General features: G+C 41.6%; 5 protein-coding genes and 1 long non-coding RNA gene across 8 annotated transcripts in view; 1 reads left to right on the top strand and 5 right to left on the bottom strand.

Moving 5' to 3' along the window:
* Positions 1 to 31229, bottom strand: part of rasgef1ba (RasGEF domain family, member 1Ba) — a 142225-nt gene extending 110996 nt beyond the window's left edge. Inside the window, exons 1-2 of the mRNA XM_083979929.1 lie at positions 30920 to 31229; positions 2989 to 3036 (exon numbers count right to left, since the gene is read on the bottom strand). Coding sequence (XP_083836055.1) covers positions 2989 to 3036; positions 30920 to 30988 — 117 coding nt within the window. The 5' untranslated portion in view covers positions 30989 to 31229. The remainder of the gene's footprint in view (positions 1 to 2988; positions 3037 to 30919) is intronic.
* A 21301-nt stretch (positions 31230 to 52530) lies between these two features.
* LOC310991971 (uncharacterized protein) lies at positions 52531 to 107446 on the bottom strand. Of its 3 annotated transcripts, XM_083979905.1 has the most exons (19): positions 107258 to 107446; positions 105634 to 106038; positions 103802 to 105446; positions 103418 to 103672; positions 102141 to 102590; positions 68587 to 69036; positions 67767 to 68222; positions 66422 to 66877; positions 63483 to 63938; positions 62064 to 62519; positions 60502 to 60951; positions 58825 to 59088; positions 58472 to 58726; positions 56889 to 57137; positions 56051 to 56308; positions 54321 to 54623; positions 53956 to 54225; positions 52850 to 52933; positions 52531 to 52750 (listed from the first exon to the last, which is right to left on the bottom strand). In XM_083979905.1, exons 2-19 carry the CDS (start codon positions 106019 to 106021, stop codon positions 52684 to 52686), a joined length of 7212 nt encoding a protein of 2403 aa, XP_083836031.1. In that variant the 5' UTR covers positions 106022 to 106038; positions 107258 to 107446; the 3' UTR covers positions 52531 to 52683. The 3 variants fall into 3 exon arrangements, with proteins under 3 accessions (XP_083836031.1, XP_083836032.1, XP_083836033.1); XM_083979906.1 differs by lacking the exon at positions 56051 to 56308; XM_083979907.1 differs by lacking the exon at positions 66422 to 66877.
* LOC310991838 (nucleotide-binding oligomerization domain-containing protein 1-like) lies at positions 69531 to 74374 on the bottom strand (the record flags this gene model as incomplete). The annotated part of the gene is made up of 5 exons (XM_083979769.1): positions 74177 to 74374; positions 72470 to 72877; positions 70665 to 72309; positions 70281 to 70535; positions 69531 to 69936 (listed from the first exon to the last, which is right to left on the bottom strand). Exons 2-5 carry the CDS (start codon positions 72858 to 72860, stop codon positions 69531 to 69533), a joined length of 2697 nt encoding a protein of 898 aa, XP_083835895.1. The 5' UTR covers positions 72861 to 72877; positions 74177 to 74374.
* LOC310991977 (uncharacterized protein) lies at positions 77863 to 87324 on the bottom strand (the record flags this gene model as incomplete). Its single annotated transcript, XM_083979924.1, has 11 exons — positions 77863 to 78160; positions 78260 to 78343; positions 79361 to 79630; positions 80389 to 80691; positions 81545 to 81802; positions 82377 to 82625; positions 84104 to 84358; positions 84457 to 84720; positions 84976 to 85431; positions 86136 to 86579; positions 87032 to 87324. The coding sequence occupies 11 exons, from the start codon at positions 87322 to 87324 to the stop codon at positions 78094 to 78096; spliced, it is 2943 nt and encodes a 980-aa protein (XP_083836050.1). The 3' UTR covers positions 77863 to 78093.
* On the bottom strand, positions 87351 to 101776 carry LOC310991993. Its single transcript, XR_014595656.1, has 4 exons — positions 101336 to 101776; positions 99678 to 100145; positions 89575 to 90018; positions 87351 to 87472 (listed from the first exon to the last, which is right to left on the bottom strand). It is a non-coding gene; the product is annotated as an uncharacterized lncRNA (long non-coding RNA).
* A 24049-nt stretch (positions 107447 to 131495) lies between the features above and the next one.
* On the top strand, positions 131496 to 141477 carry tmem175 (transmembrane protein 175). Its single transcript, XM_083979928.1, has 10 exons — positions 131496 to 131814; positions 133625 to 133663; positions 133776 to 133873; positions 133982 to 134033; positions 134678 to 134713; positions 135077 to 135160; positions 136724 to 136888; positions 136978 to 137056; positions 137147 to 137282; positions 138820 to 141477. Exons 1-10 carry the CDS (start codon positions 131569 to 131571, stop codon positions 139490 to 139492), a joined length of 1608 nt encoding a protein of 535 aa, XP_083836054.1. The 5' UTR covers positions 131496 to 131568; the 3' UTR covers positions 139493 to 141477.
* Positions 141478 to 144179: the final 2702 nt, after the last annotated feature.

The raw sequence follows: 144179 nt of genomic DNA, 5'->3' as shown, positions 1-144179 counted from the left end.
TGTTTAAATTGGAAACTAATCTCATGGGCTTCAATGCAGACAGGACGTGTCCACTGTCGGTCCAGGAGGAAATTAAAGTGGAATTAGGCCTCAGCAGCAGTAAAGACTGGTAGGAAGGAAGCAGACGTGTCAGTGGACTTTATCTATTCATGTCCCCTGTTGTTCATAAAGAGTCGGGGAGACCGGGGATGGGTGGCACACTTTTCACTCTTTGCCATAGCACTCTGGCATCATTTATGTGAGAATATACAAACCAGCATTAAATGAAAGGTTAAGGTCACACATTTCAATGTCCACAGTTATATTCTAAAATCAGTTTATTTATTAATAAAATCATACTGCGCACTTGTGCCAACCAGCCCCGACACAGGGTTGGTTGGCACAATGTAAAAATGAATGGATGAAGCAACCAATATAAAATAAATTGGAAATTTAATTGTAACAATAAAGAGAAATACTCAAATTTAAGAAGATTGCATGTATATGGAGGCATATATTTGCATGTATAACATTAAAACAGGGCGGGTTTTTTTTACTTTTGGTACTAAAAAACTGATATTTTGCCCTCAGCAAGAAAAAGTGAGTGAGTTTCAGATGTTTTAACAAAAAATATTAGTGCAGATCAAAAAGATGATCATTTTGATGTCACATTTGTGAGTCTGTGACCAGCAGGGGTGTGCCAACCAACCCCGGTCTCCCCTACAGCTAGTGATGAAGATGCAAAGGGACGAGGAGGAAGAGGAGGAGGAGGAGGAGGAGGGATGGATCGATACAGGATGAGGCATTTTATTTTGAAATCCAGGATGATCCCATATATTACACACAGACACAGGTCAGTTTGGAAGTGATAGAGTGAGATTAGTCAGGTGATCAGAGTGTGTTTTAATTTAAGTGTCATAAAAGTGAAAACAGGTGAATTGTCAGTCAGTCAAACTCAAGGCTCTGACTGGAAATAATGAACTGAAAAACTCCACACATTACATAACAACTGAAATGTCACACACACACAGACAGAGGTGTTTTTTCTCCCGACATCTTTTTTTTTAGATCATAAACTGTAAATATGACTCAGATCCTGCTGTGACCCACTGACACACAAACTGCTGCCAGACCAAACCATGGTTTTGTTGTTTTGTTTTGTCTCCCGGCGTTTTGGGTTTTTTCCTCTTTTTTTTTATCCGAGCACCTGCTCAACATGTGGAAAACTATTTTAATATGAAAATGAGGAAACAAAAGAGTTCATTTTTCCAAAAAAAGACGACTTGTGCCTGTTCTTTGACCCGTTTACGCCGTGTACACGAGGCCTGATGTTCAGTCTACTGATGCAAATCTGGGTTTCACCAAAACAAGCCCAGCGTCGCTCCTCCGCTTTGATCTGGATGAGCTCAGCGCGACGACGACGACCCACAATGCTCAGCGACCCCGGGGCGCTCGCTGCCTGAAACCCAAACCGGCGGGATTCAGACTCATTCAGGTTTGTCTAACACTCACTACGCTGCTGACAGAGGACGAGTGAGAGGAGAGGAGAGGGTGAGATGAGTTCAGCTGAGAGGAGGAAGAAGAGTCACTTAGTGAGATCATGTGATGGATGAAGAGGCGGTGACATCACAGGGTGGGGGGGGAGTCAAACAGAGTGAGAGAAGATCAAAGCCGTGGCCTCTTGTGTTCAGTGTGTGTGTGTGTGTTTGACCATCTTCAAAGACGTTCAGCCGTTGCCGTGTGTCCCCATTGACCCCATGATGTCTCGTCTTGTTATTCGGTGTTTTAAAGGTGGAATTCCAAGGATTCATTCATTTAAAGTGGGTTATAGCCAGGTTCATTACACCTGGCAGCAACAACATTGCTACCGTACACAAAGATAATATCTGTGACATCTGCACATCTTTTTTCTCTTTTTTGTTTGTTTTGTTTTTTGCGTTACCATACAAAAAGTGCACGTAGCTAAAGCCTATGCTGCGTTCAAAACAAACTCGGAAGTCGGAAAAAAACGAGCTCCAAGTTGTAAAAAATGAACTGAACGGTGTCGAACTCGGAAATTACAGGTCAGAAACTCGGGTATCATTTCAGAGCTCCAACTTTCCGACTTGACAAGTTATTTGTTGAGGTTTTAATGCATATATTTTGTGTATTATTGCAGTATATGAAATACATTTACTGTATATTAAGCTGTGATTGTTGTAGCTATTGTGTGAAATTGTGGTCCTCGTACAGTATGTAACAGAAATAACATTTAACTGTTATCAAGGCTATAACATTAGCCTATATGTGCACTCATCTGCAGCATCTCCTCTTCATTTGCCTCAAAAATAAACATAATTTAAAGCTGCATATATTTTTCGTATTCAGCGATGAGCCACAATACGCCCAACTTCCTTCAGGTATCCATGTTTTTTCTCTTCCGAGTTTCTGCAGCGTGAACGCAATGATGTCGGAAGTCGGAAATTTCCAAAGTCCAAGAATTCCGACCTCCGAGTTGTTTTGAACGCAGCATTAAAACTTAAAATCAGCTGCATTGAACTCACGGTCAAGTTCATCCTGTAACCACGGCAACACAAATCACACATGGATTTCCATCTGAAAGTGTCAGACGAGGTAAAAGCAAACATGTGCTGTGTGTTTATGTGTGTGTGTGTGTATCAGCAGTCACACTCGTGTCACATCATGTTACATAACAAACAGGCGTCTTGTTGTTGTGTTTCCATAGTTACAGTTACAGTTACAGTACGTGACCGATCAGAGAAGGTAAACAAACAGGTTAGATTCAGTCAAGTGCAGCATCAACAGCTGTCGATCACCTGACCCTCTGCTACTACACACACACACACACACACAGCAGGATGATCATCGTCATCATGTGATGTTTTGAGCCGAGTTATCAGCACGTCGTGTTTTGTGTTCGAACTCTACAGTACGTTTTGTACTGGCTCTGTGTGTGTGTGTGTGTGTGTGTGTGTGTGTGTGTGTGTGTGTGTGTGTGTGTTGACCTACCCGCTGTCTGGAGGAAGGCCTCAGGCCGAGGTGGGTTTGGCTCCGACACTGCAGGGACAGAAACACACAACACAGGGTGAATATCAAGGAGGACACACACACACACACACACACACACACACACACACACACTGAACTCCTGTGTGTTAGAAGATTAGAGAAGCAGCTCTGACTTTCCTTTGTACAGAACAAGTTGTTTTATTCAGGTTGTTGTTGATGTTTTAGTTTTATAACGAGTTCAACCTGCACAGTCACCTGTCTGAAGCGACCAATAGGAGCGAAGCATCGCAGGTTAAACTAACGTTCATGTGCAGAGCGGTGAAAAGTGAAAGAGACAGATCAACACATAAACAGCAGTGTGGTTTCAATCTGCAGCAGAGCAGCTTGTTGACTTTGTACTCAGACCCCAGTGCCTTAGGACTGAAGCTTTTCAAAATAAAAGCAGCCTGGTACTTCAAAGATCCAGATGATCCTGAAAACAGTGTTTTTACTTTATTTTTCATGTTTCGTTTTCATTTGATTTCTTCAGATTCAGATTTCAGATTTTATTTTGTTTTTTAAAATGGGAACAGTAGGCTACATATTGATGAACACTATCGCATAAATATGTGTGATTGTAGCCAAGTGGTTAATTTCCAGTCCCATTGGCAGGTTGATGTTAGACACAAAAACAATGAAGATAAAAGCACAAGAGGCAGGACTACGACTATAGAACAATGCATCATGATGATAACACCTTGACATCTTACACAAACATACTACAGTATTTGACATGAACAACATACGTATATTAATTGGCCTTCATTCCAGTCCTGGGATTAGAAAGGAGCAGGATGAAGAGAATTTATATCACCTGCTCCTTTCTTAAAACAAAAAAAAATGCTGAATGCCATAATAATGAACTGGTTTACAGCCAACAATATACATCAAAAATGTGTAACTATTCTTTTTTTTATTACAAGTTTTTATATAATTTCCCTATTTTTTGCTTACACAACCTCTTAAACTCAAAAATATTTGTACAGCTTTTTTCTTCGACTGTTGAATTTCATATTTGGTAATACTTTATAATAAATACACACTATTACGCATTAGTTAAGCATTAAAAAATACTGAATTCTTCATTTATAACGCATTAATACTCACTAATATGTAGTGATTATCAATGATGAGTAAAACATTTTTAACTGTGTTTATAAACTACATACTAATGAGTATTCATGTGTTATAAATGATGAATTCAGCTTTAATGCTTAACTAATGCTTAATAGTGTGTACTTATTATAAAGTGTTACCTCATATTTTGCATCTCTTTGCAATTTGGTGCTTGAAAATATTGTTTTTTCTAGTGATTGTCGTCCTGTGAAACTGATACAAATAACTTAAAGTCACTTTTATCATTTCTACAGAATAAATAAGTGGATTTAAATGGACATGGATAAACATGGACAAGTCAAAACCAAAAATGAAAGTATGAAAGGTCAACAAAGACAAAAAAGAATAAAGAAAATATAAAACATGTGCACCACAGGTCACCAGAGACAGAGACAGAGACACAGCTGAGCGTCCGTCCTGATTGGCCCTTTCTCCGCCTCGTTTAGTCGCGTTAGATTCACCTGCACACACATACACACACACACGACGTGGATGTGTGAGTTTAAACTGCAGCCGCTGAGACAAAGTGAGACAAATGGAGTCATTAGTGAAACCGGGAGACAAAGACGAAGACGCCGGCGACGTCTTCGCTGAGGGACGACGAATCCTAATGAGTCTTTAAAAGGCTCAACGCCAAGATCCCACAGGAGTTATTTACAGAGAGGAGAGCTCGCTGAATGCTAATCAACACACACACACACACACACACACACTGAACACACACACACACACACACACACACACACACACACACACACACACACACACACACACACACACACACACACACACACACTGAACACACACAGACAAAGACATCATTTGATCTAGAGATTTTAAGATTGTTACTTGCAGCACACACACACACACAGCAGGTCATCTAGTGTAACAGATATTGTTTGATGTACGGCTTCACACTTTCTCTTAAACACACACACACACAAAACAAACGCTCATTGTCTAACATCAGATAATTGAACACACACACACACACACACACACACACAGACACAGAGGAGGTTATGCTGTTTGATCCAGAAACAGAAACAGGAAGCAGCCGTAAACCTTCAGGAGGAAACTGGTTGGATTTTTATTTTACGAGCTGCTGCATCTGGAGATTTTCTACAGTATTTTTCTTTTCCTGAGCAGGTGCTGCCCACATTCCTGCTGCCCTGTGTGGATGGAGTTTGTTTAGGACACGGTGTCATTTCACAGACGTTCAACAACTACAGTTCCCATGATTCTCCTTGTTTTTTCATTCTTTACACGTAATATAATGATCCGACATGTGATTTAATGAATGAAACTGACACTCGTTAGTTTCATAACGAAAACTACAAGATAATAACTACAGGTGTAGAGTGTTTTATTTTGAAAAACAGGAAGATTTGGTGCTGTGACCCTAAATGTAACAGCAGCCTACAGAGGAGTCTTCAGGAATCAATCAATCAATCAATTTGTGAGAAAACAAAAGAAAAATTCCAAGGCACTCTCTTACCTATAAAATGCCTTTATTAAATTATGGCATGGTCAACATGACAATTAAAAACTCCGACGCGTTTCGGCGTCTAGCCTTCATCAGGGAGTCAAATGGAGTGGGACAGGAACAATGGTTCTTTTATACAAATGTTTGTCCAATGACAAGTGTCCACCTGGTTGCCAACAACCCAGAGTGGGTGTGGTCATCAGCCCATTAAAGGGACATATCCATGGCCCAGGCCTCAACTAAGCTGAATGAAAGAATAAAAGAAAACAATCAGTGATATGTACAAAATAAACATGCCAACAGATACCAAAGAGAAAACACTAGATATCAAATAAGATACAACAAAACAATCAAACAGCATAAGATAAAACAAATACAATAATACGCAGACAGAAACCAGAGAAAAACTAGAGACCATAACAAACTCACAAGAAAACAGTGAAGTCTAAGTCCTCATTCAGGCCCGGATGTTTTGTAGCCTGCAACTTGTAGATCCAAAACACTTCCCTTTGATTCAGTTTTCTTTGTCTATTGCCTTTGCGTATAGAAGATGGAATGTGGTCTATGCCAAATGCTTGCAAGGTAGAAGGATTACTGTTATGGAAGTCAAGGTAGTGTTTGGCCATGGGATAATTAACATTTCCAGTGCGAATTGCATACTTGTGTTCTGCCAATCTGTCTTGGAGGCGTCTTTTGGTTCTGCCTATGTAAAACACTTTGCAGGTGGGACATTCCAAAGGAATGTAGGTTGGAATGTCCCACCTGCAAAGTGTTTTACATAGGCAGAACCAAAAGACGCCTCCAAGACAGATTGGCAGAACACAAGTATGCAATTCGCACTGGAAATGTTAATTATCCCATGGCCAAACACTACCTTGACTTCCATAACAGTAATCCTTCTACCTTGCAAGCATTTGGCATAGACCACATTCCATCTTCTATACGCAAAGGCAATAGACAAAGAAAACTGAATCAAAGGGAAGTGTTTTGGATCTACAAGTTGCAGGCTACAAAACATCCGGGCCTGAATGAGGACTTAGACTTCACTGTTTTCTTGTGAGTTTGTTATGGTCTCTAGTTTTTCTCTGGTTTCTGTCTGCGTATTATTGTATTTGTTTTATCTTATGCTGTTTGATTGTTTTGTTGTATCTTATTTGATATCTAGTGTTTTCTCTTTGGTATCTGTTGGCATGTTTATTTTGTACATATCACTGATTGTTTTCTTTTATTCTTTCATTCAGCTTAGTTGAGGCCTGGGCCATGGATATGTCCCTTTAATGGGCTGATGACCACACCCACTCTGGGTTGTTGGCAACCAGGTGGACACTTGTCATTGGACAAACATTTGTATAAAAGAACCATTGTTCCTGTCCCACTCCATTTGACTCCCTGATGAAGGCTAGACGCCGAAACGCGTCGGAGTTTTTAATTGTCATGTTGACCATGCCATAATTTAATAAAGGCATTTTATAGGTAAGAGAGTGCCTTGGAATTTTTCTTTTGTTTTCTCACATCATTGATCCCTTCCAAAGAGCACCTCTTTTTAAACAACGAGTCCACGAAGCGCTCCTTTGTTTGAAGATTTTTTCAATCAATCAATTTATCAAGAGTTATCAGTGATAAATCAGTTTCCATAGAGTTTCAATGCACTAAATATTGATCTGTATCATTTTAACTTTATATTAAAGTTTATGTTGGGTCAAGTTTGTGTGTAAACAAAGTCAGAGAGTCACTTTGACTAAACTGCAGCTGTTAATTTCTATATTAAAGGGATACTTCACCCAAAATTCAGATGTCATTGTGAACGTTGTGTGCTAATTGTGTTATCTTAGTGGGTCCGTCACTCTTTTGTGTCCCCCCAGAAACACGTCTGTTGTGTTGTTCTGATGTTTTCTTGCAGGTCATGTGTGTGTCGTCAAACTGATGCAAGTTGTTTTCTGTATCTGTAGCACCTTTGTCTGGTTTCTTGTGTTTTCTTCAGCAGCAGTGATCTGACCACTCAGGGCCACCGTAGAAAATATAAATCAGAGGGGAAAAAATCAATTTAGGCTCAAATTAGCATAGAGATAAAGATTAGCATCATCAGTGTTTCTGCTTGGAGATGAAAATAACACATAATCAATACTGAACAGACGATACATTTAAATATACTGTACAACTACGTCTTTATTTTTACTTCTACTAAAGTTGATCTTCTTTTTCTAAGCTCTGTTCACTTCCTCTCTTTCAGACGAATCATCCAAACATCTTCAGTTTACCGACGTCGGCTTCAGCAGCTGAAGCTACGAGACAGGAAGTTGATGTTTCCCCGTCAGACAGAAACGGATCAGATCAGAGGAAACTGGGAAAGTGTTTCATCCTAATTCTGTTGTCTTGGTTTTTCTTCTCCTTCTCCTTCTTTTTGTTTCACTCCTGCAGACAATTGCCGTGACCTTTAGAGGAATATTACACGGTGCAGAGGAGGAACGTGTCAGCGGCAGCAGCAGCAGCAGCGGCAGCAGCAGCGGCGGGTTGTGATTGAGCATCTCTTTGATAGGAGGAGAGGGACGAGGTGAGGAGACGCTGGGGCGAGGAAAATGAGAAGTGTGTGTGTGTGGGAGGGGGAAGACGGAGAGAGAACGGCGTTGTGTCGCTCCTCATCCGATCACAAGCTCAGCAGGACGTTCTGGTTCTGACATTTTGGTTTTTTCAGACGTCTCATCCATCTTTGGAGAGGAGGTTTGTTTCCTGTCGACGGCGATAGGGGGTTAGTTTTTTTTTGTTTTTTTAGGTTTGGAGCTTCATGAGGAACGAGGACGGAAATTATATCACAGGGAAAGACATTAAAAAAGAAAGAAAGAAACAGACGATCCAGGAGGAAGTGAGATAAAAAAGAGTTCAAATTACTGTAGATCAAACCAGAACATGTATTTTTTCCTCCAATGGCTCAATGCTATCTGACAAATATTTAACGGCCTTGTTGCGGCGCTGTGATGTAATCGGCCTTCAAATTTGTCCTCCGATAATATAATAATACAATATAAATATAAAAATACAAATGTTGACGCTCCTGGACGCTGTGATGTCACTGTTCATGAGGCTGTGACGCTTTCTGTGCCGAGAATAAACGTTACCATCAACGGCAAACTGAAGTGCTCACAGCTGCAGTTCCTCTCCTGACCACTAGAGTGAATCGGTCCCCATTGACTCCCATGTTAAACTGTCTTTGAAATCTTAAATTTCTTTCTCACACGTCTTTTAAAAAACAAGTTTCTTTGGTTTATTGTTCCCTTCTTATTGTTTTTATGTATTGTATTACTTTAGTGAATTTCTATTATTATTCATAATTATTCAGCTCAGTTCTAAACTTGTTATGATGCTCAGTTTGGATTCTTTATATCTGGTCGTACTTTTCTCTTTTTAATAACTTTTTAACTAATAAGAAAACTGGGTAACCCTTTCATTTACAGGCCGCCAAGAAATAACAAGTAATTGCATCATAATGTCTAGAAATAGCCTAGAAACAACGGTCAATTTCATAGTAATGTGGAGAAATATAGACAAGAAATAACGATTGATTGCGCAGAAATAGCTGAGAAATAACAGTAATTTGCAAGAAGATTTTGTGGAGAAAAATTCTGGCCTTTCCCAAAAAATTCAAAGCATGAACAGCATGTGTAATCTTTAGCCTTGCATTACTATTAAATTGACCGTTATTTCTTGGCTATTTCTTGACATTATCATGTAACCGAAAACTGCTACATAAATAAATTGCATTACCATCATTATTGCTATTATAAAGTACAATTTATGACTCAGGTGCTACAATGAAACTACATCCAGAGTGAGACAGCGACCGTTTAACAACAAACCAAATGTCCAGAGTCTCAGAGGAAAGAAAAATCCCTCAGGCCTCTTAATACAGGCAGAGTCTGGGTCGACGGTGACGGTGACGGTGCTGAATCGAGTGGAGTCAGTGGAGGCGGTGAGGACGTCGCCGCTCTGCGACCTTCAGGTCAGGAAACACACTCGTTATAAAAACTGGAAAGTGGAGGAGAGGTCGCCGAGTCGCCGCAATCGATCTGTTTCTGTCTCATGGGAGCGTGAACGTGTCACAGACAAACAACCGTCCAACACAAAACATTGAGGATTTCTTTTTTCCTTGATATTATTTCTATATTTGAGCTTTTATAAGACAAGATGATTAGAAAGTTTGCAGTTTTTGCATTACAAATATGAACATTTCAATGTCTAAAGATTTTTTTAAAAAGGATAAAATGTTCAGTTTTGCTGTTGCACATTGTGTTTTAGGTGTTTATCCTGTATTTTGTAGAAGAGCAGCAGCTGTGTGGACACAGTGTTTGGCAGCAGGTAAATATACAATTATCATATCACACTGTGTCAAAAACAAAAAGATAACTCATGCACTTTGTAGAGGCAGAATACACACCAGTGCACCGAGGTGTGTTAGATTTACACATATATAAAACACAACAACCTGACTCTGCTCTGTTTGAATAAAAGCTGTGTTATATGATATCTTCTCTTCTCTCTGGTTTCATTACATTTAATCTATGTCAGCTGTTTCTACGGTAACCGGCCATAAATAAGACGGAGTAAATGTCTGTCATCTTCAATAAACCGATACAATCAGCCATGAACCAGGTCAGTGGGTCCCACACTCATGTGTTTGTGTCCGCTGTGGAAGGTCAACGGCAGAAATGTGTGTGTGTGTGTGTGTGTGTGTGTGTGTGTGTGTATAAAGGTCAGATGGGACCTGAGTGGTGCTGTGGTAATGAAGTACGAGGTGTCGGTGAGGTCACAGTGGTCAGGGTCAAGGTCAACTCTGTGACCTTTGAACCCTGTGGTGGATAAATGGATGAGCTGCTTCTTATTGTTGTCTATCATTATCTTTTATTCCTCATCTTTATCTCCTCTTACTCTCATTTGTTTTCTTCTTTTTGTATCATTTCATTCCTTTTAGTGACTTTATCACTGTCGTGCATATCTAATAGTGTTTTATTTGCCTCCATTGTTTTATTTCCTTTTATTCTAATCACTTTTTTGTCTGTTTTGTCTGTTCTTACAACTTTACTTTTGACGCAATTACTTGTTCCAACTGCTTTTTTTTTTAATCTAATACACCCCACACACCTTTTATCATCTTTCCATCTCATTTAAAGGGACAACGAGGAGTTTCTATTTGGTTATAAAAAAGTCTCACGTTAATGTGGATGTATCTCCGCTACCCACACTTGTTAATGGGCCCATTTTCGATAAATATATCAATCTGTCTCTATCGTTATTTTGTTATTATTAGTGGTGGCGGAGATGCTGGTCGAGCCGACCAGCGTTTTTTACTTTCGGTTTCGCAACGAGTCATGAGAATAACGCAGCTGAATCGCCGTTTATGGTCAGAACTACGACGGTATGTGAACCTCTTTGAACCTCTGACTTTAATTCTTGATGAATGAAAACATGAGTCCGTCTTGCGCCGGTCAAAATAATTTTACGGTGCGCGCGGAGGCTCATAAATGCAGTGTGAAAACGCTTCGCTTTTCCAAAACTCCTCGTTGTCCCTTTAACTGGCTATGAAACTATGGCATTCACAAAGCAAGGAACTGAGAAGTTGTACAAGTATATCTCAGTTTAAGAAAATGTTTAAAAAAGAAAAAATAAGCGCCTACAAAAAAGAAGAAGGAGAAAAAAGAAAAGATAGATGAGCTGTGTCCACTGCTATTTTGCTTGTTTGTTTTCTTGTTATTACTATATGTTTCATCATCTTTATTGTTGTTGATATTAAGCCAATGCAATTATAACTATAGAAAGGGGCAGGTACTATAATTATTTCTTCATCCTGCTCCCTTTCATTCATGGTGACTATGTACATTATGTAAATATGTGCAACCGTGTGAAGTATGTAAACCATGAATGGAATAAATCGAAATTAAATGAAACTGCATGTTTACATCTTATTTTGGTTGCATTATGTGGTTGGGTTCTTGTATTGTCTCTTTTGCATTTTGTAAACTCTTGTTTTTAAAAGGTGCTGTATAAATACAGTTATTATTATTATTATTCTCATATAAACTCCACATATGCTCCTCCTCCTTCATCTCCGAGTTTAATTCTGCAGCTTTTTCTTCTTGCAGCAGAGTTGATGAAGCTCCATGTTTCTGCTCCAGGAGCATCATCACACCTGCAGACGACAACAGAGACGTGACCGGTGCAGGGTCGAACCGCTACAGCCGATCAACGTCAAGTGTTTTCAGTTTGGTAACAGACTTGTTTTTCAACATTCAGCTCTTCTGCACTGGAGCTGCTGTGAACATGCACATATTGATGTCTCCAAACGTATGTGAGCATAGCATACAGTACAGTGTATATGCAGCATTTGTTTCTACAACTGATTGTGTTTGTGTGCATGTGTGTGAAAGATGGCCAAAGAGCCTGTGTGTGTGAGATAGTGTTTTATATGTGTGTGTGTGTGAGACTGGCAGGGGGTCTCCTCTTCCTGAATGCAGAGCGCATCCAGAATATCTCATTGCTATTCATGTGAATGAGTCTCCTGGAATCAAACAGCAGCCAAAAGCATATTTGCACAGAGTTGAAATGCAGGCGGCGGCGGCGGCGGCGACAGAAATCTGCAGAGTTTCCTCCAAAATGAAATCTCCCTCCCTGCATCACGTCGCCTCCTGTTTACAGTTCAACTGTTGGAGAGACGTTCCCTCCATCGTTTAATGGCTCTTCTCTGCAGCTTGCAACTCTCCATCCATCCATCCATCCATCCGCCTCCTTCATTCCCAACAATTTTTACTTCTCTCCTAAACTTGAGCTGCAGCTGCAGAATTGATGTTTTTTTTGTTTTTTTTAATCAAAGGCTCAAACCTCAGTGTAAAATTCTCCAAAGTGCTGCGATGTATTTAAACTCATGTTGATTTATTGATGACGAACGTCTGGATCTTCAAACAAACATTATGAAAACAGTTCATGGAGGATTTGGATCGAATCAGAAGTTTAAAGAAGCTTCAGCTGATGTTGATGTGACCTGAGCTCACACCTCAGTCAGTCAGTGAACTCACCTTCAGTGTGCAGTTATTACTAATCTTTCTACAGGAGATTGGAGCTGAGTCCATTATAACACAGTGTGATGCTCTTAAAACGTGAGATAAAAATGAATATTTGATGGAAAAACTCACTTGTAATTAAAAATACGCAGTGGGAAGAAAAATGGGGGAAATGGAAATTGTTCACAAATTAGCTGAGATCATGTTCTGTTACAGTTTCTTAGTCAAGTTAAAATTTAAAAACAAAATGTTTTACAGAGAGATGAGAGTATGTGATTGATAACTGTAGTACTGCATGGACATAATAAGCGGATATAAGTAAATTAATGTTAATTTAGCCGTCGTCCCAGCTACACATGCCCTTTGACTAAATCTCATTACTTTAGATGATTCTTTGGCCTGTGCTGTTATTACATCGGTCACAGTGATGATGCAAACAGGAAACACGGAAGACAGGAGGGAGAGGGGACATGGACGGGATCAAACTGGGGACACGGTGATAATATGGTTCATGTAATAAACACCAGGACGTCAAAGTTAAATCAAATCTAATGGTACGTTCCATTACAACTCGGAAGTCGGATTTTCCAAGGTTCCCAGAGGGTACGTCATCAGATGCCCCCTAGAGTCTGAATCCCAAACTCAGAAACTTGGGAGGAGCTTTGGTAACCACAAGCTAGCAACCCAAGATGGCCGCCACTCTGTGCAGATTGTGGCTAGATGGCGTACATGAGCTGCAGGAAGTGACGTAGAATCTTACCAAATCTCGTCGAGAACTTTAAGTTTAGTAAAACTGACATGTCCAGGTGTAAAATTGGGGGGGGGGGGGGGGGGGGGGGCAAAAAGTAAGTGAAGCCATATTTGGTTGGGTTTAGGCACAGATAAGTAAAGATTGCATGTTTTCCAGGACGTCACTTCCTGCAGCTCATGTACGCCATGTAGCAACAACCCTCTGTGCATGAAAAGTGAATCAAACCTGCACTCAGTTTTGTTTTTGTGTCATTGAATTACTCGTACCGACAGTACTGTGCAACGTTGTCTATGTGTCAACAAGTTGTTTTGTTGCTTTCACATGTAAACTGTGACATGGTGTGTCGCTATCCACTGGTGTTAGCTAACAATGCTAACTACAACAGTAGCTAACAAAATGGCCGCTTTTTCTGACTCGTTACAAATTCGTAACTGGAACATGGTCGACTTCTGACTTCTGAATTGTTTTCCAGGATATTTTCAGCGATGAGCTAAATGTCACAAACCAATTAGCATATTCATGACGCCATCGCCTTGTTTTTGCACTTTCTGTGTTCACATGTATTTTAATAGGCCTACAGCTGTTTCTCAGTCACATATTCTTCAGTTTCTGTTGTTAGACAATGGAACAAGTGAAATCCTGAGTGAACTTTCACCACTGTCACTTCCAAGTTATTTGCTGCTGCTTTAAAACCACAACATCATCTAAAAAAACCACCGAACACAAACACAAACACACACCTCCACCCAATGTTGTCCATTGAGGGTGGCATGAAAACAGACGACTCCTATGCAACCTTTACAAACTGTCAAGACAAAGGTGGGATAAATGATTTTCCAGGACAACTCAAGGTTTTCCGACATGTTTTACGTTCTTCTCACATTCTCCAACGCTGGGCAATCATGTAGCCTATAAGAATAGAAATATTCCAGGATGTAGCTAATGGAAACATGTTAATGTAACGCACCATTTAACCAGGACAACTCCACCCTCTGAGGAAGAGTCTGGATCACATCCCTCGCAGGAAGGTTAAGTGAATGCATCACTCTCCTCTCCTGGGAACTTTTACGGGGCCATTGAGCAAGGCAGTGAACCTTCAGCAGCACTGACGGCCAGGCTGCTCACACAATGACGGGCAGATGGCGATGCCCCCGAACTGCCGTGTGAAACTCCTTATCACTGTGTTCCCTGCAGAGCCCCCACTACACCCGACTCCCAGCGCCTCCCTTCCCTCCTCTCCACCCTTCCTTTCCCTTCCTTTCCTTTCCTTTCCTTTCCTTCCCTCCTCTCCTGTCATGTTCACACCGACATGAGTCAGGAGTAGATTTCTGGCAGAATCACTTGCTCTATTATTTACAGCGAGAGGTTTGAGGCAGCGGTTCAAACTGAACATCACAGCTCTGAAATAAAAGAGAAAAACCACATCAAACACACCAGTCCAATGTCTGAAACACACACACACACACACACAAAACACCTTTTGTGTTGTTTTCTTCAGTCCCTTCGCTGCCTTTAGTCTGCCATGCTGTTATTAAATCATCCTTTTATACATAATGCATGGAAATAATAATAATAATAATGAATCATGCAGCTACCGTCACTAGAGGCCGAGTGTTAAGTGATTTCTTTGTTTACAGGTGCAGTAATTAATATGTCTGAATGCGTATTTATGTGTTCAAACATGTCTGAGCTGCATGTGTACTATGTGTGTAATATAATATGTAAATATCCAGTTGCTGCTGTCAGGAGCCTCATTAATTCCCTCGCCTGACAAAGTCATACAGAGGTTTAATGTGTGCGAGTGTGTAACAAAGTGTGTAATCTCATCACCCGTCCTCAGAGGATGAATACATCCTTTGATATAAAACCTCAAATGTTTTTTTTTTAAAGTCCATCACCTCCTGAACTCTGTGGAGCACATGCAGTGAAGCAGTTCAGTGTGTTTTACATGTTGCACGCTGCCCCCTAGTGGTTAAAACGGCCCATACACAGAGTATAAACAGGGGGAGAGCTCCTATTATGCAGCTTTTAACTTTTAAAATTACACTTTATTAAGGTATTTACACTGGAAAATCTAAACTTGGGCGAAGATGAAGGGGAGGAGACCTTAGAGAGCTGTCAATCAAGGTCATCATCCCAAAATATCCCCCTCTTTCGCCTTTAAAATGATAGAAAAGACTTTAAAAGCTTTTTTGTAGAAACTCTCAGATGTGGTTTCTCTACAGTTTCCTTGGAGCTGGATTCTTGCAGCCATTAGAGGACTTGTGTCTTCAGGAACTTTTCACAATGCCCTCCATCATTCATTCATTCATTCATTCATTCAGTCTGTGGTGGTCAGCACTTGAACACAAATAGCCGTGGATAATGGGGAAAGCTGGTGGCTCTAGTGTTTGGCACGTCTTCGGAGGAAGCACAGCTGTTTGTCACGGAGAGGAAGCAGGCGATGGTGATAACGGTCTTCATCCACTCACTCGCCGCTCTGCCGGGCAAGAAACACAAAAGAAAATCCTCCCTGATTAGCACTTAGCTTTGACTCACACCTCGCTCTGAAGGAAACATCTACTGAATCACTCTGTTCTGCAGCTGCTGTGGCTCAGACCAACAGCTCTGCTCCTAATTTAACCAAAGTCACAAACAGGGAAACACACAAGTGTAATCAGTAGACGGCAACAATTGTGTCTTGAAAATGTGTTGTGAAAGCACAGGTGGAGGTTCACCAAAGACGCTATAAAGTTGGACAGATTTCCGGCTTGTTTTGCATTCAGCCTGAAGTGGACGGATCTCAATGAAGACACTGAGATCAATGGAAACTCGTTAATACATCAATATCTGACTTCAGTGTCAGGTGTAAATGGAGTCGGTTGTATCTAGGTTCCTGTGGGGGCAGAAAACCCTCAGGCCATGAACACATGTAGCCATGCAACTATTCATTCATTCATTTTCTATACCGCTTATCCTGCACTAGGGTCACGGGTGAGCTGGAGCCTATCTCAGCTGACTTTGGGCGAGAGGCGGGGTACATCCTGGACAGGTCGCCAGTCTATCGCAGGGCTAACATATATAGACAGACACTCTCATTCACACCTATGGGCAATTTAGAGTCACCAATTAACCTAACCTAGCCTAGCGAGATGATAACAGAACGTTACCAGACAGAGTTGTTTTAGAGGTAAATACAGAGTCTGCTTGCTGAAAAACTGTCCCTGAAGGCAACGCGCATCAGTGGTTTTGCATGAATTTCCCTCTAAAACAACTCCGTCTCGTAACGTTCCATTATTATCTCATAGCGTGGTGAATGTGCAGCTCACAACTTGTCCACGACAGCGTTTTGGAGTTGTTGGATTGTGTATTTGATGAGTTTGATGAGGGAAACCAAGAAATTCCCTTAGCCTCCGTAGCATAGCCCTGAGCAGCCTGCCACTCCGCTCCGCCGTTCTAAAAACAGCTTGCACCGACAACTAAAGGTAACAAACCTACTGCTATGACTATAGCGATTATGGCAATGGGTCAATTTGCCAAAAATCTTGAACTATCCCTTTAAGTGAGTTCAGCGCTCCTCCTCTTTCTCCGACTTTACTCCTCAACGTAACAGAGCAGTTGTGTTTCCAAGTGCAAACAAGCAAAAAGCGTCTTTACGAATGTTTAAGAGCTCTGCTTTGACAGCATCGTGATCTCATCGTGAACAAAGGTCGCACACCTGACGTTAATGCATTTTCTGCAACATATGGTGATATTCAAGAACCTACAACAATTTTTCATGTGGATTCAAGGTGAAAATGCATTAAAAGGTGTCAGTTTTTTCACATTCAGGGGTTAAATGTCGATATTTCAAAGGATTTCTCAGTTTTAAACCAGAAACCGAACCGAACTAAGTGGCCTGTTATTTAATGAATCTAAGTCATAGATACTCTGTTCACTACAGCTCCACCTCAACAAATCTCCAACCTAATGACTTGATAACAGCTGCTTCACTTTATAGTTTAAGTCGAATTACAGCACAGGGCAGAATTAATCAGGTCGTAACTGTTTCCTCCATGTGCTCCTTTTATATTGATCTATGCAACACAGGACAAATCAAATATAAGTGGTAATAAACAGTAAAATATGTTAACTGTTCATGTGCGTCGTACATCATTACACGCTGGATCTCACTCTTCTTTCTCGCTCAGATCTCCTGAACACAAACGTCTTTCCATTTGACACATACTATAACAGAAGGTGAGGCAGCTGCAGCTATAAAACACACACACACACACACACACACACACTTTCATATTACTTTTACTTATGTTTCCATTGAAAGGCGCCCGTGGCAGCAGCAGCAGCAGCAGCAGCAGCTTCTCCGACAGCAGCAGCTGATACAATAACTGCCAATAAGTGTAGCGCTCAGCTCTGTCAGAGACACCGTGGTTCCTGTTGCTGCTCGTGTGTTGAATATAAATGCGCTTTTCATTGACCACATACACACCACAGGTCTCCGCGCAGACCCATTTCCCCAAGAAACCCGAACATAATCGCTCTCATGTCCACAATTTTCTAGTCCTGTGTTTGGATTTGAAGCCGTTTCACACTCAAAAAAAAAAGAAAAAAGATTCACATGAATTGGAGTTTGACAAAAATAAAAAGTCGGGAAGCTTTTTCGTTTCCAGATCTGCGTGAAGGACACAACCCTGTTGGACAGCAATCGAATAAAAAATAAAATACAGCAAAGTCAAGGTGAAACGTTGTGATAAAAAAACTATTAAAGGGACAACGAGGAGTTTTGGAAAAGCGAAGCGTTTTCACACTACATTTATGAGCCTCCGCGCGCACCGTAAAATTCTTTTGAGAAGAATTAAAGTCAGAGGTTCAAAGAGGTTCACATACCGTCGTAGTTCCGACCATAAACGGCGATTCAGCTGCGTTATTCTCATGATTCGTTGCGAAACCGAAAGTAAAAAACGCTGGTCGGCTCGACCAGCATCTCCGCCACCACTAATAATAACAAAATAACGATAGAGACAGAACAATATATTTATCGAAAATGGGCCCATTAACAAGTGTGGGTAACGTAGATTCATCCACATTAACATGAGAATTTTTTTATAACCGAATAGAAACTCCTCGTTGTCCCTTTAATAAAAGTGACTGACGGACATTTGAGCAGCAACAGCAGAAGGTGCGCTTGTTTTCAGCCTCTTTGCATCAGGATGAAACGAAGGTCGACGAGACGAGGTCGTACTGTAGTTACGTTTTGTTGCCAGGCGACACCTAGTGGTCGGGATTATTACAACAGGGGAAAGTGCAGTGGAGGTTGTGGTGGATGGACAAGTCGAGCGAAAAGACGGGAAGTTCACACATGGAGACTCGTGTTTGGTTCATACGTCAACTAGCAGTTTGTTTTTATCGTTGTAACCATGACAACAAAGATCTTGTATCTTGTATGTGTTGTAACCTAAACCACGGTCTTGCCCCCAAACCCAACCATCCCATGACCACTGATTTCTGTAACTAATGGCGACAAAGGACTGCTACAGGTAGGTTTATTATATTTTATTGTATCATCTATCTATAGCTACAGGTTAATATCAATATTTTATTATCGATCTCTGTATTTATTTATTTCATTTTCAAATCCATATTATTTCAAATTCATGTAGTATTGAATGTCGTATAGTCCATTGATTCTTTCTTTAAATTGCACTTAAAACAGCATTTTGACCTTTTTAAAGTCTGATTGATTGATTGATTGATTGATTGATTGATTGATTGATTGATTGATTGATTGATTGATTGATTGATTGATTGATTGATTGATCGATCGATCGATCTGGTGCTGTAGGAACACTCGCCTTTTAGAGGGAGAGACAAATTGCATTAAACAAAACACTGCCATAAAAAAAACAACAGCAAAAGGTAAAAACTCAGATTTGCATCTGTGACTCCTTCAAAAAGTCGTCCACAAATCAAAAGATCGGTGGTTCGAATCCCAGCTGCTCCAGTCCAACAAGATACTGAACTCCACGTTGCCTCTGATGTATCATCATGTAGTAAGAAAGTGACATTATAAGTGTAGGAACAAACACTGTGTGGGCGTTAACACTAGAAAAGCTTCATTTAAATGCAGTTCATTCACAGTCTGCTTTGATTTCAGGAGTATTTTTTCATTTCCAGTTTCCTCTCTGTCAACAAAATCATCTCGACGACGTTCATTCAGCTACTTCTTCCCAGGGAGAAACTCCTCCTCTCTGCCTCTTTAGCTGTCATATATTCTCTGCTCATCCATCTTTATATAAATAATGAGTGTGATGGATCGACTTCCTGGGACTTTAACACGATCCCTCCCTCCCTCCCCCGGCCTCACGCTGAGCGTTTGTCTGAGCTGATGATTTACAGCAGAATTTAAAAACAACCGTCTGAGCCTCTGAGCCCTGAAGTGGCTATTTAAGATTTTAGTTTCACATTCACAGAAATGACTGTTGGAGAATTTAAATGTCTTACAATAATCCAAAACGTCCGTCAGCGTGAACTATAAATGTCCTCACATTGACATTTACAGGATGTGAGGGTTTTTTATTGGACCGAAGAAAAAAAAAAGCTGATGAAAGACGATCTGAGCTGAGCTGTAAAAGCTGACAGACACTCACAGGTTCACTTTCTTTTCCCAGTGTCTGCATTTCTCTCACACACACACACACACACACACACACACACACACACACACACACACACACACACACACACACACACACACACACACACTGACATTCAGCAGGAGGCAAAGTTCAAACTGAAGCCAAGCGAGCGCGACGTTCCCAATAATGTGATATCACGACACAGGAAGGAGTCTGAGTTTCTATTAAAACAGAAGTGGAGCGATGCGTTTAGGAAACTAAAGACATAAAAAAAATATATAAAGATCTAAGAGCAAGGCTGAGACGCTGACGCCCGAACTTGACGGGAGAAGAGTTGGAGCTAAACAGAGAAAATGTGAAATGTTTTTTGGGGGGAAATGTCAGAAATTAAATATGAACTGTTACACATACAGATCTTTATCTGTCTCTGTAGCTCCGTGGAGTCAGTCATCTTGTAAAATAAAATAAAAAAACAGAAGGAGGTGAGGAAGAGCAGAGCTAATGACAAACAGTCCTTCTAGAAAATGTTTTTTTGAGATTGTTGCGGCAAAAATGGCGTCATTATGTGGTGGGTTTTCCTAAAAAAATATGGAATATGCCATGGGTATTTATTTAAGTTCTCAGACAAAAAGAAAGTCCTCAGAAGAGTCATCTAATCATGTGACAAAGGTGTTCTTTGGTGGGAATATAGACGTCAAAAAAAGGAAAATCCAAAGCATGTGTAAAAAGCCTTTATTCAAAAATGGCTATTTCATATAGAAAGGATAAAAACATTTAAAAAAAAGTGGGTTACAGCCCGTGCGTTTCGGCACAAAAGCCTTTTATTTTAGGCAATGGAATATGCAGGAATTTGTGAGGTGATAAGATTTCACGTTGCGTAATTACGTCGCTTCATAACTTTCCCAAGTTGACAGAGAGAAAAAATGGCTGCTTCCTCCTGTGCGACGTAAACATGCAACATTTTTTTAAACTTTCTGGGAAGATATGCAGGGACTATGAAACTATGCAAGCCCCACATATTTTACATATTTTGCACGGGAATCTGCGACTTATGCAGCAAAAGTGCAGCATCCTATGAAAAAATAAGATACACAGACTTTGGCTGATGAAGCATCCCATAATCATGTTTTTCTTCATGGAGGGACTGGACAACGTGGAACCAACATCTGAATAAATTAAGAAATGGAATAACAGACACATTAAATTAAGATTAGGCTACAAGAAGCTCAACTGGTCATAAAAAGGAGAAAATGAACTTGTAAAACTCAACTGGACTGACAAGTTCATGTTTATCGTTTTGTCTTATTCATCTTGTGTAAATAAAGTTTTTTTTAGATATAAAACAAAGTGAGATGTTGGCGGTGGACGAGGAAACATCGACTCTGTGTTGCAGAACTAAAACCTGGAGAAAGTTGTGCAGCATCTCTGCCTCGTGCAGCCGTTTCAATGGTTGTCATAGTGACAGCTTTTTACACTTAAGATTACCTTGGCTCTCTATTCTCTCCGTCCGTCGCCTTTCTTTTCTGTTCGCCAAATACTTTTTTCTGTGTCACTTTGTTCCTCCTCCTCCTCCTCTTCTCTTTCTCTCTCAGATAGACCCACACAAAAAAAAGAGTTGCCGTGACACAAACACACAAACAAACACTTGAACACCATCTAACATTTGCACACAGGCTGTTTTGGCTTCTTTCCCCCACAAAACACACTTGACATAAAAGGCTGGTCCACATTCAGCTGAACACACACACACACACACACACACACACACAGTCATCATCATCATCAATAGAAAAGCCCGTTGAGTGCGGAGGCAGCAAGGACGAGACATGACGCACAGTCGACCGTACACGTTACACACAGAGGTTTAGGAATGCGGAATAAAAGCAGAATAAAGCTGCTGCATCATGGGAAGTATTCTTTTCACATTAACGTGCGTCACTTCAAACCTTGAGCTGTAAACTTTTTTTTTTTTTTTTTAAAGTATATTTTTCGGCTTTTTGCCTTTATTTGATAGTGATGACAGTAGAGATAGACAGGAAATGGGGAGGCAGAGAGAGGGGGAATGACACGCAGGAAAGGTCTGCCCGACGCGGGATTCGAACCGGGGACGCCTGCGGCGAGGACTGTAGCCTCTACATGGGGCGGCTGCTCTACCCACTGCGCCACGCACCGCCCCCCTTGAGCTGTAAACTTTTGCTGCAGTGAGATAAATCTACCTTTAAATACATAATCATCACTGCTGCATGGTTTCCATATATATAGTATTGTTCCTGTAAACTTCAAAATAAAAGCTCCATCTCTCCAAGGCGATGCGTTGCAAAGGTCGTCATAGGTCACAAGCAGACGAAGGACGACTAATAATATGACTCAGGGTGAAAAGAAAAAGGCTGCGTCTTAACTGTCGTCTTTCATTTTCTACCCATAACAACTTGATTCATATTCATCCACATGCGCCTGTTGCCTTCACTCGTCACCAGTAATTACAAAAACATATTTATTGGCAAAAACATTTTAAAAACAAATCCACACAAATTCATCTCAACAGATGAAGCATTAGAATTTAATTACAGGGAACACGATGCCCCGATGCACCGAGCGTCCTCGTCCTTTGAATACATTAACTAACAATGCACGCACACACACGCACACACATGCACACACACACACAGTTGTGTTTCTGCCGCTTTCAATAGAAATGAATCTAATTTCCTGGAGGCTTACAGTGTTACAACCATAACAAGTAAATACTTGTATATTTCTGGTTTTTAGGAAACAAAAACCATCTCAGTGTAGTTTTCCAGCTTCTCTCTGGAGCTCTAACAACAGGTCGGTGTCAGCCAATCAGAAGAGAGGAGGAGGCTTTCATCCTCTCTTCTGATTGGCTGACTGTTTTCTGCATGATCCAATATAAATATAGAGCAGATTTCAGAATAAAACACTCATAGAAACCAAATCCTGCAAGTTGGTGGGTCTAAGTGGTGGGCGGGGCTTTGGGTGACTGCTCAGTTGTGACATCACAAAGTGACAGGAAGTCCTGACGGCTGGTTTTAAGGCTCAGTTTCTGAATACAGGCTGTGTGCATTTCTCTGTGGACTGAGGCTTTGATACTTTCACAGTATTAGTATAGAACCTAGAGCTGCTTTATCATCACACTACACATGGACATCTACCTTTATACTGTATGGAGCTTTAACACAAACATCTACCTTTATACTGTATGGAGCTTTAATACAAACATCTACCTTTATACTGTATGGAGCTTTAACACAAACATCTACCTTTATACTGTATGGAGCTTTAACACAGTACAAACATCTACCTTTATACTGTATGGAGCTTTAACACAAACATCTACCTTTATACTGTATGGAGCTTTAATACAAACATCTACCTTTATACTGTATGGAGCTTTAATACAAACATCTACCTTTATACTGGAGCTTTAATACAAACATCTACCTTTATACTGTATGGAGCTTTAACACAAACATCTATCTACCTTTATACTGTATGGAGCTTTAACACAAACATCTACATTTATTTTGAAGGAGCTTTAAACTGAGACTCCAAACAAAAAATGAACAATTCCCATCATGATGATTTGAGGAAGTTCAGTCGCCACAGTGTGAGAAATATAAGCCAAGATACACAGAAAATAAGTCTTCCTGTGGCAACACCCTGATATTATAATACAGTACATACTGTCATGTACATGACTTATCCTCCGAGGTCACAGTCCAGAGTGTTTTTCTCTAAAACGTTCCCCTTCTTGAAACCACTTCCTCGGATTCCTCTGGATTTTCACAGACATCGTTTCAAACCCGCAGACAGGCCTTGACAGTACAGCGATGTTAATCTTTCTCTCTGCCCTGAGAAAAAAAAAAAAAAACGCACTGTGCTCCACAAAAACAAGCTCCCCGCCGCGAACAGAGCCTCACTTAAATTCTGCAGAAGAATAAAGAGGAGGAAGAGGAGGAAGAGGAAGAGGCCTGGCAGCAGCAAGAGACAGTATTTGAGTGAATGACAAGATAAGAAAGGTGGGCAAAGTGCAGAGAGCAAGGGAAATAAATGCAGAAGAGAAGGACAGGCAGATAGACAGAGAGAGAGAATGAGTTGAATGAAACAAAAGCTCAGATTTTAAACAAGCTGCTGCTTTTCAAAAGAAAAGCTCTCACTCGAGTGTCGTCGTCAGGAGAAAAAGAATGACTCGCCAACCTCGGTGTGAGTGTTGATAAAGTGGAAAGAAAGTGACGCAAATACACTTTTTTTCTGTTCTTCTCTCCCTAAAAGCTTCATGTTTCTCTTCAAATCAAAAGGACTCACTGATGCCGACACAAGCTACGAGGCAGAGATGTCACAGTAAATGCAGCTGGGCATCAAACCTAATACTTCAAACAAACCGATCACATTAATTTGATACGATTAAGCGCTGAAAAACTGTGCACCACTCCATACCAGATAATGAAGTAAAAGACTAAATCTCATCAGCGCCAGCGAACCAATCAGCATGAAACATGCATGGACGAAGATCTAATAATGCAGGGGATTGTAATGAAGTAACAAAAAGCTTTTAAAACAAGTAAAACTAAAACTTGTTGTAATTTTCTCTTCATTAAAAGGACAGTTCAACATTTTGGCAAATTGGCCCATTGCCATAATTCCTATAGTCATAGCAGTAGGTTTGTTACCTTTAATTGTCGGTGCAAGCTATTTTTAGAACGGCGGAGCAGAGCCGCGAGCTGCTCAGAGCTACGCTACGGAGGCTCATGGGATTTCTTGGTTTCCCTCATCAAACTCATCAAATACACAATCCAACAACTCCACAACGCTCTGGTGGACAAGTTGTGACCTGCACATTCACCACGCTATGAGATAATAACAGAACGTTACCAAACAGAGTTGTTTTAGAGGGAAATTCATGCAAAACCGCTGATGCGCGTTGCCTTCAGGGACAGTTTTTCAGCAAGCGGCCTCTGAATTTCCCTCTAAAACAACTCTGTCTGGTAACGTTGTGTTATTATCTCATAACAGTTGAACTATGTTGAACTATTCCTTTAAGACAGATTTGATACATTTGGTGCCTAAACTTAGGAACTGCATCTTAGTCAAGGGACTTTTATTTTGAAAATATCTGCAGCTTAAACCTTGTCGGACATCTTCCTTGAGGACACTTACTCTGACTTTTTATTTACTTGTTTAAAAAAAAAAAAAAAAACTCAATCCTACATTTCCCATAATGCCTCATTCAGATGATATGAGAAGGACGGTATAGACGGAAACCAAAGGGCATTTGTGTTAACAAGACGTGTAGTTCTGGATTTAATTTTATGAGGATTTAAGTGTGTGTGTGTGTGTGTGTGTGTGTGTGTGTGTGTGTGTGTGTGTGTGTGTGTGTGTGTGTGTGTGTGTGTGTGTGTGTGTGTGTGTGTGTGTGTGTGTGTGTGTGTGTGTGTGTGTGTGTGTGTGTGTGTGTGTTAGGGGGTTTTCATAATATCGATCATCCAGTGGAACGGCTGCTGTGTAACCTCAGATCTTCTCTCTCTGTTATGTTTGTATATTGAAGATGTGCAGCTTGAATCCTACAGGCTTTTCTATGTGTTGTCAGCTCCGCTTCTTTTCTCTGTGTCGACACTGAAGCCTCAAATAAAAAATGTTTTAAAGTTTTATTTACACAACCAAGTTTCTCTGAGGCCAAAATGCAACAGTGCACCATCGCCGACAAACAGCCGCAGTCATTTGAAATGAAAAGAGTAAAAAATAACACGAGTCAGTGCGGTTTCTGTTCGATTTCTAATTATCTAATGACCCTGAAGATTTATCTCACATCACAGCAGAACCACCAGAACTGAGCCTACTCTAAGAAATAAGAACAATAAAAGGGATAGAGCATATTAAAGTACACAAAGAAAAAGAAAAGACCTTATTCATATTTAATGAATGAATAGATTCTCTGGCCCTGATTCATCAGAACGTAGCCATCACATACAGAACAGTTGTTTTATTTCTCCTCTGTAATGAAATGACTTCACCTCTGTCTCTTCAATATATTCATGGGTTTTAAGGTGGAATTGGAAATCAGGTTTTTATATAACGGGCGGCCGGTGAATCTAATCTTTGTCCGTGGTAAAGCCGAACAGAGCAGGTCATGATTTCATTTTCCCAGAAGTCGCCACGATGATCCTCTCCGACACATTTCTGAGATGATTTTAATACTTGACTTGTGTGTGTGTGTGTGTGTGTGTGTGTGTGTGTGTGTGTGTGTGTGTGTGTGTGTGTGTGTGTGTGTGTGTGTGTGTGTGTCTATGTGTGTGTGTGTGTGTGTGTGTGTGTGTGTGTGTGTGTGTGTGTGTGTGTGTGTGTGTGTGTGTGTGTGTGTTAGGCAGATTGAGATGATGCCTGGTGGATTAACTATCCTGTGGTGCTGCGGCTGCTGGTGCTGGTGGTGGATTACAGCTGGTGTGTGTGTGTGTGTGTGTTGTCCAATGAGATCAAATCTAAAACTGTTTTTTTTTTTTTTTTTTCATTTGGAGCCGTTGTTATGCAACGACCGTGTCAGGACCTGTTCTCCACATCGGACACTGAAAAACCAATTGTGTTTCATTCTGAGGAACGAGTTCATCAGGCACATTATTACACGACATCATCATGCAACACGTCTGATCTCATTTATACAAACAGAAATATTATGTTTTATATCAGGGTTTCCCCCAGAAAACTTGTTAAGCCCGGTGGTAGGGTACCGGCGGCCCATCCGCGGCCCATCGCCGGGCCACCGGTGCCCAAGCGTGGTTTTTTGTGACAGGGGCCTGACCCTGACCATTGACTGATGGCAGGGCCCTGTAGGTAACAGATTCATTAATGGAGCAGTAGCATTTATAAGGTGTGATTCCATAAGGCCTTATGATCAATGTTAAAAGTTGACTGGAAATTTGAAAATATTATCATAAACATCTGTTATTATAAGACATTTATGTAACATATTAAACACCAGCTATAGCAGAGTCTTACAGAAAGGCACTTGAAATCTGTTCAATAACCACAAAAATAAATAAATAATTTTTATAATTATAAAATAATATTTAAATAAATAGCATCAACTGTTTGCATTATAAACTAAAAAGGACAACTGCCTGGTGTCTCCTTTAGCTTTATTTCTCAGATTTTATTTTTTTTATTCTCTGAGATTTTTTACATCTGGAGCATAGACTGTAAAAGATTTGGAGTCACGTAATGACGTACCACGCTCTTTTTCCAGTCAGTCGTCATGGAAACGTGACACTCGCGGATTTACTGTTTGGACCAGAGAAAACAAATGTGTGTGTGATCGCGAACTTTACGAGCTGAAAAATGAAACAATGGATCATTTTCACATCAGGTCAAAGCCCCGCGGCTCACAGGAGTCCGGAGCTCTGACGCTGCAGGGGATATCTATGGCAGGGGACGACGTGCTAACAGCTACCAGCTAACAGCTAACAGCTGCAGCAGCTGACTGCCTCTTGGAGCCGCGGCTCGGCTCACGTTAACGTGGACTCGGTGCGTTCCTCTCGGTCAGCTGGTGAAGCAGCGGGCTGATCATAGATGCGGCCTGAGGAGCATGATGTCCGTGACGTAGAGGTCTTCACGGGTCCAATTTGACGGACCCGAACCCAAATGGACCCGTGAAAATTGGACCCGGAGCCGACTGGCCCCGAGCTTTTATTGTAAATATGAGCTCCGAGCCGAAATGGACCCGTGAAAATTGAACCCGGACCCGACTGGCCCCGAGCTATTATTGTAAATATGAGTTCCGAACCCGAGCCGAACCCTTAAAAACCCGTGGACCCGAAATGCCCGAGTTGCTTTATGATTTAATACAAGTTGTCTAGCGTAAATAAGACTTGTTTTTACTTTCTGTTTCTTACCTAAACGTAGTCTTCTTCTACCTGCTCCGGCTGCGGCCGCTGCCAGCCCCCCTGGCCATAACGTGATGTAAACAGAAATAAATCCACGTCTCCTTTTTCTTGTTTAGATGGTCATGTAGCCTACTGTAATCCTTCTTCTTAGCCATTGCTAACGCCAATCCACCGGTCATTTCCTCTTGTTTAGGCTAATTAACGTTATCATTTTGGAGTTTCCATGTGCTTTGCGGAGCGTAACGTTACCGCGGTAACAACACGCTACGGCAACTCGATTGTTTAACCATTTTGAACCATTAACCATAACGTTACGTTAATAAACAAACTTTTTAACTGCCCCGAGTCCTGACTAACTTTTGCTTGAACTGTCACCTTTGACGTCATCATAAGAGTCGTGTAGTTGTTTTGATCACGTGACATAAGTCACACAGGCAGCTCGCAGCCTCGCATTGCACGGAAGGGGGAGGGCGGGGGTGATTGACAGCTGTGACAGCCAATCGCCGGGTCCTCTCGGGTACTGTAGGACCCGGCCTTTCACAATAAGAGCCCCGAGACCCGAGGCAAACTGTACCGGTTCCGACCCGGCCCCGGCGTCACTTCTTGTGAGTGGACCCAAACCCGAGCCGGGTCGGGTCGGAACCTCGGGTTTTCGGGTTGTCGGTTTTTTCCGAAGACCTCTACCGTGACGTGTCCCGTTATGCGCGACGAAGTTGTGACGTTGTCAGGTGATGAAAAAGACACCTGATCACGTGTTTATGGAATATAAAAACTGATTAAAAAAATTAATAAACGATGCTTAGCCTGGCGGGGGGGCAAGTAAGGCCTGGCGGCCCGCCAGGCTTATAATACACTGGGGGAAACCCTGTATATGAACGGATGGAGAGATTCTGCAGAGGAAATAATGATGTTTGGTTTGTTATTTGTTCTCACACAGTATATACGTCGGCCATCTTCCCAAATCTAAGCACCAGGCTCAGGATGATTCTCAGTCAGATCAAATATCTCAATATTTCACATTAAGAAACACAGGTTTCTTAAAGGGATAGTTCAACATTTTGACAAATTGGCCCATTGCCATTATCCCTATAGTCATAGCAGTAGGTTTGTTACCTTTAATTGTCGGTGCAAGCTATTTTTAGAATGGTGGAGCAGAGCCGTGAGCTGCTCAGAGCTACGCTACGGAGGCTCATGGGATTTCTTGGTTTCCCTCATCAAACTCATCAAATACACAATCCAACAACTCCACAACGCTCTGGTGGACAAGTTGTGACCTGCACATTCACCACGCTATGAGATAATAACACAACGTTACCAGACAGAGTCGTTTTAGAGGGAAATTCATGCAAAACCGCTGATGTGTGTTGCCTTCAGGGACAGTTTTTCATCAAGCAGTCTCTGTATTTACCTCCGTAGCGTAGCTCTGAGCAGCTCGCGGCTCTGCTCCGCCGTTCTAAGAATAGCTTGCACCGACAAGGTAACGAACCTACTGCTATGACTATAGGGATTATGGCAATGGGCCAATTTGCCAAAATGTTGAACTATCCCTTTAAAAGAAACTGTCATTTTGAGGGGAAACTTCCTGTTCTACCTTCTGATCAAACATCAGACAGGTTAAACACAGTCCACCTGATCATCTCTACATCAAAACAACTCATTTAAAGCTTTCACAATGTCACACGGAGCAGCTGACTACCACCTCCTCACAACAACAGACACACAAAGCTCAGAAAAGTCAGAAATAAACAGAGTAAAATGAACCTGTTTCCTTCTTCTGAGACCGATCCTCAGGCCGGAGACTAACGTCATATTGAATCACAGTCAGAGAGAGATTGAGTCAGTAGAGGGATCATCAATAACAGTCTGCATCTGGTTTCACAGCAGCAGGTTCTGGTTCCCAAACTCTATTTTGAACTGGCCGGCGTGTTCAGACCCAAAATAACTATCTTGTGCAATGATAAGAGAATGTTAAAGGAGCTAAGTCTACTACTTTAAGCTGCCTGAGGTATTTTCCATTTTCCATCAATAAACAAAAACTTCTGCTTCCTACAAACACCTGAGCCAGGTGACAGCACACACAGTGAACTACACTTTAAATCTAAGGATCATAACAACACATTTGGCTCCTATATCGACTCTATTCTAATGAATCATGTCAGCATTGGTTCTATGACATAAGGAACAGATGAAGGGACAAAAAAAGTTGTGCATTTCTTTATAAAAACCCAGTTATTGGACAAAAAAAGCATATTTATTTATCCATAAACAGTCCTCAGGCTCAGGGCTTTAAGGTAGATAACAGGTGCAGTGTGTCTAGATGTGTGTGCGTGTCTAGATGTGTATGTGTGGCACACTGACCCACATACCAGCAGCATTTTGAGTCTCAGCCATTTCTTACGAGAGACGCCGCTCTCTGGCAGCGACACGCGCACACGACTTAGCTCCTGAGAGAAGCAGCAGCAGGGTTCCCATAATCATCCTGAAATTATTTTTGGCAGGAAGCATCAGCGAGACCATCACACACACACACACACACACACACACACACACACACACACACACACACACACAGCAACACACACAGTGGCAGGGACAGGAGATAGACAGAGCCCACAAAGCGAGCCATGCAAGGTCATTACAAACTCATTATGAGCACCAGAGATAAAGCATAAGCTGACATTTTAGGAATATTACAGAGGTTTTTCCGTGAGCGTGTAAAGACGCAAATAATGCGCATTAATCCGCAGCCTCGCGGCAGTTTGCAGGATAAACGTGTTGCGGAGCTGCAGCCTGCAGCAGCAGCAACAGGGATCACTGTTGTTAATGAAGTGTTTTACACCTTAGCAACTGTCAATCACATTGATGAGCACAGCCTCAGCCTCCCGTTGCCATAGAGAAGTGATGGCGTGTGCCTGAACCTTCATCTAGCCTATATGAACTATATTTTGTGTGTGTTGGTGATGAATCCGCAGGTGTGTGTGTCTTACCTCGAACAGAGGAGGAGCGCCCTTGTCTGGAAGAGTGCATCCCAGTAATTCAGCCAGGAACTTTGCCATATAGAGGAGAGAAGTGTCGGGTATTCCTGAAACGTTGCTGCGCTGAGCTGAATCAACAGGAGATCCTCTTCTTTCTTTCTTTCTTTCTTTCTGTCTGTCAGCCTCGTCAACTTCTTCTGTGTGGCGTTCAGGGACCCTGCGCGTAACTAGCTACATCCCCTCTTGGCTGCAGCTGCCCCCCCACAAAAAAAACACAAAACCCCGAGAGGAGGCAAGTTAAGACACAGGAGGTGAAGAAAGAAAGAAAAAAAAGCCGGCGGCGGCAGCTGAGCACTGCTGCTGGATGTGGAGCTCGTAGCGTCCGGGGTTTTCCTCCTCCTCCTCCTCCTCCTCCTCCGTCGCTGAGCGGAGTCTCGCCGTGGGGCCGGGCACAGGGGGTGTGGGCGGGCCGACGTGCAGTCAGGTGGTTTTCAGCGACAGGTTTTCTCCACCAGAGTCGGAATTAAAGGTGAACATGCACTGTCCTAGCTTGAACATCAAATTCATAATGTGTGATTTCAATTGTAAACCATAGTCTTTTAAAGTTTAACCACAAATTAGCCAAATAAAAAAAAACTGGCTTTTGCATTTTATTTCACCAGTCAGCTATCGTTTGTTGTTATGGTGCGGTAGTCCGGTCGGCCATCTTGGACAGCTAGCTAGGCTAAGGGCGTGGGACCATCATGACTCACCTGACGCTGCTGCCCAATGACAAGGCGTCCCTTCACGGCCGCCATCTTGGCTCAGGCAACTGGCAACTCTCTAGCTACCTCAGAGCATTAAAGGGATACTTCACCCAAAATCGATAGGCTAATAATTCACAAATTTTCTACTCACCGTCATACCAAGGAAGGGTTTGGAGAACTTTCTGAGTCATCAAAACGCTTTAGGAGTTCCAGGGTGGGGTCCGGCTGGCAACGTTTTTTTTTTTTTTAAATGGCGGCAGATTGTGCTCACATTTGAATCGTCCAAAAACACACACTATGAAACATCCAGATACCTCCATACTGCTCGTCCATATGATGCCATGTAAAGCCCTGTAAAAATGGGCTATACAAATGAAATTGCCTTGCCTAGCCTTGCCTTACTGACCCAAGGGTCCTGAAGCCCCGACATGAAATAGCTAGTTGTTCGGAAAAAATGAATTTGATCTCTGTTTTTAGCCTAGTTAGTTGCTCCCAGTGGCTCTGTTGATGTTTGTGTGTATGCAGAAGATACCTTATGTTCGTTCATTGTTGTTTGAGTGTATTAAACCATGGATGTAAAAACAGATCTCGCAGCAATTCGCACAAACATCAACAAAGCCACTACTACTGCTACAACACGGCTACAAGGTATAGGCTATGATAATTAGCTATGATATCTAGTCTCTTCACTGCTTTAAAGGTCAATTTGGGTGACAAAGATGAGTTAACACGCTCTAATTTGTAAAATATCACAGTAAAATGCAGCATATGAATAGTCTTTGCTTTTTAATTTCCTGTTGAGGTTGTCTGAAGGTCTACATGTGCGATGTTATCAAAGAGCTGACACCAGCGAAACGTATTTCTATGTAAAATGACATCACAACCTGACTTCACTGCCGTCTCGCTCTCTCTCTCATTGGGTTTAACACGGATTCTATTCATGTTATCACTTATAATGCAGGAAGTCGTCTGTGCAGCTTGTACTGTGAGCAAATTAAACAGTCACCAGAGGTTTTGTGGGTGAGTTGAATATTCATGGGGCTCACGCAGGAAACCCTGCTGGACTCTAAGACATCAGGAGCATCAGGAGGTTTTTAATATGCTCTCAGCATCTTATTTAACTGTTACTCTCATAAGGCGACTGTCATCCTGTGAGACAGTGATGCATAGGTTTCTCTCATGGCGTCAAATTTGTCTTTTTTCTTTTGTAATATTTGATTTGTTATGTAGGCTAGAGCTTTTTGTTTCTGCCCTGGACGTATCAGGAGGTGAAAGATTAATTTGGTTTGTTTAATGCAGAAACCACCTTTAGTTGGACTTATCTGTCATTTTTCTGTTAACGGACTCAACTCTCATAAAACAAAAAGCATTAGCAACACCTTAGGAACTGGATCAACATTGCACAGAGCCAGTGTGTATGAAGTCCTTTAGATTCACACAATGAATATAGATTTTATTTTTAAATCTCCATGAACTCTCCTGATCTTTTAGCGAGTAGCACCTCTCTGAGATGTTCATGCTCATGCTCATGCTCCCCAGGTATGCTCTTATTCTGTCAAACATCTTTCCTTTAACCTCCTCTTCCTCCTCCTCTACCCCTATTTCTTTGTCTCTGTCATATCTGTCAAGTTGTTTTTCTCTTTCTCTCTCCACTGCGACGTGGGATTCATACATGTTTTGTGTCAGAGTGAGAGAGGTCAAAGGGTCGAGCTGCATGATCCTGTCAAACCGAGTAGATTGAAGTGAATAAGACGGTGATTGTCATTGTTCTGACAGCGACACAGATGATGAAGATGATGGATCATGAAGTCCGAACAAGATCTAACTTTGGTGAAATGAATGCGATATATTGTGTTGAAGTTGTGTCGAAGTTTTGTCTCCGCTGCACCGGTGTTACCCAAGATGACTCAAAGCACAACTAATGGAGCCACTTTCTCAGATTTAATTGACTGTGATGTTAGATTTATCTCTGGTCGTCTTCAGGCCTTTCTGCATTGTGGTGCTTGTTCCCGTCTCCATTACACTGCGATAACTGCTGGACCTGTAATGGCCTCTATTCATCACCTCTATCTAAAGGGAATCTCCTCCAGCCATTAAAGGATTGTGGACTCGGAGCCAAATGAGTCCAACAGACATTTCGACACAGATTAGCTCCTCGAACATGAAGGGATGGAGGTCCTTTCACCTGGTGTATCATGTTACTGATATTTATCATTTTACATCTTTTCTGTTTGTTTAAGTGAACTAGAGACACCGATGGACTCAGTGCCACTGCCACCTGACCTGATGATAGTGGTTTTCTTAGTGGTCTTCTAACGATACTCCAGAGATCGGAGAGTGTGGTTCGGCATTTTATGATTCAATCTATCTCTGTTAATCTGGTCAGCGTGCGTAGGAAGCTAATGCTGCTTTGTATCAAAGCCTTTTAATGGCCAAAAGAAAAAGAGTAAAACGATATAAAAGGATGGAAGGAGCTGAGACTGAAGATGAAGTAAGATGTGAATCAATAGTGTTCTGCATAACACACTGAATGAGCATCATTCACTGAACACCATTATTTATTGGTGAACTTAAAGGGATAGTTCAACATTTTTGACAAATTGGCCCTTGATGATGACCTGATGAAGGGCTGAGAGCCCGAAACGTTGTGTCAGTAAAATATTCTGGAGCAAAAACGAGGTTGTGCGGGCTATTTTTTCTATTTTCTACAAATTGGCCCATTGCCATAATCCCTATAGTCATAGCAGTAGGTTCGTTACCTTTAATTGTCGGTGCAAGCTATTTTTAGAACGGTGGAGCAGAGCAGTGAGCTGCTCAGAGATACGCTATAGAGGCTAAAGGAATTTCTTGGTTTCCCTCATCAAACTCATCAAATACACAATCCAACAACTCCAAAACACTGTCGTGGACAAGTTGTGACCTGCACATTCACCACGCTATGAGATAATAACAGAACGTTACCAGACAGAGTTGTTTTAGAGGGAAATACAGAGACTGCTTGCTGAAAAACTGTCCCTGAACGCAACGCACATCAGCGGTTTTGCATGAATTTACCTCTAAAACGACTCTGTCTGGTAACGTTGTGTTATTATCTCATAGCGTGGTGAATGTGCAGGTCACAACTTGTCCACCAGAGCGTTGTGGAGTTGTTGGATTGTGTATTTGATGAGTTTGATGAGGGAAACCAAGAAATCCCATGAGCCTCCGTAGCATAGCTCTGAGCAGCTCACCGCTCTGCTCCGCCGTTCTAAAAATAGCTTGCACTGACAATTAAAAAGTAATGAACCTACTGCTATGACTATAGGGATTATGGCAATGGAGCAATTTGCCAAAATGTTGAACTATCCCTTTAACATATCTCTTTGCATCTAATTCTCTCTGGCGCTGGTCATGCATGAAAAAGTTGTTTGCTAGCTGCCAAAAATCATTACAAGAAGACGAAGAAGATGATGACAGCGATGGCCGGTACTAGCAATACAACCAGAGGATTTTTGCTGAATCCATCCACATCTCTCACTTTTATTCACATTGTGTCCATTAGGTCTGAAAAAACCCAAACAAACAGACAAAAAAAAAAAACATGTCAGCCACATCAGCACCGACTCTGAACCAACATGTCGAGCTGAAGCATCATCGGCCTTTTGATTTATCTGCCATTTGATCAAATGATGATGATCAAAAGAACTCACTGGACCACGAGCCAGCTGCCAAAAAAGTCAAAACTGAACTCACAGCATCTGAATATAAAACATACAGTTAACTCACATTAAGTTTTCCTTTGCTTTAAAAAGTAGCTACAGTAAGGATGGATGGTTAAGGCTGCAAGCTTGGGTTGAACTCTACTAATATGAACTAGTTCTTTAGGCAGGGTCGTTGGCCCAATATACACTCCTAATAAAGTGTGAATGAAAGAACAAGAAAGTTAAAGCAGTGTTTGAAAAGTTTAATATTCACCATTGACTGGAAGTTTTATGCATTAACTCTGGTGCTTGATATTTTCAAGGTCTAAACTTTGCACATTTACACCATTGAAATCTTGCATTATCTCACTACGCATTAGTTCCAAAGGAAACGGCTGTTTAAGGTCGAGATGAAGCGGTGAAAATAATCAAAATAAACTGGACACTTAAACTGACATTCACTTCCTTCTGTGTGTAATTTTTTCTTTTTTCTTTTTTTAAAGCTGCTAAAACATTGTTTTTTGCAGATTGGCCCCGACCACAGTAGCGTCTGTGCTGCTGCTCCTGCTGCTTCTCCAGAGAGGGAGTCAAATCCATCTGAACCTCGACCAACCACCGTCAAATCTGAAAACCTTCACTTTAATCAAGAAACATGAGCACGAGGACATTAAGCTCAATTTTAATACTGTTGATGATGATGATGATGATGATGATCAGTTTACTGTTTTCAGGCTCTAACTGAACTAAGACACACAGAGACGTGAGATTAGACTTTGTCCATTAGTTTTGAATGTGACAAGGAGACGATGTGAGACTTTAGATGTGTAATGAAGGATCGGACTAGAGAAGAGATTAAATATGAAAGAAGCAGCATCTCTGGTTTGATTAAAGCACCTTCAATTGTCTGTTTTTTTTTTCTTCTTGCAGGAGAAATTTTGTCCTTGAATCAAATCTACAACATGGTTTTAGCAGCGACCAAATACTGTACATTTTCCCGTTCGGCATCAACGTCTCAGACCATTAAAGCTTTCTGTGGGTTTGGCGTGTTTGCATTAGTGTGACACAAACGACTTTGATGTGACTACCTGCTGTTCCACCTGCTGCCCACATTACTGTACACAAACACACACAAACACACAAACAAACACAAACCTCCCATACCCCAAAACATAATTAGTCAATTTTGGAATGAATGAACCATATTTATCATCTAACTTCCAACACAAAACGCCAAACTGACAGCGTGCGCCTCCCATGAAACAAATTGTTTGACAAAAAAAAAAAAAAAAAACAAGAAAAAACAACATAATTAATGAAGCAATCAGCGTGCAGCAGCAGCAGCCAGGCCTCTCATTGACGCCCCGCTGTTGTATGTGATTTTAATAATGCTGTTTAATGACAGGCTCGGCGCTGGCTGGCAAACACAGCTCCATATGCTGCTCCAGCTGTGGGGAGCAGGGTCTCTACATGATCCTACACAGCTTCAGAGCACGGCCCCCCGCTGCGGCGTAAAGCTTTATGTGTGAGTGTGAGTGTGTGAGTGTGAGTGTGTGTGTGTGTGAGTGTTGGCAGGCTGTACAACTCGATCGAGCCCTCCAGAGTTTTCTCTCTCCGACTGTTTTTCCCTCCGTTACTCTCTCCTGCGTCGAAGAAAAAGAAAATCTAGTAAGTGCTTCAGACGTGTGGAGTCGTCTTCCTCCTCCTCCTCTTCAAAGCCTCAGCTCCTCCACCACATGTCTTCATGTCAGGGTCGACCGCTTTAAATTTAAATTTCAAGTGGTAAATTGGGTTGGGGGGGTTTTCCCCTCTATCCCATCTTTGGTAGAAAAAAAAAAATTACATTTTTCTAACTATGTTCAGAGGGAAAAACCTAAATCTTCCATTAGTACACTGTCATGTAGTATAGTATGTAGGCTACACTACTTACTTCTGTAGTGAGCGACATTCGACAGTTAGTGTTGTCTCAAATTGAATACTGTCATTGTGCAATTACTGGGAACTAACGATCGCATGATTTTAGACTGCTACTGTCGCCTGTTAGCACATCTACCGGCTCGTTTTGTTCATAATTTCAATTAGCAATAAAGAACGCCTTACTTGTCCTTTTTTTTTTTTTTTTTTTTGCCTGTGTGGGCCACCTGTTTAATGCGAGGTGGAGATTACGTCGCCATCGCCAGCACCACCGTGTCAGACAGCTCCTCATACTGGCGGAAAACATTGGCCTATCGATACCTTTATTTCCATACAGTATATTATATTCTGCTATGTAGCAGCATTTGTATGCAGGTGTGATTCAACTTCAATGAAATATGTATTTATGAAAGCAATCTTAGCTTTTTGCTAATAAAGAGCCATATAAGTTACATACTGGGGCTTTAACTTTTTGACCGTTATGAATGCACCATCCAGGTACTGTACTTACAGTACACTGCATTTTAAACATACTTGTCAGTGTGAATGCACTTACACACTCAGAGTAGTTAGTGTACTGTAAGTATGGAAGTATTGGAACTGAGACACAGCATCGGTCTCAAACAGACCTCGGTCCCCTGTACTGGACCGGGCCGGGTCTGGCTACAGGTTTGAGCAAATGAAAACCGGTCTCAATCAGAAACCGGGTCTACTTTCTAAAAGTTCTTCAAAACCCACAGACGCCTGTTTGAGCAGTTTCTAAGCTGCTTCATTCATGCTAGAGTTCTTAACAAGCTTATATTTACAAGTAATTACAGTGAAATACTTGTGTACCTTTGGTCATTTGCATAACATAAATAGAGATACAAGAATATAAAAGAAGAAAAAGGGAAGAATTTAAAAACGAAAAAGGTGGTAGTAGATTTAAAATTATAATATATAGTGCAATTGCAACCATTATTAAAAAAAGAAAGTGCATATCTCTGTACGTATACGGGTATTTTTATATTATTATTATTATTATGACACGTGCGTTAGGCTATATTTATATAAGGTCTTATAAAAAAGTTGAAGCGATTTCACTGATTGTAGCAATACCTAAAACTGACTGACTGAACTGATTTTGTTCTGGAAGTTTGTCCAGCGGTTTTAATTCATGCTGCGTTATGTTGATTGCAGCCTCGCCTAATCTGGATTTATAGTCTCCTATAAATTCACTGTGATAAAACGTGGACTTGATAATAACTGCCGAAGCTGTTTCTGAATCAGATTTGCTGTTGTTAACACAAATGATGAGATCATTTTCTTGCAGGACGACACTTTAACGGCCCGACTGCGAAGCTGCAGTCTTCTCTGGTGAGTTTCCTGCTGAGCCAAACAACTGTACGCTGCATGTATGAGTCCTCTTCTAATATGCACATGTGATAATTATGGTCTGTGAAATGTGTTGATAGTGCAGCTCCCGTGGTTTTATAGCTCACACTGTGCAAATAAGAGGAAAGACAGCGGCTGCTGCACTTTGTTCTGATGTTACTGTCCAAGATGAAACAGACTGAATGTTCCTGATACATTTATGCTTTTATTAGTGTCAGTGCATGTTGTTTATTTTACTCATTTCTGCAGAATAAATGTCAGCAATGTAATAAATGTGAAAACAAATAGTCACGCAAAACTAGATATTGTGATACACGATCTTATTGGGATGTTTTTATATATTCGTGTAATAATTATATTCTTGTATATAAATATCCTGTTGTTTTTTCTTCAATAATATGATTCTATTATTCTAGTATTTTATATTATACAATCAGATTCTGTATTTTATATTTCAGATATTTGAGATGCAGCCACTAAACTAAAACAAATTACATTTACTTGTCACAAGTCAGGCAATAACGTACGGAAATCAAAGCATTTAAATAGCATCAGACTCCAAAAATTCATATTGATAAATATCAACAATATCCTAAATATCAATATCAATATTAAAATCACCATCTTTGTGAATGGTGGTTGTACTTTTATACTAGTATTTAATGTCTTTAAACTTATTTATCTTACATATAAAGTGCCAAACATGAGTAAAGCTGTAATATAAAAGGCTTTACAGATGACGGTTCTTTCATTTCCAGGTGGCTGTTGTGAATTTATCAATTCTACCTTTCATTCTTTTTAAAAGAAAGGAGGTTAAGATTAATTGAAGTGCAGCTCATTACACTTCTCCTCTCAAACTGTCTCTGATTGCTTTGTTTTAATAATTTCCTCCGTCTCCTTGTTATTTTTTTTATTATGCAGCTCATTTATAAAAATACGTTGATGCCGGCTGAGCAGAGTCGTAAAACAGTTTATGTTTCTTTAATAAAAATCCAATAAAGATCAATTAACACACACATCCACACGCGCCCTGACACAGTGACACCACACACACACACACAGTAGCTGCCCAGTGTTGCATTAAAGGGATAGTTCACCCAAAGTTGAAATTGCACTCATTATCTACTCACCCTCATGTCATCCAAATTTGGACGAACTGGGAAGAGGAGCTTCTGTTACAAACAAGCTTGAAATATAGACTTATTTAATTTTTTTCGGAACAATTTCGCATTTCAGGGCTTCAATACAAGACGGACATTACATACGAGCAGCATGGAGGTATTTGGATGTTTTTTGGTGTGTCTTTTTGTTATGAAGACAGTTGGTATCCATTTGCAACCGTTATATGGACATGCACTGCTACGCCGAGACCCCCTGTAACTCAGAGAAGGCACGGAGGACTCTGAAACTTCTCCCAGCCCTTAGTCCACATGAGGGTGAGTAGATAATGAGTGAAATTTCAATTTTGGGTGAACTATCCCTTTAAAGGCCGAGTCGTTCAGTGATGGAGGTTTCTTTTCATCTCCCTCTCTGTGTCTCTGATGGATCTTCACAGTGTTAATGCTTGTTAGTGCCACACGGCTGCTGCTGCTGCTCCATCATCAACCTCCGTCAGCTCCTCAGAGAGAGAGAGAGGGAGAGAGCAGGAAATAAAAGAGAGGAAATGAAGAAGAGAAAGAGACAGAGAAGACCGGCCACCGTGTTCCCTCTCTCTCAGCCCAGGGTTTGATTTATCCCTGGTTTGGCTGCTGTGGAGGGAACACGACGACCAGGTTCCACCATTAGCAGAATGAGCCCTAACTCACCCAGACAGCGGAGAACAGCACTTCCTTCCACTCTCTTTTAAAAAACTTTTAAGCTCTTGACTCGCAGCCCGAGGCCGAGCGCCAGCACTGCTCAGGAAGCTGCGAGTTCACCGCCGTGGTTTATGTTCCCTCGAGACTCCAGTCATCCTCCACCACAAAAAAAAACAACAAGTTTACTGTTACTGTACAGTACCTACGATGAGCTGGTTCCCTCAGCGTGAACTCAGGAAAACCTCAGCTGCTGACTGGAAGTGGTCACGGGTCGGTCACCTTCATGAGAAACCACAATCACTGCAGTCCAGAGGCGTTTTGAAGACCTCATGAAATGTTTTCCAGCTTTAATCATGTGTCCACATGTTAACTCTTCATTTATCTCTTCAAATTCATGTCAAAATATTAGGCTATTATTATTGCATCAAATTTGATGTATTTTCTTTCCTCTGTAAAACAAATTCAGGTGTTTGATGACTCATCCTGCACCATACATGGCGGTCCTAATTTTGCATCCAGTTAAAATCAATTCCTCAAAAATGTTTACAACCTGACTGCAGGACTAGTGCTAGCTATAGTTTAAGAGTTTGGGCCGACACTGTGTCTCTTCCCTCCCCTTTAGCATCACTGCTACCTTCAGCTACCGGCTCAAACAGAAACATCAACATCTTCCTCCTATAAGGTCTGCAGAGTGCAGCCCTACAGGTGGTACCATTCGACACCATTGGCATGTCAATCAATCAATATCCACGACAAGTCCCTCCCTGCCAGGAAACTCATGTTGAAGTGAATTGGATTCATTCAGAGAGACGTTTCAGGACGTCTTTAAACGCATCTTCCTCTTCATGGTCCAAACCGTGAGGAGCCGCCTCCTTCCTCATATGAAAGTTTACATCCAGGTGTGAAAGGAGCAAGAAACAGGTTGAACTACCCTCTGCTGTTTGATTGAGGATGTATTGCAAAGTGAATGTTAAAGGGATAGTTCAACATTTTGGCAAATTGGCCCATTGCCATAATCCCTATAGTCATAGCAGTAGGTTCGTTACCTTTAATTGTCGGTGCAAGATGTTTTTAGAACGGTGGAGCAGAGCCGCGAGCTGCTCAGAGCTACGCTACGGAGGCTGATGGGATTTCTTGGTTTCTCTCATCAAACTAATCAAATACACAATCCAACAACTCCAAAACGCTCTGGTGGACAAGTTGTGACCTGCACATTCACCACGCTATGAGATAATAACACAACGTTACCAGACAGAGTTGTTTTAGAGGTAAATACAGAGACTGCTTGATGAAAAACTGTCCCTGATGGAAACGCGTATCAGCGGTTTTGCATGAATTTCCCTCTAAAACAACTCTGTCTGGTAACATTCTGTTATTATCTCATAGCGTGGTGAATGTGCAGGTCACAACTTGTCCACCAGAGCGTTTTGGAGTTGTTGGATTGTGTATTTGATGAGTTTGATGAGGAAAACCAAGAAAAACCAAACCCAGCTGCTTCATTTCCATTTGAACCTACGGTATAACTGTCCATGTCTTTCCAAATCCACCAACCATAATTGACTGGCCCTCAGATTTCAAAACAAATCACAAAACTCCTTCATGCTGGGTAAATAAAACTAGGGGATGATCCATTTTGAGATGGGCTCTGTGACCCTGAGGTTTGTTTATTTCAGAAAAAAAAAAAAAAAAAAACCCTAAAAGGATCCGACAGGTTTGTTCAAGTCGACTGACGAAACCAGTCAAAAGGCTCAAACACCTGGCAGCTGTCACAGGAACATTAACAGCATCAACATCCATTAAACCCAAAACTCACACGCACCGATCGACATTTAACAGCTATAAAAGGTCTCTGATGTATTTTTTAAAGACGTGGGGTTTACAACAAGTACTAAGAGTTCAAAAACACACACGTTTGAATTATTCAACTTTAAATTCAACCAAGAAAACATAACCACTAAACTGCTGTTATGTGTTCTTTTCTCTCTCTTTTTTTTTGGCAATAAGCTTCTCTTTAGTGAATTATTTATGAGTACGGATTAGTGGCAGTGAGCTGGAAGCTGCTCACCATTAATAATGTACTGGAGACAGAAGGCAGGTAAGAGAAATACGGAGAGCTTCCCCAAAAAGCCAAAAAGCATCATCCGTCTTAGTTTGTTTTCTTAAGGTGGATTTGATCATTTTGTGTGTGTGTACTTTTGTCTGGGAGGAGGAAAATCATTAACAGTCTTCAGCAGCTCTAATGGTTTTCATGCTAGAGTTCATGCACTGTTCAGATAACTCACAGTTTAGTAAATCAATTCCCACTTTTAAACTGGTGTGAAACGACTTGGCGTCTGCCTGCAGCGTTTAAAAAACCAAATGTGAAATTCCAGTTTAAGCCAGAATTACAAATACCGGAGCAGAGAGGTGTAAAATCTACCTGGAGCTCAGACTTGTAATCCTGCATGGTTAGATTTAGCCAACAAAAACACTTTAGTAAAGGGAAAGTTCACACTTTTGATTAAATGCAAACAAATCAAACACATGGTTTCCTCCTTTAGGCTGTGAATGTAAATATTAAATCACTCTAAAGTCTAGAAAACAAACAAAATATGTTGCCATCACCAGATATGAAAATTTAATTCACTAAGTATCAAGCTTCTCTTAAAAAAAATACATATTTTCTGTTGCAAATTAGCTGAATGTTGATGTAATTTCTCAGGAACATGATGCAAAAAATCTCATCCATGAAGAAGAGTTGGCTTGGGACTAAAATCTGCCATTGTAATTTATTATTCTTCAATAAAAACATGAACTAGTTGTGTTCAACATCCTCAGGCTCAGTGGACTCACCAGATCCTCTCATGAATTATAACTCGGCTGAAACAAATCAGATTTTCTTACCAACTAAGAGAAATTAGCTTTAAGAAATATGGTGCGGAAAGCAAATACAGTCTGTAGCCTACTGCTCTGGTAGCTTAAATTATTTACGACGTGAAAATATTACATACTTTATTTACAATTACTTTTCATGTTTCAGTCCCATTCGCATTTAAAGTATAGACATAAAACACATACATTAGTTTGTGTTTTACTTTGTTATAACAGATTATTTCCTACTTCAATGCTCAAGCTGCTGATTCATGTTAATTTTCTCAATGAGTAATAAATTAAGTCGCATTTTATATAATCTTATCCAGCCCACGCTTCGGGCCCAGGACAGATTGTGACCTGCACATTCACCACGCTATGAGATAATAACAGAACGTTACCAGACAGAGTTGTTTTAGAGCTAAATTCATGCAAAACCGCTGATGCGCGTTGCCTTCAGGGACAGTTTTTCATCAAGCAGTCTGCATTTACCTCTAAAACAACTCTGTCTTGATTTGTTTTGAAATCTGAGGGCCAGTCAATTATGGTTGGTGGATTTGGAAAGACATGGACAGTTATACCGTAGGTTCAAATGGAAATGAAGCAGCTGGGTTTGGTTTTTCTTGGTTTTCCTCATCAAACTCATCAAATACACAATCCAACAACTCCAAAACGCTCTGGTGGACAAGTTGTGACCTGCACATTCACCACGCTATGAGATAATAACAGAACGTTACCAGACAGAGTTGTTTTAGAGGGAAATTCATGCAAAACTGCTGATGCGCGTTCCCGTCAGGGACAGTTTTTCATCAACAGTCTCTGCATTTACCTCTAAAACAACTCTGTCTGGTAACGTTGTGTTATTATCTCATAGCGTGGTGAATGTGCAGGTCACAACTTGTCCACCAGAGCGTTTTGGAGTTGTTGGATTGTGTATTTGATGAGTTTGATGAGGGAAACTAAGAAATCCCATGAGCCTCCGTAGCGTAGCTCTGAGCAGCTCGTGGCTCTGCTCCGCCGTTAAAAATATCTTGCACCAACAATTAAAGGCAATGAACCTACTGCTATGACTATAGGGATTATGGCAATGGGCCAATTTGCCAAAATGTTGAACTATAAACTTGAACAGAGTTCCCACCTACAGTACCAGGAAGTAATCGTTTCTCATTGGAGAAGACCTGAAACAAAGACTGTGGTGTACAGTAGGTATAAAGGTTGATTTTGTTAAGTGATAAATGTTTCCTCTGGTATAAACTGTGAAGGATTGTGTAGGTGGATGTATGAAAGTTCACGGTTTGTCAGGTACAACGTGACGTCTTCTGATATCTGTGCTTTACAAAGGAGCAGAAATAAAGAGGGAGGCTGATCACGACCACAGATGTTGTTGTGGGAGGTGAAATCATTCCCGACATCAAACAGACAGCTGAGCCGACAAAATTGCAACACACAAACACACACACCCAAACACACACACACACGAGATTCCCTTTCCATGAAATTTTCATGGCACGGAGCTCGAGTCTTGATTAAAAATTCCCGCCCTGGGACGGTTTCCTCCTCTCTCAGTCAGATAGAGGCAATTTTTCGGGTGATGATGTGAATTTTGTGTCATTCCATGGATCGACTGAGACCAGATGCATCCTCCTCTCCATCCTCTGCTCCCCGCCGGCCTCATGACTGACAGCCGCACACACACACACACACACACACACACACACACTCCAAAATATGTCAAACCAAATGTTATCAGAATTTGTTGGATGCAAGAGGACTATTATTAGAGAGACTCACTCTCTCTCTCACACACACACACACACATCCGACGTGAGCCTTGTGCTCTCAGCTATCTCATGTCAAAGAGGAAAATCTGCAGGGAAATGAAAATGTCAGATACAGACGGAGACGCTGAACTACTCTCTTTTGTTTTTCCTCTTGTTTCGTCTCTTGAGTCGACACAAATTCAACACAAGTCACTTACTCATTCTGAGTTATCTCTGATATACATTAAGAATATAAATAGGAAAAAAACATCAAAAAATAATCTGTATAATGTAATAAAAGTGAGTACATGGAACATGGAAAGAAATCGGTTCACACTTGTCGTCATACTTTCTCATAAGAGAATCAAATACAAACAATAAGAGATGCACAGAGAGTTTATAATATATATAACTTTGTAAAAAAAAAAAGAGAAATGAATGATGTGGATTTTTTTCAGTATCTTTTCCTCAAAAGAGGAAAAACACTAAATCCATAGTTAAAAAGGTGTGAATATAAAGTAAATATAAACATGTGTGACCGATTTTGTTCTGTTACCTGCCCTGAGCGAGTTTTGAACCGTTTTTTCCGTTTTTGCTAACCATCTCGCCAGGAGGTCAATGACCACTTGGCAAGTGGATTAGCATTAACACGTCTTTTATGGGCGAGTGAGTTTAACTTCAGTACCGCTAACCGCCGCACACTGTCACTTCTCCTTACTAGTACCTCATGACTGTGACTATACCCGCGGACTTAATATACACATGTAGCCTAAATTAAACCATGAATAAAAACGTGTAGATAAAACTGTGTCAATATAAACCTGTTAATAAAATTGTGTCAATATAAACGTGTAAAATAAAACATATGAATATAAACACGTAAATATGAATCTGTCTATATAAACATGTAAATAAAATAGTACAATATTCCCATGTAAATAAAATATAAACGTCAGAGATGCAAATCGTTCTTTGAAAACTAAAACCAATGCCGTCGTCTATCGTCAATTCGTCATGGTGATTTCATGAATGTGGGGAAACATGATGCCATTTTATTACAGTAATATCGTCGTAGAGAATCTAAACTGGAAATGTCTCTTTCATCCATAAATATGAGTCATAAATAAGAAGTTAGAGAGAATCAAACAGAGGACGTGGACGATAATTATTCCTCATTTGATCCAACGATCAACTCTGTAATCGGGGAAGTTCTCGCTCGTTTCCCTCCGCACCAATTTACTGCGTTTCATCTCGTTCTAAAGCCTCATTACCTTCATCTTCCCATCAGCAATCACTGGTCCACACACACACACACACACACACACACACACACACTGAACAAGAGGTGGACGAACACGAGAAAGAGAGAAAAATTTAATTCAAAGGTGTAAACAAAGATGTAGAGATTGGTCTTTGTGCATGATCACTTCCCATCATGACTTCCTCTCATCCCTCCTTCCTTCTCTCCCTTTTCTTTCTTTCTTTCTTTCTTTTGTTTAAACGACATGAAGAAGAAGGTCAATTGCCTTTGACCGCGCTGCAAAACGAGGCGTGACACACATATGTGATTTTTTTTTCACACAGGGCCGATGTGGAGTTTTCTGATATTCTTTTGTTTCCCTTTCATTTCATTTCATTTCATTTTCTCATTTAAATGGTTTTCAATTAAAAAGAAGAAAAACAACAATACGAGATTCATGAAGTGAAGGAGATATGACAATAAACCAAACAACAACATGCAGACATTAGTCAGTATTAGTCATACAGAAACATTAGCTGCACATGGTTATGTGTCTGTTTTAAAGGGAAGGAGAAGAGGAAGTAGTAGAAGGGAAGACGATAGATACATGAAAAGGAAAATGGAAAAATAAATTAAAAGAGGGGGAAATTAATACGGAAATGCTTGATGCTTCCACTCCTTTTTTGTAAGGTGACCTTGGGTGACTTGAAAGGCGTCTCCAAATAAAATGTATTATTATTATTATTAAATAAATAAAACTTTAGATCTTGTGGTTTCTGATGAGTCAATCTGAATGGATACTAAGGTTATTTCTAGTTACAAAGCAAACAGCCATGTAGCATGCTAGCCTCGTAAACCAGCCTCTCCCGGAAATGCATTTCTCTCCTGGAAATGCATTTAATGCAATGCATTTCCGGGAGAGGCTGGTTACGAGGCTAATAGCATGCAACACTGGTCCACTGTCAAAATAAAAGCATGTTCTATTAAACTACTTAAATGTTACTTATACTTAAAGAAGTTGATTCATATTTTCTTGTTGTATCAGATCAATTAATTTGTCTTCATGATGGGTAAATCCTTGTTTTCGTCACTACGTAACACTTGTGTTGTCATTTCTACATTTCTGTTCATTGATGAACTACAGCTCTTTCTGTCTCCATGCTTAACTAAGGTAAACTCAGATAATCACCTACTGGTCTGTAGCCTCCTCCTCAAATGTCAAACTTGTTCCTTTAATCTTAATCTTTATTTTTTTTTAACAGACACTTTTAATTATCAACATCCAAGAGCAGAGATTTATTCTGTCTTTAACTGATCAGCAAAACATCAAATATCAAAGAAACATTTATTCCCAGCTTCATTAACTGATCCAAACTTTAATCTGTGAAAGTGCCACAAATCATCTCTGCAGTGATGGAAATATTTTCATCCTTCGCTAATCTCTCTCTCTCTCTCTCTCAGTCCGACCCACCTAACTCACATTTATTCAGTTTCTTCCAGATCAAACATTTCCTTCATTTTCCCTAATCGCCCCCCTGAGTTTCCACCGAGTCGACCTCCTGCAGCTCCATCAACATCAAAAGGAGCATCCGTCTCCTCCGTCGCCTCCATGCGGCTCACTTCACTTCACTCCAGTCAAGCCAACGCCCTCTGATCCACGTGTAGAGGAATGTAATCAACCTCTGGCTGCATTCACAGTGAGCTGCTTCAGGGCTATAGGTGCTATAGAACCTATAGCTATAGGTTCTCCATCTCCAAGAGCGCCTTAAAAACCATTCATATGCTCTCTGGAATGACATTAAACCTGGGGAGGCACCAATTTTATGGACAAAAAAATCCATTAATCACCTCTTAATGGCTTCTTTATTGGGTTTTTACACTGTAATCTTTGGTTTTATGTCTTTTTGTGTTAGGACAGAGGCTACATAAATTAAGTTTTTTGTTGTTTATATCACCTCTTCCTGGTTCGTCCAATTTGGACGGACCAGGAAGAGGAGCTTCCGCTACAAACAAGCTTAAAATATAGACTTATTTAATTTTTTTCAGAACAATTTAGCATTTCGGGGCTTCAATACAAGACGGACATTACATACGAGCAGCATGGAGGTATTTGGATGTTTTTTGGTGTCTTTTTGTTACTAAGAAAAGTGGTATCCATTTGCAACCGTTATATGGACATGCAGTGCTACGCCGAGACCCCCTGTAACTCAGAGAAGGCACGGAAACTTCTCCCAGCCCTTAGTCGACATGAGGGTGAGTAGATGATAATGAGTTCAATTTGAATTTAGAGTGAACTATCCCTTTAAAGAAGGTGTAACAACTCCACAAACATCATATCATCATTTTTGTATTTTTCAAGAGAAAAAGAAGCAACAATAACGATACGCATCGAAGTCTCAATTGCATATCCGCTGTTATAATCGCAACATGACGATTCTTCCATATCGTGCTGCTGAAGGGTTTTAAAGGTGGAAGTAACTTCCTTTTCTTCTTCTGGACAGGCAACAGGGAGCTGATGTCATTTTCCTCCTGTCATATCAAACGTCGGTAACACACTGGTCAACAGGTTAGAGTGAAAAACCGCAAGACGAAGACGTGCAACTCAAGATAACCATGGAATATAATACAGCCATGGTGGACCTGCTACTGGTTTTGCAACACACAACATAGAATACAGCTAATTAATAAAAGTATAAAAACAAGACAAGTTTATCTGCATCATATCTGCCATCTTGTGGTTGCTAATGTTTAGGTGTGTAGAATTAAGACATTTCATGCAGCAACTTTAAAGCTTCCCCACTGATGTAATGCCAAAATGATGCTGCTGCTGAAGAAATTCTGGTGAATGCTGCAGTACTTTTGTTGTTGTTGGCACCGGCTGTTTATCTGCCATTATCTCCACACGGGCTGTTAGAGGCCTGTTAGGGCGTTAGGGCCACTGGATAAAAGTAAAAGTGAGAGAACAGAGAGCTTCAGGGTGGAGTGGGATGAACAAATATAAAAGCAGCTCTGACCTTTCCCAGTTCATCTGCTAATTTTTCTCTGGAAAAGTCAGCATGAATGGAGGATATTGTATTTAGGAACAAGTTGGAGTCAGGGATGCCATAAATCACAGCGAGGGTCAGTGGGATCCCCAACTCAGCCCATATAGAGGATTATTTCGCTCTTGTATTTCCAGGTGCAATTAGAGGACTTTTATTTTGAAAAAAAAAATCCCATTATTCATTATTCCAAAATAGCAATGAAAGCCAGTTGTTTCCAGCTTCAGATGTGCGTCTCAGAAACACCTCTGAGGTGGGAAGCAGCTTTATTGGGAAGACAGTGACGCCATGTTGGATTCCAACACAGGCCTAGTTATCAAAAAGACATTTTTGTACCATCGACAGTCAGAACTTCACCAGTGGATAGACAGCGGGCTCTGTGGGTCTTTATGGGATTTATTGACCATAAGAAAGACAAAATCAGGAATTATAAAATGATAATTACAGATGCAGGGCTCCTTCACCACAACATAATCAAGTTAAACATGAAAATAATAAGAGTAATATTCATTTGGCCAATTTCATAACACATAACAGAATAGCAGCAGTCCCTGTTAAAATCCTGAGTCATATCAAAAAACAAAACAAAAAATGTCAAGATAAAACCGGAGCTTCTGTTTACATCAATACATAAAATAAAACATAAAAAATGTCAAGTACCGTAAGTCAAAATGTTTGAGGAGATTAACAACGAACCACATAAAGACCCTGTACCTCTAATAAAAGTTACCTGTACACATTTCAATAAACATCTTCATTAAAAGTACAATGTCTATAATGATAAAATACATAAAAAGTAAACAATACGAGTACCGTACAGATTCAGATTGAATTCACATGGTAATGTTTAACAGTCGGACAGCAGAGGGGATAAAAGACTTGGACCAACATTTCCTTTGACAAGCTGGCTGGGCATAACGAGGCCCCGAAGGCAACAGTGAAAATTCATTTGCTAAAATATACTAAAAAATACTGTGACTTTCTCACGACCTGTTGCTCCCACAGAGAAGCTAAATCTCTGTTTAATCTTGGAGCAGGTTTTCCCAACACTGTTAAGACTGTTCCTGTCCTTGAGTGACAGGTTGTTAAACCAACAGATAAAAGAATAAGTTAGAAGGCTTTAAATGAAGGACTGCTAAAAACAACACACAATCACTGGACTGACAGAAAAAAGAAAAAAAAAACATCCGAAGGAGATGAATCCTCTGCTGTCCACGTTTGACCTACGCTTCAGTGTTTACATCCCATTTAAGTTGGTCGTCACACACGGTGCCTAGGTATTTGAAGGAGCTGACCAAATGTTGACTTGATGGCGCCCTCGTTTCAGTGACGCCAACAGCTGCTGTTGACGGCAGGTTATGAGAAACTAACACATCTAAGAAAACAATTAAAATACAACTAATGAAGAGCAAATCAATCTAAATCTAAAAAGCTGTTGCTGCACATGTGCCTTGTATGTTGACTGTAGGGTGATGAGGTAAAGACCAACAGGTAAACAGTACAGACACTAGCTGCACGTATGAGGTCAGTCCTGATGTGGGATGGTAACGGGTGGAGTCAGTACCATGACTGAGGGTCCAGTTCTGTCTGAGTCGGACCAGTCCAGTTTGTTGTTGAAACCTGTAGACGTCCAACATCTCCTCTCTGCACTGATCACTGAGGTTTACAGCAAACCAGCTATTTGAATGAGGACGTCTCTCCTGATCATCTCTTACAGTACTTGATTTAACATCTCAACTATAAATATTTACATATTCCTGACATACTGTAACTGCATGAGGGGTTCTCCTGATTTGAACTTAAAGCAGAAGTAAGTGATATATTTGTGTTAATATAAGTCTTAAATAGTTATATCTTCCGACAGCAATCACTTACATAGAGTGTTTGGACCGAAACACGGGTCTGTCAGTCCCTCTGCTCTGCTCTGAGCCGAGGAGAAAACATTTATCGTATCCTACTGTGTGTGCAGCCAAGGGACGCCGTGAATGTGGTGACGTAGGGTCGAGGACGGTTATGGTGCGTTCCCTGCAACTCGTAACTCGTGTTTTTCCGACCTGTGAAGTCGTACCAGTTCGATCTGGTACGAGTTCACGGGTCAGAAGTTACGAGTGGCCGTTATAGTGACTTTCACAGGTAAAACAGGTCGGAGAAACACGAGTGGGTTGCCTGAAACGCTACAAAGTCGTAAGTTGTGACTTGAAGCTGTAATTTACGGTTTCAAAAGCCTGCCTGGAACGCAGCATTAGCCAAAACGACCGGATCGCTTACTTCTGCTTTAAAGGATAATTACCGTTTTTTTTACAACCTGGACCTTATTTCTAGCATAAAATACGATCATTTACTCACCCAGATAACTTTGGTGTCATTTGGAGTCGTTCCGACGGAATTAGATCCAGCCGAGAGCCGCGTATATCCATATAATGCGAGTACACGGGGCACCGCAGCCTCTAAATAACACATTATCCGCCGCGAAACTCGTTCATTTCACCAGTATTTTGTTATGAAACGCTAGTGCTATTCCCCTCTGAGTCCGGGGTTAGCTGTTATCAACATCCGGGGTCTGTAGGTTGACCTACTGACCTCTGACCTGGATGATGTCATCTCCGACCGCTGCCCAGCTCATTCTGATAATAATCATTCTGCTTCGGCATTCGGGTCCATTTTTAGCTCAACTAGCCGGAGCTTTAGTGAGTCCAGGCTGCAGAGAGGAAGCCTGTGGAAGCTGAACTTCATCCAGCTGCTCATTTTGTTCTGACAAGTCGGAAACACGTAGAAACTAACTAGTATTAGTGGTAGCAACAAGCCGAGCCTCGTGGCAGTCGGAGATGACATTATCCAGGTCAGAGGTCAGTAGGTCAACCTACAGACCCCGGATGTTGATAACAGCTAACCCCGGACTCAGAGGGGAATAGCACTAGCCTATCATAACTAAATGTTGGTGAAATGAACGAGTTTCTCTGCATATAATGTGTTATTTAGAGGCTGCATTGCGCTGCCCCGTGTACTCGCATTATACGGATATACGCGGCTCTCGGCTGGAGCTAATTTCAGAAGGACTCCAAATGACACCAAAGTTATCTGGGTGAGTAAATGATCGTATTTTATGCTAGAAATAAGGTCCAGGTTGTTAAAAAAAAATGGTAATTATCCTTTAATTACTTAATTACAGTTCATAGGATAGAAAAAGACTGTTGTTCTCACCAAAGGTAAAAAAGGTAAAAAAGATAAAAAAGAATGAGGCCGGCCAACCAGTGTAAAAGTTATGACCTGGTGTGTCTGATCTGACCTGCTGTGGTTCTCACACTGCAGTGATGTTTCCCTCTGCTCATCATCAGACTCTGGTGAACACTGACACACAGATCAGTGACGACGACTGCTTCACCAAACTTCAAACTGCCCGTGTCTCTGGAAGGCTGCTGTGTTCACGATGCTGTTGTTGAAGAGTCTAGAAGGAAAACACAGAGCAGAGAGTGAACGTCACTCACTGACACACGACAACGTGTGAGTGAACTCATCAGAGCTGCTCACTCTGATGTGAACTCACCGCACGGACTCCATGGACGGGTTGATGGAGACCAGCTGCAGCAACTGGACTGTAGACGCATCAGTGATGTTGTTGTGACTCAAACTGGAACACACACACACACACACACACACACACACACACACACACACACACACACACACACACACACACACACACACAGGAAGACAGGACAATCAAATGAGACATTAAGTTCATACTTAAAGGGCATTGCCATAATCCCTATAGTCATAGCAGTAGGTTCGTTACCTTTAATTGTCGGTGCAAGCTATTTTTAGAACGGCGGAGCAGAGCCGTGAGCTGCTCAGAGCTACGCTACGGAGGCTAATGGGATTTCTTGGTTTCCCTCATCAAACTCATCAAATACACAATCCAACAACTCCACAACGCTCTGGTGGACAAGTTGTGACCTGCACATTCACCACGCTATGAGATAATAACAGAACGTTACCAGACAGAGTTGTTTTAGAGGGAAATTCATGCAAAACCGCTGATGTGCGTTGCCTTCAGGGACAGTTTTTCATCAAGCAGTCTCTGTATTTACCTCGAAAACGGCTCCATTTCGTAACGTTCTGTTATTATCTCATAGCGTGGTGAATGTGCAGGTCACAACTTGTCCACCAGAGCGTTGTGGAGTTGTTGGATTGTGTATTTGATGAGTTTGATGAGGGAAACCAAGAAATCCCATGAGCCTCCGTAGCGTAGCTCTGAGCACCTCGGGGCTGCGCTCCGCAGTTCTAAAAATAGCTTGCACCGACAATTAAAGGTAACGAACCTACTGCTATGACTATAGGGATTATGGCAATGGGCCAATTTGCCAAAATGTTGAACTATCCCTTTAAGGGAGAAAAATAGCCTAAAATCTCAAAATGGATCAGTTTTTGCCTGTTAGCGTCTCACCCTAAGTGTCCAGAAACATTTGTCCACATGACGCACTGACAGGAATCTTCAGATGCTATAAACTAGAATAATGTTTGGATGCAGGACTATATTTATATTTCTGGATCTTTCATTTCACGTGAACTCCTGTTAATGTTGTTTAATAAATATTTAAAGCTGACACTACATCACACACAGTGTTGTGCCATGAACAGTGTGACACTCACTCCAGGACTTGGACTTTGTGCAGATGTGTGGTGAGTGTGAGCAGCAGCTGGTCAGTGAGCCGACAGTGACTGAGGTCCAGCTCCTTCAGTCCTTCAGACGAGTCCAGCATCCGGCCCAGATCTCCACAGACCCTCTGATCCAGAGCCGTGTGACTGAGGTCCAGCTCTCCACCCAGGGCTCCGCTCAGGGACACCGCCCGTCTCACCGTGTCCCTCTCAGAGCTCACAGGAACCAGGGACAGCAGGCGGAGGACGACGGCTTTACTGGCTCTGCAACACAACAACAGAGACAGACTGTCATGGTGCATGAACATGAAAGAGAAGCAGCTTCCTCTCTGCTTGAGCTCAGCGTGGGGTCTCTGCACCTGAGGCGGACTTTGTGTAGGACAGGAAACAGTAGGTCCAGTCCGCTGTCGTCCACCTCACAGTCTCTCAGGTCCAGCTGAGCGTCCTGGCTGCTACGTGTCAGGACGGAGGAGAGGGCGCTGCAGTCCTCAGCAGTCAGACACAGAGTCTCAGGCTGGTCCTGCTCCGACAGATCCACTGAGCGGGAACAGGACAGATCCAACCTGCACCGAGTGGCTCTCAGCAGCCCTGATGCTGCCTCCTGCTGGACGCCACAGGCAGCGCAGCAGTGGATCAACCTCAGCAGCAGGTTCCTGTCAACACTGATACATACATCACTGTGTTAAAGGGGAATTCCGGTCATTTTTGACCCCTAAATCGTTTTCCTGATGGTCACCCAGTGTTGGGGGGAGCAAAAACGCGACTAAAGTTGATGCAGGCAAACCGGAGTTACACCATGGCTACCCGGCGCTAGGGATAGCGACAACGCTAACCCATGGAGGCAATTCTTTCAACCACAACAAACACTCAAAAAACAATCAAATATCTATGGTACATGACTGGAATCCTTAGAGACACCACTGAACTCATATAGTGTACAGTATAAACAGTATAAACTTTGTGATGATTTCTTTACAAAAATAAACGGTGGAGCCGTGCAGTGGTAATGTCCAAAATATTTCTGACCGTTTATTTTTGTAAAGAAATCATCACAACAAGGAAAAAGTGTTAGTTTCTGTGGCGGGGAGAGCAGGCGCTCTGCGATCGGATAGTAATGTCTTTCGAGGATGTTTCAGAGTTCGGCTGTCTGAAGTGAGTGAGTACATGCAAAAACACAAAGTTTATACTGTTTATACTGTTCACTATATGATATCAGTGGTGTGTTGTAAGGATTCCAGTCATGTACCATAGATATTTGATTGTTTTCTTAGTGTTTGTTGTGGTTGAAAGCACTGTTCCCTCTAAGGTGTTTTACTGTGCAATTGCACACTGCTCCCCACCTCTTTGCCCAGAAGACAAAAAAAAGTTGCACACTCAAATATCCATGACCATTTCTCCTTAATGTGCGCTTCGAATTGTGAAATTTATGACCTAAACCATGGTCTGTAGTGCAACTATGATTTAAGTTTTTGCTTGAGAATTATTATTACTGTTAATATCAAGAATGCTTCTGTGCCAAGAGCTGATGACACCAACTTGATGTTAGGTATTTTTTTCATATTGTATGGCAATAAATGCAAAATCTATTTTGCCAAAACAATATAGTATTTTGTTATCATTAACTGTAACTGACCTAGATATGGAGTAGCCTAGGTAATGCTGTCAAAATAATCTGTTATTAATCATAATAGTAATAGCCAATTGTATTGATATTTGGAGTTGGAGAGGTGAGGCCATAGCACCAGCATGTGGACGTACTGTGTACGCTTGAGTTTTCGCTCACAGTCGCTCAAGCAGGTCATCAGGGGAGTTGAATTTCTGCTCAGGAGTTTCGAAAATTAGAGGGAACATTGGTTGAAAGAATTGCCCCCATGGGTTAGCGTTGTCGCTATCCCTAGCGCCAGGTAGCCATGGTGTAACTCTGGTTTACCTGCATCAATTTTAGTCACGTTTTTTGCTCCAACCAACACTGGATGACCATCAGGACAACGATTTAGGGGTTAAAAATGACTGGAATTCCCCTTTAATGCACATCTACAGGGAAATACCACAGACTGATGATGGGAAGGAGCTCGTCTGTTTGTCTGACCTGAGCTGAGAAACTCTGTCCAGAGTGAAGAGGACGGACTCTGTCTCCTCTGCTGGTATGGAGCTCCACATCAGGTTCAGTTGAACTCTGTCACTGTGTCTGAGGGTGAGGAGCAGAGCAGCACAGTCCTCTGAGTCCAGCTCTGTGCAGGTCAGGTTGATCACATGACCAAGTGATCTCAGTAAACTGGGTAAACTCCGTCTGGACTGAGTTTCATAGATGTGTCTGATGGCAGTCAACACGAAGCTGGGAGTGGACCTGGAAAAACACCAGAACAGGGTTTAGATGTAGAGAAACAGCTGATGAAACAACAACAACAACAACACAAACAGACATGATTACAGAGGATCAACTGTTTGTCTGTGTCTGGTCAGAGGTCAAATGAAACATCGGTAACACTTTACTTAAATAGGTGTTCATAAGATTGACATAAAACTGTCATAACCATGACATAACAGCTGTCATAAACATCAATGAATACTTATGACAGCTGTCGTTAAGTGTCATTCGGTAAGTTATGTTTCTTTTATTGCAAAGTTGACATTATTTGAGATGTTTTTGTTCTGACAACTTGACATAAAGACAATTTAAACTGTCATAGCAGACCTAATTTCCAAACTTTAAAAAATATGTCAAGTTCTCATAACAAGGACATCTCAAATAATGTCAACTTTGCATCAAAAATGACATAACTTACCGAATGACACTTAACGACAGCTGTCATAAGTATTCACTGATGTTTATGACAGCTGTTATGTCATAGTTATGACAGTTTTATGTCAATCTTATGAAGACCTATTCAAGTAAAGTGTTACCGAAACATATATAAACTGATCACCGTTTAATGATGATCCTGTCCAGAAGGGGAAGCAGGTGAGAGAAGTTCTCCTGTAAGAAGTGGTGTTTCCTCAGGTCCACAGTGAAGCTCTGAGCTGGTGAATGCTGCAGCAGATAGTGAAGAAGATCCCAGTCCAGACAGCAGGAGCTCAGGTCTCCACCAGTCTTAGTCAAGGTGGACAACGTCAAGTCCTGGTCCTGGATTTCATGGAGGAAGGCCGGAAGCTGCTGGAGACTCTCTGCACTCAGTCTGTAGGTTCAACAAATAAAACTAGTGAATATACAACGTGTGTGTGTGACCACAGCAACTAGAGTGAAACTGTGAGACTCAGGAACAGTGTTGTTTTTGTTAACGATGACGATGACGAAATTATTTTGTTTGTTTTCGTTGACGAGACAAGAACGGAGGTAAATGTTAGTTGTCGGGCTGCGATTGCCTCTAAATTTTATATTGTGGATTGTCATTGCTCTAAAGCTTCACATGATTTAATAACGGCTCCGTCAAAAATAGAGCGATGTGCTGGGACGCTGCTGAGACGAGCCGCGGTGCGCCCGGTGCTTGTGATTAGAGTGGCAGGCAGCGATCAGCTCCGGTGACCGCGGTGCAGCCGTACCGCGGTGCTGACGGGTGGGTGATCAGACGTTCAAAATGCATGACATTTCTGCTTATTGTGCGTGTAATCTCTCAATTAAAAACCAAAAAGTATCTGCAATGCTGCTGCATCCCATCCTTGTGGTCACGCGCACCACCTGGCATGCAGCTTGAGCACATTCTGCTCAACACACCTGCCGTCACTCGACGAGAAGATTAAATATAATCCAACAGAAAAAAAGAATGCACTACTGTTACCACTTTGTCTGTGTGTAGGGTAGCTAATGCGTAATCCGTAGACCAGAAAATAGTATTTGCCATCTAAAACCTCCCTCCTCCCTTTATTATTGTAATTATTGAAAATAGCCGATCTACAAGCTCACAATGGGTTGAACCTATAGATCTGCTATGTTCACAAATTACGTGTCACACTCTTGTCAGATGAAAAAATCAGTTGAAATATGTTGGAAAAAAAGTTAAAAAGTTGAAATATGGAGATGCGGGCAGCAGTGGCTCGTGTGAATGTGTATGAATGATCATGGTGGTGGTCGGAGGGGCTGTTTGGCGCGAAATGACAGCCACGCCTCCGTCAGTCTGCCCCAGGGCAGCTGTGACTACACATGTAGTTTACCACCATGAATCGGTATGAATGAAATGTTACTGTACGCGTTTTGGGTATCGGGTATAAAAAAGCGCTATATAAATGTAATCCATTATTATTATTATTATTATTAGATAAAAGGTTTCTGCCCAATAGCAATGTCCAATAGCCTACTCATTGAATTAATTTGTTAAAAGACTTTTTTTTTTTTTTAACTAAAACTGACTAAAACCTTTTTGAGTTTTCGTCGACTAAAACTTGACTAAAACTATCACATATAGAAATGACAAAAATTGACTAAGACTAATAAGTATTTTAATCCAAAAGACTAAAACTAAGACTAAATCTAAAATGCCGGCCAAAAGCAACACTGCTCAGGAAAGACATTTACTTGACTGGTAGAGGACCGTGGTGAAGCAGCAGCGTAACCAGACACCAAGCAGGGACACAGAACTCAGTCAGGTCCAGATGTCTGACGTCCCAGTGTCTCAGCAGAGACGCCACGCCACCGACCACCTGCTGCACTTTCCCTTCTGCCGGCTGGACTTTCCCAGAGACAAGAGACAGCTCCTCAAGAGACACCGGACGGACCAAGCTCCTCCTCCTTACACATCGACACAGCAGCAAGGCCACGTGATTGGTCAGCCTGAGAGTCAAGAGACAGGACAGAGCAGCTGTCACATCAATAACACATCTTCAAAGAGGACAAGATGGCGTCATAGCAACAAGAGACAGTGATTATACCTCAGACTGTGCAGTCGTGTGGTGGATCTAAAGAGGAGGGAGACTCCTCTGACAGACACTTTACTGGGAGTCAGGGTGAGATCCACTTTAGAGGAACAACGTCTCAGAACCGTCCCCACGGTCCTGCAGGTCTTCCTGTCTAACTCTCCTGTGAAGAGCAGGGTGAAGTCCAGGAGCTGCAGCAGAGAGACCAGCTGCTCCACATCCTCTCTGGACCGGACAGAGATGGATGAACACACACTCTGGAAGAACTGAGGATCACAGCTGAAACACAACAGAACGGATCAACTGTGGAAACACATCTACAGCACAATAACAGACTCACTTTTTAAAGGGATAGTTCAACCAAAATTCAAATTTTACACCCTCATGTCGACTAAGGGCTGGGAGAATTTTCAGAGTCCTCCGTTCCTTCTCTGAGTTACGGGGGGGCTCCGTGCAGCAGTATTTGTCCATATAATGGTTGTGAATGGAGCTCACTTTTCTTCGTCCAAAAAGCCAAAAAACATCCAAATACCTCCATAGTGCTCATCTGTAATGTCCCTCTTGTATTGAAGCCCCGACATGAGAAATTGTTCGGAAAAAAATTAAATAAGTCTATATTTCAAGCTTGTTTGTAGCGGAAGCTCCCAGTGTCTCAGTTCACTGCTCTTCCTGTGTCACCGGCGGAACAATTTCTCATTTTGGGGCTTCAATACATGAGGGACATTACAGACAAGCACTATGGAGGTATTTGGATGTTTTTTGGTGTGTCTTTTTGCACGAAAAAAAGTAAGCCCCATTCACAACCATTATATGGACAAACACTGCTGCACGGACCCCCCCGTAACTCAGAGAAGGCACGGAGGACTCTGAAAGTTCTCCCAGCTCTTACGCCTAAATTCCACTGGATGCGGAACGGCTGCAGATCCGCTCCGGTACGGCGGCGGAGCCGTTACGTATTAATTATAATCACCGTGGCAACGTCCACCGACTCCGGGTCCGCTGCGTCGTGGGTCCGGAACGGCACCGGCATCCGGCAGCCCTCGCAAAAGATACGCAGAGCTTCTATTTTTGGCGGACGCCGGAGCACGGCGCATCAAGCAGCACAGAGCAGGTCGTGTATGACAGGAAATCGCGGGCAAAATACAAAATAAAACATCCGGTTAATTTTCAAAATAAAATACACCATGTTTACAGCGGAGCATATTTCCTGCTTTACACCTTGAAAACGTTGTAGGCTAATGGGCAGCGACCGGCCTGAAGTCAGCAGCTCGGAGGTTTTCAGACATCATTTCACCCCGTTTACACCATGGACAAGGAGATAGTGATTGTAAAATCAAGTCAGGTCAGCACCAAGTTGTTTCCTCTGGATTAAATTAATTGTTTTTGATTTTGTGGTTCACTTTATGGAAACTACAACCCGCTTTATCGCGAGATCACGTGTTCCCGCTGTGCGGCGGAGCCGCAACAATCAACATCACGGACGGAACCAGTGTGAGTTGACGGAGTCGGAGTACGCAGCCTTTCCGTAGCGGACCCGTTTCGGAATTGTTCCGCATCCAGTGGAATCCCGGCGTTAGTCGACATGAGGGTGAGGAGATAATGAGTGAAATTTGAATTTTGGGTGAACTATCCCTTTAAGGACACTAAGGATGAGCTGGGTAGAAGAATCTTCATAATGTTTGTCTGGTTTACCTGAGCTGTGAGATATAATGCAGACACTGCAGAAAACTCCTCACTTCACTCTCTTCACCTGACCAGCCTGTCAGCTCCACTGGTTTCTTCTCTGGTTGGAGTTTCAGCACTTCCAGGAGGATGGAGGTCTTTCTCTCTGAGAGGTTTATGATCCAGACTGAAGGAGCTGACTGGAGAACTGAGTGTAATGCTGGAAGGACTCTCAGACCTGTTTTAGTCTCATGGTCCTTCACATGGGAGAAAAGATCCAGCAGGAAATCACTCTGATATTCTGTATAATCATCGTCATCATCCATGTCTCTGTCACTCAGAGGGAATGATCTGTATCTGCACACTGATGTTAACGTCTTCAGTATCTTCTCTCCTGTCTGATGTTCTCTCTCTGCTGCTGCACAGATCAGATTCACAAACAACTGGACTCTATCAGAGACATTAAACCAGGGATAGAAACTGGAAGAGAAGAAAACATTGAATGAAGACGTCAGTATCAGAAACAGAGACACACAACACTGACATACAGGGAGTGGAGCTGCTAAAAGTCACTAAACAGCTGCTAATGAACAAAACACAGTCACATCAATCAGCCTGAAACTCAACTAACAACCACTTTTACTGACCAACTTCACTACATGTTGAAGGAACCAGGAATGTCAGACAACAGTGGTGGATCCTCCAATCACTGATCAATCAATTAGCTCCAAAGCCTGAAATACTGGACCTCCATTTACAACATCCATCACTCTGTTCAACTCTTTACAGATCAATAAAGTTGTAGTGAAGCCTCATCAGGATTCACACTGGTTTACTGTCACTTCATCATAATGATTCATTTTCATCTGTTCCTGTTTAAACATCCTGTGTGAACAACAAACATGGAGCTTGGTGAAGTGGAGTCCAATCAGTGCACTTTGTATAATTTAAATGAAGAATAATGTATATGGTATGTTGAAAAATTATTCACAAGTCAGATACTAAAAACACTCATAATCCATGATGTCATGATGTCATGGAAGCTGTAGGACCCACAGGTGCATTTAATGTAAAAAGTGAACATGCACGTTTTAGCCAGACTTTTCATCTTGCACATGTTTCTGCTTTCACATGCAAATGACTTGTTGCATTCATAAACATGTTCGGCATCAATTCTAGTCGGCTACAACATTATTACGCTTTGATAACGCTCTGTTTTCACCTGCCATCATTATCTGATGCTGTGTCTGAACAAGGTAAGGCAGCTGCGTAGGAGTTGATCCGTCACATACGCCGCCTCGGAGGGAGAGAAATTCTCCAGCAGGCAGGTAGCCTTCTACGTATTCCCTGCATGTTCCACACCACAACACGTAGCTGCCAGCTGACAAACCTGTCAGCTAATTTGCAGCACGATCGGCCGATGGCGATTAAATTAAAAATGCCAAAAAAACGCCAGACTGATCAATCAGACGGCGTTTAATGTGGACTGGTCAGTTCAACACTTCACCTTCAAACTAACAGTGAGCTGGTGTAGATGAAGAACACAGCTCCACTAATGGAAACTCAAGTCATGTTTAGTACAGTACATTTACCTGAGCTGTGAGATATAAGGCAGCCACTGCAGCAAACTCCTCACTTCACTCTCTTCACCTGACCAGCCTGTCAGCTCCACTGGTTTCTTCTCTGGTTGGAGTTTCATCACTTCCAGGAGGATGGAGGTCTTTCTCTCTGAGAGGTTTATGATCCAGACTGAAGGAGCTGACTGGAGAACTGACTGGAGAACTGAGTGTAATGCTGGAAGGACTCTCAGACCTGTTTTAGTCTCATGGTCCTTCACATGGGAGAAAACATCCAGCAGGAAATCACACTGATATTTTATATCATCATCCTCCATGTATCCGTCACTCAGAGGGAATGATCTGTGTCTGCACACTGATGTTAACGTCTCCAGTATCTTCTCTCCTGTCTGATGTTCTCTCTCTGCTGCTGCACAGAACAGATTCCCAAACAACTTGACTCCATCAGAGGCTTTAAACCTGTGAGAGAAACTGAAAGAAAAGAAAACATTGAATGAAGACGTCAGTATCAGAAACAGAGACACACAACACTGACATACAGGGAGTGGAGCTGCTAAAAGTCACTAAACAGCTGCTACTGAGCAAAAGACAACAGGATTGTTCAAATATGGAAAGAATCTAAATCACCATCATTTTGGTTCAGATTGAAATCATGATTATGTATGGAGCGTGGCGGTGGGAGGGCTATTTTTGTTGTGCCAACAACCTGCAACAGGTCTGAGGAGTTAACCAACCAGCCAACAATGACTCATTACATTTTCTTTGGTGAATGAAGTGACAAATGTTGATAGAAGGATGATTGTTCATTTGTAGAAGGATGTTGCTGTTATTGTTGCTGTGAAGGATATGCAACTGTTGTTTTAAGTATATGAGCTGAGGTTTTTTTTTCTTTTTCTAATTGTCCATTCATTCATGTGGGGTGGTGGAAAAAACACTTGTGCAGTGCACCTCAGTTTTATAATGTTGAGGTAAATCCTGTATATGTTTTTCTCCTCACGTTCCCATTCTAAAGAACTTGTTCTACCTTTCTTGTCAACAAAACAGGACTGCTCTCCCTCCGCCATTTTCACTCACGCTGATTTTTAAAAACCGCCGGTCACCAAACACGAGTTCACAGTCTTGACTGAGTGAATGTGGGGCAGGCAACCACTTTAACTGACCAACTTCACTACATGTTGAAGGAACCAGGAATGTCAGACAACAGTGGTGGATCCTCCAATCACTGATCAATCAATTAGCTCCAAAGCCTGAAATACTGGACCTCCATTTACAACATCCAATATTCTGTTCAACTCTTTACAGATCAATAATAAAGTTGTAGTGAAGCATCATCAGGATTCACACTGGTTTACTGTCACTTCATCATGATCTGTTGTTTAATTTGAATAAAGCAAATAAATAAAGTTCAATCTTCTAATAGATTAATTCTGTTACCTGAGCTGTGAGATATAAGGCAGCCACTGCAGAAAACTCCTCACTTCACTCTCTTCACCTGACCAGCCTGTCAGCTCCACTGGTTTCTTCTCTGGTTGGAGTTTCAGCACTTCCAGGAGGATGGAGGTCTTTCTCTCTGAGAGGTTTATGGTCCAGACTGAAGGAGCTGACAGGAGAACTGACTGGAGAACTGAGTGTAATGCTGGAAGGACTCTCAGACCTGTTTTAGTTTCATGGTCCTTCACATGGGAGAAAAGATCCAGCAGCAAATAACACTGATATTCTGTATAATCATATTGCATGTATCTCTTATCCAGAAAGAATAAACTGTGTCTGCACACTGATGTTAATGTCTCCAGTATCTTCTCTCCTGTCTGATGTTCTCTCTCTGCTGCTGCACAGAACAGATTCCCAAACAACTGGACTCCATCAGAGACGTCAAACTCTTCAGAGAAACTAAAAGAGAAGAAACATTGAATGAAGACGTCAGTATCAGAAACAGAGACACACAACACTGACATACAGGGAGTGGAGCTGCTAAAAGTCACTAAACAGCTGCTAATGAGCAAAACACAGTCACATAAATCAGCCTGAAACTCAACTAACAACCACTTTTACTGACCAACTTCACTACATGTTGAAGGAACCAGGGGGCTGTTGCACAAAACCAAGACAGCGGATTAAACTGGATTTTCCGGTTATCGTGGCTGAATTTAACTGGGGCTCGGTTGTATGAAAGCGGAAGCTCATCTCTTACCATGGAGATGTATTCTGTGCAGCTAGCCTACTCCTGACCAGGCTAACAGTCAGGTTTAACTTAACTCATCCTGGTGTTGTATTCATTAGATTCACATGACGTCACTGTGTTTCTGCGCCGCCATATTTGTGTCTGAATCAGGGCAATCTGGGCACAGATCACAGCATATCACGTTACCAGAACAAGTGGAGTAGTAGGAGGAAATCAGCAAGAGACCGAAAATTGACGTTATTTGAAAGATGCCAGGATTATATTGTGCTGTTGACTGTGATAGCAGTCGCCAAAAAAACCCCGGACTGCAGTTTTATTCCATCCCAAAAGACGTAAAGTTATAGGCGGAATAAATAGTTGATTGCAGGCAGTCTATCAGTCGCAGCATGGGCTGTGAGTCTCACAAAAAGAGGGGATTCACTTTTTTTTTTAAATAACATGGATATATTGAATTCTGCATTTTGATTACTTTCTTATTAATTAGCTACTCACTGATTCTGCATTAGGGTCTTTTATTTCTGTATAACAGACCGTTGCTAAGTAAAACGCACCGTTGCTAGGGACGCCGCTCTGATCAACGGAGCAGGGCAGAAGAACTATCAAGGATTTTTACCTTGTGTTTCATTTTTACCAGCTTCAGACTAATTGTGATGTTGAAATGACTTGTAGCTTGTCAGAGGGAGAGTGGAGGCTCTCTGCCTCCCTCACCGCTGCTGGAAACCAAACCTGCGATCAGAGCGGACAGAGCGGACGGGCCAGCGCAGAGACACAGCTGGTCTCTGCCACCGCGAGTCCGTGACACAAACGTGTCCCGTATCGTAATCTCTTATGACAGATAGGACTACATAAATGCACACATCGTAACATTACATGATAATTCATTAATCTAGTGATTGATTATCAAAAGCCCATTGAAAACAACTACACACGAGTCGACCGGGGGGAGGGTGAGGAGCAAACAGCGGAGAAGTGACCGGACTTCGGACTTTGATCAACATTACATCTCAAATTAATTAATTCACTCATAAACTGTGTAATAAGTGGGATAATATAGAGTTTGTCTGTTGTTATAGAGATATAAACCCAGACAGGATGTATGAAACCCTGTCATTTTGTCAAGAAACTGTCATTTCCATCCTGCGGTTTGCATGCTGTCATATGAGGAGAACTGTCAAATCGGACACAAATATGGCGGCGGTCCCTTCGACGTGACGTCACTGCAATCCATGAATAGGTTCAGTCAGCTGTGTTTTACAGATATTTCAGGGTCTAATTTTTATCAGCGCATTAAAACACCACAGATCCTCTGTCATTCAGAGAAGAAGCCTCTTTTATTAAACTACTGGAATTGTTACGTGTATTTCAAGACAGTTTTACCACCTGTTATATGAAGCTTGATGAATACTTTACACCTGGTTTAACAAATCTGTGATCAAATCATCCTGGATCAGCAAATGTGCAACGGACTGAGTCAGGATTCACTGAGGAGGCTTAGTCAAGTCTGACTTTATCAGTTATCCTTGATATCTTAATTCTACTTTTGTGCAACAGGCCCCAGGAATATCAGAGAAACAGACAGAGCAGTTAGATCTGTGGTCCTGAGGGAGAACTGATCTACTAATCATCACTACACTGACGATGCTGCAGCTGGTTGGACACAGGACTGTAGCCGAGTCTCTGTTTACTTTGGACTCAGCTGATAGAGGACTGATGAAAACAGGCTCAAAGTAACACAACTGTTCATGTGAACAACAAACATGGAGCTTGGTGAAGTGAACATGTATCAGCTCAGAGGAGAGGAGCTGGACTCTGGAGCTGTGTCTCCTTTCTGCCCAGAGGAACTCTGGGTAATGTAGTCATCACTACACTGTAGCAGCTGGAGTCACAATGTTCGCTCAGTAAAACTACACAGCATGATGTGATGTTCATGTGGACTGGTCAGTTCAACACTTCACCTTCAAACTAACAGTGAGCTGGTGTAGATGAAGAACACAGCTCCACTAATGGAAACTCAAGTCATGTTTAATACTGTATCTGCTCCCACTTTACCTGTCCAGGGACTACAGGCGGAAATTAGCAATTGTTGCTATAACCTGGCTTAAAGCATCTCTTCTTGTTTTAAAATTAATGTTTTTTGTGCATTGTCCCTGTTTTAAATAAATAAATAAATTCATTAATTCAGTACATTTACCTGAGCTGTGAGATATAAGGCAGCCACTGCAGAAAACTCCTCACTTCACTCTCTTCACCTGACCAGTCTGTCAGCTCCACTGATTTCTTCTCTGGTTGGAGTTTCAGCACTTCCAGGAGGATGGAGGTCTTTCTCTCTGAGAGGTTTATGATCCAGACTGAAGGAGCTGACTGGAGAACTGACTGGAGAACTGAGTGTAATGCTGGAAGGACTCTCAGACCTGTTTTAGTTTCATGGTCCTTCACATGGGAGAAAAGATCCAGCAGCAAATAACACTGATATTCTGTATAATCATATTGCATGTATCTCTTATCCAGAAAGAATAAACTGTGTCTGCACACTGATGTTAACGTCTCCAGTATCTTCTCTCCTGTCTGATGTTCTCTCTCTGCTGCTGCACAGAACAGATTCCCAAACAACTTGACTCCATCAGAGACGTCAAACTCTTTAGAGAAACTGGAAGAGAAGAAAACATTGAAGACGTCAGTATCAGAAACAGAGACACACAACACTGACATACAGGGAGTGGAGCTGCTAAAAGTCACTAAACAGCTGCTAATGAGCAAAACACAGTCACATCAATCAGCCTGAAACTCAACTAACAACCACTTTTACTGACCAACTTCACTACATGTTGAAGGAACCAGGAATGTCAGACAACAGTGGTGGATCCTCCAATCACTGATCAATCAATTAGCTCCAAAGCCTGAAATACTGGACCTCCATTTACAACATCCATCATTCTGTTCAACTCTTTACAGATCAATAAAGTTGTAGTGAAGCATCATCAGGATTCAGGAGGCTCACCGACATGAAGTGCATGTTTTGTGTTGAGATGCGGCTGGAGATGAGCTAGCTTCATACCACTGTTTGCTTCGCTTATTTCTCCCCACAGAAGCAAAAAAAACAAAAACACGATGGCTCGAGTGGGTTGCAACTCGTGGACGTATATCCCTTCATCACAAATTCTTCTGAATACTGTCGGGATTTTACTGGCTCTGGTTTCACCTTTTTATCACTTATCCCTCCGTGTTTCAGCAGTGCTGCCGCTACACGTCAACCGTAACTCCGTTGTTTGATTGACAGGCGATACCATGTGGCAAATGCCAGGTTGGGTTAAACCATCTGGTGTGGGGGAGACTCGTTTTTTTTTAGGATAATTAATTAAGTAGCCCACTGAATATAAGATTTAGTTCATGAATTTAGACATATATTTTATTGAAATATCCATTATATAATTATTTTAATGGATTTTGGAATTTATACATTTTTTAATACGGTATATATTTCAAATCTCACGTACCCCCATTTGAGAAACACTGTTCTAATAGATTAATTCTGTTACCTGAGCTGTGAGATATAAGGCAGACACTGCAGAAAACTCCTCACTTCACTCTCTTCACCTGACCAGCCTGTCAGCTCCACTGGTTTCTTCTCTGGTTGGAGTTTCAGCACTTCCAGGAGGATGGAGGTCTTTCTCTCTGAGAGGTTTATGATCCAGACTGGAGGAGCTGACTGGAGAACTGACTGGAGAACTGAGTGTAATGCTGGAAGGACTCTCAGACCTGTTTTAGTTTCATGGTCCTTCACACAGGAAAAAAGATCCAGTAGGAAAGTACACTGATACTTTATATCATCAGCATCCATGTCTCTGTCACTCAGAGGGAATGAACTGTATCTGCACACTGATGTTAACGTCTCCAGTATCTTCTCTCCTGTCTGATGTTCTCTCTCTGCTGCTGCACAGATCAGATTCACAAACAACTGGACTTCCTCAGAGGCTTTAAACCTGTGACAGAAACTGGAAGAGAAGAAACATTGAATGAAGACGTCAGTATCAGAAACAGAGACACACAACACTGACATACAGGGAGTGGAGCTGCTAAAAGTCACTAAACAGCTGCTAATGATCAAAACACAGTCACATCAATCAGCCTGAACCTCAACTAACAACCACTTTTACTGACCAACTTCACTACATGTTGAAGGAACCAGGAATGTCAGACAACAGTGGTGGATCCTCCAATCACTGATCAATCAATTAGCTCCAAAGCCTGAAATACTGGACCTCCATTTACAACATCCATCAGTCTGTTCAACTCTTTACAGATCAATACCAGCTCCACTCATGGAAACTCAAGTCATGTTTAGTACAGTACATTTACCTAAGCTGTGAGATATAAGGCAGACACTGCAACAAACTCCTCACTTCACTCTCTTCACCTGACCAGTATGTCAGCTCCACTGGTTTCTTCTCTGGTTGGAGTTTCAGCACTTCCAGGAGGATGTAGGTCTTTCTCTCTGAGAGGTTTATGGTCCAGACTGGAGGAGCTAACTGGAGAACTGAGTGTAATGCTGGAAGGACTCTCAGACCTGTTTTAGTCTCATGGTCCTTCACATGGGAGAAAAGATCCAGCAAGAAACTACACTGATATCTCCTCTTAAAATAATCATTCATGTCTCTGTCACTAAGAGGGAGCGTTTCATATCTGTACACTGATGTTAACATCTCCAGTATCTTCTCTCCTGTCTGCTGTTCTCTCTCTGCTGCTGCACAGATCAGATTCCCATAGACAGTGGTCTCTCCAGAAGGATCTGAGGACTGAGGCACAAAACTAAAACGACAAACACAAGAAAACAGAAATAGAAATAAATAAGTGAGATGTTATCAAACCAAAATAACAAACATGATTGTACAGGGCCCTATTATTGATTTGCAAATTTAAATGGGGGCGTGGACACTGAAGAGTTTGGCTTCTACATGTGCAGCCTTGATGGTGAAGCTTGTTCTGAATGCCTCCATCTACCATATTTCTTCCCAGGAGATCTTCCTCTTCTCCTCACCTTCCCAAGTCATCTACTGTCCTTGCCTTGACTGAGTAGCTTTTGCACACTGTACTGCTTCCTCTTACTGGTATATCTCCTGAACCACCAACTTGTGTCTTTGAGATGGTATAGCCTTGTTCCAGGCAGGTGTGCTGACCACTCCTCCCATTCTGCACACGTCCCATGATGTCTCTGTGCTTGAATGCTGCATTTGCCTACTCTGTTGCTTCCCATGGGGTCCACTTCCTCCAAGTAGTGAAGCTGGGGGCAGCATTAGTCTTAATCACTGACCTCCGACCACCCACTGAGATGCATAATTGATCACTTCCATGGCCATGATGAAGTCTAGTAGGGAGATGGTACACCCAGTCATGATTCCCACTTCAACATGTTCCCATGCTGTGGTGTACTTGGCTGTCACGTAGAGCTGTACATCCTGGAAGTAGGCCATGACAAGGCTTGTTAGGGCTGCTGGGACCTGGAAGAAGTCGAAACTGGTCCAAAAGAGGTTGTGGGGGACTGAGCCGAGATCCATGAAGACCACATGAAGATTATGTTTCTTCCTTCTTGGCAACTGGTATCTGATGCCAGAGGTGCTAGCATGCTCTAAACAACTGGAGAAGCCTGAGATACCTGCTTTCTGGATTAATGTGTCAATCAGCTGGTTTCTCTTCAGGTATCCCACCAGCCTGTGAGCAACCACACTGAAGAAACATTTTCCCTCAACATGTAGAAGGTTGATCTGTTGGAATTGGTGTTTGGATATGGATTCCTCCAGTATCTCCTTATTTATCCATACCACCTTCATAAGCCTCCAGAGGAATCACAGGACAATAAGACTGCAGGCGAATCTGATTCAAATCAGATTTTTAGGGCTGACTGTCCACACTGTCATTAGTGTCCACATCGGATTTGGCTCTGTTCAGACTGGGCCTCATTATTGACCGATCTGACTCTTTCATTTAACACTTGTGTTTTCATTCAGTGATAAAAATTAAGATGTTTGTAATAGACAGAAACAAAGACCTCATACCTGAGAGTCCTAATGTAGGGCAAAGCCTCTGAGAGGAACAGACACAGTCTGTGACAGACAGGATCTGTTTTCTCGCAGTAGAAGCAGACATCAGTCTTTGTCTCAGCCTTTTGCAGGACATTTAACGCTCTTTGAAACAGCTGCTTTGTACCCTCAACTGGAAGGTGCAGCTGATACCCTGCAAGGTCAGGTAAGATGACATGGTCCAACTGCCCTTCACTGAGAAGGATCAGTTTCCACAGCAGCAGGTCACACCTACAATTAGAGCAAGGACACACTGTAAGAGCAAAGTACAACATTAAAAAAGTAATGGATGTCCTGTACAAGTAGAAATGTAGAGACCTGAGCAGCTGTTGGACACTCAGAGCTCATGCTCACCCGTACCATTGGACATTTTGAAGACATCCAAACAGTCGTCTCAGTCCTGGTTCTGATATCATGGTGTCTTCAAGGTTCAGCTGTATTTTATTCTCCTTGGACTGAGTGGCCACATAGGCCACAGCACAGCAGGAGTCCGGGTCCAGACTCTGTCCACTGAGGTCCAGGCAGTAGTCCAGTTTGTCCAGAAGGTAGACGCATGCTTCAGGACACTGGGACTCATACAAGCACTGACATAAGAACAGTATGTCCACATCAGATCCACTGTCCTCAGCATCAGACTTGTCTGGCTCACACAGACTTTGATGAAATGTGGTAATCATTTCTCTAAAGAACCAGTCAGACGTATTCTTGAGCTCCTCAGCTGGAATCAGACACTCCATCAAACTCGGTTCCTTCTTATTCAACAACCTGCACATGAAGGGGATCAGATACTTCATGTGTTTCTTCTCTTTGGTCAGGCATTGCTGAAGAACTTCCCTGATTTTACCTGGCTGCTTGAAAAGCCACAGTGCAGCAAAAAACTCCTGCATGGTGTAATGGAGAAATGCATATGTGTTTTTTGTCTGAGTGGGACAGACTCTGATAACAAGTTGTCTCAGGAAGGAGAGGACACAGCTGTCTGTGCAGGGAACATCTGTCAAGTTCACAGTTCTTCCTTCAGTTGCATGAAAAGCAGCCTCAGCCAGAGACAGGATTTCACTCGCTGTGTCTCTGATGTGGAGATCCAGATGCTTGGTTTTTATTAGTTTATTGCTGTTCTTTTGAAGACAAAAACGAACGATGTTGATGTATATTTCAGTCACAGTGCAGGGCTGTGGAGAGTCTTCTGATGAACAGCAGGCAGACACCATCAGTGCATACATTGGGACGTGACAGAGAGAGAACAGCTCCAAGTTGTCCAAGACCTTCTTGTGTTCTTCACCAAGTGTTGAGGTTAAGTATGTTTTAATGGACTGCTCACTGAAGCCTTTCACTTCTACTCTGACAGAGTCTTCAGAAAACAGCTCTTCATCTTCATCATCTGGTCTGCATGTTACTATGATCTTTGCTTCAGGTAGTTTGTCTTTCTGTACAAGTCTCTTCACCACAGATGAAGACAGATCTGTGACTCCATCAAAAATGATCGTCACATTGTCAGAGTTCTTCTTTATATCATTTAAAACCTCTTCTTTGTCCTCGTCTGGTTCACTGAACGAAGTGAAAAGAAGTTCCTCCAGGCTTGTGTCCTCCTTGGCTTTGGGTGTTTCTCTCATGTCAAAGTAAAACATGTAGTCCAGCACCTCATCATCTCTTTCTGCCCAGAGTTTCAACATTTCCTGTGTGACGGCCGTCTTTCCAATCCCTGCCTTACCAACCAAGACAATGTTTTTATCTGATTTCAGAAGTTCACTGGGGGAGATTTCTGCTTTCTTCTCAGGGATGTATGTCTTCAGCTTTTTATGGCGACTCATCTTACTTTTCTTGCTCTTCAGTTTCTTTATTTTAGATGGAGAAATATTTTCTTCTGTGTCTAATACGAGTGGCGTGTATGACAGATCAGGGTTGTTGTTTCCTGCAAAGAGATTTTTGTTTGCTGTCCAAAACTTATTTGATATTCTTCGTGCTTTTGACTTCAGCTTCGTCTGATATCTGTGGCACGGTCTGGAACCTAAGACAAAGCACATAAAGAAATGTACAGTACTGTGAGTTTGTTGCTTTGTTTGTTTTACTACACACTCCTCATTAACGGTGGATGAATCAAACACAATAAGTAGGCCTACAACAGTGGTAAATAATGAAATGTTAATTAGAACTCATAATCAGCATACCTTGTAAATAGTTGGATGTAGTTTCTGGGTCTTCATTAAAAGAAAAGCAGCTGATCCAGTGGTGCACGTCAAATGTCTTATCCTCAGGAGGACCTCCACTCTTTCTCTCTGATGGGATGGGTGGTCTTCCTCCGGTTCTCTTTCTCGTCGAGTCAATAATTTTCAGTAACTTGTAACAAGCTTCTTCTCCTTTCTTTTGGACTCTGTTCAGTATTTCTCTGTTTTTTTGAAAGTCAGTCTTCTCTGCCTCTATGTCTTTGACCTCTTCATCACCAAAAACCTTTAGCTCCTGCAGGTTATGTAAAATGACAGTGGGATTCTTCAGTTCCCTCACAAGTTGGGGTACGGCCTGCCTGATGTACTCTACGGCACTCTGTGATGCACAAGCCATATTGTAACTTCAGTGATCTAGAAGACAAAATGTTAGAAATAAAATATTGATTAAAATAATATTTAGTAGTAACAGTTGTTGAAATCATTTACAGTAGCATAAACCCTGCCTAAACACTACACAGTAATTTTAGTCTTACAGTAGTAGGAGCGTTTCAATGCAATTTTAGATGTTATAAATTGCATTTGGTATCATTTAATTAGAGAAAGCATAATAAAATATCTAATTTATTTATTTTAGCTTCATTTTATACATTTGTACATCACGAGAGAAAATTTGTTGTTGCATAAGGTGCTAATGCGCAGTAGGCTAGCTAGTGTGCAATAGTTTGTCCCTTTCAAATGAACACAAGCTAACTTCATAACAGTTACACTTCAGCTGCCATCTCCGTGGCTAAGGTTTGCATTTTACGTATCAGCTAGCCTAAATAAGGATTTAATAAATAAATACACAGTAAGTTACTCACCAAGCCCCCAGAGTTATATAAAACATTTTAAACCAACTTTGGGGGTTTACAGAAAGCAATAAACACAAAAGACACAAAAAAGTAAATTCAAGCTGACCGTTGGTTGTTCGCGCTAACAGTTAGGCTAACGTTTGCTAACAGCAATTTGACATTAGCTCGGTTATCACATAAAAACGAGCTTAAAATAGATGTACATAACTCACAAAAACATTGTTTCGTTTTCTTTCAAGATAAAAGACCCTCTCCATGGCTTCCATAGCTCTGTCTTAATGTAATATCAAGGTAAACATCCCCCCCAACCCCCAAATTGACATTAACGATAATATTATCAGAGCCAGTCTATTATTATCTATATTAGAAATTCTCTGATATTATGACGCCAACACATCAACATCCGCCCAGGTCCTTTCAAAATAAAACAATCCCATAGACCGCAAAATGTGTTTGTTTAATTTAATTTAATTTTTATTAAATTCAAATTATTGTTTGTCTATTTCTACTATTATGTTTTATTTATTTTTTTAATATGGACCTGCGGAGTCTAATAATAAAGCTTGATTAATTTCAATAACCTTACACGGCTTGAATTCAGTATAAAATGGTTAATGTTTTAATAGTAGGTAATAACAAGAGTTTAATAGCTTAGTACAACACACAGACACACACACACACGCATGCATGCACACGTGTACTGCACACACACAGAAAAACAACAACAGATAAGATCGAAATTCGGGCAAGAGCGGAAGTGAGATAATATATATAAGTCTCCAGATAGGTCATTCACGGGTCTTTTTTCTGTTAGAAGCGGTAAACTCAATCACACATGTAAAAGGCCTGGAGGTTTTACCTTTTCTGCTACCGGTAACTGTGTCCATCTCTCCCCCCGCAAAGATCCTGTTCCTCTGTGTCTCTCCTGTCTCCGTCTGAACCTGAGCACAGAGTCACGGAGAAACTCTCCGTCTCCATCGTTAAAAGTTTCAGTTCTGATGGTCTGGTTCCCTTCTGCCCGACACCGAGCTAAAGGCTAAGAGCTCCTTTGTGTTGTAGCTACTCTGAACTTTTTTACTTTCACTTATGAAATGACTCACCCAGGCGTGACACGCATAGGCCTACGTCGTCTGTGACGTCCAAGTTCATACACTACGTACTGTAGGTTTTTTTTTTTAGGAAGAAGTCCTCATTCAATCTAAATTGATTATTATTATTAGTAGTAGTAGTAGTAGTAGGCTAGTAGTAACAAGAATAGGTAGTGATAGATAGATAGATAGATAGATAGATAGATAGATAGATAGATAGATAGATAGATAGATAGATAGATAGATAGATAGATAGATAGATAGATAGATAGATAGATAGATAGATAGATGATAGATAGATAGATAGATAGATAGATAGATAGATAGATAGATAGATAGATAGATAGATAGATAGATAGATAGATAGATAGATAGACAGACAGACACAGAAGGGGGCACGCACAGTTGATCTTTTTTTTGATTACAGTATAAAAAAAATTAGTCCATTAATTCTACTTTCTAACAACAACAACCATGAACCTATTCTAAACAGAGAAAAGAAAATACACACACATACACGTTTATATACTACGTTAACATGCCGAGGCTAATCAAAACGAGTATACAAAATGTAAACATATGTACCTGACAAACAGAAAAGCTGATGGTTATGGAGAATTATTTCGCTCTTGTATTTCCAGGTGCAATTAGAGGACTTTTATTTTGAAAAATAAATCCCATTATTCATTATTCCAAAATAGCAATGAAAGCCAGTTGTTTCCAGCTGAAGATGTGTGTCTCAGAAACACCTCTGAGGTGGGAAGCAGCTTTATTGGGAAGACAGTGACACCATGTTGGATTCCAACACAGGCCTAGTTATCAAAGAGACATTTTTGTACCATCGACAGTCAGAACTTCACCAGTGGATCGACAGCGGGCTCTGTGGGTCTTTATGGGATTTATTGACCATAGGAAAGACAAAATCAAGAATTTTAAAACGATAATTACAGATGCAGGGCTCCTTCACCACAACATAATCAAGTTAAACATGAAAATAATAAGAATAATATTCATTTAGCCAATTTTATAACACGTAACAGAATAGCAGCAGTCCCTGTTAAAATCCTGAGTCCATATCAAAAAACAAAACAAAAAATTTCAAGACAAAACCAGAGCTTTTGTTTACATCAATACATAAAATAAAACATAAAAAATGTCAAGTAAGTCAAAATGTTTGAGGAGATTAACAACAAACCACATAAAGACCCTGTACCTCTAATAAAAGTTACCTGTACACATTTCAATAAACATCTTCATTAAAAGTACAATGTCTATAATGATAAAATACATAAAAAGTAAACAATACGAGTACCGTACAGACTCAGATTTAATTCACATGGTAATGCTTAACAGTCGGACAGCAGAGGGGATAAAAGACTTGGACCAACATTTACTTTGACAAGCTGGCTGGGCATAACGAGGCCCTGAAGGCAACTGTGACAATTCATTTGCTAAAATATACTAATAAATATTGTGACTTTCTCACGACCTGTTGCTCCCACAGAGAAGCTAAATCTCTGTTTAATCTTGGAGCAGGTTTTCCCAACACTGTTAAGACTGTTCCTGTCCTTGAGTGACAGGTTGTTAAACCAACAGATAAAAGAATAAGTTAGAAGGCTTTAAATGAAGGACTGCTAAAAACAACACACAATCACTGGACTGACAGAAAAAAGAAAAAAAAAACATCCGAAGGAGATGAATCCTCTGCTGTCCACGTTTGACCTACGCTTCAGTGTTTACATCCCATTTAAGTTGGTCGTCACACACGGTGCCTAGGTATTTGAAGGAGCTGACCAAATGTTGACTTGATGGCGCCCTCATTTCAGTGACACCAACAGCTGCTGTTGACGGCAGGTTATGAGAAGCTAACACATCTAACCATTTTTTAACCACAAATAGCGGTTGTCTGTTGTTGTTGTTTTTTTAATCTTCTGGAGGTGTATATTTATTTATTTATCCTTGCCTATATTAATATCAATTTAAATCACTTGCTTAGAGCAGCCTACTCTGTCGTATGAAGTATCCAATCATGTTGATAAGTTTTGTGCAATGGTATGGAAATGTTTGTATTGTTTGTTAAGTGGATGTATGTGTTTTTATTGGGTGGCAAAGTAGTTTCCCCTTGGGGATCAATAAAGTTTTCTAATCTAATCTAATCTAAGAAAACAATTAAAATAGAATTAATGAAGAGCAAATCAATCTAAATCTAAAAAGCTGTTGCTGCACATGTGCCTTGTATGTTGACTGTAGGGTGATGAGGTAAAGACCAACAGGTAAACAGTACAGACACTAGCTGCACGTATGAGGTCAGTCCTGATGTGGGATGGTAACGGGTGGAGTCAGTACCATGACTGAGGGTCCAGTTCTGTCTGAGTCGGACCAGTCCAGTTTGTTGTTGAAACCTGTAGACGTCCAACATCTCCTCTCTGCACTGATCACTGAGGTTTACAGCAAACCAGCTATTTGAATGAGGACGTCTCTCCTGATCATCTCTTACAGTACTTGATTTAACATCTCAACTATAAATATTTCTCATATTTACATATTCCTGACATACTGTAACTGCATGAGGGGTTCTCCTGATAGGAACTTAAAGGATAATTACCCTTTTATACAACCTGGACCTTATTTCTAGCATAAAATACGATCATTTACTCACCCAGATAACTTTGGTGTCATTTGGAGTAGTTCCGACGGAATTAGATCCAACGGAGCGCCACGTATATCCATATAATGCGAGTACACGGGGCACCGCAGCGCAGCCTCTAAATAACACATTATCCACCGCGAAACTCGTTCATTTCACCAATATTTTGTTATGATACGCTAGTGCTATTCCCCTCTGAGTCCGGGGTTAGCTGTTATCAACATCCAGGGTCTGTAGGTTGACCTACTGACCTCTGACCTGGATGATGTCATCTCCGACCGCTGCACGGCTCATTCTGATAATAATCATTCTGCTTCCGCACTCTGGTCCATTTTTATCTCAACTAGCCGGAGCTTTAGTGAGTCCAGGTTGCGGAGAGGAAGCCTGTGGAAGCTGAACTTCGTCCAGCTGCTCATTTTGTTCTGACAAGTCGGAAACATGTAGAAACGGACCATAGCATTGGTGGTAGCAACAAGCCGAGCCTCACGGCGGTCGGAGATGACATCATCCAGGTCAGAGGTCAGTTGGTCAACCTACAGACCCCGGATGTTGATAACAGCTAACCCCAGACTCAGAGGGGAATAGCACTAGCTTATCATAACAAAATATTGGTGAAATGAACGAGTTTCGCGGTGGATAATGTGTTATTTAGAGGCTGCATTCCACTGCCCCGTGTACTCGCATTATACGGATATACGCGGCTCTCGGCTGGAGCTAATTTCAGAAGGACTCCAAATGACACCAAAGTTATCTGGGTGAGTAAATGATCGTATTTTATGCTAGAAATAAGGTCCAGGTTGTAAAAAAAAATGGTAATTATCCTTTAAATACTTAATTACAGTTCACAGGATAGAAAAAGACTGTTGTTCTCACCAAAGGTAAAAAAGATAAAAAAGAATGAGGCCAGCCAACCAGTGTAAAAGTTATGACCTGCTGTGTCTGATCTGACCTGCTGTGGTTCTCACACTGCAGTGATGTTTCCCTCTGCTCATCATCAGACTCTGGTAAACACTGACACACAGATCAGTGACGACGACTGCTTCACCACACTTCAAACTGCCCGTGTCTCTGGAAGGCTGCTCTGTTCACGATGCTGTTGTTGAAGAGTCTAGAAGGAAAACACAGAGCAGAGAGTGAACGTCACTCACTGACACACGACAACGTGTGAGTGAACTCATCAGAGCTGCTCACTCTGATGTGAACTCACCGCACGGACTCCATGGACGGGTTGATGGAGACCAGCTGCAGCAACTGGACTGTAGACGCATCAGTGATGTTGTTGTGACTCAAACTGGAACACACACACACACACACACACACACACACACACACACACACACACACACACACACACACACACACAGGAAGACAGGACAATCAAATGAGACATTAAGTTCATACTTAAAGGGCATTGCCATAATCCCTATAGTCATAGCAGTAGGTTCGTTACCTTTAATTGTCGGTGCAAGCTATTTTTAGAACGGCGGAGCAGAGCCGCGAGCTGCTCAGAGCTACACTACGGAGGCTCATGGGATTTCTTGGTTTCCCTCATCAAACTCATCATGAACAATCCAACAACTCCAAAATGCTCTGGTGGACAAGTTGTGACCTGCACATTCACCACGCTATGAGATAATAACACAACGTTACCAGACGGAGTTGTTTTAGAGGTAAATTCATGCAAAACCGCTGATGCGCGTTGCCTTCAGGGACAGTTTTTCATCAAGCAGTCTCTGCATTTCCCTCTAAAACAACTCTGTCTGGTAACGTTGTGTTATTATCTCATAGCGTGGTGAATGTGCAGGTCACAACTTGTCCACCAGAGCGTTTTGGAGTTGTTGGATTGTGTATTTGATGAGTTTGATGAGGGAAACCAAGAAATCCCATTAGCCTCTGCAGCGTAGCTCTGAGCAGCCTGCCGCTATGCTCCGCCGTTCTAAAAATAGCTTGCATCGACAATTAAAGGTAACAAACCTACTGCTATGACGATCGGGATTATGGCAATGGGCCAATTTGCCAAAAATGTTGAACTATCCCTTTAAGGGAGAAAAATAGCCCAAAATATCAAAATGGATCAGTATTTGCCTGTTAGCGTCTCGCCTTAAATGTCCAGAAACATTTGTCCACATGACAGACTGACAGGAATCTTCAGATGCTATAAACTAGAATAATGTTTGGATGCAGGACTATATTTACGTTTCTGGATCTTTCATTTCACGTGAACTCCTGTTCATGTTGTTTAATAAATATTTAAAGCTGACACTACATCACACACAGTGTTGTGCCATGCCAACAGTGTGACACTCACTCCAGGACTTGGACTTTGTGCAGATGTGTGGTGAGTGTGAGCAGCAGCTGGTCAGTGAGCCGACAGTGACTGAGGTCCAGCTCCTTCAGTCCTTCAGACGAGTCCAGCATCCGGCCCAGATCTCCACAGACCCTCTGATCCAGAGCCGTGTGACTGAGGTCCAGCTCTCCACCCAGGGCTCCGCTCAGGGACACCGCCCGTCTCACCGTGTCCCTCTCAGAGCTCACAGGGACCAGGGACAGCAGGCGGAGGACGACGGCTTTACTGGCTCTGCAACACAACAGGGTTCCTACAGCTTAAGCCAAGTTAAATTTAAGACTTTTTAAGACATTTTTAATGCCACTTGAAATGAAATTGAAGACAGACTTCATATTAAACACAAATGCAAAAATAAAAAATAAAAACATCACCACATACATAATAGGGTTAGGGACAATTTTACCCACTTTCCTATGGTCCAAGGTAAAGCGACTGCTACATGAATAATTGGGGGGGAGGGGGCTATGAGTGAGTGAGTGACATCATTTAACAGCTGTGTAGTTGTGGAGAGGAGATGATAAACTAAAAAGGACACGTTTTCTCGTTTGTATGTTTCCATCCAAAGTGATTCAAATAACAAATAACGGGTTTTCCACAGCTGTCCTTTCAAAATAAATGCATAAAAAGTCCGGGAAAAAAAAAAAAACTGACTCGGGAGCTGGTGGCGGTGAGAGATTTAGCGGTGACGGCCGCCACTAACTTCTCTATGTCGGAATGTTACCAATTATTTTGAGATTTGAGACTAATTACAATCATAAAATCCCACTCACCAAGTGTTAACATTTTTAAGACGTTTGAAAAATTGATTTAAGACATTTTAATGCCAATTAAGGCCTTGTTTTTAGATTAGTGAATTCAATGCCTTTTAATACGTTTTAAGGATCTGTAAGAACCCTGACACAAGCAACAGAGAGCAGACTGTCATGGTGCATGAACATGAAAGAGAAGCAGCTTCCTCTCTGCTTGAGCTCAGCGTGGGGTCTCTGCACCTGAGGCGGACTTTGTGTAGGACAGGAAACAGCAGGTCCAGTCCGCTGTCGTCCACCTCACAGTCTCTCAGGTCCAGCTGAGCGTCCTGGCTGCTACGTGTCAGGACGGAGGAGAGGGCGCTGCAGTCCTCAGCAGTCAGACACAGAGTCTCAGGCTGGTCCTGCTCCGACAGATCCACTGAGCTGGAACAGGACAGATCCAACCTGCACCGAGTGGCTCTCAGCAGCCGTGATGCTGCCTCCTGCTGGACGCCACAGGCAGCGCAGCAGTGGATCAACCTCAGCAGCAGGTTCCTGTCAACACTGATACACACATCACTGAGTTAAAGGGGAAATCCGGTCATTTTTTACCCCTAAATCGTTTTCCTGATGGTCACACAGTGTTGGGGGGAGCAAAAAACGCAACTAAAATTGATGCAAGCAAAGCGGAGTTACATGGCTACCTGGCTCTAGGGATAGCAACAACGCTAACCTATGGGGGCAATTCTTTCAACCACAACAAACACTCAAAAACAATCAAATATCTATGGTACATGACTGGAATCCTTAGAGACACCACTGAACTCATATAGTGTTCAGTATAAACAGTATAAACTTTGTGATGATTTCTTTACAGAAATAAACGGTGGAGCAGTGCAGTGGTAATGTCCATAATATCTCTGACCGTTTATTTTTGTAAAGAAATCATCACAACAAGGAAAAAGTGTTAGTTTCTGTGGCGGGGAGAGCAGGCGCTCTGTGATCAGATAGTAATGTCTTTCCAGGATGTTTCAGAGTTCGGGTATCTGAGGTGAGTGACTACATGCAAAAACACAAAGTTTATACTGTTTTTACTGTACACTATATGAGTTCAGTGGTGTGTTGTAAGGATTCCAGTCATGTACCATAGATATTTGATTGTTTTTTGAGTGTTTGTTGTGGTTGAAAGAATTGCCCCCATGGGTTAGCGTTGTCGCTATCCCTAGCGCCAGGTAGCCATGGTGTAACTCTGGTTTACCTGCATCAATTTTAGTCGCGTTTTTTGCTCCAACCAACACTGGGTGACCACCAAGAAAATGATTTAGGGGTCAAAAATGACCAGAATTCCCCTTTAATGCACATCTACAGGGAAATACCACAGACTGATGATGGGAAGGAGCTCGTCTGTTTGTCTGACCTGAGTTGAGACACTCTGTCCAGAGTGAAGAGGATGGACTCTGTCTCCTCTGCTGGTATGGAGCTCCACATCAGGTTCAGTTGAACTCTGTCACTGTGTCTGAGGGTGAAGAGCAGAGCAGCACAGTCCTCTGAGTCCAGCTCTGTGCAGGTCAGGTTGATCACATGACCAAGTGATCTCAGTAAACTGGGTAAACTCTGTCTGGACTGAGTTTCATAGAGGTGTCTGATGGCAGTCAACACGAAGCTGGGAGTGGACCTGGAAAAACACCAGAACAGGGTTTAGATGTAGAGAAACAGCTGATGAAACAACAACAACACAAACAGACATGATTACAGAGGATCAACTGTTTGTCTGTGTCTGGTCAGAGGTCAAATGAAACATCGGTAACACTTTATTTAAATAGGTATTCATAAGATTGACATAAAACTGTCATAACCATGACATAACAGCTGTCATAAACATCAATGAATACTTATGACAGCTGTCGTTAAGTGTCATTCGGTAAGTTATGTCACTTTTATTGCAAAGTTGACATTGTTTGAGATGTTTTTGTTCTGACAACTTGACATAAAGACAATTTAAACTGTCATAGCAGACCTAATTTCCAAACTTTAAAAAAAATGTCAAGTTGTCATAACAAGGACATCTCAAACAATGTCAACTTTGCATCAAAAATGACATAACTTACCGAATGACACTTAACGACAGCTGTCATAAGTATTCACTGATGTTTATGACAGCTGTTATGTCATGGTTATAACAGTTTTATGTCAATCTTATGAAGACCTATTCAAGTAAAGTGTTACCGAAACATCTATAAACTGATCACCGTTTAATGATGATCCTGTCCAGAAGGGGAAGCAGGTGAGAGAAGTTCTCCTGTAAGAAGTGGTGTTTCCTCAGGTCCACAGTGAAGCTCTGAGCTGGTGAATGCTGCAGCAGATAGTGAAGAAGATCCCAGTCCAGACAGCAGGAGCTCAGGTCTCCACCAGTCTTAGTCAAGGTGGACAACGTCAAGTCCTGGTCCTGGATTTCATGGAGGAAGGCCGGAAGCTGCTGGAAACTCTCTGCACTCAGTCTGTAGGTTCAACAAATAAAACTAGTGAATACACAACGTGTGTGTGTGAACACAGCAACTAGAGTGAAACTGTGAGACTCAGGAACAGTGTTGTTTTCGTTAACGATGACAAAATTATTTTGTTGACGCCCCTTTTTTTCACGACGATAACGAGACGGTGACGAGATAAACACGGCTCTCTGATGACGAAAACATGACGAGTTTTTGTTGACGAGACGAGAACGGATGTAAATGTTAGTGGTCGGGCTGCGATTGCCTCTAAATTTTATATTGTGGATTGTCATTGCCAGTCTAAAGCTTCACACGATTTAATAACGGCTCCATCAAAAATAGAGCGATGTGCTGGGACGCTGCTGAGACGAGCCGCGGTGCGCCCGGTGCTTGTGATTAGAGTGGCAGGCAGCGATCAGCTCCGGTGACCGCGGTGCAGCCGTACCGCGGTGCTGACGGGTGGGTGATCAGACGTTGACATTTCTGCTTATTGTGCGTGTAATCTCACAAATAAAAACCAAAAAGTATCTGCAATGCTGCTGCATCCCATCCTCCATTAAATATAATCCAACAGAAAAAAAGAATGCACTACTGTTACCACTTTGTCTGTGTGTAGGGTAGCTAATGCATAATCCGTAGACCAGAAAATAGTATTTGCCATCTAAAACCTCCTTCCTTCCTTTATTATTGTAATTATTGGTGAAAAGAGCCAATCTACAAGCTCACAATGGGTTGAACCTATAGATCTGCTATTTTCACAACTTATGTGTGACACTCTTGTCAGATGAAAAAATCAGTTGAAATATGTTGGAAAAAAAGTTAAAAAGTTGAAATATGGAGATGCGGGCAGCAGTGGCTCGTGTGAATGTGTATGAATGATCATGGTGGTGGTTGGAGGGGCCGTTTGGCGCGAAATGACAGCCACGCCTCCGTCAGTCTGCCCACAGGGCAGCTGTAGCTACACATGTAGTTTACCACCACCGGTGTGAATGGGTATGAATGAAATGTTACTGTACGCGCTTTGGGTATCGGGTATAAAAAAGCGCCCAATAGCAACGTCCAATAGCCTACTTATTGAATGAATTTGTTAAAAGACTATAATTTTTTTTAAACTAAAACTGACTAAAACCTTTTTGAGTTTTCATCGACTAAAACTTGACTAAAACTATCACATATAGAAATGACTAAAATTGACTAAGACTAATACGTTTTTTTTTTTTTTTTTTTTCAAAGGAGGTTAAATCGAAAGCAACTGGACTTAGTTATTTGTCTAGGAAGACGTTTCACCTCTCATCCAAGAGGCTTCATCAGTTCATGTAGCATCTGACCAGGCTGGGACTGGTCCAGAAATATTTTGAAATACTATGACCTGGGCAAATGAGAATATGCACCGGCAAGACTAATAAGTATTTTAGTCCAAAAGACTAAAACTAAGACTAAATCTAAAATGCCGGCCAAAAACAACACTGCTCAGGAAAGACATTTACTTGACTGGTAGAGGACCGTGGTGAAGCAGCAGCGTGACCAGACACCGAGCAGGGACACAGAACTCAGTCAGGTCCAGATGTCTGACGTCCCAGTGTCTCAGCAGAGACGCCACGCCACCGACCACCTGCTGCACTTTTCCTTCTGCCGGCTGGACTTTCCCAGAGACAAGAGACAGCTCCTCAAGAGACACCGGACGGACCAAGCTCCGCCTTCTTACACATCGACACAGCAGCAAGGCCACGTGATTGGTCAGCCTGAGAGTCAAGAGACAGGACAGAGCAGCTGTCACATCAATAACACATCTTCAAAGAGGACAAGACGGCGTCATAGCAACAAGAGACAGTGATTATACCTCAGACTGAGCAGTCGTGTGGTGGATCTAAAGAGGAGGGAGACTCCTCTGACAGACACTTTACTGGGAGTCAGGGTGAGATCCACTTTAGAGGAACAACGTCTCAGAACCGTCCCCACAGTCCTGCAGGTCTTCCTGTCTAACTCTCCTGTGAAGAGCAGGGTGAAGTCCAGGAGCTGCAGCAGAGAGACCAGCTGCTCCACATCCTCTCTGGACCGGACAGAGATGGATGAACACACTCTCTGGAAGAACTGAGGATCACAGCTGAAACACAACAGAACGGCTCAACTGTGGAAACACATCTACAGCACAATAACAGACTCACTGCACTACAATGTCATCCTTAACTAAATGTCATACTACTGTATCTGTACATTTGGTGTTGGCTGTGAAAATAACATCACATTTAAAGACCATACATCAACCTTTACCTACACTGTTAGTTTGTAAGAAATAGCTTTTTAAGGACACTAAGGATGAGCTGGGTTGAAGAATCTTCATAATGTTTGTCTGGTTTACCTGAGCTGTGAGATATAAGGCAGACACTGCAGAAAACTCCTCACTTCACTCTCTCCACCTGACCGGCCTGTCAGCTCCACTGGTTTCTTCTCTGGTTGGAGTTTCAGCACTTCCAGGAGGATGGAGGTCTTTCTCTCTGAGAGGTTTATGATCCAGACTGAAGGAGCTGACTGGAGAACTGACTGGAGAACTGAGTGTAATGCTGGAAGGACTCTCAGACCTGTTTTAGTCTCATAGTCCTTCACATGGGAGAAAAGATCCAGCAGGAAATCACACTGATATTTCCTAATATAATCATTTGTGTATCTGTCCCTCAGAGGGAATGATCTGTGTCTGCACACTGATGTTAACGTCTCCAGTATCTTCTCTCCTGTCTGATGTTCTCTCTCTGCTGCTGCACAGAACAGATTCACAAACAACTTGACTCCATCAGAGGCTTTAAACCAGGGACAGAAACTGGAAGAGAAGAAACATTGAATGAAGACGTCAGTATCAGAAACAGAGACACACAACACTGACATACAGGGAGTGGAGCTGCTAAAAGTCACTAAAAAGCTGCTAATGAGCAAAACACAGTCACATCAATCAGCCTGAAACTCAACTAACAACCACTTTTACTGACCAACTTCACTACATGTTGAAGGAACCAGGAATGTCAGACAACAGTGGTGGATCCTCCAATCACTGATCAATCAATTAGCTCCAAAGCCTGAAATACTGGACCTCCATTTACAACATCCATCATTCTGTTCAACTCTTTACAGATCAATAAAGTTGTAGTGAAGCATCATCAGGATTCACACTGGTTTACTGTCACTTCATCATAATGATTCATTTTCATCTGTTCCTGTTTAAACATCCTGTGTGAACAACAAACATGGAGCTTGGTGAAGTGAACATGTATCAGCTCAGAGGAGAGGAGCTGGACTCTGGAGCTGTGTCTCCTTTCTGCCCTGAGGAACTCTGGGTAATGTAGTCATCACTACACTGTAGCAGCTGCAGTCACAATGTTCGCTCAGTAAAACTACACAGCATGATGTGACGTTCATGTGGACTGGTCAGTTCAACACTTCACCTTCAAACTAACAGTGAGCTGGTGTAGATGAAGAACACAGCTCCACTAATGGAAACTCAAGTCATGTTTAGTACAGTACATTTACCTGAGCTGTGAGATATAAGGCAGACACTGCAGAAAACTCCTCACTTCACTCTCTTCACCTGACCAGCCTGTCAGCTCCACTGGTTTCTTCTCTGGTTGGAGTTTCAGCACTTCCAGGAGGATGGAGGTCTTTCTCTCTGAGAGGTTTATGATCCAGACTGAAGGAGCTGACTGGAGAACTGAGTGTAATGCTGGAAGGACTCTCAGACCTGTTTTAGTCTCATGGTCCTTCACATGGGAGAAAAGATCCAGTAGGAAATAACTCTGATATTTTATATTATTATCATTCATGTATATGTCCCCCAGAGGAAATGATCTGTGTCTGCACACTGATGTTAACGTCTCCAGTATCTTCTCTCCTGTCTGATGTTCTCTCTCTGCTGCTGCACAGAACAGATTCACAAACAACTGGACTCCATCAGAGGCTTTAAACCTGTGACAGGAACTGGAAGAGAAGAAAACATTGAATGAAGTCGTCAGTATCAGAAACAGAGACACACAACACTGACATACAGGGAGTGGAGCTGCTAAAAGTCACTAAACAGCTGCTAATGAGCAAAACACAGTCACATCAATCAGCCTGAAACTCAACTAACAACCACTTTTACTGACCAACTTCACTACATGTTGAAGGAACCAGGAATGTCAGACAACAGTGGTGGATCCTCCAATCACTGATCAATCAATTAGCTCCAAAGCCTGAAATACTGGACCTCCATTTACAACATCCATCATTCTGTTCAACTCTTTACAGATCAATAAAGTTGTAGTGAAGCATCATCAGGATTCACACTGGTTTACTGTCACTTCATCATGATCTGTTGTTTAATTTGAATAAAGCAAAAAAGAATAAGCAAATAAATAAAGTTCAATCTTCTAATAGATTAATTCTGTTACCTGAGCTGTGAGATATAAGGCAGACACTGCAGAAAACTCCTCACTTCTCTCTCTTCACCTGACCAGCCTGTCAGCTCCACTGGTTTCTTCTCTGGTTGGAGTTTCAGCACTTCCAGGAGGATGGAGGTCTTTCTCTCTGAGAGGTTTATGATCCAGACTGAAGGAGCTGACAGGAGAACTGAGTGTAATGCTGGAAGGACTCTCAGACCTGTTTTAGTCTCATGGTCCTTCACATGGGAGAAAACATCCAGCAGGAAATCACACTGATATTTCCTAATATAATCAGCATCCATGTCTCTCAGAGGGAATGATCTGTGTCTGCACACTGATGTTAACATCTCCAGTATCTTCTCTCCTGTCTGATGTTCTCTCTCTGCTGCTGCACAGAACAGATTCCCAAACAACTGGACTCCATCAGAGACGTCAAACTCTTCAGAGAAACTGGAGGAGAAGAAAAACATTGAATGAAGACGTCAGTATCAGAAACAGAGACACACAACACTGACATACAGGGAGTGGAGCTGCTAAAAGTCACTAAACAGCTGCTACTGAGCAAAAGACAGCAGGATTGTTCAAATATGGAAAGAATCTAAATCACCATCATTTTGGTTCAGATTGAAATCATGATTATGTATGGAGCGTGGCGGTGGGAGGTCTATTTTTCTTTGTTGTGCCAACAACCTGCAACAGGTCTGAGGAGTTAACCAACCAGCTCACCAGCCAACAATGACTCGTTACATTTTCTTTGGTGAATGAAGTGACAAATGTTGATAGAAGGATGATTGTTCATTTGTAGAAGGATGTTGCTGTTATTGTTGCTGTGAAGGATATGCAACTGTTGTTTTAAGTATATGAGCTGAGGGTTTTTTTTCTTTTTCTAATTGTCCATTCATTCAGGTTGGGTGGTGGGAAAAACACTTAAAGGGATAGTAGCATTTTTTTTTAAGTGGGGTTGTATGATCTACAAATAGCCCCTAAGTACTTTAATTGCAGTAGCAGACTCTCTACACTCCTCCCGTTAGCAACGCCAGCCCATAGCCCTGCCCAGAGATTTACAAAATACATTGTTGTGAATGGACCCAAAGAAATGGCCTATTTTCGTGGCCTAAAAGAGGTTTTACCTGAAAAAAAATACACAGTTCCATTGTTCACTATAATACAATTTTTTCCAGCCCCTCAAAGTGCAGGAAAAACACAGTTTTTATTTGGACCTAACCAACTGCTGATCAGCAGGCGCTAACCCTGGGCCGGAGGGATACGTGAGTTGGTTGGAGGAGTGTAGAGAGTCTGCTACTGCAATTAAAGTACTTAGGGGCTATTTGTAGATCATACAACCCCACTTTAAAAAAATGCTACTATCCCTTTAAGCCTCTACACCTCAGTCTTATAATGTTGAGGTAAATCCTGTAAATGTTTTTCTCCTCACGTTCCCATTCTAAAGAACTTGTTCTACCTTTTTGTCGACAAAACAGTGCTGCTCTCCCTCTGCCATTTTCACTCATGCTGATTTTTAAAAACCGCCGGTCACCACACACGAGTTCACAGTCTTGACTGAGTGAATGTGGTGCAGGCAACCACTAACAACCACTTTTACTGACCAACTTTACTACATGTTGAAGGAACCAGGAATGTCAGACAACAGTGGTGGATCCTCCAATCACTGATCAATCAATTAGCTCCAAAGTCTGAAATACTGGACCTCCATTTACAACATCCATCATTCTGTTCAACTCTTTACAGATCAATAAAGTTGTAGTGAAGCATCATCAGGATTCACACTGGTTTACTGTCACTTCATCATAATGATTCATTTTCATCTGTTCCTGTTTAAACATCCTGTGTGAACAACAAACATGGAGCTTGGTGAAGTGGAGTCCAACCAGTGCACTTTGTGTAATTTAAATGAAGAATAATGCATACGGTACATTGAAAAATTATTCACAAGTCAGAAACTAAAAACACTCATAATCCATGATGTCACGATGTCATGGAAGCTGTAGGACCCACAGGTGCATTTAATGTAAAAAGTGAACATGCACGTTTTAGCCAGACTTTTCATCTTGCACATGTTTCTGCTTTCACATGCAAATGACTTGTTGCATTCATAAACATGTTCAGCATCAATTCTAGTCAGCTACAACGTTATTACGCTTTGATAACGCTCTGTTTTCACCTGCCATCATTATCTGATGCTGTGTCTGAACAAGGTAAGGCAGCTGCGTAGGAGTTGATCCGTCACATACGCCGCCTCGGAGGGAGAGAAATTCTCCAGCAGGCAGGTAGCCTTCTACGTATTCCCTGCATGTTCCACACCACAACACGTAGCTGCCTGCTGACAAACCTGTCAGCTAATTTGCAGCACGATCGGCCGATGGCGATTAAATTAAAAATGCCAAAAAAACGCCAGACTGATCAATCAGCCGGCGTTTAATGTGGACTGGTCAGTTCAACACTTCACCTTCAAACTAACAGTGAGCTGGTGTAGATGAAGAACACAGCTCCACTAATGGAAACTCAAGTCATGTTTAGTACAGTACATTTACCTGAGCTGTGAGATATAAGGCAGACACTGCAGAAAACTCCTCACTTCACTCTCTTCACCTGACCAGCCTGTCAGCCACACTGGTTTCTTCTCTGGTTGGAGTTTCAGCACTTCCAGGAGGATGGAGGTCTTTCTCTCTGAGAGGTTTATGATCCAGACTGGAGGAGCTAACTGGAGAACTGAGTGTAATGCTGGAAGGACTCTCAGACCTGTTTTAGTCTCATGGTCCTTCACATGGGAGAAAACATCCAGTAGGAAATCACTCTGATATTTTATATCATCATCATCCATGTCTCTGTCCCTCAGAGGGAATGATCTGTATCTGCACACTGATGTTAACGTCTCCAGTATCTTCTCTCCTGTCTGATGTTCTCTCTCTGCTGCTGCACAGAACAGATTCCCAAACAACTGGACTCCATCAGAGACGTCAAACTCTTCAGAGAAACTGGAGGAGAAGAAAAACATTGAATGAAGACGTCAGTATCATGAACAGAGACACACAACACTGACATACAGGGTGTGGAGCTGCTAAAAGTCACTAAACAGCTGCTAATGAGCAAAAGACAGCAGGATTGTTCAACTGTGGAAAAAATCATAATCACCATCATTTTGGTTCAGGTTGAAATCATGATTATGTATGGAGCGTGGTGGTGGGAGGGCTATTTTTCTTTGTTGTGCCAACAACCTGCAACAGGTCTGAGGAGTTAACCAACCAGCCAACAATGACTCATTACATTTTCTTTGGTGAATGAAGTGACAAATGTTGATAGAAGGATGATTGTTCATTTGTAGAAGGATGTTGCTGTTGTTGTTGTTGTGCAGGATATGCAACTGTTGTTTTAAGTATATGAGCTGAGGGTTTTTTTTCTTTTTCTAATTGTCCATTCATTCATGTGGGGCGGTGGGAAAAACACTTGTGCAGTGCACCTCAGTTTTATAATGTTGAGGTAAATCCTGTATATGTTTTTCTCCTCACGTTCCCATTCTAAAGAACTTGTTCTACCTTTCTTGTCAACAAAACAGCACTGCTCTCCCTCCACCATTTTCACTCGCGCTGATTTTTAAAAACCGCCTGTCACCAAACACGAGTTCACAGTCTTGACTGAGTGAATGTGGGGCAGGCAACCACTTTAACTGACCAACTTCACTACATGTTGAAGGAACCAGGAGTGTCAGACAACAGTGGTGGATCCTCCAATCACTGATCAATCAATTAGCTCCCAAGCCTGAAATACTGGTGTGGGAGCGAGCATGTATGTGGAGGTGTGTGTCTGTGTGGGGGTGTGTCTGCGTGGAGGTGTGTCTGCGTGCATCACTGGGGAGCCGGAGTAGCGGTAATTAATGTCACCTGCACCTGCGTGTGGTTAGTGTGTGCTTGCGGAGAGGGGGTGAGTAGGGTGGCGTCATTTTCTGTTGACCGCAATTCAAAGTCCAGTTTACATCTGAACATCACGAAGTAAGTCAACATCTCCTGTATGTGTGTATGTGCGCGAATAAAGCAACATCAAGCAGCTATGGAGTGATGCATTTCTTTGGATGCGTGTCGGACAGATCCCCCTGTCTCAGCCTCTCAGTGGCCAAACAATACAGTGGATGGCCGCTGCCATATTGTCAACAGAAAACCTGACCACGGAGTCCCGGTACAAACTTTACGCTTTGTTTTGATTCGTGGACGCAAACAATGGATCACTCAACCGCTACGGATACGGACTCAGCATGAAGGCTGATGAATGGACAGATCGCAGCACTAGCGACCGGTATGTGTAACGCTGTTCGTTCATACTGTGAGTTTTTTTTTTTTTTTGCTTCGACACAGTTTTGAATACGGTTACCGCCGGGTATTGTTGATGCAGTGCTTGCAGATAGTGGCATTTGTTGCCGTTGTTCAAGTTGGACTTGACGTTTGGAAATGAGTGGATCGCTTGTATTGTGATGCAAATTGACGAAGTCGAATGTGCGGATGATTGACATTGACGTGGATTGTGGCAAATGCTCTTTGAAGTTGCATTGTGTGCGCATCGCTGGTTATCAATATGAGCGGATCAAAGGCTGGAGATGAAGTTGAAACTGAAATCGTCAGAAGGACAGTCTCACTCACGGAAAAAGGACTGGCATGTAAAGTTGAGATGCTTCAGAAAAATCGCCAATCAAGAGTGAATAAAATAAAAGGTGTCATTCTTGCTATGAAAGACCTAATGAAAAATGATGATAATGTTACACAGGTGCAAGCTCAGTTGGACATTTTGATGCAATTGGTGGAGGATGCAATTACCCTGCATGGGTCACTGATGTTTTTAATATCCGAAGAGGAGCAACAGAAACAAAATGTATGGTTCACAAGCATCAATAACTACAATCAAGGGTTTATTGAGGACGTAAAGACATGGCTCTCTGAAAATGACAGGCTGGTGTCAATAAACAAACACTTCAAGCACCATGAGGAGGAACAGCCTAACAACACAGATGAACCACATCTCACTCACATTTTCTCCAAACAGGAGCAGAATGTTTTACCTGGAACAGCAAATGATGATGAAATTAAGCCTGAGGATAGCATCTCAAATATTAGCAGCAGAAGGCTCAGTTCAAAATCTAGGATTTCAAGCACCTCTACCACTTCTGCTCGTGTTAAAGCAGAAGCTGATATGGCTGCTCTTCTTGCGCGACAAAGATTACTCAAAGGCAAACATGATCTGGAGCAACAGGAAGAGGAAATAAGAAAAAGGAAAGAACAATTCGAGCTTGAAGTGGAGATAGCAGCATCAATGGCTAAGGTGAATGTCCTGAGAGCCTCAAGAAGTGACGTGCGAAGTAGCCAATCCAATAAATCCAATGGTATGGAATCTTATTTTATTGCAAAGGAGAGACTGACCCACGCCGCTCTGAATGTTGATGCTGATTCATTTGTGCCTCGCGCCCAAGGACGACTGGAGAATCATATTCCAGCAATAGGTGTTCCTGAGTCCCACTTGGCAGGTGCTAGGCCAAAGGAAGGAAAAAATGTTACCCAAGCACATCAAAGACCAATAAAGCTGGATATGGCTCAACATACACAACCTGTTGCTATAACATCTCAGTTTGGAGGTACACGTGTTCCCACATCTGTCACTGGAGACAACAACAATATTGTATCTATAATGGCAAAGCAAAATGAAATAACTGCCATGCTGGTACATCAACAGAACCTCTCATCCTTGCCCAATAGAGAGATGCAAGTATTTGATGGAGACCCTCTGTTATATCATGCTTTTATGAGAGCTTTTGAGCGCAATATTGAGGACAAGACTGGTGACGAGATAGATCGCCTGCATTTCTTGGAACAGTACACCAGGGGTCAACCAAGAGAGCTGGTAAGAAGCTGTCAACAAATGGCTGCAAACAGAGGCTATGATAAGGCAAAAGCTTTGTTGGAAGAGCATTTTGGAGACGAGCAAAGGATTGCTTCAGCTTATTTGGACAAAGCCCTCTTTTGGCCAGTTATTAAATCAGAGGACGTCAAGGCGCTTCATGCATATGCTCTCTTTTTAAGAGGATGCTGCAATGCCATGGACAAAATTCAATGCTTGTCTGAGTTTAATATGGCCGCTAACATGAAAACAATATTAAAAAAGTTGCCATACAAGCTGAGGGACGGATGGAGGACAGTCGCTTGTGATATTAAGGAAAGATTTCATCGTCGAGCTACCTTCTCAGACATTGTGTACTTCATTGAACGTCAGGTAAAAATTGCAGCTGATCCCATATTTGGTAATATACAAGATGCCCCTAATACAGCTCAAAACAGAGCTGAAGGTAAGGAGAGCTATGGTGTGCGAAATAGAGGAAGCAGTTTTGCAACTAGTGCTGCTCCTCTGGATGAGAAGGCCCACGGAGGAAAGGAAGATTCAAAGGACAAGAGGATGTGTCTGTATTGTAAAGGTGGACATATACTGGAATTGTGCCCTCTATTGGAAAAGAGAGCACATGACGATAAGATTGCTTTCCTCAAAGAACATGGAGCTTGTTTCAGTTGTTTGTGCATAGGGCACATGAGTAAAGACTGCAGGAGGAGACTGTCATGTAGGGTATGTGGATCCAGGCATCCAAGCATGCTTCATATCTACTCAAAAGACAAAGCCACAGAGAAGAGTCATACAGCTACTGACACAGTCGTGAGTAGCGCTGCAGTGACGGCTCAAAGCAGTGGTCTAACTGGGGCCGGTGAGCAGGATTGCAAGCTATCCATCGTTCCAGTCAAGGTCAAGTCTAAAAAGGGGCAGAAAATTGTGGAGACTTATGCCTTTTTAGACCAAGGGAGTTCAGCGTCATTCTGTACAACAAGTCTGATGAAAAAGCTGGACATTTTTGGAAGAGGAACTAGGATTTTGCTGCGTACTATGAGCCAAGAAAAGGTCGTGAGCAGTAGCATTGTATCAGATTTGCAAATAGCCGGCCTGGATGGTGACCTCTACTGTGAGCTGCCAGATGTTTTTGTCCAAAAGAAAATGCCTGTGAGCAGAAGTAACATCCCACAGCAGCAAGATTTATACAGATGGTCATACTTGGAAGAGGTGCGCTTACCTGAGATTGACGCTGATGTGGATCTTCTGATTGGCTTGAATGTGCCTAAGGCCCTGGAACCAATGAAACTAATTCCAAGTCAAGACGGAGGACCATATGCTATTCAAACAATGCTGGGATGGACCGTGAACGGACCACTTTGTGATGGCGGACTTGACTGTGAACAACCACAAGTCACCGTAAACCGTGTTTCAGTTGTGAGATTGGATCAGTTGTGGAAACAGCAATTTCAAATGGATTTTCCAGAGTGCAGTCAAGAGGAACAGCTGGGTTCGTCAAAGGAAGATCATCAGTTCATGGAAATGGTCGGGAACAGCATCAAGCTAGTGGGTGGTCATTATAGCATTTCCTTACCTCTAAAGAGAAGGGAGGTCAGCATGCCTGATAACCGCAAGCTTGTAGAACAACGTGCCCTCAGTCTGAAAAGGAGGTTCCAGAGAAACAACTTGTTTCATGCAGATTATACAGCCTTCATGCATGATATCATTTCCTCCGGTTATGCTGAGAAGGTGCCCACAAAGGATCTGACGTGTAACTCTGGCAACGTGTGGTATATTCCACACCACAGTGTTTATCATCCAAAGAAGAAGAAGATTAGGATTGTGTTTGACTGTGCTGCGTCATTTCAAGGTACATCACTGAATTCTCAACTGCTGCAAGGACCTGACTTCACCAGCTCTCTTGTTGGAGTCATAGCCAGGTTCAGGAAAGAGCCTGTTGTTTTGATGGCGGACATCGAAGCCATGTTTCATCAGGTGCGTGTGCCAGCTGAGGATGCTAACCTGCTAAGGTTTCTCTGGTGGCCCGATGGGGACTTCGCTCAAAACATTGAGGAGTATAGGATGCTTGTACATCTTTTTGGAGCAACTTCATCTCCGAGCTGCGCAAACTTTGCTCTAAGAAGGTGTGCGGAGGACAACAGAGACTCATTCAGTCAGCAAGCAGTGAACATCATTATGAACAGCTTTTATGTGGATGTAGGCCTGGGACGATAATCAATAAATCAATTAATCGCACGATAAATGAAAATGAACTCGGTCATTTTTCCGGCCTCGATAAATCGCCATGTGCATGCGCACGTATGTTTCCTGGTCTCTGGCCTCCAACCAGGCTGGATGACAAGAGGCTTCACTCTGTGCATCGGTCTCAGCACCTGGGCCGTTTGTCTCATAGAAGAATGAAAGGAGTGAACCCTCTTTTCAGTCATCCAGGATCTTTGTTTCCCAGAATGCATTTGGCAGCAACCGGCAGCGCTAGCTGTAAAGCTAAGCAGCTAAAAAGCTATTTTACCGTAATTCTTGCTGCCGCGCTGTTAACACGTCACTTTTTAAAGTTTTAATATTTTTTCATGCAAGAAAGTCACAGTTTAGATCCCAGTCTGTGGTCAGTTTATCCACATCGCCTGTTGGGAGATTTTCTCCGACGTTTTTGGAGCTAATGTGGTAGCAGCGAGCAGGAGGAGCGGGGCTTCCCACAGTCTGCAGCCGCCTGCAGCAGCTCACGGGCCGGTCAACCTCTGTCATTGGGGGAGAAAACGACTAAGAAAACTTATCAGCAGGTTTTTAGAGGTTTACCGCCGGCTGGTTTAATACTTTATAGGAGATAAATGCTAGTCTCATTGATGAAATCTTACATCTGTGGAAGTCATATTAGTTTGTTTGAATGAAAAGTGGAGCTTCAGTAACGTTATTGGACAGAAGAGCTGCACTGCACTGTTTATTATGTTTTGTTTATTTTATTTATTTAGGATAGTAGCTATATAAGTTCTTGTCATTCCAATTACAATGGTTAAAAAGAAATACTCAAGAGAAATAAAAGTTTATCGCATTTAAAAGGGTCTACTTGCATTATTATGAAATACTATTATTAGCTATATTAGTGGTTAATTTGTTCTCAAAAAAATGTGTCAATAATATCGTTTATCGTCAATAATTTATGGGACAATATATCGTCCAGCAAAATTTATTATCGTCCCAGGCCTATGTGGATGACTGTCTTGCTTCAGTGGCATCAGAGTCTAAGGCCATCACTCTCTATCATGATCTCCGAGCCATTTGTGCCAGAGGGGGTTTTCAGCTAAAGAAATGGGTAAGCAACAGTCGAAATGTGCTGGCTGCAATACCTGAAGAGGAGAGAGCCAAGGAAGTGAAAGAGTTGGATCTTGACTATGACACACTCCCTGTTGAGAGAGCATTGGGCGTGCAATGGTGTGTTCAATCTGATGTATTCAGGTTCAGAATAACACTTCAAGATCAACCTTTGACACGCAGAGGAATCCTGTCCATGGTCAGTTCAATCTATGACCCGCTTGGAGTGCTGGTACCGGTGGTGTTGAAGGCCAAGCTAGTTTTGCAGGAGTTGTGCAGAACAGGTCTTGGGTGGGACGACAGGATACCTGAACCTGTGGCTATGGAGTGGAAAAAATGGATGGAAGAGCTCCACCTACTGGAGGATTTTGAAGTCAAAAGATGTTTCAAGCCGGCGGATTTTGGTACTGTGACCTCTGCTCAGTTGCACCATTTTTCTGATGCAAGCGAGGTCGGGTACGGGACAGTCACCTATTTGCTGTTGCGAAACGCCAAGGCAGACCTGTGCAGCGCTTTTGTGATGGGAAAGGCCAGGGTGGCTCCTTTAAAGCTGGTTACCATCCCTAGACTGGAGCTAACAGCAGCAGTGGTGGCAGCACGCATGGACAGATTGTTGAGGAAAGAATTGCAGATGCCACTTCTCAACTCTGTTTTTTGGACTGATAGCACCTCTGTGCTGAAGTATATTAGGAATGAAACCTCCAGATTTCGAACATTCGTGGCTAATAGGGTCACAGAAATCCTCAAAACATCTGATGCCACACAGTGGAGATATGTGAACACTTTGAGCAACCCAGCAGATCTTGCTTCCAGGGGACTTGGAGTAGAATCATTCCTTAAGGATGTAAAATGGATATCTGGTCCACAGTTTCTGGTGCTGTCAGAGGATCAATGGCCTGTAAATCCAGATGTCGGGAGAGAGTTCCCAGAACAAGATGATCCTGAGGTCAAAACAAGCATCTTGGTTCACACCATTTGTGCCAAGGAGGAAAATGACTCAGTGATTCAGGTGATCAATAATACTTCATCGTGGAGTCGTCTGAAAAGAGTGATGGGCTGGATTTTTAGGTTTAAGAACCTACTCTTAAATCTTTGTAAGAGAAAAAAGGAGGTCAAGGCATCATTGGTTCACTCAAGTGCAGATGAGAAAAAAGGGAAGAGCGTTCTGAGAAAAGAGCGGCAAATTGTTAAGAGTTCATTCCAAGTTTCTCTCTCTGTGGAGGAGTTAAGGCAAGCTGAGCTGGAGATAATCAGATGTTGTCAAAGGAGGAGATTCCCAGAGGAGTTTTCGAGCCTGCAAAGGGGACAGGGTGTGAAAAGGACAAGCCAAATATTCAAACTCAATCCTGTGTTGGACGACGGTGTCTTAAGAGTTGGGGGACGCCTTAGTAGGGCGGCGATGCCGGAGGAGTCGAAACATCCGGTCATTCTGGCTAAGGACCTACATATATCCGACATTATTCTAAGACATGTGCATATGGAAGTCGGCCACAGTGGTAGAGCACACATGATGTCAAATCTACGTCAGAAGTACTGGATTACAGGCGCTAGTGTGGCTATAAGGAAGATCTTGGCAAAATGTGTTGTGTGTCGACGGGTACAAGGAGCTGCAGGCAGCCAGCAGATGGCAGATTTGCCACGCAACAGAGTTTCTCCAGATGATCCACCATTTACTTCAGTGGGAGTAGATTGTTTTGGACCATTTGATGTAAGACGTGGGAGAAGTCAAGTGAAAAGGTACGGTGTCATATTCACATGTTTAGCCTTACGAGCTGTGCATATTGAAGTGGCAGCGACATTGGATACTGACTCCTTCATCAATGCCTTGCGTCGATTCATATCGAGACGAGGACAAGTCAAAGAACTTTGCTCAGACAATGGTACCAACTTTGTCGGCGGTGATCAAGAACTGAGAAGGTCTATGGAAAAATGGAATCATTCTCAGATCCATGAGGAACTCCTGCAAAGAGGCATCAAGTGGACCTTTAATCCTCCAACTGGTTCTCACCATGGAGGTGTTTGGGAGAGATTAATTCGCTCTATAAGGAAGGTTCTCAACTCCACTTTAAGAGTGCAAAATCTCGATGAGGAAGGTCTTCAGACAGTACTCTGTGAAGTGGAAGCTATTCTTAATAGCAGACCAATAACAAAGTCTTCCACAGATCCGGAGGACTTAGAAGCTCTAACTCCTAACCATCTTTTGCTCCTCAAAACTCAGCCATCATTGCCGCCTGGTCTTTTTCAGAAGGAGGATTTGTATGCTGTCCGCAGATGGAAACAGGTGCAATACATGTCGGACCTGTTCTGGAAAAGGTGGACGAAGGAGTACTTGCCACAGCTCCAGGAAAGGCAAAAGTGGATCAGAGTCCAGCGTAACTTCAAACCTGGGGACATCGTACTGATCGTGGATGACTCTGCACCTCGCAATTCGTGGATCATGGGGAGAGTTAAGCAGTTCCAGACAAGGCAAGGCAAGGCAATTTTATTTGTATAGCCCGTTTTTACAAACAGTTTGTCTCAAAGGGCTTTACATGGCATCGTAACAACATCCTCTGTCCTTAGACCAGAAAGGACTCGTACGACAAGTGAGGATCAAGACCAAGACAAGCTGCTTGGACAGGCCTGTCACGAAGATCTGTCTTCTACAAGAGGCCGTGGAATCCTGATGGATATTATCGTTGTGGACTTTTGACATGACTGACGTTGGGTGTGACTTTTGAGAGGTGGTGACGAAATCGCTCTCAACTGACTATGCTCTGGTAATGTCTGGCCTGAGGGAGCTGACAGACCATGGAGCGAAGGGACATTGACAGTTGGACCTTTGTTTTTGATTATGTGTGTTATTTGTATGTTTGTTTTGCATTAATGATTATGTAATTATTATGTTCTAATAATTAGGGGCCGGAATGTGGGAGCGAGCATGTATGTGGAGGTGTGTGTCTGTGTGGGGGTGTGTCTGCGTGGAGGTGTGTCTGCGTGCATCACTGGGGAGCCGGAGTAGCGGTAATTAATGTCACCTGCACCTGCGTGTGGTTAGTGTGTGCTTGCGGAGAGGGGGTGAGTAGGGTGGCGTCATTTTCTGTTGACCGCAATTCAAAGTCCAGTTTACATCTGAACATCACGAAGTAAGTCAACATCTCCTGTATGTGTGTATGTGCGCGAATAAAGCAACATCAAGCAGCTATGGAGTGATGCATTTCTTTGGATGCGTGTCGGACAGATCCCCCTGTCTCAGCCTCTCAGCGGCCAAACAATACAGTGGATGGCCGCTGCCATAACTGGACCTCCATTTACAACATCCAATATTCTGTTCAACTCTTTACAGATCAATAATAAAGTTGTAGTGAAGCATCATCAGGATTCACACTGGTTTACTGTCACTTCATCATGATCTGTTGTTTAATTTGAATAAAGCAAATAAATAAAGTTCAATCTTCTAATAGATTAATTCTGTTACCTGAGCTGTGAGATATAAGGCAGCCACTGCAGAAAACTCCTCACTTCACTCTCTTCACCTGACCAGCATGTCAGCTCCACTGGTTTCTTCTCTGGTTGGAGTTTCAGCACTTCCAGGAGGATGGAGGTCTTTCTCTCTGAGAGGTTTATGGTCCAGACTGAAGGAGCTGACTGGAGAACTGACCGGAGAACTGACTGGAGAACTGAGTGTAATGCTGGAAGGACTCTCAGACCTGTTTTAGTCTCATGGTCCTTCACATGGGAGAAAAGATCCAGCAGCAAATAACACTGATATTCTGTATAATCATAATGCATGTATCTCTTATCCAGAAAGAATAAACTGTGTCTGCACACTGATGTTAACGTCTCCAGTATCTTCTCTCCTGTCTGATGTTCTCTCTCTGCTGCTGCACAGAACAGATTCACAAACAACTTGACTCCATCAGAGACGTCAAACTCTTTAGAGAAACTGAAAAAGAAGAAAACATTGAAGACGTCAGTATCAGAAACAGAGACACACAACACTGACATACAGGGAGTGGAGCTGCTAAAAGTCACTAAACAGCTGCTAATGAGCAAAACACAGTCACATCAATCAGCCTGAAACTCAACTAACAACCACTTTTACTGACCAACTTCACTACATGTTGAAGGAACCAGGGGGCTGTTGCACAAAACCAAGACAGCAGATTAAACTGGATTTTCCGGTTATTCTGGCTGAATTTAAGTGGGGCTCGGTTGTATGAAAGCGGAAGCTCATCTGTTACCATGGAGATTTATTCTGTGCAGCTAGCCTGCTCCTGACCAGGTTAACAGTCAGGTTTAACTTAACTCATCCTGGTGTTGTATAGGTTCAGTCAGCTGTGTTTTACAGATATTTCAGGGTCTAATTTTTATCAGCGCATTAAAACACCACAGATCTTCTGTCATTCAGAGAAGAAGCCTCTTTTATTAAGCTACTGGAATTGTTACATGTATTTCAAGACAGTTTTACCAACTGTTATATGAAGCTTGATGAATACTTTACACCTGGTTCAACAAACCTGTGATCAAATCATCCTGGATCAGCAAATGTGCAACGGACTGAGTCAGGATTCACTGAGGAGGCTTAGTCAAGTCTGACTTCATCAGTTATCCTTGATATCTTAATTCTACTTTTGTGCAACAGGCTCCAGGAATATCAGAGAAACAGACAGAGCAGTTAGATCTGTGGTCCTGAGGGAGAACTGATCTACTAATCATCAGCACACTGACGATGCTGCAGCTGGTTGGACACAGGACTGTAGCTGAGTCTCTGTTTACTTTGGACTCAGCTGATAGATGACTGATGAAAACAGGCTCAAAGTAACACAACTGTTCATGTGAACAACAAACATGGAGCTTGGTGAAGTGAACATGTATCAGCTCAGAGGAGAGGAGCTGTGGACTCTGGAGCTGTGTCTCCTTTCTGCCCTGAGGAACTCTGGGTAATGTAGTCATCACTACACTGTAGCAGCTGCAGTCACAATGTTCCCTCAGTAAAACTACACAGCATGATGTGATGTTCATGTGGACTGGTCAGTTCAACACTTCACCTTCAAACTAACAGTGAGCTGGTGTAGATGAAGAACACAGCTCCACTAATGGAAACTCAAGTCATGTTTAGTACAGTACATTTACCTGAGCTGTGAGATATAAGGCAGACACTGCAGAAAACTCCTCACTTCACTCTCTTCACCTGACCAGCCTGTCAGCTCCACTGGTTTCTTCTCTGGTTGGAGTTTCAGCACTTCCAGGAGGATGGAGGTCTTTCTCTCTGAGAGGTTTATGATCCAGACTGAAGGAACTGAGTGGAGAACTGACTGGAGAACTGAGTGTAATGCTGGAAGGACTCTCAGACCTGTTTTAGTCTCATGGTCCTTCACATGGGAGAAAAGATCCAGCAGGAAATCACTCTGATATTTCCTAATAAAATCATCCCTGTCTCTGTCACTCAGAGGGAATGATCTGTATCTGCACACTGATGTTAACGTCTCCAGTATCTTCTCTCCTGTCTGATGTTCTCTCTCTGCTGCTGCACAGAACAGATTCACAAACAACTGGACTCCATCAGAGGCTTTAAACCTGGAAGAGAAGAAAACATTGAATGAAGATGTCAGTATCAGAAACAGAGACACACAACACTGACATACAGGGAGTGGAGCTGCTAAAAGTCACTAAACAGCTGCTAATGATCAAAACACAGTCACATCAATCAGCCTGAAACTCAACTAACAACCACTTTTACTGACCAACTTCACTACATGTTGAAGGAACCAGGAATGTCAGACAACAGTGGTGGATCCTCCAATCACTGATCAATCAATTAGCTCCAAAGCCTGAAATACTGGACCTCCATTTACAACATCCATCATTCTGTTCAACTCTTTACAGATCAATACCAGCTCCACTCAAACTCAAGTCATGTTTAGTACAGTACATTTACCTGAGCTGTGAGATATAAGGCAGACACTGCAACAAACTCCTCACTTCACTCTCTTCACCTGACCAGTATGTCAGCTCCACTGGTTTCTTCTCTGGTTGGAGTTTCAGCACTTCCAGGAGGATGGAGGTCTTTCTCTCTGAGAGGTTTATGGTCCAGACTGGAGGAGCTAACTGGAGAACTGAGTGTAATGCTGGAAGGACTCTCAGACCTGTTTTAGTCTCATGGTCCTTCACATGGGAGAAAAGATCCAGCAAGAAACTACACTGATATCTCCTCTTAAAATAATCATTCATGTCTCTGTCACTAAGAGGAAACGTTTCATATCTGTACACTGATGTTAACGTCTCCAGTATCTTCTCTCCTGTCTGATGTTCTCTCTCTGCTGCAGCACAGATCAGATTCCCATAGACAGTGGTCTCTCCAGAAGGATCTGAGGACTGAGGCACAAAACTAAAACGACAAACACAAGAAAACAGAAATAGAAATAAATAAGTGAGATGTTTTCAAACCAAAATATCAAACATGATTGTACAGGGCCCTATTTACATTGATTTTCAAATTTAAATGGGGGCGTGGACAGGGAAGAGTTTGGCACTTCTACATGTGCAGCCTTGATGGTGAAGCTTGTTCTGAATACCTCAATCTACCATATTTCTTCCCAGGAGATCTTCCTCTTCTCTTCACCTTCCCAAGTCATCCACTGTCCTTGCCTTGACTGAGTAACAGCTAACCCTCTGTTTCTTCCTTCTTGGCAACTGGGATCTGATGCCAGAGGTGCTAGCATGCTCTAAACAACCGGAGAAGCCTGAGATGCCTGCTTTCTGGATTAATGTGTCAATCAGCTGGTTTTTCTGCAGGTATCCCACCAGCCTGTGAGCAACCACACTGAAGAAAAATTTTCCCTCAACATGTAGAAGGTTGATCTGGTGGAATTGGTGTTTGGATATGGATTCCTCCAGTATCTCCTTATTTATCCATACCACCTTCATAAGCCTCCAGAGGAATCACAGGACAATAAAATAACAATAATAATTCACTGTGTCATGATGTTTTATAGACTACATAAAGGCCACGTTCAGACTGCAGGCGAATCTGATTCAAATCAGATTTTTAGTCCACACTGTTTTTAGCAAGTGTCCACTCTTGGCTTGGCTCTGTTCAGACTGGGCCACATTATTGACCGATCTGACTCTTTCATTTAACACTCATTGTTTTCATTCAGTGATAAAAATGAAAATGTTTGTAATCATCATTAGACAGAAACAAAGACATCATACCTGAGAGTCCTAATGTAGGGCAAAGCCTCTGAGAGGAACAGACACAGTCTGTGACAGACAGGATCTGTTTTCTCGCAGTAGAAGCAGACATCAGTCTTTGTCTCAGCCTTCTGCAGGACGTTTAACGCTCTTTGAAACAGCTGCTTTGTACCCTCAACTGGAAGGTGCAGTTGATCACCTGTAAGGACAGGTAAGATGACATGGTCCAACTGCCCTTCACTGAGAAGGATCAGTTTCCACAGCAGCAGGTCACACCTACAATTAGAGCAAGGACACACTGTAAGAGCAAAGTACAACATTAAAAAAGTAATGGATGTCCTGTACAAGTAGAAATGTAGAGACCTGAGCAGCTGTTGGACACTCAGAGCTCATGCTCACCCGTACCATTGGACATTTTGAAGACATCCAAACAGTCGTCTCAGTCCTGGTTCTGATATCATGGTGTCTTCAAGGTCCAGCTGTATTTTATTCTCCTTGGACTGAGTGGCCACATAGGCCACAGCACAGCAGGAGTCCGGGTCCAGACTCAGTCCACTGAGGTCCAGGCAGTAGTCCAGTTTGTCCAGAAGGTAGACGCATGCTTCAGGACACTGGGACTCATACAAGCACTGACATAAGAACAGTATGTCCACATCAGATCCACTGTCCTCAGCATCAGACTTGTCTGGCTCACACAGACTTTGATGAAATGTGGTAATCATTTCTTTAAAGAACCAGTCAGACGTATTCTTGAGCTCCTCAGCTGGAATCAGACACTCCATCAAACTCGGTTCCTTCTTATTCAACAACCTGCACATGAAAGGGATCAGATACTTCATGTGTTTCTTCTCTTTGGTCAGGCATTGCTGAAGAACCTCCCTGACTTTACCTGGCTGCTTGAAAAGCCACAGTGCAGCAAAAAACTCCTGCATGGTGTAATGGAGAAATGCATATGTGTTTTTTGTCTGAGTGGGACAGACTCTGATAACAAGTTGTCTCAGGAAGGAGAGGACACAGCTGTCTGTGCAGGGAACATCTGTCAAGTTCACAGTTCTACCTTCAGTTGCATGAAAAGCAGCCTCAGCCAGAGACAGGATTTCACTCGCTGTGTCTCTGATGTGGATATCCAGATGCTTGGTTTTTATTAGTTTATTGCTGTTCTTTTGAAGACAAAAACGAACGATGTTGATGTATATTTCAGTCACAGTGCAGGGCTGTGGAGAGTCTTCTGATGAACAGCAGGCAGACACCATCAGTGCATACATTGGGACGTGACAGAGAGAGAACAGCTCCAAGTTGTCCAAGACCTTCTTGTGTTCTTCACCAAGTGTTGAGGTTAAGTATGTTTTAATGGACTGCTCACTGAAGCCTTTCACTTCTACTCTGACAGAGTCTTCAGAAAACAGCTCTCCATCTTCATCATCTGGTCTGCATGTTACTATGATCTTTGCTTCAGGTAGTTTGTCTTTCTGTACAAGTCTCTTCACCACAGATGAAGACAGATCTGTGACTCCATCAAAAATGATCGTCACATTGTCAGAGTTCTTCTTTATATCATTTAAAACCTCTTCTTTGTCCTCGTCTGGTTCACTGAACGAAGTGAAAAGAAGTTCCTCCAGGCTTGTGTCCTCCATGGCTTTGGGTGTTTCTCTCATGTCAAAGTAAAACATGTAGTCCAGCACCTCATCATCTCTTTCTGCCCAGAGTTTCAACATTTCCTGTGTGACGGCCGTCTTTCCAATCCCTGCCTTACCAACCAAGACAATGTTTTTATCTGATTTCAGAAGTTCACTGGGGGAGATTTCTGCTTTCTTCTCAGGGATGTATGTCTTCAGCTTTTTATGGCGACTCATCTTACTTTTCTTGCTCTTCAGTTTCTTTATTTTAGATGGAGAAATATTTTCTTCTGTGTCTAATACAAGTGGCGTGTATGACAGATCAGGGTTGTTGTTTCCTGCAAAGAGATTTTTGTTTGCTGTCCAAAACTTATTTGATATTCTTCGTGCTTTCGACTTCAGCTTCGTCTGATATCTGTGGCACGGCCTGGAACCTAAGACAACATAGCACATAAAGAAATGTACAGTACTGTGAGTTTGTTGCTTTGTTTTTTTACACACTACTGATTAACAGTGGATGAATATATGCACATAGATAGATAAAAGTAAATCAAACACAATGAGTAGGCCTACAACAGTGATAAATAATGAAACGTTAATTAGAACTCATAATCAGCATACCTTGTAAATAGTTGGATGTTTCTGGGTCTTCGTTAAAAGAAAAGCAGCTGATCCAGTGGTGCAGGTCAAATGTCTTATCCTCAGGAGGACCTCCACTCTTTCTCTCTGATGGGATGGGTGGTCTTCCTCCGGTTCTCTTTCTCGTCAAGTCAATAATTTTCAGGAACTTGTAACAAGCTTCTTCTCCTTTCTTTGTGACTTTGTTCAGTATTTCTCTGTTTTTTTGAAAGTCAGTCTTCTCTGCCTCTATGTCTTTGACCTCTTCATCACCAAAAACCTTTAGCTCCTGCAGGTTATGTAAAATGACAGTGGGATTCTTCAGTTCTCTCACAAGTTGGGGTGTGGCCTGCCTGATGTACTCTATGGCACTCTGTGATGTACAAGCCATATTGTAACTTCAGTGATCTAGAGGACAAAATGTTAGAAATAAAATATTGATTAAAATAATATTTAGTAGTAATAGGTGTTGAAATCATTTACAGTAGCATAAACCTTTTTCCAGGACTGCCTAATACAGTAGTCTTACAGTAGGAGCGTTTCAATGCAATTTTAGATGTTATAAATTGCATTTGGTATCATTTAATTACAGAGAGCACAATAAAATATCTAATTTATTTATTTTAACTTCATTTTATACATTTGTACATCACGAGAGAAAATTTGTTGTTGCATAAGGTGCTAATGCGCAATAGTTTGCCCCTTTCAAATAAACACAAGCTAACTTCATAACAGTTACACTTCAGCTGCCATCTCCGTGGCTAAGGTTTGCATTTTACGTATCAGCTAAATAAGGATTTAATAAATAAATACACAGTAAGTTACTCACCAAGCCCCCAGAGTTATATAAAACATTTTAAACCAACTTTGGGGGTTTACAGAAAGCAATAAACACAAAAGACACAAAAGTAAATTCAAACTGACCGTTGGTTGTTTGCGCTAACAGTTAGGCTAACGTTTGCTAACAGCAATTTGACATTAGCTCGGTTATCACATAAAAACGAGCTTAAAATAGATGTACATAACTCACAAAAACATTGTTTCGTTTTCTTTCAAGATAAAAGACCCTCTCCATGGCTTCCATAGCTCTGTCTTGTAATATCAAGGTAAACATCCCCCCCACACCCCCAAATTGACATTAACGATAATATTATGACGCCAACACATCAACATCCGCCCAGATCCTTTCAAAATAAAACAATCCCATAGACCGCAAAATGTGTTTGTTTAATTTAATTTAATTTAATTTAATTTCTCTATTGTTTGTCTATTTCTACTATTGTTTTTAATATGGACCTGCGGAGTCTAATAATAAAGTCTTGATTAATTTCAATAACCTTACACGGCTTGAATTCAGTATAAAATGGTTAATGTTTTAATAGTAGGTAAGTTAATAACAAGAGTTTAATAGCTTAGTACCACACACACACACACACACACACACACACACACACAGAAGAACAACAAAGTCAGATAAGATCGAAATTCGGGCAAGAGCGGAAGCGATTATGTAAGATAATATAATTGAGAAAATAAATATAAGTCTCCAGATTGGTCATTCACGGTCTTTTTTTTCTGTTAGAAGCGGTAAACTCAATCACACATGTAAAAGGCCTGGAGGTTTTACCTTTTCTGTTACCGGTAACTGTGTCCATCTCTCCCCCCGCAAAGATCCTGTTCCTCTGTGTCTCTCCTGTCTCAGTCCGAACCTGAGCACAGAGTCACGGGGAGACTCTCCGTCTCCATCGTTAAAAGTTTTAGTTCTGGTGGTCTGGTTCCTTTCTGCCCGACACCGAGCTAAAGGCTAAGAGCTCCTTTGTGTTGTAGCTACTCTGAACTTTTTTACTTTCACTTTTGAAATGACTCATCCAGGCGTGACACGCATAGGCCTACGTCGCCTGTGACGTCCAAGTTCATACACTACGTACTGTAGGTTTTTTTTTTTTTTTTAGGAAGAAGTCCTCATTCAATCTAAATTGATTATTATTAGTAGTAGTAGTAGTAGTAGTAGTAGTAGTAGTAGTAGTAGTAGGCTAGTAGTAACAAGAATAGGTAGTAATTCAGATAGATAGATAGATAGATAGATAGATAGATAGATAGATAGATAGATAGATAGATAGATAGATAGATAGATAGATAGATAGATAGATAGATAGATAGAGAAGGGGGCACGCACAGTTGATCGTATAGTGGGTTTTTTTAATTACAGTATTAAAAAAATCCATTAATTCTACTTTCTAACAACAACAACAACAACAACCATGAACCTATTCTAAACAGAGAAAAGAAAATAGAGGCTAAACAAAACGATACTTTGTATACAAAATGTAAACATACATACCTGACAAACAGAAAAGCTGATGGTTAGCCTACTTTGATGTACGCCAACACACAGCTCCTGCCCCTAAACATTACATAAAATACAATACATAAACCTAAATAAACTGAAACCATATGAAATGAACGGTGAACAGCTGGCCGTTACAGTAAGGACTGACAGTAACGGCTAAAATGGTAAGATAAAACACACAAAATAAAAGATGACAACACTTAAAACCATTACAAAATATGACTAAATCAAACCCAAAACGTAATATATTAAGTTTTTTCTCCAATTTAGATTTAAAAAAATAAAAACACACACACACAGAGCTGTTCACAGTACGTACCGGTCACCCAGCGGACAAACACAGAAGGGGACGAGCGGACGCTTTACCGTTGCTAAGCAACCACCAGCTGTCAAAAATAAATGACGTAAAAAGCCTCGCATGGAAATAAAATAAAAGCCAGCAGCACAATATAACTTGCTTGACCAAACAAACAAACACATTTTGACGAACTTCATATTGTATTACAACCCTGTTACAGACAGAGATAGATAGATAGATAGATAGATAGATAGATAGATAGATAGATAGATAGATAGATAGATAGATAGATAGATAGATAGATAGATAGATAGATAGATAGATAGATAGATAGATAGATAGATAGCCTACTGAATTAAAACTAGATTACATTGGATAAGTTAGGCTAATTGTTAAAAGAAACGAGGAAGAAGGAAAAAATGATGATGCTATTAACGTGGGTCCTTAAATGATTGAAAATACCACACTTGCTCAATGCAGAGATGTCAGTTGGGCACTTTTGCAATAGGCTACCCATATTCCGCCACCAGGAGGCGCTTCAATTGGACCAATGTGTGTAGCAGACAGTGTTTCTCCATGACAATGATGCTATGATATAAATTAAAAACAAAAATCAATGCTAGCAAAGAGAAATTGTGCAAACAACATTAAAAAAAGTGCAAAATCTGTAATGAACATCTTGTCACAAGTTCTAGAGCTTCAGTGTTCGCCTACTTTTCTCACGTCTCCGTGCAAAATAAAAATTAAAAGACGTCTTACTTAGCCTACATCTCTGACATTAATTTTTAATTAAAACTAATCCAACATTTGAGAAACCTACAGAATTCAGAGCAGCAGCAGTAACGCTGCAGTATGCACACAACAAGGCAGCTGATGCAATATTGCTAATAGCTTAGCCTCATGCTAACTGTAGCTACAGGCAGAGAGGATGATGTTGATATTTGTGCTGCTTCCTTCCACCACACTCTAGCTGAAGACTCATTATTTCCCATTATGTTTGACTATCCTGCAACAAAAGACCTTTCTGTTTAATCAGCTCTGATTTAAAGCGTCTGCTCTCTGTGCTCGCCACCTTTCACACTCGCTCCTCTCAGTGCGTTGATGTTCGCTCCGTCTCCAGTGAAAGGCCCGGCGGTATCTGTCCTCATCCTCTCATCACTTTTATCTCTTGGACAGTTTCTACTTTGACAAAAACAGCTGACTAATTAAGTCCGGCGCTGTTATTAAACGCTCAACCTCGCTCTCTCAGAGTTATCTCCGTCGCTCTTGTTGATAATAAATCACCCGGTGGCTTATTTCCTCCAGGAGACCGGCACTCACACCGACTCACGTCAATGTCAAGGAAATCTGACAAGTTTAAGAGTTGAGGTTCATTCAGTTCAGACCTAAAAGCTGCAGTTTTATGAGTCTCAAATGGAAAAAGGTGACTGAAGAGGATCCAGACAGGACATCTTCACCTTTTACAGACCTTCTGCTGAGCAGGATCTGCCTTTGTTTCCCTCTGAGATCATAATGTGCAGCATCCTATGAGGCGGTTTCACCTGACTGCATGTTCAGTCTGATCATTTACAACTATCATTTGCTGCTTCAAATTCAAAATGTGCATTTGATATTTCATCTTTGTACCATTTTCAGTTAAATATGGAGTTTATTAGAGGAATAGTTAACCAAAAAATGAAATTCAGTCTGACCCCCATGCTGATGATGGAGTAGTTTTTTATTCCTCAAAGTGCATCTGGAGACCCGGGAGGCCAGTTTGTAGTCCAACGAAAACTTTATATGAGAGTAATTGGGCCTGACACAAAATGCCCAATGCAAATTCAATACAGGACTGTTTAGGCTGTAAAAATGTCCTAAATGACGTTGTTTTGAGTAAACTCTGGACTATATCCCTTCAGGACACTTGGACTGCAGTGGACGAGCAGTGTGGAGGAATATTACAAGGTTTTTGTGTAGTTTTATGGACGTTTTTTTGTCTGGCGCTATTGACTCTCATATAAAGTTTTCGTTGGACTACGAACCGGCCTCCCGGGTCTCCAGATGCACTTTGAGGAATTTCATTTTTTGGTGAACTATTCCTTTAAATCATTGGCAAATCATCACCTTTTGTTTCTATTTACATTTTACGCAGCGTTTTTTGTGGAGTTAGGGGAAACTACTTTACTTTAAAGTCAATTTTAAAAAATAATAATAAGACAGTATATACTGTATAAACACCTTACACAGCCACTTTCTCATTGGTAATGCAGTTATATAAAACTCAAGGCTGAACTGCTGAGTCTGACTCTCCAATTCCCAGATGATGATTTTTTAAATGGAAAAAAAAGTTTCATATGTCAAACTCTATCTGCATTGGAGTTTCACAGTCAGCTATAGATTATTACTGACACTGAGGCAGTCTCCTACCTGGTGGTGTTGTTTCCTCCTTCTCTCAGTCTGTTTCCATCAGCAGATCCTACAGGACAGGAGAAGAAGAAGATTAGGCCCTAAACCTTTTTTGCTCTGTCACCAATCACCAATCGAAAAATCAATAAACAAAGACACATGTTTTGATCTTTATCCATCAATGAGAGCAACAGCAACCAACACATTGATCTGTCATAAATACTGAGCAAAGCCACACACATAGTAACATGCAGGTATTTTATGGATCCTTACATAAATAACACATCAAAATAAAGTGTGCAGGTGTTAACTACTGTTACACCGATCCTCTGCTGAAACCCCCATGCACCCTGATAGAGATTAACTGGTTCCACATTGGTTACTGTGGACCCGTTTGGACCCAGAAGTGACATGAAGCGTACAGTAACAAGCAGATAGCTGTGTGTGAAGGTGAAGGAGAGAGGTCAGTCCTATAACGTACATCCAACTCCCAAGCTCGTTCTGAGAGCTGTTTCAGGACGTCTTTAAGCACTTTGTCCTTTGTCCTCTCCTAATTTTCTGTTGTAGTTTGTAGTTTGGCCTTGGTTGCACGTCTGTCCGTCCTGGGTGAGGGATCCCTCCTCTGTTGCTCACCCTGAGGTTTCTCTGATTTTTCCCTGTTAAAAGGGTTTTCTATGGAGTTTTTCCTCAGTCGATATGAGGGTCTAAGGACAGAGGATGTTGTTGTGATGCCATGTGAAGCAAACTGTTTGTAAAAATGGACTATACAAATAAAATTGCCTAGCCTTGCCTTGCCTTTGTTTGTAATATATCAGTATAATGACTAACACACAGAATCACACTTGAGTAAAGGTAATTTATTTCCACCATTTGATGAAGAAACTTGTGTTTTTCTTGCGTCCCGTCGTCCTTTGGCCTGCTTTTATTGAATTAATCGGGTTGTTGCTTTGCGTCGTCGTTCATTCAGATAATCTTGGTTTTCATTTCACAGAGTAAAAGTTCATCTTTCAGTGAAGTTTCCTGGCTCTCTCTCTCTTTCTGTACGTAACGAGACGTATTCGCCGCAGTAATCACATCTGAATCCAGACATCAAACGAAGGCCGATCCTCTTAGCGCCGACTTCCTTCCTCTTTTTTTGCACTTCAGGAGCCACAGACAGACAGACGGACAGACACAGTCGCTCTGCTGATTCCCCTGATGCTCTTTAATGATAACGACGTCCTCAGCGCTGATCCTGTCTTACCCTACTGTCGCTCGCTGTCGCTGCTGCTGCTCTTTCCACAGCCTGTTCACCGGCTGGCCCTCGCCCTCCTCCGGATGATCGCATCTTATCCATCAGAGGACGGTGAAAGGCCGGGATATATCAGGGGGGTTTTTACTCTCTGGAGATGGTGCCTGTCTAAAACTGCTTGGTCTTTACATACAACACACACGCACACACACACACAGACACACACACACCTACTTGAGTGGTGTCAAGATTAAAGAGCAATTGCAAGCTACTCCACCAGTGACAGATTTGAAGTGGAGTCAATGTGGTGGTGGTGAGTTGACCCACTTCTGGAAGAAGAAGAGAGGAAACGACATCAAGAGGAGGAGGAAAGGAAACCAGCCAGGAGAGTAAATGAGAATCAGAGGGAGAAAAACTTTTATTTAAAGCAGAAGTGAGTGGTCCGGTCGTTTTGGGTAATGCTGCGTTCCAGGCAGGCTTTTGAAACCGTAAATTACAGCTTCATGTCACAACTTAGTAGCGTTCCAGGCAACTCACTCGTGTTTTTCCGACCTGTTTTACCTGTGAAAGTCACTATAACGGCCACTCGTAACTTCCGACCCGTGAACTCGTACCAGATCGAACTGGTACGACTTCACAGGTCGGAAAAACACGAGTTACGGGCTGCCTTGAACGCACCATAACAGTCCTCGTCCCTACGTCACCACGTTCAGGCGCATCCCTTGGTTGCACACACAGCCCTGCATGCCATTCTCTCTCCTCATTGGATAAAAACTGTAGGATACGATAAATGTTTTCTCCTGGGCTCAGAGCAGAGCAGAGGGACTGACAGACCCGTGTTTCAGACCAAACACTCTATGTAAGTGATTGCTGTCGGAAGATATAACTATTTAAGACTTATATTAACACAAAAATATCGCTTACTTCTGCTTTAACGTCTGTCGCTTTGAAATGAACATGTGTCTTTGAGCTGATTTAAACCTACAGTCGGTAAACAAGGAATGAAAACACACACTAGAATAAATATGTTGTTTTTTGCAGACACTGTTTTCTGTCATAAAAGATAAGGATAGTTGTTTTGTTTTTTGTGCAATTTGCGCAAATGAGATTTCTTTAGCTGGACATAGAACATTGCTCAGCCTGTTTTTCTATTTATCTATTTTTATTTTATTTTTCAATGACTGTCGCCGTGTTTTTGCCTTGTGTGAACACACACACAACGATGCATATTCTGGATTAATCCACTGATCAACAGGCAAGACGCCAACAAGGGCAGCGAGGAAGAAGATGTAAGTAACATGTATTGGATGTAAAATACTTAAAGGAATAGTTCACAAAAAAATGAGATTGAGTCATTAGTGACTCACCCTCATGCTGATGAATACTAGATTTTTATTCCTCAAAAGTGCATCTGGAGACCCGGGAGGCCGGTTCGGAGTCCAACGAAAACTTTATATGAGAGTAAAGTAATAGGGCCTGACACAAAAACGTCCATAAAACTACACAAAAAACATTTAATATTCCTTCACACTGCTCATCCACTGCAGTCCAAGTGTCCTGAAGGGAGATAGTCCAGAGTTTACCCGAAACAACGTCATTTTGGAAAGTCTGGTCACATGCAATGCGTGAACGTGAGAGCGCACCCCAGGAAAGGCAGTATCTATATACAGTATACACATCATTGAAGGTGCATCGGTACTCAAATTTGTTGTAAATCTGCTGAATGAACTTAAATATGCATTTTATCCATTTCTATAAGAGCAGAGAATGGTAAAATGTACAGAACATCCGTTATAAGTCTATATCATATAGAAAGACTGTAAAACTGCTCTTAATTGGAAATGATGATATTCTAATAAAAAGGTTCATTTTGTATGTTTGTTTTTGCGTAACGTTTAATGTTGATTGGTTGTGATACAAACTCCTGTGCTAACACAGTGTCTAGTGTGTAGTGTGTAGTGTGTGTGTGTGTGTGTGTGTGTGTGTGTGTGTGTGTGTGTGTGTGTGTGTGTGTGTGTGTGTGTGTGTGTGTGTGTGTGTGTGTGTGTGTGTGACCGCAGAAAGTGTTTCCAGGTGATAAATACGAGCTGATGACTTTCTGTGTTTATCACTGGGATTACGGCCACTTCACTTTATGTCACAAATCAGGTTTAATCTCTGTACGTCGCAGCTGCATTCAGTCAACAAATCGTGATTGTGGTGAACTGATGAACACACACATGCACACACACACACACACTACAGTATATTACCGATAAGCTTTCGCAGCCTATGGGGTGAAATTGTTTCATCCCTGTGACGAGCGGTAGAGCTCGGTCTCTGATGTCTTTGTGGTGGAGGTAATGACTAAAGATACAGGAACGCTGTGACCTTGTGTGTGGACTGTGCAGGTCGGTCCGCCTGCAGCTCATCCGTATCCATGGGAGATAACACAGAGGAACAGAGCGTGTGCACGAGTCTATAGGGAGGAAACTATAAGAGGAAGTCAGACTGTACTGTAGCTTCAAGTTGGACTAGTTAAAAGACAGAGGGGTTTACTTAAATTATAAAGTTAGGACATGAGTAGCAAATGAGTAAATATTGTTGCCTGGGAATAGTTATATAGCTAATATAGTACATGTCGGATTAGTTTTAAATAGACCAACATGTGTGATGAACAATATCTAAATTACTATTTGTGTTTACAGCACCAATTTACAACAGAGGTTGTCTCAATGCATTATTCAAATAGAGCAGGTCTAGACCTTCTCTTTATTACGACGTACAATGAGTATTAGGGGAAAAAGCGTTTAGTTTCGCCGGCCCATCAACATGGAACAACTTCCAGGCTGAACTGAAAATGTCTGAACTCGTATCCGTATGTTTTCCGTCACTTCCTAAAGGTCCGACAACAAAAATCAATTGAGCGGTGCCTTTGCTGACCATTCTTGCCACCATGACCCCCTTGCTCCTTGCACTTTTGTTTTAACCTCTATTGTACCATGGCCCTATTTATTATAATGTAATATTGTAATTTTATGGAAATGTTGACGACGTGTGCTGCTGCCCTCTTGGCCAGGTCACCAACGGGTCTTTTTACCTGGTTAAATAAAGGCTAAATAAAATAAATTAGGTCCACATTGACAAATAAAGAAATTTACGACTTTATTCTCGTAATGTTCTGACTTCTTTCTCGTAGGAAAAGTACGACTTTATTCTCGTAAATTTAAGACTTAATTCTCTAAGTCTGTGTTTCTCAATGTGGCCCTAATACTCCAATATGCTGCAATAAATGTTAAAGTGGAAGAGTGAGTTTAAGTGAAGTGGTGAGTCTGTGTGGAGGTTGTATGTACAGTAACTGTTTGTGAATAATGTTTTTAAGATTTTAAATATATGAAAGTCTTTTTTTGTCTCCTGATATAAAGGATTTGTGTGTGTGAAGCAACAGTGATGGACACAGATCACAGACTGAAAATGAAGATGGACGTAGTCTCTGGATGGAAAATGTGATTTCAACACTGTGACATAAATTTATGATTTAAAAAAGTATAAATAAAAACTTGATTTGAACTCTTCACCTGTGGTTCAGTCAGTTTGTTCCAGAGCAGCTACAGGACTATGACCTGCACCTGTCAAATGCACGTACAGTATGTCTCATTTCTCATTTGTTATGTATTTTAAATTGTATATTTGTTCTGCAAAGAAAACAAAACTCTGTTGCATTCATCAGACATGGTTGGTTTTTAAAATATCATAAAGGTGCTGCAGAAACAGAATATTTAGTTATGCAGAATTACCTCTATAAATACACTGATTTTTGTTTTCTGCACATTTTTCACAGAAGGTTTGTTTTAACTGGGATACCTTATTGCAGCGTGAGTGTAGAGCTTATACCAGGTGAAGCAGCACCATGTCTAAATCTGCTGCAGGAAATTCAACATCTCTCACTGTACAATATCTAAAATACTGAATTGTACTGTGGTCAGCATTGCACAGTGCAGTAAGAAAACTGTCTGTACTTCTGCTGTTTTTACATTAAATTATTTTTTTGGGAGGAGGATTTCTCTTTGTCGACTTCCCAAGGTTTTTCAGTCTCCGTCGTCAGCGGGAGGTTTGAGTGTGACACAGAACTGTCTCTGCAGCATCGCTGGGCGGCCACCTCTGGATAAACACACACACTATGTAGGGCACACAAAGCTTTAGCACCAATCACATAAAAAACAGCCAGTAAGCCAGCGCACTGGCACTTCACATCAGGAAACATTAGTGTGCAAACGTCCATCAGTGTGTGTGTGAGTTTACACGCACAACATAAGTGTGAAGTATTGCATTGATACAGAAATATGAACATTTTGCTGTATTGTTTTGGTTTAAGAATAAGAATGAGCTGCTAAAATATATATTTTTCATACTTATATAAAAGCACAAAGATTTCATTTGCTGCAGTCGCCTCTCATCATGATATTTTGTTCTCCATCCTTCTCTCATTTGCTCACACATCAGAGAACTAAATCATTAAATCTGCCCTATACACATCATAAAACAGTCTCCTCTGGAAACTGGATTTTTTTTTTAATCTCATTAAGTTCATTTTCTTGCCAAATTAGTTGCTTCCATCCCCCCAGAGGAGTTGTTTTCACTGGCGAACGAAGGGAGGGAGGGGTGGGGGGGGGGGCGTTGTCTCATCTCTCATTCTCCGTTTGACCAAACTGTACGCCAAGCCAAGCACGGCTGAGCTGGGTCGCAGCAAAGACTCCTGGGTAATAGGGTTTGAAGTAAAGCCTCATTACCTCCTCTGTTTCCTCCTGACCCACACCGCGGGCCTTCTGGGTAACTCCGGGACACAGACTGGCTCCAGATGTGTGGGCTCAGACGAGGCCACGTCCAAATTTATGCCTTTTTTTTGTCTCTGCAGGAGAAAGACAAAAGATTTGTGTGTCAGACTTTATCAAAGGAACATTTTTAAACAAAGCAGCGCTTTGAGGGACAGATCTGACAGATACCATCTGATATCAGATGCATACACAGTTTAATAAGATATTTAAAAAGAAAAATCCCTGGTTGCTGCTCATTTTTAACTATAAGAGCTCAAAAATAGGGGAAGTGCTTCTTTCATCGCATAGTAATCAGACATTTTAGTGACATTGTGCTAAAATCAATGACAGGCAGTATTGACTGTACATGTTTACAGTCATCGAATCTTGCTTGAAAACACAAGAAGTACACAAACCACAGATGGGTGGAAGAATAGAAAAAAGAAAATTGTCCAACGGGCGACAGAAAACTCAGAGGAAAAGAGCATAAAGAGGAAGAAAAACTGAATCTTTCCATAGACAGTATAAAGGTAGATGTTTGTGTTAAAGCTCCATACAGTATAAAGGTAGATGTTTGTGTTAAAGCTCCATACGGTATAAAGGTAGATGTTTGTATTAAAGCTCCATACAGTATAAAGGTAGATGTTTGTGTTAAAGCTCCATACAGTATAAAGGTAGATGTTTGTGTTAAAGCTTCATACAGTATAAAGGTAGATGTTTGTATTAAAGCTCCATACAGTATAAAGGTAGATGTTTGTATTAAAGCTCCATACAGTATAAAGGTAGATGTTTGTATTAAAGCTCCATACAGTATAAAGGTAGATGTTTGTGTTAAAGCTCCATACAGTATAAAGGTAGATGTTTGTGTTAAAGCTTCATACAGTATAAAGGTAGATGTTTGTATTAAAGTTCCATACAGTATAAAGGTAGATGTCCATAGTGTGATTATAAAGCAGCTCTAGGTTCTATATTAATACTGTGAAAGTATCAAAGCCTCAGTCCACAGAGAAATGCACACAGCCTGTATTCAGAAACTGAGCCTTAAAACCAGCCGTCAGGACTTCCTGTCACTTTGTGATGTCACAACTAAGCCCCGCCCCCTCACCACCTGGACCACCATCCATCCAACAACTTGCAGAATTTGATTTCTCTGAGTGTTTTATTCTGAAATCTGCTCTATTTTTCAAAAGAGAGGCTCAGAGTCTCCTCCTCTCTTCTGATTGACTGACACCAACCTGTTGTTACTACAGCTCCAGAGAGAAGCCGAGAGAGGAGATGGAAAACTACACTGAGATATTTTTTAGACCTTAAAAACACAATATCTTCTTACCGATCAATACTTCAGGACTCCAATAAACATCAATAAACCTCTGGTGCAACAAAATGCTGAATCATCCAACAATGCAGACATCCCTGACAGATTGTTTTACACTGCAAACATCTTAGTCATCATTCAGCTTCAACATAAATCTCAGTATTTAGATTTTTTATTTGTTTGTTTTTTTGCTTGTTACATATTTGTTGTATCTTTGTCATATTTTTAAAAGTGAAGAACTTGAAACCATCACAAAACCACTGCTACAGAGGAACAGAGACTCTGATCTTTGTCTTGAGCTGTTGTGTAAAAACATGGCCGAGCAGCCGACGACGACCTGCAATGACAAAGACGACAGCGCATTACAAGCTGAGGAGTCGCTGAAGTCCGACCTGATGTCTGAGCCGCGGTCGCTCTTGCGTGAAGCTGAAGGACGCAGGAGCTCAATCTCTCTGCAGCTCTGATCAAAAGAACAAGCCTTTCTCATCTCCACGGCGAACAATCTCTCAGAGCGCCGGCCTCGGGCTGAGGAGTGTTGACACTACACAAGCCAGGTGTAATGGAATTGACCTCCGCCGCCGATCTGCTGCCTCTTCACAGATAGACACATCAATAATATCTGCTGCACTGGGCGAACTGTAAACTCGGCAGATTGTAGATAAAGGTTGGACGGCTGCAGCAGCAGCAGCAGCAGCAGGAGGGACGAGCCGGGCTCCTTCTCTGTCTGTCCAGATGTCTTTATATGTAGTTACTCGTTTAAACGTGCTATCAATCGTTAAAAGGCAGTTATTAAATCCCAAATGTTATCACTGAGCAGGTGTTGATGTCATGTTACGGACAGCTCGGTCTAAAACACTGTGACATTTTCACAGATGTGCTCTTTGTCTTTCATCCCAAGATTAATAATGCCAAATATAAAAATATAAATGCTGCACTTTTGTTCTTGTACACAATAAAAAGGCGATTCTCTCAAATCGTATCCATTTAAATCTGTGATAGAGAGAGTTTTGCTTTGGAGTCATCATGAGAAATCCAGATTTCAGTATTGGGTATTTGTTTTTCTAATGGCTAGGGTTTTCAAAATAAACTATATACTATTTTAAAATGACCTTTTATTGTGTCGAGCTCAGGACACACATGTGCAACAGTCTTCCTTGATATACCACATCTGAATGGATGATTGCAACGTATTAAAAACAACTTAAGAGACAGTGTTTGTGTTAAAAAATAAATAAAATAAAGTCTGAGTTTTTATTCCAGCAAATGAGAAGTGGAAGCAACAAAACAGCTGCGTTTTTATTTTAATTCAGAATAGATGAGAAAGTCAAAGCTCCTCTGCTGGTTTATTAACTGGTCATTATTCCTCTCTGATAAAGTCTTTCATTCTGTTTCCTCACGCCCAGAGTCTCTGATTAATGCTTCATGTGGATTTATAAACTGCACCTCGACAGCTCTGACAATTCGTATGACAAAGTGACACGAGTTAGGACACTGTCGGGCATCAACACATGACCAGAACATAAATGAGGAGATTAAACGTCTGGACAGAGACTCAGAGCAGCAATTTGGACAGACGCGAGTCGGAGGTGTCAAATCAGAGGAAACGATCCATTAGTATTAGTCATTTCTGCATAAAACTGTGATTTTTTAGAATATTTTCTTAGACCGTGACTGAGCGTAAATGTCTTTAGTTTTCCGATTTGACAGAGTTTCACATTTCTTTCAGTGAGACACATCAGTGGATGACTGTTTAACACGTAGTGACATTGTTGGATGTGGCGTAAAAGGCTTTGACGAACTCAAAGGATTCTGGGTGAACTTATTCAAGCTTATTGTAAATCCCAAAAATGTCGGTTTATTTTAAGTGAATAAACATTTTCGAAATATAATAATTTTAAAAAAGTATATACAGTACAGACGTTTACCCTAACATTTTCACAAATCTTTGGTTTTGATAACGAAAATAATCTATTACAATGATACAGTGAACTATCTGTAAGTTTTGTTATTGCTACATAGCAAACATTAGCATTAACAGTTGTTTACTTATTACTCTTGTTGAGAGCTTCAGCCATCCTTGCATTAACAGTACAGGAGATTATAATTCGCCCTCTGAGCAGTATTTGGGGTACATCCAATGACTCGGTATCGGAAAATGACAAGACAGACCAACTAGGGTGAAGCTAGCATGTAGTAATGCTAATTTGGAATAAAGCAAAATAAAATAAGAAATCATTGGAAAATGATGGATGAGCCCCCCCCCCCCCCAATACTTTGCTGATCATGTTAGTTCATGTTTGTACCTTCTTTACACGTGAGCCCATCAAATTAAAATGTTGCCCAGAAAGCTCATAATCTCTACTTTTCCCCCATCCAAACCAATTCTAAAAGTTGTTTTCACAGTAAATAGACAAACATTGTGCTGTGAAGTAGTGGTTAATTTCTGCAGGGTGATACACATGATTCATATTCCTGGCTGTTAATAACCAACAATGGATGTTGGTGGAGAGAAATGAAAAAAACAAAGACTGTTGAGGCCATTCGTGTCTGAGATCGACCTCATCTGAACTGCTTGAAGATTGTGTGTCCGAAAGAAACTGTGCCAGCAAAGTGAAACGTTGCTTTAGTTTCACACCTCAGTTCATCATCACTTCAGTCACTGATGGTGCTAATGACGACCTAATAACGATTCCCATTAGGGCGTGTCACCTCTCATCTTGTCACAAAACACTCTCCACAGCAGTTGTTTTTAACAACACTGATGTATGACTGAGATGTGATCTGGTGAAACTCCTGACTGAAGAGTTGTAAACTGTTTTACTTTCAACTTGGCACTTGTCTTTGTTTTGTTTTGTTTTCATTCAATGAAAGTGCTTAGTTGTCAACTCTGCCTTTCTAGACCTAACACATCATCACACCAAATTCCTCTCCAAAAGCCAGTAGATCACTACTACTGCTGTATGTCCTATTGTCTAATTTGAAGGCCTGGTGCATCCTTTTGTTTGCTGTGTATTATATTCATGCAACCTTTGTGAAAAGTTTGCAAATCCAACAACATCAAGTTCTGATATGTTGCATGATGTAAACAGTTCTAATATAAAGCCATAAAAGGTGTGCATAACAGAAGAGAAATAAATGTTTTAGAGCTTCTTTTCAGCTTCAACATCAAAGGCTGTTACACATACAATAGTTAATGGTTATATATTAATACTCGAGTGGATGCACAGATACACTCAGCTGAGGTCCTTCTACCCTACATCGTCCATTAGAGTTATGGAACATACAGACTTTGGAGGGTATTATCCTGCACCAACAAAATGCCATGTCTCATCAAAGTAAAAATACCAAGAAACATCATAACATTTAGTTCCTGAGCATCTGAGACAGTTTCCTTTGCTAAGCAACATCTAGCGAAACAAAAAGGAGGTTCACAGGGTTCATCCAGGACTTGTATAACCCCGGCGACTCCACATCTTATTATTTGCTGGTTGTATTTTGTCTCCAAACTTCCCTCCTCTGCTCTACAGTTCACCCTCGGCCTCAGGCTACCAGCCTCAAGCTCCTCTATTCCCATTTCCCACAGTTAGACGATTTGAACTTTAGAGAGATTTACAAAAATATGAGACATATTCACATTAATTTAATTGGCTTGTTTGTGGTGTTGACACAAGTAACCCCAGACCCAACTCTTGACTGACAGGCTACCACTGGCATACTAATTAATCAAGATAGCAAACAAACAGCACACACCTTTATCTCATTATTTGTTAATTAAATAACACATGAATCTCAGCCAAAGTTCAGTCAGGAGGACAATCTTAGTCACAAACATAATTTACGGAAACAAGCAAAACTGAACCAGTGAATTCTTGTCTTCTTCCAATCACAACCTGACTCTCTGGCCTTTAGCCAATCACTTGGAAGCGGTGAGACTTTTAAAAAGGTGTCTTCGTTCTCTCGCTTCATTCAAACCATGGAACGATGGAGACATTCGCATCCTCGAGCTCCATTCTTCACCACCAGGTGTCGAAAGGACCTTGAACCTAAGGATTGTTTCTATGGTGATCCATCCAGCCAAGATCTAAGCGACAAAGTCTTTTCTTTCCGTTCACAATAAACTTTAATACACATTTCTCTAGAGCCAGTTTTAGAGTGGCAACCTGCCTGAGGTGTGTCCAAACTCAAAGGGGAATTGTCGTTTCTTACAATCTGGACCTTATTTCTAGCATAAAATACGATCATTTACTCATCCAGGTCAGAGGTTAGTAGGTCAACCTACAGCCCCCGGATGTTGATAACAGCTAACCCCGGACTCAGAGGGGAATAGCACTAGCGTTTCATAACAAAATATTGGTGAAATGAACGAGCTAATTTCGTCGGAACAACTTGTAGCTAATGACTCAAAAGTTATCTGGGAGAGTAAATTATCGTATTTTATGCTAGAAATAAGGTCCAAATTGTAAAAACCGGCAATTCCCCTTTAAGTCAACGCAAACTGGGGCAGGATGGGCTGATGATTGTTGATATTGGTTCATACTTTCAGAGCCTCTCATCCTGAAGACTGATGTGGACAGAAGGAGTTTTACTCAAAGCCATTTTCACATATTTCCACATCAGTGAGAGTCCGTCCTGAGTTAACCCTGTTTTTTTTCAGCATTTGTAACGAGCCGTGGTCATAATAACGGGGTCTTTGAAGGAAGGTGGCACCGTCAGCAGGCCTGTAACATCTGACAGGGTTTATTAAGTCAGGGTGATGAGCTGCAAATCCAGACAGCAGGGGTTGTGATGGCGGCCACTTCTCCTGTCAGAACTGATTAAGGTATCAGGGCTCATGTCTGGGGAAGAGGAAGGTTTGGCATCATGAGGAGGGAGGCAGGGGTAGAGTCCACAGTCTGACAACAACAATATCCCAGACTCAGTAATGTCTCAATAATGGGATGTGAGCGGCGCTCAGATGGGGATGGCATGAGGCAGAGGAGAGGAAAAGAGGGGGAAAAGGGGGTCAGGAGGATGTGATGAGGAGGAGGGGGAGGAAATGAGAGGCGGAGAGTGATGTGTTATCACAGAGATGGCTCCTCGACAGATGGGCTTCCACCTGGGTGTCTCTCCAGGGTAATGGCTTTTGATGAGATGTCAAAACCCCAGAAAGGGCAGTAGGCTAGGAGGACAGGAGGTTCCTATACTGCCTGTCCTGGGGTGGAGATGGCTGGTTTCTGTTGTTTCAAGAGGTTCTGTTTACCTTCCTCATCCCATGATTTCTTTTTTATGTTTCTTTTGGCAGTCTGTGTTGATGATGTGCACAATATTTGCATTTATTAAGTGCGTTTCTAGTCTGAACAGCCACACAAACACAGTGCTTCCCCTACACATTGACAGCAACTGGGGATTCAGTTCCTTGTCCACAGACACTTTCACACCTGTGGACCAGAGGAACCAGGGATCCAGGGATCATACCACCGACCTTTTCGTCCTACAACCATCAGAAAAAAAGGTCTATCACAGGTCTACGTGCACTGGCACCTCATGGCACCAAGTTTCTGGCTTCAAACCCCCAGCCTTTCTCTAACCCTGTTTCCTCTGAGATTAACCTTCTGAGCTTGTCCTAGAATGGGTTGGTAATTGTTTTACTTGTAAACCTTTTTAGAGCTGGTTTTCCACAATAGAGCCACTTCATACGTCTCAATTTCCCTAGCAATACTCGCACCAAGCACGAGAACGACAATAGCAGATCCCATCATGGTTTTGATGCTGGCTTTGCTTACCTACATTGGCATACAGTACAAACACTGTTGGTCGGAAACATTTCTGCTGCTCCTTATCTTCATCTCCATTGCATGACTTCTTGGATGTCACAAAGTTTTGGCTGGTCTTGTAGGACATGACGACCTCGCCCCCCAACCCCGGATGCAATTGGTGCCACCATGGAGTGGGTTTTCCTCCTGAGAACCAGTTATTTGTCCGTCAAAACAAGACAAGCTGGCATCTGCTCTAAACCAATCACAGAACTCAACATTTGGGCCCCTTAGTGCATCAAATTGAAGCATCAATTAAAGGCCACGGCTTGAGCACTGTTATTGACCATGTCCGTCCCTCATGACCACCAGTGTACTAACGTCTGATATACACCATGTCACACAGCTAAAATCATCTCAAACTGGTTTCTTGAAGATGACGGTGCGTTCACTGGACTCAAACTGTCTCTGCAGTCACCAGATCTCAACCCAATAGAGCTCAAACTTTTGAGATTCAGTAAAACATGAGATTCACGCCATGGATAAGTGACACTGTCAAATCAATATGGAAGAAAAAACCTTTGAGGAACATTTCCTGCACCTTGTTGAATCCACTCCACAAAGACTTAAGGCAGTTCTGAATGCAAAAGGGTCCAATCTCGTACTAGTAAGTAGGTGCGGTACCTAATAAAGTGGCCAGTGAGTGATATGTGGATGCAAACTTTGTGAAACTGACAGTGACACACGTGAAGCGAAACCTTTTGTCTTGGCCGTTTATCCAACGTCAGTGTTTGCGATGATTAAACAGTGGCATGAAACTGACCTCCACCAGTGGAGCAGACAATTACATAACACGGTGCAGATTGTGGATTTCATGGCTTAACTCCTTCCTCCAGTCTGACTGCAGCTTAATTCAATCTTATACTCCCCCTCCCCAACATATTGTGGTGCCACACATCTGGACCAGCTGGGGGGGGAAAAACCCGACACATCTGGAACATCACACGTCCTTTGTGTCTCCTCTCGAAAAAATAACAAAACGACAACAAAAATGAAGAGTTTAATCTGCAGCTCTTAAAAAACCACATTGTTCTTTCCGTCTGCCACTGCTGCTATATGTTGAATGAGTCGGGGGGATTACTTTGCCTGGAGCCAGCTGCCATGTAAAACTGGAGGTAAACACGCGCAACACAGCTAAGCTCCTTTTGCCGTGAAAGAGCATTTTGAGGACAAACCGCCGCAATCAATGGAGAGAGCAGCGTGAACACAGAATCGATGCGTCGTGTGGTCTGAGCCACGAAACTCTGCTTTTATTCCTCCTCTCTCTCCATGTTTGCTTATGGGATGTTTCGAACCATTGATCATCTCACACAACATCTTACAATATGTGACGAGAGGCTCAGCACACAACCACGGATCATCTCTCTCATTCATGCCAATAGTCATTTTCCAACATAAACACATGAATTTACTCAACATGTGTTAACGCTGTTGCTGTGTTGTGTACAAACTGCTGCTGCTACAGGATCAGTGGAGGATCCGATCGCTGGTTTGAACGCCTCGCTCAACTGCAACTCAATTCTAAGACACTGTAAAACAAAATTTATGTAAATGCATACAGGTTTTTCTAAGCCAGGTCAGTTTAACAAAGAATATTTTGTGATAGATTGGTTCTTTGAAGGAAACAAGCACAATAAACCTACTTCAATTCCAACTAAAATGCTATTTTTTATAACCTGTACCAAATACAATCGTGATTTCAAAAGAGAAACCCTGACATTTGTAAAATGCAGGTCAAATCTTTCCTGCTTGCACTTTCAAAACCCATCACAATTGAACAGTCTGAGGTAAACCTGACTTTAACCATGTCAAAAGTAAAAGAAAAAGTGAAAAACAATGCTATAGGGTTTGATCAATACATGTACATATGGTTAGTTAAAGGGATATTTCAACATTTTTGGCAAATTCACCCATTGCCATAATCCCTAGTAGGTTTGTTACCTTTAATTGTTGGTGCAAGCTATTTTGAGATTGGCTGGGCAGAGATGTGAGCTGCTCAGAGCTACACTACGGAGGCTCATGGTATTTCCGGGCTTTCCCTCAAAACTCATCAAATAAAATCTGAGCAGCTCGTATCTCTGCCCGGCCGGTCTCAGAACAGCTTGCACCGACAATTAAAGGTAACGAACCTACTGCTATGACTGTAGGGATTATTAAGGTGTAAAGGTTATACTGTAGGTTGATCACAATATAAAACAGATACATCTTAAAAAAGGGACGAGATTAAATCCTAAAAAATATGAAAACTGAATCTAATGTCCTATTTCCAGTTCTTCAATATATTCTCTGTATTTCCTTTGAAGAGCACACAGATATTTTGGGATCAAACCCTCATTACACTCATTTACATTGAAGATGCTGTAAATGGCTCCTGTTGAAAGGTCCATATGTGGGTTTGCCTGTGCACTGCTGACTGGACTCGCCCGTCCTTTGATTTGCTTTACAAACACCTCAGTGTGGGGTTACTGCCAGCTCTTTTAGTTGCTAGGCTACATTCGCACGCTCTGAATGCCATCCCACTCATTAAATATGTCTTTTGGAGAGACTAAAAGGGGCTTTTATGTCAGCCACTGGCTCCCACTATCACATCCCTCTGTGCTGCCTTGATTGGTTTGCTTGATTGTAAATGTGACTAACCAGGGACAAGATAAAAGCTGGAATGAAAAGGCTGCAAGGACAAATGTGGAGAAAAAAAAAGGCGTAAAATATAAACTCTCCACTCAAGGGCAAAACCAGAGGCGTCATAGACGTTATGAGCTGAGCTGAAGCTCCTCAGGTTAAAGAGTTTATTCAAGAGAGTTCAACCTCATTTACCCCACATGCAGTGTTGTTATATGATCAAAGTTTTCTGCGTAATGTTTATTTTGGGTGCTACACAGGAGCATTAGTAGACTTAACTTTTATAAAGCATTCTCCCTGCATTGATACTGACACAATTATGTTAAAGTCTGGATCAATAATCTCATCTAAAACGTGTTAAATTATTGTATTTTCTACTTAAAGCAGAAGTAAGTGATATATTTGTGTTAATATAAGTCTTAAATAGTTATATCTTCCGACAGCAATCACTTCTATAGAGTGTTTGGTCAGAAACACGGGTCTGTCAGTCCCTCTGCTCTGCTCTGAGCCGAAGAGAAAACATTTATCGTATCCTACAGTTTTTATCCAATGAGGAGAGAGAACGGCATGCAGGGCTGTGTGTGCAGCCAAGGAACGCCGTGAATGTGGTGACGTAGGGACGAGGACTGTTATGGTGCGTTCAAGGAAACTCGTATTTTTCCGACCGTGAAGTTGTACCAGTTCGATCTGGTACGAGTTCACCGGTCGGAAGTTACGAGTGGCCGTTATAGTGACTTTCACCGGTAAAACAGGTCGGAAAAACACGAGTGGGTTGCCTGGAACGCTACAAAGTCGTAAGTTGTGACTTGAAGCTGTAATTTACGATTTCAAAAGCCTGCCTGGAACGCAGCATTAGCGAAAACGACCGGATCACTCACTTCTGCTTTAACTAAGAGATCATAAACTGCGGTATTAATTCTTTATCAGTTGATTTTTTTTTCAATAGTGTATGTTTGATAGTGTTCAATTCCCAAATCCTTTCACCTTTATAATCCCCCATTTTATACCTGTGAATGCAACATATGAGAATCTTTGAATCTTCTCTGTCTATGAAAATGAGCACAGCAGTTACAGTGTGTAAAACTTTCTTTGGTTCAACAAAACATTTGATTAAAAACCAAATCAATTCCTCATCATTAAATAGTTGCAGGAACCTCTTCTTGAGAAATGTTTGATTCATCAAACCCTATACCTTTAGGGTTTTTCCCCTTCCTTTGGTCTCTAAGGTTTCTGAGCGAGTATTTCCTTCAGGATAACAGGAGAAACCTTTAAGAGAAGACCTGAGGGCTTAGTTTAAGAATACTTGAACTCAGACTTTAAGGGAAATCTTAACTCCAGGTGTTTTATGCAGAAGGAGTTTTTCCAGGATGATTTTCTAAGCCTGAGCCCAGTGATCAGCCCCCGGCAGCTGCTGCAGCATTAACTGTTTGCTGCAGGAATCTCACTTCACCGGCCTTTAAAGCAGCTTCCTGATGAACCAAGTGGAGCCGTCAGTGGAGGGATCTGACATCCACCTGCATGAGCCCGGCTCAGGACGGAGTATAAAGCGGAGAGACGTCATTAAAGAGCCACAGCCAGAGGTGCAGCCTGAGGCGCTGGCTCGGTGCAGCCTGAGCTGGATAAGACCTCAGACACCGGGCGGACTGAAGGCTCCCGACTCCTGGCCCCCGGGCTTTGGCCTCGATCTCACAGCTGCTGAACGGTGTCGGCACAGAGACGGGGACACGAGAGGAACAACCTGATCACAGGTGTGAAGAGGAACCGCTGCCAAAGACTCAAATCCCTCACTGTTAGAATATTTTACTTTCTCTTGGTGAGAGTGAGACAGTGATATTTCTCTGGAAAATGCACCACATCTGCTGAAAGGTAATGGTAAAAAAAAAAAAAGCTGAATCTAATACAGAAAGGCCGGTGCATATTCTCATTTGCCCAGGTCATAGTATAACTAAGTCCAGTTGCTTTCGATTTAACCTCCTTTGAAATACTAATACAGAAAGGTTTCATATATTTAATCTATGTTAATCAACTTATTATTAATATTAATCATCTCGTGATAGTTTGGAAAGCAAATCACTGAACCACCAAATTATACATGAAGCTTCACCTGCAGCACTAATGCAGCTCACACACTGATGCATCATTGATAATGTCACATATAAGAGTCTTTCACTAGTGTTCTTACTCAAAGAAAGAAAGAAAGAAAGAAAAAGAAAAGAAAGAACAAAACACGAGATGATTAATTAATAAAAGTAAAACACTTCCCGTCAGCTGTAGAAACTCACAATGTAACAGTACACATCATAAATAGATGAATGTTCTGGTTTGTTGAGCAAACTCAGGTTCGGTTCACACAGCGCTACTGTCCCCTAGGGGCCAGATCAAGGTATCGCTTCACTTTGCTCTACTACCCACATTTTTCTTTGTTGCTCCTCACAGGATTGTTCATGGTTCAACATGAGGAGGTGGAGGTGAAATCCTCCTGATCACACAACCACCTTTTTTTTTTCTTGCTTTCATGCAGCATATTTAAGGAGAAATGTCCAAAATTAAAATACAATTTAGGAGACATCACCCTTCACATCCATGATATTTTTTTTATATTTTACTTAATATAATACGGTCAATGATTTATATCAAGACTGAAAAATATTTTCTTTCAGCCCGTTGTCTCTATATGTTTGTGTTACAACAGTGATACAATCTGTTCATATTTTAATCTCTTCTACACATCCATAATTTACAAATCTGATTTTGTCATGTACTTTACAGGTTTACAAATTATTAGTGAACATCACTTTACAAGTTCTGATTCTTTTGACCCTATAACCCTGAACATGGTAATACAGTGTGGTCATAATGATGACTTACCATTTTCTTGCTGGTTCTGTGGTACTGGCCTCAGATCAGGTGGCTTCTGGTATCCCTGTGACAACAATATGATATTACTTTTCATGGCAGCTCTTTATAATATAAAATATTGGGGGGGGGGGAAATGCACTTAAACAGGTGACATAAAGAAAAAACAAACTACAAATGTAGGCTATTGCGCCAACATGTCTGATACACATAAAACACACTCTAGTTCGTTCCAGTTTTATACCAATTAATATAAATGTAGTCTGAATATAAACTACAGTCATTGTTTGATAGGCCTACTGTTAGTGCCTCACAAAAGTTTGTGACTGTTTGTTTTTACCTTGTGACCAGTAGAAGTCGACTCTCTCCACATGAAGCACCAACACCAACAAAAAAAATATTTTCTGGATCAACTGGGTTGATAAAGTCAATTAAGCTAATCAAATATCCGAGTATATTGACAGAAGATAAATTTCTAAGGGAGGGCTGGGCTGACCGCAGCGATTTTTGTTTTATTTTTTTTACTTCCGCATTTCAAATACGTTTGGCGCGCTTTCCGCGCCCTAGTACCCGGATGTGGGCGGTCCACAACGGCAGGTGGCCCCTGGTCATTTCCATCCGAGTTTTTCCTACACTGATTCCTATTTATTTGATCTGTCAATTATACAGTATTAAATATATATAGCCTATTTAGACAATATGAAATGGAAAATGGAAAAAAAGATGGACATAACTTCCAGTTCTGAAAAGTGAAAGCGGAAGTGACTTTACGTGCAGCACCACGGATCGCCAAAAAACTCCACAACTCATTGTGGTGTTAATGGCTACATTGACATTTGTTGTTAACTGTTCTGGTGCTCCATCTGAAAACAATCATCAAGGATAGGTAAATTTACATATCAGGCCTTAAAGGTTGGTTAGAATGCGTTGTATGGTTGGTTGGAATGAATGATTGAATGAATGAATTTTACATTTTATTATTGTGTCATGCATACAAGACACCAAGAAAACTCACACAAACCAGGACCAGAGTAGGCTACGTCATCAACACATCAAAGAAATAAACAAACTTGAATAGGCTACAGTCGAAACGTAACAGATCCTCAGGAGCCATAGAATAATTTTTCATTAAAGAAAAGAGAAGAAAAAAAAAAAGAAAAACAATACCAAGCTTCAAATGAGCTGGCCGAAGATTAATTTAACAAACAGCACAGTCTTTTAAGAAACACATTAAAATTAAACAACCATTCCAGTTTCTGCTCATCATAGCAACAAAATATTTCAGGGACACTGGATGTGGTTTATAAACACCTTTTTTTTTTTTTTTATTGAACAAATTTTACAAAACCAACAAGGTATACGTTCCTGTGTAACAGCACATCAAAGAGTAGGAGGGACAGTACAATAATACAGTCATTTATAAAATATAGCTTGAAAATAATAAAATAATAATACTAGTAGTAGCCTAAGAATAAGTCAGAGATGGGTACAGCAAGCAAAGAAAAATACGATAAGATACATAAAATAAAATAATTATTTAAAAAAAGAAAAAAAAATAGACATTAATAAAGGGTTAGTCAGAGGTTTCGGGGAAATACTTTTCATAATTGTCCAGTAATTTAATGACATTTAATGAAAAATATCTGATACAGGATATAAATCCTTTACATCAGACTCAAATAAATAACAACATACAAAAATTAAACACAAATATACCAACTCATACATAATCACTAAAATACATAGCCTATAACAGAATAATCCCCAAAAATCTCAAGAAAACTACAAGAGAAAAACAAGAAAGATAAAAAAAAAAAAAAACACAAAACATAATAATTCATACCCTTGCCCTATAAAAAGTCCTTGTTTGACCAACATTGATCGAGTCTATTTTTAAAAGAGTTCACTGACGTAATGTAGCCTATTGCTTTTTTTTTGTTGTTGATCAAATAGAGATATTTAAACAGAGAGTTAAAAAGGAGCGAATTTAGGTACAGAATTAGCGAATTTTTGTTTGTGAATAAAGAATTTTGCGTAGCTAAATGATGATAAAATTCATCAGGTGTTCTGGTTTATAAACACGGAGTGGCTGCTCTCGCTCTCGCCGCTGTAGACGATCTTTGCGGGAACAGGAAGTGCAGCCGCTTCCTGTTTCTTCCCCGCCTCCAGTCAGTCAGCTGTTCCTCGTCTGTTTGCAAACATCTCTCTCCGCTCCGTCCACGGCGGGGTCCGTACGGTGAGTCTGCTGCCCCGCTGTGCCCCCCCACCCCCCCCTGGACCCACCACCATCACCTCCGCCATGGGGGAGAAGGACGACAGCGACATCATCGAGCACCACGTCGAGGAGGAGATGGAGAAGAAGGGGCCGAGGATCCACGCAGCTGCAGCCGCGTCCTCCTCCTCCTTCCTGGGGAGCGTGAGTGCGTCCGACAGGGAGGAGGGCGGTGGGGGGGAGGGTGGTGGTGGCCCCCCCAGCAGCACCCAGTCCTCACACAGACTGCTGGCCTACAGCGACGCCCTCATCTCCATCATCGCCACCGTCATGGTGAGACTCACATAGACAGACCGACTCACATAGACTGACCGACTGACTGACTGACTGACTGACTCCCAGCAGCATGCAGGGACAGGGGGGGGGGGGGGGGGGGGGGGGTTTGCTGCAAATATCCATCATATTCCTTTAAAACCCTCCTGTTGTCCTCCTGGGTCAAGGAAGGAAGGAAGGAAGGACGAACGAAGGGAAAGATGGGAGGAAAGAAGGGGAAGGGGAAAAGGAAGGAGGGAAGGAACAGATTGGGTCAAAAAGGAAGGAAGGAAGGAAGGAAGGAAGGAAGGAAGGAAGGACAAAGGGAAAGATAGAAGGAGGGAGGGAACAGATTGGGTCAAAAAGGAAGGAAGAAGTAGCCTAAGAAGGAAGGAAGGAAGGAAGGAAGGAAGGGAGAGAGGGAGGGAGGGAGGAAGGAAGGAAGGAAGGAAGGAAGGAAGGAAGGAAGGAAGGAAGGAAGGAAGGAAGGAAGGAAGGAAGACTAAGGGAAAGATGGGAGGAAAGAAGGAAGGAAAGATAGAAGGAGGGAGGGAACAGATTGGGTCAAAAAAGAAGGAATAAGTAAGGACGAAGGGAAAGAAGGAAGGAAGGACAAAGGGAAAGATGGGAGGAAAGAAGGAAGGAGGGAACAGATTGGGTCAAAAAGGAAGGAAGAAGTAAGGACGAAGGGAAGGAAGGAAGGAAGGAAGGAAGGAAGGAAGGAAGGAAGGAAAGACAGAGGGAAAGATGGGAGGAAAGAAGGAAGGAGGGAGGGAACAGATTGGGTCAAAAAGGAAGGAAGAAGTAAGGACGGAAGGAAGGAAGGAAGGAAGGAAAGACAGAGGGAAAGATGGGAGGAAAGAAGGAAGGAAAGATAGAAGGAGGGAGGGAACAGATTGGGTCAAAAAAGAAGGAAGAAGTAAGGACAAAGAGAAGGAAGGACGAAGGGAAGGAGGGAAGGAAGGAAAGACAAAGGGAAAGATGGGAGGAAAGATAGAAGGAGGGAGGGAACAGATTGGGTCAAAAAGGAAGGAAGAAGTAAGGATGAAGGGAAGGAAGGAAGGAAAGATGGGAGGAAAGAAGGAAGGGAAAAAGGAAGGAAAGATAGAAGGAGGGAGGGAACAGATTGGGTCAAAAAAGAAGGAAGAAGTAAGGATGAAGGGAAGGAAGGAAGGAAGGAAGGAAGGGAGGGAAAAGGGAATATAGATAGATAGATAGATAGATAGATAGATAGATAGATAGATAGATAGATAGATAGATAGATAGATAGATAGATAGATAGATAGAACTTTATTCATCCCGAAGGAAATTCTTCTGCCAGGATGCTCCAAAGGAGAAATGTGCAAGGGAGATAAATAGGAAACAAAGGGGAAGTAGCTATGTGATAAAATGTTTCCTACAATGTCAAAAACAATAGAATATACGCTACAAGTTTAACCTAGGCATCGGTTAAATACTGTGCTACTTAGTTTAAGTGCAATACATCATTTAATATAAGCAAATTAATATAACTATCACTATGTGAATAATGTGCAAGTGGGCCTAAGTTTTCATACATTTTGTAGGATAATTTTAAAGTACAGCTTACTATTGATTTAACAGATATTTTCTTTTATGTGAAATATTATTTACAATTATACATTCAGTCTTCATAAGATTAGATTATATGGTTAAGTTTATCGATTTGAGGGTCCATCCTTTGCCCATTATCACCAAAAGTATATATTTTTTTATCTAGCTTTTAGGACCAACCAATCACAGCTTTTGAAACGATGACAATTTAATCATGTACATTCACTCCTGTTACTGACACAGTTTCATTCTTTCACAGATTTTACCTGTTGCCCACACGAAGATGGAAGACAACGAGGTGACGTCTCACTTCACCGCTTCATATATGTTTGAATGTGTTTTATCGAGCAGGATTCAGTGAAAGTGTGTGTGTGTGTGTGTGTGTGTGTGTGGGTGTGTTTGTGTTGCAGGAGTTGAGGGAGAGCGTTCAGCTTCTGCTCACGACTAAAATCGCCGTTTACCTTATGACCTTCCTGATAGTGACGGTGGCCTGGGCGGCTCATATCAGGTCAGTCACTCTCCTTATTATTATCAGAGCAGATGTTTCCAGGTGTGTTGTGTTGTATTCTTCATGTGTGTGTGTGTGTGTGTGTGTGTGTGTGTGTGTGTTTTACAGGTTATTTCAGGTGATCGTGCGGATCGACGACTGCCTCGCTCTGCTCAACCTCGTAAGTGTCTCTGATGTCACTGAGAGTTTAGTGTATTTTATTTTTAGATAACGTCTATATTTAGTGTCTCAGATGTTTATTTTAATGTGACACGGATCAGTGAACTCATGACAAACGTTAATGTTTTGTTATTATCATGTTGTTATATTGCATTTATAGCCACTCGGTTATCATATACTGTATACATAGTGCACATACATTTATTATTTTTGGTTTCTAGTTGATAAATACACACATTTCTTGGCTGGCTTTAAATTTGACTGGTTTTTCTTACATTAATTGGCTTTAAATCAAATTTTTACTGATTTACAAAGGCTAATATGCTTAAAGGGATAGTTCACCCAAAATTCAAATTTCACTTATTATCTACTCACCCTCATGTCGACGTAAGGGTTGGGAGAAGTTTCAGAGAATTTGAATTTTGAGTGAACTATCCCTTTAATTAAAAATTAAAATTATTAACCTGAGACTAAAACATCCATGTTTCTGTCTTTACTTGAAAAAACTCACAATACTTAGAGGTTTGTAGGTGAACTGCTGTTTTCAGGGCTTGTAATGAGTGTTTTTACTTTTAGCATTTTATTTTGAAGCTTGGTGAACTTCCTGCTCCTCCTCCTCTCTAATGTGACGTTGTGCTGTTTCAGGCCTGCATGATGCTGATCACTTTCCTCCCGTACACAGTGAGTAAGACGATGTCTGTGGACGATGAATCAGCGTTTGTACAAAAATAAAAATGTCTACACAGCTTGTGACAAAACATTAGCTCATCAAAGAGTCATCTTTTTGTGCTGAAACACCGACTCCTGTAGTTAAAGAGCCAACCCAAATGAGATCTGTCTAGACAATCTGTGTTTACTACACGGTTTAAATGTCAGTATTTGTTTATTTTCTATTTGATCTATTTGTGTCTAAGCTTCTCGGGTACGATTGTGATTGGCCCATATACATAAACATAAACATGCAAACTGTTATGTGCTAACTGTAGTATAAACATGTCATAATATAGTTGATAGATAATTTTAATATAATGTTTGCTGTTATAGTTTTCTTTGATGGCGACGTTCCCTGAGAAGATCCTGGGGATCTTACTGTTCTGTGGTTGTGTGATGGTGATCGGAGTCATTCAGGTGAAACATTTTTCTTTATATCCACAACTATAATTAATCCTCCATATTGTTTTATTTCCCCTTCGCTCCTGTCTTCTTTTATATCACGGTTTTATTCAGTCACTTGTTCCACCTTTCCTTTTTTGTCTTTTCATCCCCTCTTATCATGTTTAAAGGGTTAGTTCAACATTTTGGCAAATTGGCCCATTGCCATAATCCCTATAGTCATAGCAGTAGGTTTGTTACCTTTAATTGTCGGTGCAAGCTATTTTTAGAACGGCGGAGCAGAGCCGTGAGCTGCTCAGAGCTACGCTACGGAGCCTCATGGGATTTCTTGGTTTCCCTCATCAAACTCATCAAATACACAATCCAACAACTCCAAAACGCTCTGGTGGACAAGTTGTGACCTGCACATTCACCACGCTATGAGATAATAACAGAACGTTGTTGTCGACAGAGTTGTCCCTGAAGGCAACGCGCATCAGCGGTTTTGCATGAATTTCCCTCTAAAACAACTCTGTCTGGTAACGTTGTGTTATTATCTCATAGCGTGGTGAATGTGCAGGTCACAACTTGTCCACCAGAGCGTTTTGGAGTTGTTGGATTGTGTATTTGATGAGTTTGATGAGGGAAACCAAGAAATCCCATGAGCCTCCGTAGCGTAGCTCTGAGCAGCTCACGGCTCTGCTCCGCCGTTCTAAAAATAGCTTGCACCGACAATTAAAGGTAACGAACCTACTGCTATGACTATAGGGATTATGGCAATGGGCCAATTTGCCAAAATGTTGAATTATCCCTTTAACCCCCTTTTGTTAATTTTATCTAAAATAAACTACATTTAAAGCAGAAGTGAGTGGTCCGGTCGTTTTCGCTAATGCTGCGTTCCAGGCAGGCTTTTGAAATCGTAAATTACAGCTTCAAGTCACAACTTACGACTTTGTAGCGTTCCAGGCAACCCACTCGTGTTTCTCCGACCTGTTTTACCGGTGAAAGTCACTATAACGGCCACTCGTAACTTCTGACCGGTGAACTCGCACCAGATCGAACTGGTACCACTTCACGGTCGGAAAAATACGAGTTTCCTTGAACGCACCATAACAGTCCTCGTCGCTACGTCACCACATTCACGGCGTTCCTTGGCTGCACACACAGCCCTGCATGCCATTCTCTCTCCTCATTGGATAAAAACTGTAGGATACGATAAATGTTTTCTCCTCGGCTCAGAGCAGAGCAGAGTGACTGACAGACCCGTGTTTCAGACCAAACACTCTATGTAAGTGATTGCTGTCGGAAGATATAACTATTTAAGACTTATATTAACACAAATATATCACTTACTTCTGCTTTAACTACATCTTACATTTTAATTTGGCTCCTCCTGGTCTCAGTTTGTTGTTACTGTGTTACTTGGCCTGGTCGTCTCTTATGCTTTTATGGCACCTGTGTGATTGATTTGTCTTTTGTGGTTCCTGTTTTCGTCAAGCACTTTGTAAACTAGTGGTTTTTTTTTAAAGGTGCTATTTTGACAGATGTTTCCATGTTAAATCAGACATTATAACCTGTGTATTGTCTGGTTTGGTTCAGTCTGTGATCGTGCTGTACGCCTTCAGTCGACCGTTCCTGCTCAACGAACAGATCCAGATCTCGGAGAATCAAGCCTACTACAAACACCACATCCTCAAAGTCATCATGAGAGTTCCCCTCATGTGCTTATTCGCCAGCATCTTCTCCTTCATCTTCTTTGAGCTGGTACGTGATGTTTCTTTCTTTTCTTTTTTTTAAGTCTTGTATAATGTTCAAATATTGATTATTGGTTCTCTCTCTTTTTTGTCTCTCAGTCTTACGTGCTGTTGGCCATTGTGATCTTCCTGCCCTACATCTCCCAGTGTCTGAAGTGGTGTCGCAACAAAGCCATCGGTACGTAGAGGTTCACCTGATATCGATTGATAGAAGCAGAATGATTTAAAAAAACAAACAAAAAAAACAAATCTCCCTGTTATGTTTCAGGTCAGGTCCCTGAGAGTCCAGACTCCATATTGTTCTACACGTACCTGCCCAACGAGCCGCTCAGTAAAGAGCGAGTGGAGGCTTTCAGCGACGGAGTTTACGCCATCGTAGCGACGCTTCTCATCCTCGACATATGGTCGGTTTCCTTTCCTATTAGTATTTTACATAGCAAGGCATCATGACTCAATAATTAGTCTTATACATTATATATGTTGTATCCCAAATCAATCAATCAATCAGGCTTTATTTGTAATAGCACTTTTCATGCCCACAGCACCTCAAAGTGCTTCACATGATAAAAAAAAAAAGGAAAATAGAGGACACATAGTGGGAGACACACATACATTAACATACACATACGCATTCACACAATAATTTTAGAACATTGGATGAACATTGGAGACATCAAGGAAACGCTATCTTACACTCAATCATTTGCATTGGGGAAAACACCAAGTAAAATAGATAGGTGTAATAGGATAAAATAGAATAAGAATGAATGAATTAAAATAGAATAAAAAAGATAATAAATAAATACTTAAAAATAAAATAAATTAAATTAAATGTTTTATAACGATAAAAATAATAAGATTCAGTTAAAAGCCAGGCTAAAAAGGTAGGCCTTCAGTTTGCTTTTAAAAATGTCCAGATTCTCTGCTCTCCTCAAGTCTTCAGGCAGTCTGTTCCATAGGTGTGGGCCATAATGATAAAATGAGGCCTCACCATATGTTTTGTTAGCAACTTTTGGAATAACTACTAGAGAATACATTTCCTGAAGGAAATACATACACATACAGTTTGAAAACATTTTTGAACCATTACGGTACTAATATATATTATTGGCATTCTCTTAAAGCAGAAGTAAGCGATCCGGTCGTTTTGGCTAATGCTGCGTTCCAGGTAGGCTTTTGAAACCGTAAATTACAGCTTCAAGTCACAACTTACGATTTTGTAGCGTTTCAGGCAACCCACTCGTGTTTTTCCGACCTGTTTTACCTGTGAAAGTCACTATAACGGCCACTCGTAACTTCCGACCCGTGAACTCGTACCAGATCGAACTGGTACGACTTCACAGGTCGGAAAAACACGAGTTACGAGCTGCCTTGAACGCACCATAACAGTCCTCGTCCCTACGTCACCACATTCACGGCGTCCCTTGGCTGCACACACAGCCCTGCATGCCGTTCTCTCTCCTCATTGGATAAAAACTGTAGGATACGATAAATGTTTTCTCCTCGGCTCAGAGCAGAGCAGAGGGACTGACAGACCCGTGTTTCAGTCCAAACACTCTATGTAAGTGATTGCTGTCGGAAGATATAACTATTTAAGACTTATATTAACACAAATATATCACTTCCTTCTGCTTTAATTGATGATGTGAATTTGTTTGGTCTTGGACCAAACCACAACGTCCATTTAAGTCTTGAGAATATGACTTGTTGTCAAGGGTGTCCCCATAGCAACACAACACTCTTATCCTAGCACTCAGAGACTCTTATAGCCCTTAGGGTCATATTACCATCTCGATAACATTCTAGTAAATTGTGCAGCCTGATTTCCAAGATAATGCAATAACAGAATAACCTCTCAGCTTCGACTGGATGTAATGTCTTTATGCACCAGTTAAACCTGAATACGTTACATCTTCATCCTGGTTCCTTCCTTCCTTCCAGTGAGGACAACGTCCCAGACCCGACCGTGGTGAAGGAGCAGTTCGGCGGCAGCCTGGTCGCCGCTCTTCAGTCCTACGGCCCCGAGTATCTCGCCTACTTCGGTTCCTTCGCCACCGTCGGCCTCCTCTGGTTCGTCCACCACTCGCTCTTCCTCCACGTCACCAAGACGACGCGCTTCATGGGCCTGCTCAACACCTTCTCGCTGGCGTTCGTCGGGGGTTTACCGCTAGCCTACCAGCTGACGCACGAATTCCCGCGCAACTCCCGCAACGAGCTGGAAGCCATCCAGATCAGCTGCGTCATCATTTTCTTCGCCGGTATATTCCAGCTCACCATCTGGGTGGTCGCTCTGTACAACGAGCGGGAAACCCTGCACCCGTACGTGCGGTACGGCGGGCGTGAGCACGTGTTCATGCTCGCTAAGCTAGCTCTGTACCCCTGCGTAGCTTTAGGGACGTTTTTCCTAACGTGCATCCTGAGTAAATTCAGCGCCTCGATCTTCCACCTGATGGAGATCACGGTGCCGTTTGCTTTTCTTGTGTTGAGGCTGCTGGTGCGAGCCGGGCTAGCGTTGCTTCGGCACCTTTTCTGTCCCGACCGGCCCGACCCACGGACGGTCGTAGAGGAGGAAGATGACGAGGCCAGAGAGCCATTCAACGCTTTAGTGACCTAGCTAGCCACGAAGGGAAGCAGCCAAGAAAGAGAAACTGAAGATGACATCTGACAGAGCTGTGAGGCTTCTGCTGAAATACGCGGTCTCTGAAAGAGTTAGCGCTTTAGATTAGCTGGGAGTTTGAACCGGGAACAAAAAGGAAAGCAGGTTCTTCTTCTTCTTTTCAGCATTTAAAGTGGTTTAAACCTTAAGAGAGAACCAGTGCACATTGGGTAAGATGAGACCAAACATGTTGAAGGTGAAGGACGGTGAAGGTTTTTAAGAGAACACTTAAAAATGGACCAGAGTAGTGAAGGACACTGGCAGCCAAAGCCTCTCTTCTCCTCTTGTAAACCATAATTTGCAGAATACACTAACGCTAGATGTGATTAGCAAGTAATCAAAAACCTTCTTTACAGCTCTCGTACTCGTACTTCCTCCTTGCTTTGGTTTCGTCAATCCAATAATCAATCGAAAATGGCGAAAAGGTCAAAAATTTGCGAATGGCCCTTGTCTTGCTTTCAAGGACGGCTTCATATCTAAAGCTAAAGTAAAGTTAGCTAAAGTTTCTGTGCCAACTAGAGTCCGTCCAACTCAGCCTTTATAACTCATTACACCCAATGACAGGAAGGTTGATGGTGCTTCTCTACAGGAAACACCTGACATCCACGAGCACCCGTTTACATACAGAACCGTTTATTGGGATCGCTGGGATCGGGTTAGGCACTAACCCCGATCACATGATTGGGCCACAGTCAATGTACTTAGGTTCAGAATTGGCAAGAATGTGATTGGATTTAATGCTTCAGATAGCCTACATGAAGATTTTAAACCTTTCTTTAACAAAATGCAATCACTGGATATATGGCAATGTTTTAATTTTTGGCATTTTATATGTTTTAAAGCTTCTTTTGTGTTGTCTCCGTTGCCATTAAGTAATTTATTATATTTTATGGATCATCTGATCATGAGTTGTTGTTTTTTCACGTATGTTCAGGTTGTTAGATTTTTATCTCAGTGGCATTTACCTGAATTAATTATGATATATATTTTTTAAAAGCTCTGATTTCATTGGTCATGTTCAGACACATTCAGCTGCAGAGATTCACACATGATGGCTGATGGCTGAAGTATTTGCTCAAGGGCACGACAACAAGGGAAGTTGATTTATTTTTCTCCAGTCCAATATAAATGTCAGTAAACAAGTGTGGAGTTTAAGTTTGCAGTTTCGGGCACTTTACAACATTGTACTGAACTGGTTGCGCCATAAAATTACAAATTGCACTAATTTAAAAATATTCTGTTTGTAATTTATCTCATCTTTTCAACAAATGTGGTATTTTATTAATGACTGTGGAGTTCAATGTCCCCATGAACTGTAGGAAAATGTAATTCTTTCAGATTTCAAGTCATGTCATGTCATCTATTTATCTATATATTATTTAAAACATAAAAGCAGGTCTGTTGCTGTTTGTGTTGAGGTCTGTGAACAACATTTCCAGAAGAGGGTGCTGTTGTTTCTGTTGAATGAATGGTCCTGTTGTGCTGATGTTACTGACTCAAATCTTTAAATGCACTTTAGTGGAAAACTGGAAGGCGTTGGAGTTGTGTTTGTTGTATTGATACGTCAAAAACAACAAAAAGTCTATAAAGGAGTGACAACAATAAACTGGTGATGTGTCACTTGGTTTAACAATTCTTACTGCCTTTTTTGTTTTTCATTTTAATGTTATGTTACTTTTAATAATCCACATTGATTATTTTCATGATTTTATGGAGGGATAAATGTCTGAATTTGTTTTGTTTTTCATTCTGACACTATGTACAACAGTTTCACCCAATCTAAAAATGTATTTTGCTCATTTTACCAATATTTCCAAACTTCTTAAGCAGCACAATTCATCCTCTACTCAAATCTTGTTGTCGCTCCTCCAACACGATGTTTGGACACTGATTTCTCTTGTCGATGCTCAGATGTTTGTCCGTTTGTTTGTTTGTAACGGCTGCTTGAGTCCAAACCTCATCTGCTCCTTCACAGAGTCGTTTTGTGAATAAATCTGAAGCTGTTTGAGTGTGAAACAAATTCTTCATTTCATCATCATTATCTTGATCATCAGAAAGCACATGACACACAACTTAAAGAAAAAAAAACTTTATTCACCTCCATACAGTAAACAGCTTGTATATCCCCTAACAAGATATCAATGTGGTTTATACACGACTTTGTATTGCCCATATATTAACAGCATATACTTCCTCTCTCAGTATCATTTTAAATATTATCCACTCCAAAAGCTAAAGATTATCATTAGAAAACATTTCTGCTCAAAAGCAAATCAAAACAAAATATACACAAAATGATCAATTTAAAAAGACGAGCGACCAAACATCAGCAGTGCGCCGTTACCCGACGTTTGAGCGTTTCTCAATCTACCGTTTTTTTTTTTTAATTTCCTACCTCGATATCTGTGTTTCACCTTCACACCTCAAATAAAAATATAAATTATTCTAATCTGAACTGAACTACGACTGCATCACTGCGGAGTCTCGAGCCTGTCAGTGGAATATTTCACCTCTTAATCATAATAATAATTGATGCATTTAAGGAAAACTGATTGGTTAGAATTGGCAGGTTGAATTTATTTCATCATTTATTTATCCATTTGTCATTTTTCACACCAAAAACATGCTGTTTAAGTCTATGCAGAGTGTAATTCCTCTGCTTTTTGAACTCAATTTTGACATTTTACAGACAAATCAACAAATTAAACCATCAAAAATGATTCAAATTTATGGTGGATGATAATTTATAACCTTATACAGTATATGTTATATATAACCGTTTCAATACTTTAATTTGATTGAATTACTAGTTACAGTGTTTATTATTATTATTCCAGTGGCACGCTCCAGACTCCGAACCTCAGCTTCAGTAATTTGACCATTTGTTTGTTTGTGTTGATTTTTGTCTCCTTCTTTTGGTCAGGCTGCTTCGTCCAGATGTTTTCATGCTTGTCGGACACAGAAAGGCCTGTGAAGCAGTCGTGTGTGTGTGTGTGTGTATGTTTAATTTTAGCTTAACACAGAACAATACAGCTGGTCCCAAAAAAGAATTCCGCCCAGCGTTCCCATTCACTCCCACTGACGGGAGGATAAACACAAAAAAAAAACGCTAAAATGCACTTCTATGAGGAAAAAACTGAGCAAACTGGACTTAAATAAATTAAAAACATCCTCTTCGTCCAACAACTGGAGGAAGTGAAGAGAACAAAATAAAATTCATTGCACGGACCACGGATGTAAATAACGGTAGCGCCCCCAGTCTGACGTCACGTCGGAGCTTCCTCGGTCTCAGAGGGAGAAATCAGTGTTAATCAGACAGTGCTTTGGTAAACAGTCACCTCTGGATTCAGACTTCAACAAACCAATCCAGACTTTCACTTGCATAAAGATGAAAATATTGCTAATAATATAAAACCTCGGCCCAGAGGCTCAGATTTAAATATACTGATGTGTGTGTGTGTGTGTGTGTGTGTGTGTGTGAATAATACAGTATAGCTCCTACTGTATACACACACAAACACACACACACACGTTGTTCAGTATACGGGCTTCACACGTACTCAGATCTTATGTCATCATCCATAACATCTTCGTCTGCAAACTACATTCAAAACTTAACCCTCCTGTTGTCAAGGAAGGAAGGAAGGAAGGAAGGAAGGACAAAGGGAAAGATAGGAGGAGAGAAGGAAGGGAAAAGGGAAGGAAAGATAGAAGGAGGGAGGGAACAGATTCGGTCAAAAGAGGAAAAAAGAAGAAGGAAGAAAGGAAGGAAGGAAGGGAGGGAGGGAGGGAGGGAGAAAGGATTGTGGAAAGAAGGAAGGGAAAAGGGAAGGAAATAAAGAAGGAGGGAGGGAACAGATTTGTTAAAGGAAGGAAGGGAGGGAGGGAGGGAAAAAGGATTGTGGAAAGATGGAGGGAAGAAACAGATTTGTTCAAGGAAGAAGGAAGGGAAAAAGAAAGAAAGAATAGGGAACAGATCAGGTCAATTGGATCAAATGAGGAAAGAAGGAGTAAGGATGGAGGGAAGGAAGAAAGGAAGGGAGAAAGGAAGGATGGAGGAATTGGGTCGACAGGAGGGTTAAAATCGTACAACAGTGATTTAATGCATAAGAGACTAAAAAAACCCAAACACCTTCACCTCCACCGCTACAGTGCAACTAAAATCATTGGTTTAATCGATAAAGGAAGCACAGTCTCTTTTTTCATTATAATTATTATTTCTATTAAAGGAACAGTTCATACATTTTGGGAAACGTGAACATTTGTTTCTTTTCAGAGAGTTTATTATTTTATTTTTTTTACACTTGCAAGCTACTTTTTCCACGTGATTATGCAGGAAAAGTTAAATTAAACTTTAGTGGAAGTCACTGACGGGGAGGCAGAGGTTATCAAAGTGATAGATTTACTGTATTTCACAGTAATTGATGTAATAAGCTTGTATGCCAACGAAGTCTGTAGCACTGAAGCTCATCACATCGTATGTGCTTAATTGATGAGACCGAGGCCTGGTCATCAGATCATCTCCTCTAAAAAGAACAAAACAAACAAATAATCACGTTTCCCAGAAGTCGACCTCTTCCTTTAAAGTCTTCTTACATTCTCTAGTAAAAGTTCACCCTCTAAAATAACAAGCAGCAACCTCAGA

Source organism: Trachurus trachurus, assembly GCF_905171665.1.
Source record: "Trachurus trachurus genome assembly, chromosome: 9".
Lineage (NCBI taxonomy): Eukaryota > Metazoa > Chordata > Actinopteri > Carangiformes > Carangidae > Trachurus > Trachurus trachurus.
The sequence above is the reverse complement of the archived record's forward strand: the minus strand, read 5'-3'. Positions and strand labels throughout refer to the sequence as shown.

Excerpts from the sequence above, each read along its gene's own strand:
- LOC310991971 (XM_083979905.1), bottom strand. The coding sequence starts at position 106,021 with ATGGCTTGTACATCACAGAGTGCCATAGAGTACATCAGGCAGGCCACA. Across the intron at positions 59,089-60,501 it reads CATTATATCTCACAGCTCAG|CTGTGATCCTCAGTTCTTCC; the intron begins GTAAACCAGACA and ends GTTGTGTTTCAG. Across the intron at positions 52,934-53,955 it reads CACAAAGTCCAAGTCCTGGA|TTTGAGTCACAACAACATCA; the intron begins GTGAGTGTCACA and ends TGTGTGTTCCAG.
- tmem175 (XM_083979928.1), top strand. The coding sequence starts at position 131,569 with ATGGGGGAGAAGGACGACAGCGACATCATCGAGCACCACGTCGAGGAG. Across the intron at positions 134,034-134,677 it reads GCCTCGCTCTGCTCAACCTC|GCCTGCATGATGCTGATCAC; the intron begins GTAAGTGTCTCT and ends GTGCTGTTTCAG. Across the intron at positions 136,889-136,977 it reads CCTTCATCTTCTTTGAGCTG|TCTTACGTGCTGTTGGCCAT; the intron begins GTACGTGATGTT and ends TTTGTCTCTCAG.